Source organism: Pteronotus mesoamericanus, unplaced genomic scaffold, assembly GCF_021234165.1.
Source record: "Pteronotus mesoamericanus isolate MK-2021 breed Mesoamerican mustached bat unplaced genomic scaffold, CSHL_Meso_final contig_94, whole genome shotgun sequence".
In the NCBI taxonomy this organism is placed as follows: domain Eukaryota; kingdom Metazoa; phylum Chordata; class Mammalia; order Chiroptera; family Mormoopidae; genus Pteronotus; species Pteronotus mesoamericanus.
Window position 1 is genome coordinate 4,625,208 of NW_026555285.1, and position 144,179 is coordinate 4,769,386.

At 39.9% G+C, this 144,179-nt stretch overlaps 1 protein-coding gene across 1 annotated transcript; it reads left to right on the forward strand.

The window, feature by feature from the left end:
• Window positions 1-33,833: 33,833 nt before the first annotated feature.
• On the forward strand, window positions 33,834-115,965 carry SIAH3 (siah E3 ubiquitin protein ligase family member 3). Its single transcript, XM_054586616.1, has 2 exons — window positions 33,834-34,043; window positions 115,297-115,965. Exons 1-2 carry the CDS (start codon window positions 33,909-33,911, stop codon window positions 115,963-115,965), a joined length of 804 nt encoding a protein of 267 aa, XP_054442591.1. The 5' UTR covers window positions 33,834-33,908.
• The last annotated feature ends 28,214 nt before the right edge of the window (window positions 115,966-144,179 follow it).

Here is a 144,179-nt window from a genome sequence, read left to right on the forward strand (position 1 = left end):
TAAGTCCAGTGCAGGCCCTTTAAGAGGAGACAACTGACAATTCCACAGTTTCTTCCACTGCCCCAGGCCCCACTGGTTTTTACAACCAGAAATTATGGGGATTTATCTTCCTGGCACTGGATCCCCGAGCTTGGTAGTCTGGTGTGGGGCTAGGATCCCTTTCTCCTGAAGTACTCTTCCCAATTTTTGTCCATCACAGATGGGTGTGGGACAACCCATTCCGTGTCTCCGCATCTCTGTGCCTCCCATGCCTCTCTGCATCTCCGCCCCTCATACCCATCTGGATTAATGTGGCTTCTTTAATTCTTTGTTTTTGGACTTCCATACAGCTCAATTTTCTGTTTCTGGGTAATATTTGCTTTATAGTCTAGTTGTAATTTTTGCTGTGGTTGTGTGAGGTGGCAAGTCATATTTACCTATGCCTCCATCTTGGCCAGAAACAACAATTACATTCTTAACCTGAATTAACTCTGCAAAGAGAGAAGGTGCCATAAATTTCAAAAAAGCCAGTGAAAAAATAAGAAGTTGTTAAATCCTAAAGTTCACAAACCTCTTTTCAAATCCCTTTGATCATAGGTGCACACATACACAGCACTGGTAAATCTTCCAACTACTCTTAAAACTTTGCATTTGGGTTTTCATCTAAATGTCTCCATGTTTTACTCCTGAACATAAATTCATCTGAATGGAATTGCAAAGTCATTATGCAATTATGTCACTGATGTAGTTGGATTTTGTTGGGGCTGGAAAAACTTTGAGGACGTTTGGTTTTTCAGGCTACCCAGGCACCCATTCGAAAGAACACAGATCTCTCCCCAAAGATTTCCTCTCAACCACAGGATGGGCTCCAGTGACGTGCTAGGAGAAGTGCTGTTGTAAAGATGCCTCAACGGGTGGTTATATTAAATTACCACTTAAAATGGCAAGTGCAGTAAATTACTTAATGAATATTTCACTTCAGGGTCTGGACTTTTGTTTTCTTCAAGTGAAAAATGGGAAAAAAGAAACACAATTTGAGTGAAACTCTGCTTGAGTCTTTCAAGCCTGTTGAGTTTCATTCCCAGCTCTACCTCCAGAAAAAAAAAAAGTCAATTATAGAACAAGAAAGAAAGGAAGAAAGAAAGGAAGAAAGAAAGAAGAAATTTATGGAGAAGATCTGAGCCAAAACTTGAGGACAGGTGCTGGCAGTCACAGAGGTACTTAGGCTGTTCTGGGAATGAATAGGACCTAAAGTATGAGGCCACACTCAGAGGCAGAAAGGGACAGTAAATACTGATCCTGACAGGGGCAAGGATGAGCTTGGTACTGCCCATGGGCTCACAGACACCCTGAAAGAGGAGAGGGAAATAGTATTTCTCAAAATCCTTCTACCTGAATTTTCTAAGAGTCTGGGGCTCTGTGGCCATACACTTCCTTTACTTGCTACAGGACTCCACATTGTTTCCACGCTAGTCAGACTGTGATGAATGGCAGAGATCAGTGGAACAGATAAAGGAGGAGGCAAATGGACTCTTTGGAGTCCTCCTGGGTGGTGACAGCCAAAGAAAATAACAATGTGACTAGATTTTATAAAGAGGGTGAGCATTTTATGCACTTGATTTTTCTGAGTCCACATCAACCTCGTGCCATAAGTACAACTTTGGCCATCTCACACAAGTGGAGGATGGCTTCAAGTGAGTAAACAACTTATGGGAAGTTAACCCAGATGGTAAAATGGGAGGCCAGGAGGACTCCAGAGCCCTCCACGCTTCCATCAAACCACAAACTCCATTCAGCAACCTCAGAGAAGGGACCACAACAGTACAGGAGACAGAAGTTTTCAATTCAGGTAGAGCAAAGTGAGGCTGGAAAGCAGCAAAAAATGTAGTACTGCTAGGAAAAAAAACAGTGAGGTGAAGTCCTGGGGGCTTTGAATGCTAGGGTAAGACTTACTGTGTATACTGAATTGTTAATAGGGAGACACTGGGGATGTGTGAGGAAGGAGGTGCTGATGTCAGATCATTAGAAAGGTTCCCCTGACTATAATCTTGTGGGCAGCCTTCATGGAAGGACTTCAGGAGAGTATCAGTGGTTTGGCAGTGATGTCTTTGGACTTTCTTTGTAGTCTGAGCAGTATAATTTCTCCTTTTCTGCATACATCTCCTCATGGGAGGAGGTAGCATGCAAGCTGGTCATGAGCTTTACTAAGCGCTGTCTCTGTAGCTGTGTGATTTGGAGCGAATTACTTTCCCTCTCTAAGCTTAGTTTTGTCTTCTATAAAATGGGCATAGTAATACACACCTCAAGGGGTTATTGTGAAAGAAGTATAAGAAATGGGTTAACACTTCTATATACACATCTATAAATGATAGTCATTACTATCACTATTAGGATAATAGTGATAATATCTATTTCTTTCTTGTTTATGCTACTTATCACTAGGAGGTCATTTCTGAGTCATCTTCATATATTCTCACTGTTAGGAAGAGATAGTAGCTCTTTGCATTTTTAATACAAGCAGGTCTGAATAGAAACAAAACTATAAATTAAGTGAAATAAATCTTTGGTCACCTTCTAACTATACCCGCAATCTCCAAGCTCCAAAAACTCATTTAGTGGTGAAACCTGACTAGAAGTCAAGGGAACTTAGTGACAGACTTTATCTTAGTATGAAGACTCATACATTTTCTATGGAAGTATTCATGTGTTTAACTCTGAGGCCCTGTTGTTGGTCAAGCACTAGTCTGGAAGCTGCTGTGAAGGTATTTTGAAGGTGAAATTAACACCTGCAACCAACTGACTTGAAACAAAGGAGGTTACCCTCAACTGTGTGGGTGTGTCTCTGCATTAGTCTACTAGGGCTGCCATAACAAAATACCACAGACTGGGTGGCTTAAACAACAGAAATTTATTGTGCTTGCTCTGGAGGCTGGAAAGTTCAAGGTTATGGCACCAACAGGTTTGACTTCTTCGGAGGCTTTTCTCCTTAGCTTTCAGATAGATCTGTTCTCTCGTTGTCCTTACATGGCCTTTTCTCTGTGCACCCCTCCCTGGTGTCACTTTCTCTTCTTAGAATAACACCAATCATGTTGAATTAGGGCCCCACCTTGTGACTTCATTTAATCTTAAACATCTCCTTGGAGATCTTAACTTCGAATACAGTCACATTGGGGGATAGGACATCAACATATGCATCTGAAAGGATTCAATCCATCATAGCCTCATCCAATCTATTGAAAGCCTTAAGAGCAAACATAGGTTTCCTGGAGAAGAAGGAATTCTGACTTAAGACTGTGACAGAAATCCTGCCTGAGTTTCTAGACTTGTGTCCTACCTACCTACAGGTTTTGGACTAGTCAGTCCCCACAGTCACATAAGCCAATACCTTAAATCAAATCATTCATTTATATATATGAAATAAAAATATATAGCATCTAATGCATGATATATGATAGAATATATATATAATGTGTGATATATAATTGGGGGTAATAGCATGCACACCTGTCTTCTGGCATCTGCATCAGGGCCCTTAGAGCCATCCTGACCAGCAGCTGAAGGCCCAAGACCTAAGGACTCGGGCACACTGCTGGGAGTGGAGTGAGGTTGAAGGGAATTGTGGAGGAAAGGTTGTTTCTCCAGAGTAGCTCATTCAATATGTCTTTGTTCAGTAGGGACTGGCCTTTTGAAAGTGAACCCAGTTTTATTAAATGGAAAATGTATCATATTATTTCCCCAGATAATAAATTTTCTCAGTCTTTGGTAATTGGTCCTTTCTGCCACCTTATTTTGTCCACTGGCCTCATAAACAATCTCAATTATGACCCTGAGGTATTCATTAAGTCTGTTAAACACTGAGTTTTTTGCCTCTGGCAATGTTGTAGAAATCAAGGATTTTGCTAAGGCATAACTAACCTGTCTGAATATATTAATTATTGCTTGAACCTCTCCCCCAACCCACAATTGGCCATGCCATGGTTAGGAGAATGTCCCATAACAAAAGAAAGCCTCCATCTGTGTCAAGCACATCAAAACAAGCACTCAAAAACTGAGACAGTATGAATGTGCTTATGTATTTGTGTCTATGGGTACTGGCTAGGTTATACTGCAGTAACAAACAGCTCCCTAAATTCAGCATCTTAAAACAACACCAGTTTCTTTCTTGTTTATGCTACTTATCACTAGGAGGTCATTTCTGAGTCATCTTCATGTTGGAAGACCCAGGCTGACAAACCAGCTTCTGTCTGTGCATTTTTCATGACGGTGAAGAGGGCAAAGGACACTTGGGGTCACTCACCCAGTGATTAAATGCTCCGTGCAGCAGTGAGGTGCAGCATTCCATTTACAACTCATTGGCCAGAACAGATCATGAGGCCTTAGCCCAATCACAGGGCCCAGGAAGTAGAATCTTCACACATGCCTGGAAAGTAGAGTGCTGGATATAGTCAGCGTGCAGCATTAATAGCTACCACAATAATGTACTGTGGTTAGTAATTTTCACATCTGTCTCTCACACTAGTTTGAAAGTTCCTCAAGACAATGGGCTGTGTGTTATGCCCTTTGTAACCTCAAGGCATAGCAATCTCCCACAATTCCCGAGGTTTCCCAGTGAATATTTGATCAATGAATAAATGAATGTGCTTCCTCTCAACTCTCCTCCACGTTGGATTGTGTTTTGAATGAAGGGGAATCGTTTCTTGACTGTAAGTAACCACCTTAGATCTTGTGAGAAAAGTTTGGGAGCTATTTAAAATAGAGTCCAAAGGAATTCTTGCTGTGGTAGCCAATCAAGGCTCTGATTTTGCCATCTGACTATTCCAGCCCTGCTTCATTCTGGGCAAAGATAGGGTCAGGGTTTCTTCTTCACAAATATCTCTCTCTGATCAGCCAGATCAGTGTCTGAAATTTCACTCTTAGGGGGCAGTTATGGAGTAATAACTTTTAAAATTTACCTTCCGATGTGAGTTGATATGTGAAAATTTTCAGAGGGAAAAAGTTAATAAAATCCTCTCCAGTGACAGGGCACCCATCTAAAGAATGAGAGACTATGAGAGACATGGAGAAGTCAATGAATGGGAAGAACACCTAAGCATGGTACAGAGTTGCAAAGCATAAGAGAGGTGGCACTGTGAAGGTACAAGCATCTAGTGCCTGAGTGAGAGGTAAGGAAATGCCAAGAAAGAGGCAAAGGGCACTATCCAGAATATGTGATGGTCCTGGAATGAACCATGCCTCCCCCACAGTGATGTCAGTACATCTGGAAGCAAGGCCATGTGCCGATGAGGCAGAGAGCACAGCCTGGAGATGCAGGGGTACTAGGAAGAATACCTACAGTGGGAAAGAGTAATCATGCTTTGGAGATAGAAAAGCCTGGGTTCAAATTACAACTTCAGTATGTTCTTTGCTATATGACTCTAGATGTGTTCTTTATTTTCTCTGAACTTCAATTATTCTATCAAATGGATTTAATCACATCTCCTAAGGCTGATGTGAAGATCAGGAGACAATACGCATAAAAGAATAAAGCACTGAGCTCTGTGCATGGCAGATAACAAATGCTCAATAAATATGAGCATCCTTTTACCCTTTCTCCTGCTCCAGTTTCCATGGAGCCCACCTCATCACATACACATGGCAATGAGGAAATTCTTAGTTTTATAAAATTTCCATTCCTATCTTAGAAGTCCTCAGACTGGTGTTTTTCAACTTTTTCAGTCACAACCCGCAATCAAAAATACATTTGAACAAGATCACCTGTGGGCTGGTGGGGGAAATGGGTGCAAGCATCGAACTCCATCTCATCAGGCTGCACATGAAGGAATCTCAAACTCAACCTCCCTCTCATGTGTGTCCTGATAAACTTCACAGGCATGTGAAGGAAATGAGGGAGAAGGTTCACAGCAGCAGTGTTTGTGAACAGACAGCTGGAACCATCCCCATGGCCACCAGCCCTGGGGCAGTTCATATATTATGGTACAATCAGAGGAAGAAAGTTACACAGCAGTGAAAATGAATGAACCACAGCTGTACACAACAATGGGAATAAATCTCACAAATACAACACTGAGTTGAAGAAGCATATCCTGGAAGAACTGTTAAAGGGCTCAAAGACAGGCCAAACTAGGCTCTATCATTCCTGATATATATGTGAGTGATTAAATTACAAAGAAAGCAAGGGGATGATTATCATAGAAGTCAGGGTAGCAGTTGTCTCTGGGGAAGAGGTGCAATGAGGTAAAGTGGGTCTCATGCACAGCTTCTAAGGTACTGGCCCTGTTTTTGCCTGTGCTGGAGGGAATTCAGGTTTTGGCTTTATTAGTCCTTAAATTATATAAATTATATATATGATTCTGGGAGTTTAAATTATTTCACAATGAAAATAAAGGTTAAAGAAATAAACAGAAGTGCATTTTTTGCCCCACCCTAGGATACACATTTTATATCTATGTTTAGTATGTACACTAAAACAAATATTTTACCTTTATTACCTAAGGTGCACTTTTGTTTATTTTATTCTATTTGGTTCAATTCTAGTTTTTAATGCTAGTTGTTAACTACTGAACTGATTTCAGAACACAGTAATGGATCATGACCTATAGTTTAAGAACATTGCCTTCAATTTATATGAATATTAAGATGATATATGAATATTAATATGATAATATGCCTATTTCACCTTGCCTAGGTCAGAAAGGATATTTGAAATATTTGGTAAAGCCCAATAAGGTAGGGATAGTCCCTTGAAAAGGATTTACCACTTCTGATAAGCTATTTGCATTTCAACATCAAAGCTTTTCCTCCAGGAAGCATGACAAATATGTGATTGTGGGTTACTGTACTGCAGAACTAGACACCCAGAAAGAAGGTCTGATGCAACAGTCTGGGGGCTGTGTTTTGGGGGTGGAATAACAGTGTTTCCAAAGTGTGTCATCAATAAGGAAGCAAGAAACTATTCACAGATGTAGCAGGGAGTGAGAGTGGAAGGACAGGGGGTGCTGAGATGAAAATGGAACTGGAACAGAGCACCCCCCGGGAGAGCAAGTTGTTCCCATGTCATCCCATGATGATGAGCAAACTGTATGGAGGGAGCAGCTTGTTGCTGCCCAGATAACAGAGAGGAAGTAGAAACAATCAATAGACAACCAGTGAACACACCTTTGCTGTCTAAATTACTCAGACCAGTCCTCATCAGGGCATTGGCATTAGCACCACTTTTAAACTGAAGTGTGATGTGTGAAGAATAATGCAACTCCCACCCATATGAATCACACATTTGCACTAATGTCTCCTGCTTGGTTGGTCTCCTTGCTGCCCTCTGGTTTTCTTTTAGACACCCAAGTGCAGCAAATAGTGACTTCCAGGCAGGCCAAAGCAGGACCTTACAGGATACTGACTCTACTGACTCCAGGAACCCCAAGTTCATCTAACCAAATTCTGCATGGGTTATTTCAGATGGCCTCTCTTCTTTGGACTGGTCCAAGAGAGTGGCCAGAAGGTAGGCTCTGGCTTCTCGTAAGAAATCCATTCAATCCTTGAACAGGAAGGTAGATGGAGTATCTAGGTGTTACCACTGGAAGAGATCAGAGCTGACTGCTGCACTGATCCCACACTGAACCACAAGCAGCTCAAATAAAGCTTCTGATAAATACTTGGCTGGTGGACAGAGTCAGAACCTTTAGCATGAAGTGTCAGGAGGCTAAGAAATCATTTGGGCTCTAGACAATCTCTGCAGTGATGCTGGGACAACCGGAGTCCCACCTAATAATAGTGGTTTGATTGTTGTAGGACAAGGGCAGGAATAAGAGAAAATGAGAAAGAATACATGACAGAACTCTTTTGTTCCTCTGTTTTTAGTTTTGTTTTTGTTTTTGCTTTTTGACAATCACTGAAAATTTATAGCCAGAATAATAAAATTTAGGTTCCCAAGTCCTTTTTCATTCCAGCACTCCTCTTCAAAGGTGGGGAAGAGAGTTGTTCTGCAACATTTTGGGTACTCTGCAAACGCTTTAGCATCTTATATGCACAGGAGAAGATCATCCTCAGTTGTAGTCAGTTCATACATACTCAGGGCCTTCCTTTCCCATTAGGTATACAGCAATGCAGAAAGGAACCACCTGGCCTCTGAAAGAGTCCACAGGAAAGGATCTGCTGAAATGACATGAAACATACCTCCTTTGTTGCCAGTGAACTGCTAATGCTTCTTTATTTCACAGATAGAAGACTACAATATTGTGGCTCTGTGCATGTGTCTGTATGTATCTGCTTGTGTGCACATGTGTTTGACCACAAACTGAAGAGAGAGAACAGGCTTCTGAGAAAGATCACAAAAGAATGGAAACAAGTCTGTTAAGCAAATATTGACATAACCAGGAGCCAAGTATCACCTTGCAGAGATCAGGTTTTCCTTTATGGGGCTCTCTCTCCAAGAGCTGTGGTTCTTGGCTATTAGCCCATTCTCTTGCTACTAACCTACTTTATATAGAGGATACATATATACATTTTAAGGTAGCCCTAAAAAGAAAATCAAGGTTCGAGAAAATAAATTGCCATAAAACTTTATGAAACAAAGGCGATGTTTCACACTAAGTATGCACTTCCTGATAATAACAGAAATTAAACTACTGTAGGTTTTTTCTATCCTATTTGTAAATTTGCCCTGAGGGTAAGAAGCCATGAGCAATAACTCTAATAACTGAATAATAAATAAGCATTGATTCAGGACTCTGTGAGGGAGCAATGGCAACAGGCTGAAACAGCACCTCCCTGAGCAGGCCAAGACAGATCAAAGAGAAATTATTAGGACAACTCTCTGTAGACTTCCTGACCTTCCCCTTTGTCCGGGACACACGACCGCAAGCAAACACACTCCTAAATGCACATGTAGCACACACCACTGACATGCTTGTAGCTCTAAATGTGCCTGCTAAAAACATGATGGTTTTAGTGTGGGTTTAAGACAGCCACTGGCAGCTGCAAGGCAATTGCCTGGAGTACTTAGACTATCACAAAATTGGATGGATCCTGGCTTCAGCATCAATCAGTTTCTTTCCAAAGGGTTAAAGAAAAATATGAGTGTGGTGAGGGGCAGGGAATTAGGTTACTGAGTTGGAAGAATTAACATAATGGAAGGAAATGAGAGCTGCACAGAGTATATGAATTCATTTCCATAAATAACTCACTCCTAGAAACATTTTTTTGTTTATGACTTCTGGAAAATTTAGCCCAATGATTTGGGGCATGTATGAGGCTCCAATTAAGTCTGAAGTGAGGGAAAGTGGAGCTTCTTCAGGTAAGAAGGACCTATGGGTATGAGTAGGGAAGAAATGGCTGGTGCATGTGATGAAATGCATAGTTCACACTTTTTGCCAGAGCTCAAGGGAGGTTTGCAACCTAGTTAGAGAGGTAGCCTCCCTCTCAGGAACTTCCACCAGGGATGCTATTGCCACCTTTAATAGAAACACCCAGAGCTTGTCCTGGCCAAGCCCCTTTGGACTCTGGGAGAGGGAAAGGGGCATAGGATCAGCAAATCGTTGAACATTTTATTAATACTGTTAGCATGTCCTCCGGGGTAGAGACGAAATACTAAGATAACATTAGAAATGGAAGATATAATCTCTGTTTCAGTCCACAATGTAAAACTAAATGATGAAAAAACAATTCAATGTGTAGGCATATATTGATCTAACAGTCTTCTGTGTTCATTTTACATACTTAGCAATGTCCTGTATACAGGGTGTTTAGGAAAGGTTGTGGCTGATGATTGGAGGAGTAGGAGAAGGAGGAAGAGGAGAAGAAGAAAGAGGAGGAACAGGATGATGGTGTTGCCTTGGAATGATTAAAAGGGGTGAATTAAATGGCCTATACCATTCCTTGTAATCTATGAAAAACCACTTCACTTTCCCATTCAATACAAAAGTTCTATAAATATGAGTGTTGTATTTCTCAGTTTCGTGCACCTAATAGTTAAATAATAAATACATATGGACTGATTTTACAAATCCATTTAATAGATTGTAATTGGAAATACTAAGCCTGTTCCACCATCAGACAGCTTATTAACAGTGGAGTGCAAAGAGAAACTGACTAGGCAAAATCCCTGAGGGAGAGCAGCAACTTGAATAATGAGCCCTTTGGATTTCACAGCTTACTTTTCTGCTGGCAGAAGAAGAGTAAGAAAGTATCAAAGTGATTATGTCAGGGATATCAGAGCCAACTCCTTTCTTAAGAAGGGAAAATCACACACATCCATTGAACCATTAGGAGCTTGAAAAATTGGCTTTTGTTTCTGTTAACGAGAACTACTTGTTCTCTCTGTCAGTAAAAATGAGTAAAATTTGAGTGTTTTCTGTTCATTCATTCAATGAGTTTTTTACTGAACATCTGCTAGGTACTGTACATCATCAACATCAAGCCAGTTGAGAAACTGCCAGTACCCTCAGGGGGTTTGCAATCTAATAAGAGTCTAAGAAGTATCCATCTACTACTACCATGCAAGGCAGGATAAGGTAAATGCCCTGAGAAAGATGCAGATAAAGGCCAGCAGGTACTCAAAGGTGGCTCAGCTGTGACAAGAGAAGAGTCTACCATCTCCATTGTTGCATGAGAATGGGCAGAAAGAAAAGGCCAATCAGAATCCCGACTGCTCGACCTCCTAAAGTAGATCTGACATTGCAAATATATGGGTGGCATGGTGGCCTTCTTACCTGAAACTCCTTCCCCTGTTGTGGCTCAGTCTCCTGTGTCTTTAAGAAACAGAGTGACCTTTGGCTTTTTACTTTGTATTTTAGGATCAAGAAGTCTGAAACTACTTCATGTGGTCTTAACATCTGTGCAGCCAGGAAACTAAATCTCTGATTACGGGTCAATAGTCCAAGAGAAGACAAGAGTACAAGATTAGATGGTGACATTTCTGCAGTATCCAACCTGAAAAGTGTTGGCTATTTTCTAGGTTATCCGTACTATGAGCACTCAGGGTGAAACGTTCCGGCATTATCAAAAAATAACATCCTTTCAAGCCCTGCTATGACATTCACTAAATATAACAGATCTCATGGTCTGCCAAGAGGAAGAAAAATATCAACCCTCCTCATGGAAATACACATATATCCACAGTCAGGTTTCTCAGTGCTACCTTTGTTTATATTCCTAACTTCTGGTTTTCACCATTAACCCCAGAACCTTCTTGATGAATTTAGGTTGACAAACCTCAAAGAAATACAGTCTTTATGATAATATGGTGCCAAGGCCTTTTATGGAATTAAATGTTTGCTTTACCTTGCTCTGGTTCATGATCTTGTAGACTCTTTAGAAAGAGCTATTCACTGTTGACGTCTGCTAGGATTTTCTTTTTTACAGGAGAGAGAAAATCAATCTTAGAAGTTACCATCAACATTGATGTTAAACTACTAGTGGAGAGAGATAACACTGAGAACAGATTTTCTCCCCAGATAGCCTGACGGGCCTCAAAAATACACAGCACCCATGCTTCTAAAAAAGGTTGGGCAGATTATAAAATAGTAAATAATAACCAAAAAAGGAGTTATTTTCCTCAGTTTTTAAATTATACAGGTAATCATATGCTCAGGTAGAAAAATAGAAAATACAGATAAGAAACAAGAGATAAAACAATCAACCAAAATTCTTCTACACAGAGAAAATCACTGCAAATATTTTGGCATATATCCAATGCTATAGATTGAATATATGTGTCTTCTCAGATTCATACGTTAAAATTCTAACCTTTAATGTGATGATATTTGGAGCATGAGGTCTTTGGGATGTAACTAGGCATTGCTCTTGTGAATGGGATTAGTGCCATAAAAGGGGCTCCAGAACACAGTGAAAAGACTACCATGTGTGAATCAGGAAGTGGGTCCTCACGAGACCCCCAAATGTGCCACACCTTGATCTTGGACTTTCCAGCCTCCAGAATTATGAGAAATAAAATTTCTGTTGTTTTAAGCCATCTAATCTATAGTATCCTATTATAAAGACCAAATGGACTAAGAAAATATTTCATACATATGTATGTGTTTTTTAAGGAAATTAAAGTTATGTCACAAATATTTTTATATATTTATATACACATATATGTCATTACTTTTTAAAAAATCTTCACCAGAGGATTTTTTTTTTGATTATTTTTTAAGAGACAGAGGAAGGGGTGGAAAGGAAGAGAGAAACACTGAAATGAGAGAGAAACATCAATTGGTTGCCTGTTGCACACAACCCAACTGGGGATCAATCCCAAAACCTAGGTATGTGCCCTGACTGGGCATCAAACCTACAACTTTTGGGTGCACAGGAGGATGCTCCAACCAACTGAGCAACACAGCTAGGGCCATCATTGCTTTTTTGTTTTTAAATCCTTGCCTGAGGTCATGCGTATCTATTTTTATTTTTTTAGAGAGAGGGAAAAGGAGAGAGAAAGAAAGGGAGAGAAACATTGATGTGAGAGAGAAACATTGATTGGTTGTCTCTTGCACTCACCCCTACTGGGGATTAAACCTGCAACCTAGGCATGTGCCTTGACAGGGAACCGAACCTGGGACCTTCCAGTTTATAGGAGAATGTGCCAACCAACTGAGCCACACTAGCCAGGGACCTTACTTTTCTTTTTTTTTAACTTATTTTTTTTATTGCTCAAATACATTTGTCCTCATTTTCCCACCATCACTTTCCCCTACTCCACCCACCCCCACCGACCACCCTCAATACTTCCTCACTTCGGCTTTGTTCTTGGGTCCTTTATATATGTTTCTGACTTGACACTTCCCCTTCCTTTCCCCAATACCCACCTACCTCCTTCCCCCTTGTTACTGTAGGTTTGTATTTTCTTTCAATATTTATGCTGGCCTCATAAAAAGAGTTTGGGAGTCTTCCCTCTTCTTGGATTTTTGAACAGTCTGAGAAAGACAGGGGTTAGCTCTTCCTTAAATGTTTTGTAGAATTCTCCTGTGAAACCATCTGGTGCAGGGCTTTTGTGTGTCAGTACTTTTTTGATTACTGCTTCAGTTTCTCCAGCTGTTACTGATCTGTTCAGGCTTTCCAATTCTTCTTGATTCAGTGTTGGAAGGTTATATTTTTCCAGAAATTTGTCCATTTCATTGAGGTTTTCAAATTTCTTGGTCTATAAATGTTGATAGTAATTTCTTACAATCCTTTGTATTGCTGTGGTATCCGTTGTTATTTCTCCTCTTTCACTTCTGATATTGGGTCCCCTCCCTTTTTCTCTTGATGAGACCGCTTAAAGGCCTGTTAACTTTCTTTATCTTTTCAAAGAAACAGCTCCTGGTTTTATTGAAACTTTGAATTGTTCTTTTAGTCTCTATGTCATTCAGTTCTGCTCTGATCTTGATGATTTCCTTCCTTCTGCTTGCTCTGGCATTTTTTTATTGTCATTTCTCCACTTCTTGAAGTAGGGTTAGGTCGTTTATTTGGAATGTTTCTATCTTTTTTAGGTAGGCCTGTATTGTTATGAACTTCCCTCTCAGGACTGCCTTCATTGTGACCAGAGGTTTTGGACTATTGTGTGTTCTCTATCATTCATTTCCAGAAACTTTTTTATTTCTTCTTTGATTTTATTATTGACCCATTCATTGTTTAATACCATGTTATTCAGTTTCCATGAGTTTGAATGTTTTTGAGTTTTTTCCTTGAGGTTGATTTCTATTTTCAAGCACTAGTGGTCTGAGAAAATGCTTGTTATGATTTCAATTTTCTTGAATTTGTTGAGGTTTGTTTTGAATCCTATCATGTGGTCTATCTTTAAAAATGTTCCATGTACATTTTAAAAGAATGTGTATTTTGTTTCTTTGGGATGAAAGGTTCTATATATTTCACTTAAGTCATTTGGTCTAATAGGTTGTTTAGTTCCACAACATCGCTGTTGATATTTTCTTTGGAAGGATCTATCCATTGTTGGCAGTGGGGTGTTAAAATCCCATACTATCAGTTTGTTGCTATCTATATCTTTCTTGAAGTCCTCCAATATTTTCCTTATATATTTGGTGCTCCTGTGTTTGGTGCATATATGTTTACAATGTTTATGTTTTCTTGATGGATTCTTCCTTTGAGCACCATGAAATGTCCTTCTGTGTCTTATGGCCTTTGTTTTGAAATCTTTTTTGTCTGATATAAGTATTGCTACCCCAGCTTTTATTTCCTGTCCATTTGCTTGGAATATTTTTGTACAACCCTTTACTTTCAGTCTGTGTAGGGCCTTTATTCTGAGGTGTGTCTCTTGGAGGCAGCATATGTGTGGATCATGTTTTCTATCCATTCAGCTACGATATGTCTTTTGATTGGAGCTTTAATCCATTTGTATTTAAAGTTATTATAGATAGGTACTTATTCATTTTTTCCCTTTGTACCTGAGTTCCTCTCTTTCTCACTCTTTTTCTTCACCTTCTTACAGCAGTCCCTTTAGCATATCTTGCAGGGCTGGTTTGGTGGAGGTGTATTCTTTTAGCCTTCTCTTGTCTGAGACACTCCTTATTTTACCTTCCATTTTAATTGAGTGCCTTGCTGGGTAGAGCAGTCTTGGTTGCAGGCCTTGGCTTTTCATTACTTGGAATATTTCTTGCCATTCCCTTCTGGTTTGCAGGATTTCTGTTGAGAAGTCAGCTGCTAGCCATATAGCTCCCTTGTATGTTACTACCTCTTTCTCCCCTGCTGCCTTTAGGATTCTCTGTTTGTCTTTGATATTTGTCATTTTAATGATAATGTGTCTTGGAGTGGGCCTCACTGGGTTCCTCTTGAATTGGACCCTCAGTACTTCCTGGACTTGTGTGACGTTTTCTCTCCTCCAATTAGGGAAGTTTTCCATCATGACTTTTCCAAACAGGTTGCCTAACCCTTGCTCCTCTTCTTCTCCTTCTGGCATCTCTATTATATGGATATTATTACATTTCAGGTTGTCCTACAGTTCCCTAACACCTCTTCATTTTTTTTTTTTTTTTTTTTTTTTTTTTAGTTTTCTAGCTTTTTCTGTGAGCTTTTTTCCTACTTTGTGCTCCATTTTGCTGATTTGATCCTCTGCTTCATGTGGCCTGCTTTGGATTCCTTCTACTTTGTTCTTCAATTCAGAAATTGTATTCTTCATTTCCTGTTGTTTCTTATTGATAGTGTCTATGTCCTTTTTCATGCTGATATAATTTGAAGTAAGTTCCTTGTTCCTCATAGTTTTCCTGTAGTTTTTTGTAATTCTCTATGATCACTGATCTCATTGAGCTTCCTAATAACCACTGTTATGTACTCAGTATCTGATAGTTTACTTGCCTCTATTTCATTTAATTCTCTTTCAGAGATTCCTCTCTCTGCTTTGATTGGGGGGTGTTTCTTTGTTTTCCTATTATTTATGAGGCTCTTCTTTTTTTGCTTCTGCTTCTTCATTGATCTGGGTTGACTTCCTGACTTTGTGGTGGTTTTTTCTTCTTTTAAAGATTTTATTTATTTATTTTTAGAGAGAGGGGAAGGGAGAGAAAGAGAGGGAGAGAAACATCAATATATGGTTGCCTCTCACATGCCCCCTACTGGGGGCCTGGCCTTCAACCCAGGTATGTGCCTTGACCAGGAATTGAACTGACAACTCTTTGGTTCACAGGCTGGCACTCAACCCACTGAGCCACACCAGCCAAGTTTCAAAATTTGTTTTAAAATGCAAATATTTTTATAATCCCTGCATTATATTCCTTTGGAATAAAAACAGATAAATTGGTAAAATATGTGTATATGCACAAAGAAGCAAATTATTTTAAAACACTATTATTTTTTCACATGGTGGCCCTGTGCTTCTGTTTGTTGAGGTTCTCTTTTTTACAGTCTAATGAGATTCACCTCATTAGACTGTAATGTGTTGGTGGGTCTTGTCTCCCTAGTAGTAGGCATATATTTTACTAAGGTTTCTGTGGGAAATACCAGAATCCAATGGAGTGACCCAGCCCTTCTAACTCTGTGATGGGTAAAGAACTTCTGTTAACCTTCATGTAGCTGTTCAGGAAGGTCAGCATCTGAATTATGAAGTCTGAGTTTCATTAGATGAATGACAGGAAAAGGAATCAAATGGCCTCACCATAGCCTAGGTTGGGTACAGATGGTCCTAGAGGAACAAGTTTATTCTGTAATGTTGCCAAGGCAACAGCAGCTGCTTCTGGTGTCACAGAACATGGGGGAAAGGGAAACAGCAGAAATAAAGGGGAAGAATGATTCCATAAATATTACCTAGGAAAATAGGAAAGAATACTAAAATATCAGATATTTCCATAACGCATGAAGTGTCATCAGTGAAAGGCAAATGGTATTTTTCATATAGTCTACCTAGAATCAAATAGGAACGCAGTGCCTCTTGTCATATTGTCATTTTCCCTTCCATGGCTCCAAACAACAGTGGGTAGGGCTTTCTCACAGCTTTAATCAGTTAAGTGTCAAAACACATCGATATTTTCCTGTGACAGTTATTACAGCATCAATTTACATGGCTGGAAGATGTTATTATGTTTTTACTCCATCTGGACTTGAGAGAAAAGATGAGATGAGAGGGACAGGATTAGTCTTCCTCCTCCTCCTTTCAACCGCTTGCCTTCTGCCTGCAGAGCTTTTTATTTGCAAAGGAAGAAGATGGAGGAAGGGAGATGTGGCAGTGAAGAGGGAAAGAGAAGAGCATGCCTGGGGAGTGTGCTAGAGATATTTTCATCTAAGGGGCCGAGCAGCCAACAGACTACCTGTCCAGAAGGCAGCCCCTGTAGGACCACAGGGAGCCTGGGAAGAGCTATGTCAGGGGCTGTTTAATCAGGGCTGGAACCCAGATCTGCATGTGACAGGTCTTGGAAATGGATGGGAGCTGAAGATGAAGACAGAGACACAGAAATAATCAGTAGGAGGTTTTAAGCAACCAAATCCTTCTCAATCTGGAGAAACTGAGAGCTCTTACCCACTGGCTCAGGGAAAGACTTTCTCTCCCCTACTGAAGCTCTTCTCATGTGTTCAGAAGCTGAAATAGTCTCTTGGGTGGTTTTCATCTGCTCAGAAATAAAGAGAATGTAGAGCCCTATCTATCCTTAATTGAAACTGAATATTTTTTCAAATGCCAACCCACTTTTACAAGGCTGGGTGGCATAGTGGTCAAAGGTCTGAACTTGAGAGTCAGGCAAACCTGGATCTAAACCCCAGGCTTGCCACTTAGAACCTCTCCATTTAGAGCTTTCTCTAAGGCTAATGTAATGTTGGATTGTAAATTTGGCACAGCACCTAGAAAAATACTATTCTTCCAACATGTCTTTGAAAAGTGGCAAGGAATGGAGTACACCTGTGCTTGCTTCTGGGATTTGAAAGTGATCAGATAAAGTAGAAATGGGAAGCGGGGGGATAATGTCAGAGGGAGGGATGTTGGAGGTGGTGTGGGGTTTGTTTTAAGAAATTGCCTCAGGGGATATTAGTCCTTTTCTATTGAGGTCTGCAACTGATTGGATGTAACATTACCCATATTATGCAGGGTAACTTGCATTACTCAAAGTCTGCTAATTTAAATATTAAGCTCATCAAAAAAAATACTTTCATAAAAATATCCAGAATGGTGTTTGTCCAAATATCAAAGTACTATGGCCTAGCCAAGTTGAAAGATACAATTCATCATTACAAGGCCCTTTGGAGCACTGCTGAAACATTACTACTTCCTCACAAGCTAGTAACCATGACCCCACAGAGTCACTCACACAACAAATAGGGTTCCATTGATGCAGTTACTGGTACCGTGTCTGTGGAGTGGCTGGGACCAGATTTCAGTTTTGTTTTATTTGTGTTTCACCCTTCTTAGGAGAAAGTAAGGCAAATCACAACCTAATTTGATGCCAAAAATTATGTCAGAAAAGCATTTCTACCACAATTCCTGCAGCTAATGTCTTCATTCCAATATCTTTAATACTATGTGAAAGAAGAAAATATTTTAGGAGCATGCTAGACTGGGGACCAGAGGTTTAACATGCTACCCTGCCATTTAGGCAGTGTCCTAACTTGCAGAAAAGCAGGTAATCATACCTGTTCCAGAAAAGGGAGTGGAGAAGATGTGCCGCAATTATCTATGTGAAAGCATAGAGGTATGAATTATACTTGAATCTGGAAGAGGATTGAAAGCCAAAACCTTGTTGGGGTAAACTAAATTGTTCAGAAGAGCAATGTTGTATAAACAGAAAGTATCATTGCTTTTTAAAAAGGAAAAAAGGAATGAGAAAAACAAGCTGCCTGTCTTTGAGGCTGTTTTCTCTTTTCTTTCTGTATTTCTCTTGAGCAGTTTCACTATTTCCTAACAGCCCATCACAGTGATTTCTCCAGTTTATAGCTGCCTGTCCATCTCTCCTTGTCTGGTGCACCCACGTGGTACAGCCCTCTTTCTGTTCACTGCTGTCAGGAAGGAGTGTGTCCATGTCCTGGTTAGGAGTCCAAGGGCAAAGATGATACACGGGATGTGAAAAGGTGCCTCTCATGGGTTTCAGGGAAGAAGCTCTCTTAGACACTGTTGCTAAAACTGTAAATCAGTACAATATCCCAGAGTACAGTTTAGAAATACATAATAAATACCACAAAGATGTATATGTACCTAGCTATTCCACTATAAAAAGTTTATCCTAAGAAAGTAACAGAAAAGTATCCAAAATGTGAAATAATATTCATTAGGGTCTACTTTTAATAATGAAAAGCTACAAGCAACCTAAATGTCCTAAAGATATAAAGAATTGAATGAGTACATTGTAGCCAATTTTGATACCAGAATATTATTTAACCATTAAAAAAGTAAGGTCCTGACAGTTGGCAAGATGGTGGAGGACTGAATGTAAGTCACACTGACATCCCCTCAAGACCAATCTGGAATGACAACTAAATTGTGGAGAAATCACCCAGAACAAACAACTGAACAATAGCGAAAGAGGAGACTTATAACCTTGGATAGTCAGAAGAATCAGCTTTAGCACAACATGACTGGTAAGAAGTACAGCAAAGACTCGAGAAGGTGGGATGGGCACCCATGGGTGGCTATGCCAGAAGGATATATAAACAGCCTGTTGGATCCCCCTGAGGAGAGTGGGGTCTAAACCATAAGTGGGTATCTCCAGCCTACAGCACCAGAGCCCAAAAAGTACACAGATGAGAGCCATATGTGAAAAGCAGCAGAATTGCTCTCTGCCAGAGATGGGTGGCTAGAGATGCAAAGAGCTCTTTAAAGGGCCAATGCATAAATTTTTATTTACAGCTATTGACCCTGGTTGCTGGCAAAGGTTGGGGCAGAGTGGGATAGAGATGCCTGAGGAAAGACAGAGGAAGAAGGTTTTGGAGAGAGAACTGAAGGAATAGCTGGCAAGATCCCAGCACTGACTCATCCCCGTATGGCAGAAGCCATCTTGCTCAGGCAGAGCACTCCCCTGAGTGGCAGCATGAGAGGAAACAATAGCCCCACCCCCAGGAGGGACTGTGCCCCACCCTGTGGTGCCTAAGCCTGACTTCTGAGTGTAGCATGACTAGATTAACAACTGAAGGAGACAGCCACAGACAGTAAGTTTCTGGAAGTCTTGAACGGACTGCCTAGGGTCAGAAAGGGTCAGCATCTGAGAATCATCAGAGGCAGATCCAGTAAGAAAAAGAGTGGTAAATACTAGAGGCTACAGAGATGAAATCCACTGTGGTCTTCTCCATGATTTCTGATATTTTCTTTATTACATAGCTTTTTAATGTTTATTTTGTGTCTATCAATAATTTATTTCTCTCCTTTCTCATAATAGTCTTAATCTCTACAGCCTAATTAATACTGGTTCATTTGCTTTGATAGTGGGATTGCAGTGGGTAGTTATCTACGTGGATGTGGGTTTGTTTCCTGGGCTTTGTGTTTTTGTTCTGGCAGCACCTGCATAAAAACACACAAGACGTGGTGGGGAGAGAGGCCCTCAGTCAACCAGCTGGAGGGTAGGATCCACCAAAGAATGACCACACAACAATTAAAACCTAATTACTTTCAGAGTCAAACAAATAATGGGAAGACAAAGAAACACCCCCAATCAAGGGGAAGGAGGAATCCCCAGAATGAGAAACAAATGAAATAGAGGCAAGTAAACTATTAGATATTGAGTTCAAAACAATGGTTATAAGGAAGCTCAATGAGCTCAGAGAGAGGTACAAAAAACTGCAGGGAAACAACAAGGAACTTACTGAAAACTATATCAGCATGAAAAAGGATATAGACACTATCAATAAGAAACAACAGGAAATGAAAAATACAACTTCTGAATTGAAGAACAAAGTAGAAGGAATCAAAAGCAGGCAAGATGTAGCAGAGAATCGAATCAGCGAGCTAGAGCACAAAGTAGGAAAGCTCCCAGAAAAAGCAGGAAAATTAAAGAAGACTCAAAAAGAATGAAGAGGCATTAGGGAAATGCATGAGAACCTGAAATGTAATAATATTCATATAATAGGGATGCCAGAAGGAGAAGAGGAGGGGCAAAGAATAGAACACTTGTTTGAAAAAGTAATAATGGAAAACTTCCCTAACTGGAGGAAAGAAAAAAGTCATACAAGTCCAGGAAGCACAGAGTTGTCCCATTCAAGAGGCACCCAATGAGGCCCACTCCAAGACACATGATAATTAAAATGGCAATTATCAAAGACAAAGAGAGAATCTTAAAGGCAGCAAGGGAGAAACAGGTAGCAACATATGAGAGCGCTCTGATACAGCTAGCAGCTGACTTCTCAACAGAAACACTACAAACAAGAGAATGGTAACAAATATTCCAAGTAATGAAAAGCTAAAGTTTAAATCTTCAACAAAATATTGGCAAATGGCATCCAGCAATACATTAAATGGATCATCCACCATGATCAAGTGGGATTCATCCCAGGGATGCAGGATGGTTCAATATTTGCAAATCAATAAATGTAATACATCACATAAACAAAAGGAAAGACAGAAATCACATGATCAATAGATGTGGAAAAAACATTTGATAAGGTACAGCACCCATTTATGATAAAAACAGTCAGCAAAGTGAGAGTAAAGGGGACATACCTCAACATTATAAAGGCCTTATATGAAAAACCTGCAGCCAACATCATACTCAATGGCCAAAAACTAAATGCTTCTCCTTTATGATTGGGAAAAAAACAAGGATGTCCTCTTTCAGCACTTCTATTCAGCATAATATTGGAAGTCATAGCCACGGCGATCAGACAAGAAAAAGAAATAAAAGGCATCCAAACTGGAAAGGAGGAAGTAAAACTCTCAGTGTTTGCAGAAATGAATATGTACATAGAAAACCCCATAGATTCCACCAAAACACTACTCTACCTAAAAAGTGAATTTGGGAAAAGAGCGGGATACAAAGTCAATATTTAGACATCGAAGGCATTTTTATATACCAACAATGAACTATCAGGGAAAGAAAATCTTATTTTCTATAGCAACAAGAAAAATAACATACCTTGGAAGAAACTTAACCAAGGTGATAAGAGACTCGTACTCAGAAAACTACATAACACTGAAAAAAAAATTAAGGAAGACACAAATAAATGGAACCACATACCGTGTTCATGGATTGGAAGAATTAACATCATCAAAAAGTCCATACTACCCAAAGCAATTTGTAGATTCATCACAATCCCTATTAAAATACCAATGACATATTTCACAGATATAGAACTAACATTTCAGAAATTTATATGCAACCATAAACAACCCTGGATAGCTGCAGCTATTTTGAGAAAGAAGAACAAAGTAGGAGGAATCACAATTCCTGATATCAAACTATATTACAAGGACTCTGTAATCAAAACAATCTGGTACTGGCATAAGAACAGACACAAAGATCAATGGAACGGAATAAAGAGCCCAGAAATAAATGCATGTCTCTATAGTAAATTAATATTCAACAAAGCAGGCAGAACCTTAAAATGGAGTAAAAATAGCCTCTTCAACAAATGGTGCTAGGGGAGCTGGACAGCTACATGCAAAAAATTGAAATTCAACCACCAGCTTACACCATACCCAAAAATAAACTCAAGATGGACAAAAGACAAATATAAGTCACAATACCATAAAAGTCCTAGAGGAGAACATAAGCAGGAAACTCAGATACTCCACGCAGCAATATTTCCACTGATATGTCCCCTAGAGCAAGGGACATAAAGGAAAGAATAAACAAATGGGACCTCATCAAAATAAGAAGCTTCTGCACGGCTAAAGAGAACATCAGCAAAATGAAAAGGGAGCAAACCATATGGGAAAATATATTTGCCAATGATACCTTGGACAAGAGTTTGATCTCCAAAATACGCAAAGAACTCACCCGACTCCACTCCAGGAAGGCAAACAGTCCAATTAAAAAATGGGCAAAGGACAGAACAGACACTTCTCCAAGGAGGGCATGCACAGGGCCCAGAGACATATGAAAAGATGCTCAGCATCATTAGCCATCAGAGAAACGCAAATTGAAACTACAATGAGATCCCACTTCACATCAGTCAGAATGGCCATCATGAGCAAATCAACAAACAGCGGGTGCTGATGAGGCTGTGAAGAAAAGGGTATCCTAGTCCAAAGAACCCTAGTTCTTTGGAATTGGTGTTTTGGGATTCTTAGGGTATAGTCCCAGCAGGGGAATCACTGGATCAAAAAGCATGGAACTGCCTTTTGTTCTGGCAATTTCACTGCCATAATTGTACTGAGAATCCCGAAACACTGATTCAAAAGAACCTATGCACCCCAATGATCATAGCAGCACAATTTACAGTAGCCAAGTGCTGGAAGCAACCTAAGTGCCCATCATTAAATGAGTAGATCAAAAACTATGGTACATTTAGACAATGGAATTCTATGCAGCAGTGGGAAAGAAAGAGCTATTCCTGTTCGCAATAGCATGGATGGAACTGGAGAGCATTATGCTAAGTGAAATAAGCCAGGAGGTGAAAGACAAACACCATATGATCTCACCTGTAAGTGGAACCTAATCAGCAAAACAAACGAGCAAGCGAAATATAAGCAGCAACACTGAACGTTAATGCAAACTGACAGTAATGATAGGGGAGGTGGGAGGGGTGTAAAAGGGAACAGATACGAAGGGTCAAATCTAGGAACATGTACAAAGGACTCATGGACAAAACCAAAGTGGGGAAAGATTGAGGGTAGTCTGTGGGGGTGGGTTGGGCAGGGGACAGTGGTGGTGGGAAAATGGGGACAAATATATTTGAACAATAAAAAAAAAAAGGAAAACATGCATTCTCTTGTTTCCTTAGATTAAAAGAAACATTTTTTCCATTTTATCTCCAAATTTTTAAGTTATCTACTAAGAACTTCCCATGATTGCAAACAGGGCTTCTTTTTATGGGTAAGATTGATATCTTAGATAAAATTTGTTTTCAAATTCTATAGAGTAATAAGAAGTAAATAGTAACTGTCTCTCCACTGGTAGCAGTATTAGCAGGATTATTGGTAATTTTAAAATATCATTTTGTATTTTCCAAATCTGTTTTATTTTAAAGATTTTATTTATTTATTTTTACAGAGGAAATAGGAGGGAGAGAAAGAGGGAGTGGAACATCAATGTGTTATTGCCTCTCGTGCTCCCCGTACTGGGGACCTGGTGGTCAGCAACCCAGGCATGTGCCCTGACTGGGAATCGAACTGACAACCCTTTGGTTCGGAGGCCAGTGTTCCACCCACTAAGCCATACCAGCCAGGGCCTATTTTTTTCTTTTGTGCTGTATGTTTCTTTAAAAAAATAAGATGTGTTTATTTTATAAATAAAATTTTATATCCTGGTTTTCCTAATTTAATATACACTGGGCTTTTTTGCATGTTACAAAAATTATTTGAAATATGGTATCTCTTTCCTCTCCCCATCCCTCTCTCTCTCCCTCTTTTTCCAATGTATTTATTTGTTAAAGAACCTGGTCATCCTTTCCTGTAGAATTTCTTATAATCTGGATTTTGCAAATGGATGCCCATGTCATCATTTATCATATCCCTCTGTCTCCTACATTTCCTAAAAGTTGGTAGCTAAATCTAGAAGTTTGATCTGATTTCACATTTGTTACTTTGGCGAGAATGCTCCGTAAGTGCTGTTATAGACTTCCAAGGAGTTACAAAATACCAATTATACTGAGGTACAATTCATGAAGAAAGGCAAGATAAATGCCTGATTTATTCCCTTTATTTTCCAGTTATCAATATAATAAATTAAGTGCCAAGCATGATCCAAAGGGAACTATTTAGTTTTTCTAGTACTATTATGAATTCATAAATTTAAACATATATGATGTGTTTTAAATCTTGTAGTTGTTATCCTCAATCATGCTCCAATTGTCCTCTCTTTAGCCAGTGAAACCCTCTTCATATTGCTTTCTGAATCCTTAAGAATTTCTTTCTAGTATTTTTTTAATTGCATCCATACTTTGTGTTGTGATAAGATGTTCCAGATTCATCTTAAATGTCTTCTGCTCCAGATCCAGAACTAGCCATTTCTTCAAGAAGATCTAGTTAGTTTGTTTTTATATGGAAAAATTTATATAAAAACCACAATCTGGATTTTAAGGTACTTATTCTTCAAGGTCTTTTCTGTGACCAGAATAAGAAATTTTGCTTTTGCTCTCCTCCTTCTCCTCCTCTTCCTCCTCCTCATCTTCTTCCTCCTCTATCTGCTCCTTAACATAAAATATGCCATTGCCATTACTGCCATTTGCAGTCAAAACTACAGTATTTTCTTTAACTCATCAGTCTAACACCTGTGGATCCCTTCTCTTATGCCACTGACACCAATGTAATTACTCATTCCCTTCATCAACTAATCAAATTACCCCAAAAGTTAATGGTTCAAAGCAACAATAAACATTAATTATATCACAGTTTCTCAGGATCAGCAAATCAGAAGCAGCTTAGCTGCACAGTTCTGGGTCAGAGTCTTTCATAAGATTGCATACAGTATGTTAGCAAGGGCTGCAGTCATATGAAGGTATAGCTGGGTCTGGAGACATGCTTCCAAGGGGACATACTTAAATGGCTACCAAGCCAATGCTGGATATTGACAGAAGACTTCAGTTGCTCTTAGAGGGCTGCTAATGGGTCTTCACAGCAGCATCGTTTCTGAAATTTCCCAAAATGAGTAATTTAAGACAGCAAGGTATAAATGACAGAGTTTTTATCTAGCCTCAAAAATCACACATTGTCATGTCTATCAGATTCTGTTGTTATAAGTGATTCACACTGTCTGGCTCATATTCAAAAGGAGAATTAGCTTCCTCCCATTGAAAGAGGAATGTCAAAGAATTTGCAAACATATTTCTTTCCACTCTCTGACTGCAACTTATTTATATTGCAAATGTGAAATATACTCATCCCTTCCAAAGACTCCCTAAAAGTCTCATTCTTTTACAGCATCGGCTTGAAGTCTAGGAACTTGTTACTTACATCAGGTTCAGGGTTGGAGAAGTGTCTAGAATACAGCTCCTTGAGTACAGTTCCTTACAATCTGAACACCTATGATTTAAAGAGAAAAGTTATGTGCCACCTACACACACATACACACACACACACACGCACGCACACACTTAACATACAATCATGGGACAAGCATAGGACAACTACTATGAACCACCTACGCCCCCCGCCCCCACACACATACACATTCCCATTCAAAACAGAAGAAATAAGGAGACACTCAGGAGCCTCTGCCCCATAGCAAAATCCATCAGGGCAAAAGTTTCTTGACTAGAACACAAGGCCTGAAAATGAATCTTCATAGCTCTAGGCTTGAGCCTGTGAACTCTTGTTTCCACCCTCTACACCATTCTTTTCTTTTTTTAATGTTATGATTTTTTTTATTGTTTATTCTGTCACAGTTGTCCTAGTTTTTTTCCCATTTGCCCAACTCCACCCAGCCCACCCCCCTCTCCCATAGTTAATCCCCTTCTATTTATGTCATTCTTTTTCGTGGAAGGTAACCCTTGTTTTCTGCTGTACAGATTTCTCAGCTTGCTTCTTGCCTATAGAAGCTTCAGGATCCAAAAGCCTCCTCTTGTCATTTTATATTGATTCTTCCCCTTCCACTTCAAGCTTGCGGTATAATATTTCTGCCAACTTAATTCTTTAAAACCTTTATGGATCTTCTATGATTCGTGTTGTAGCCCACTCAGACAAAACCGAATTCACAAACTCTTTCAAAATAAGCCTTTCTTCACCTTAGGCTTCTACTAGCTGTCTTTTCAAGGCCCTTTAATCTTTCATTAATACTCTTAGCTTCCATCCACTGCCCAATTCTAAAGCCACTCCTAAATTTTAGGGTTTTATTATGGCAGCACCCTACTCCTTGTACAAGTTTTGTATTGGTTATTTTTTGCTGCATGACACATCATTCTTAAACTTAGTGGCTTAAGGCAACAGAAGCATTTATTATGTCACAGTTTCTGTAGGTTAGGAATTTGAGAGCAGCTGAGGTAAATAGTTCTGGTGAGCAGTTTCTCGTAATAAAGATACTCAGGGTGGCAATTATCTGAAGGTTTTACCAAGGCTAAAGGATCTGCTTTCAAGGTGTCTCATTAACATCGTCAGTGGCAAGGAGATTTAGTTCCTTTCCATATGGGCCTCTCCAGAAGACTAATAGAGTGTTCTCATGGCATGAAAGGTGGCCCCAGAGCAAGCAATCCAAAAGAACAAGGAGAAATGCAATTCTTCTGATGATCTAGCCTCAGAAACCATATATCATCATTTCCATACTTTTTATTAAAAGCAAATCACTTAATCTGGCTCATATTCAAGGAAGGGGCAGCAGGCCACTTCTCTAAGGTGGTGATATATTTTTAAAACACTACTACCAATAATATAACTACTAAAAGTAGTTCCTAAATTTAAAAAGTTTAAATTTTTAAACTTCTTTTTGTCTTTAGTGTATGTATATTTTACTAAGAATTTACAGTCATATTTATATATGTTTTATATATAAGAATTTAAAGACTATGTTCCAAAGTCACTTAAAATTGCCCTTTCTGTGTACATATGCCACCAACTGAAAAATGGTTAATTTGTTTTATTTTTCTTTTGATTTGGGAGGATTTCTTTTTAATGTTCATTTTATAATTTTATAAAATAGCTTCAAGTTTTCCTTTTTAAAGATTTTATTTATTTATTTTTAGAGAGAGGAGAAAGGAGGGAGAAAGAGAGGGAAAGAAACATGGATATGAGAAACATCAATCAATCAATCACCTCTTGCCTGTGTCCCAACTGGGGACTGAGCCCACAACCCAGGCATGTGCCCTGGGAATCAAACCAGCAACTTTTTGCTTTGTGAGTCAACACCCAACCAACTGAGCCACACAGGTCAGGGATAGTTTCAAGATTTAGAAGTCAGACTATAGAAGAAGATATATTCAGAGAAGTTTAGCTTCATTTCCGTCCCCTCCACCCTCTCCCTTCTCTTCCCTATGAGTAACTTTGTTTTTAGTTTTTTTATTTATTATCCTACTTTTAAAACATAAATAACAAATGAATATATGTCAGATATATACTTCCCCTTCTAAGATAAATATTTGCATGTTATGTACATGATTTGTCACATGTTTTAATTTACCAATATATCTTGAATTCATTCCATAGCAACATTAGGAAATAATTATGATTTCTTTTATGGCTAATAGTCACCATCATATGAGGTCTGTCTGGAAAAAGTCCAGCAATTGTTAATATAATGAGAACAGCTTGTGTAACATTGGTATAACTTGGCAGCCAAGCAGAGCAGACTGGAATATGCATGCGCGAAAAATGACAACTTCACTATACTGATCAGTGGGGGCAGTAGATGCAATTGAATGAGCATGTGTACTGTGCAGCTGTCCCATTCGAAATGACTGAGCCAGTAGGGCAATAAATCTGCATCAGGTTTTGCATTAAGCATAAACATTCCTCCATGGAAACTATTTGGATGATTCAGAAGGCCGCAGCTATGGGCAATTGGTGATTGGGAGCTTCATCACGACTATGCACCCACTCATGAATCACATCTCATGAAGACTGTTTTTTTTTTTTTTGCAAACCATCAAATCTCAAGTGGCTTAGCTCCCCTACAGCCAAGATTTGGTGCCCTGAGACTTCTGGCTCTTCCCAAAACTAAAATCACCTTTGAAAGAGAAGAGATTTCAGACCATCAGTGAGATTCAGGAAACAGGGCAGCTGATAGCAATTGGGAAAGTTGTGTGAGGTCCCAAGGTGCCTATTTTGAAGGGAACTAAGGTGTCATTGTCTTACATACAACATTTCTTGTATCTTGTATCTTCTTCAATAAATGCCTCTATTTTTCATATTATATGGCTGGATACCTTTTAGACAGACCTCTTATAGAAGTATATAGTTTTTTCAATTAGTCTCTCACTGGGGGATAATGTAAAGGTTTCTAGTCTTTTACTATTACAAATGATGCTACAATGAACATCTTTATGCATGTTTTTCTCATTTTTTTCCAGAAATATATTTAAAAACCATTTTTTATCCTCACCCAAGGACATTTTTCATTGATTTTTTTAGAGAGGAAAGGAGGGAGAAAGAGAGAGAAAGAAATATCGATGTAAGAGAGAAACATGGATCTGTTGCTTCCCATGCACCCCCTGGCCAATTGAACCTGCAACCTAGGTATGTGCTCTTATGGACAATCAAACCCACAACCTTTCAGTTTTTGGGACAACACTGCAACCAACTGAACCACACTGGCCAGAGCCAGAAATTTATTTTTATTTAGTTATAATTTATTCCATGTTGTAGACAGATGTACCTTAAATTATTTGTCTACTTCTATTGTGGACATGTAGGTTATTTCTATTTTTTCCCAGTAGTATAAGTGATATGGCAATGAACATCCTTGTACTCAAATCTTTGTTAACATTTCTGGATGTATCATAAGAGCAGATTCCTAGAAATTTAGTTATTAAATCAAAATTTCTTAATCTTTTTAGGCAATTGATGCATATTGTCAAATTTTCAAGAAAAAAGCACAAGTTACACTCTCAAAGGCAGTAAATTTTAGTATCTGACATGGGAAAAATCTGGGTTCAAATCCTACCTCTACCATTTACTAGTTGAGTGACCCTAGACAAGTTAATCTTCCTGAGCCACAGCCTCCTTGTCTGGAAATCAACAAAATAATACTTATGCCACAGGGTTCTTGTGAAGAGAAAAATAAGGTATTGAACCATTTGACTACAGATGTACTTGAGTACATAGATCAAGTATTTAGCATAATGCCTGATATACAATACACTAAGCATTTAAATGTTTGCTTTTATTATTCTTATCATCATCAGATGAGAATGTCAGTCTTACAGAACATTCATCAGCACTGGATATTATTGTTAAAATACAAAATACAAACTGGACAAGTAAAAGATGGTATCTATTTTTAACTTGAATTTCTTTGATTTTTTAGTTCTATTGAACATTTTTCATTTATTCATTAATCTTTCAATTTCTTCTGTATACTTTATCACTTTGTCTATTTGTTCTATATAATTTTAGTTCTTTAAAGTGCATATACAAGAGTTCTTTAATAAGAATACATACCTTTTGTTATCATAATTGCTGCAAATATATCCCCCAATATTTTGGATTTTTTCAATTTCAGTTGTTAGACATCAATAAACTCTTAAAACATTTATGAAGTACCTATTTCAAAATTCAATTGTGTGCTCATTCACATTTTTCTACCATTATTTGGTACATATATTTCGCATACAGAAAAGTATACTGATCATAAGTTCATAGCCTCAAGAATTACCACAAAATGGACATATTTATTATATTAGTTTCCTAGGACTGCCATAACAAAATGCCACAACTTTGGATGGCTGAAACAACAGATAGCTACTGTCTCTCAATTTTGAAGACTAGAAATTGGAGGTCAGTGTCAGCAAGGTTGGTTCCTTCTGGAAGCTGGGAGGGAGAATCTGATCCATGTTTTACTCCTAGCTTCTGGTGGTTTGCTGGTTATTTTTGGTGTTCCTGGCTTGTAGATACATTGCCCTCTCTATCTCTGTCTTCATGTTCAAATGGAATTTTCCCTATGTGTGTGTCTCTATATCCAAATTCCCCCCTTTTATAAAACACTAGTCATGCTGACTTAGAGCTCACACTGAGACCTCATTTTAACTTGACTACTTCTGTATTATATTTTCAAATAAGGTCATATTCTGAGGTACTGGGCATTAGGGCTTCACTATATCTGTTTTCAGGAAACAATTTAACCCATAACAGTCATGAAACTAGAGCACAGTTGTTGTTTTCTTTTAAAAAAAAACAAACAGTCTATACCTAGCTTTCTAAAATTTACCTCATGTCCCCTTCAGCCATTGCCTCTTGCCAAGGTTACCACTCTCCTGATTTCCCACACCATAAATTAACGTTCCTGTTCTAGAACTTCATATAAATGGAATCATACAATGTGTACTCTTTTCTGTGTGGCTTCTTTACCTGAAAATTATATCTGCAAGATCCATCCATGTTGTTGCATTGTTGTGTGTAAAAATAGTTCACTCTTTTCATTTTTATGTAGTATTTAACAAAAAAGAGGAAAAATTATGTAGGTTATCCATTTACTTGTTGATATTTAGGTTGTTTCCAGTTTTTTAGCAATTGTGAATATAGTTGATATGAAACTATATTAGAAATATGTTGGGATGAAAATCCTAGACAAGTCTCTTGGTGAGTACATGCTAACATCTGTGTTGGGTATATGGAGTGGAATTTCTGGCTGATAGGGTGTATGTATGTTTAGCTTTAATAGATGTACCCAAACAGTTTTCCAAAGTGGGCTGCAGCAGTGTATGAGAATTTTGGTTTTTCCATGTCTTCACCAGCAGTTTGGGTTGACTTGGACAAAATATTTTTTGATGCAAAGATGATAATAGTGATGACAATAGCTTCTCATTAAAGTTGTTCTGAAAGCCAGGCATTGGGCTGGTCATTTTACCTATATTATCTCATTTAATCTTTAAACTACTTTTCAAGGGAGTTATTTCACAAGCAACAAAACTAACCATCAGTGAAATGAAATTGCCCAAAGTAAGAGTAACAATGTAGGATTTGAATCCAAATTTGTTTGATTACCAATCCTAGAGACTTTTTAGTCCAGATAAAATGAAAACCTGCTTGTCACAGAAGCAAAGGGGGAGGCGTAAGCATCATGGTGTAGCATGAGGGTGTAGATATGGCTATTGTGGAGGGGTCCACTTAGTAGTAAGTGATAGACACAGCTCTATATCTCTACCTGAAGGCTAGTTTGTGCCACCCTATTTTGGGAACATTAAGCATGAGCATCTGTTATTACAGTTAGCTCCACACATTTTCTAATGAATGATTATTTTGAGGACTGATTCTGAGAACAGATGTATGTGCTTAGTATTTTAAAAGACAGTGATGCAAGACCAGTTTTGGAAAACATGGTTGGAGCAAGAGGTAGAGTCTGAGACCAAGGAAATGAAACCATAATAGCAGGTCTGTGGCACTGTTCTTACCACTGATGTCAATGTGTCCTCCTTCACCTTTCAGCCCTCACCCCAGGCCAGGTCTCTAAACAATATCAGGAACACTAACTCTTAAGAACATAGCAGGAGCCACATTCATTCTAATCATGCCCTCTGCTTACATGGCCCTGGAGGACAGCATGAATTTCAGTGGAAGAAAATATTTCATGGAGCAGAAGAAAAAAAACGTACTGCCAAATAATCAGTCTTCCATCAAGATGCTCATTAGACTCAAGTAATAAGAAGCTGTTTCAAATCAGGCACTGTGCTGGGTACTTCTAGATACATCATTTTAGTCTTCACAATGGCCTTGAAAGAAATACATTTCTATCATCCCTTTGTTACAGATGTGGGAATCAAACTTCAATAAGGTTAAGAAACTTGTCTGAAGTTGCACAAGGGGAGAAACAGAAATAAAGAGTTCCATTTTAACACAAGATGGAGAAAAGGGAAGTTTGGACCTTTATGAATTATGAGATATATCTTTAAAAAGCTTTTGGGATTATGATCTCACTTTTATTATTTTTTAAAGGTAGGACAAAAAAAAAGAACATCGAATGTTTTCCAGCTGAACACTAAAATGTTGATTGCCTTGGGAAATAAAAACTTTAGAGAGCAAATTCTCATATTGTGGGTCAGCAACCTTATTTACAAACCATTAATGACTGAGTGCAGGGACTCATATCCTATAAAGTATCATATTGATGAGGTCCTCATCGGTTCAGGTGTCGTCATCTTCTAAGACTGTGCCAGTGCAATTATTTTAGAAAGTAAAAAGTTTCCATTTTAATTGGTGCTTGGTTTATTTGTCTCTTAAAACATTGAAATTGGTTTAAAATTCAAATGAAAACTAACACCTGGGTTAGCCCTGGTTTCAGTAAACCTGTTCATTTTTTTTCCTATATTTTAATCTGTTGTTGATTTAATTGCCTGATTAGGTCACAGAAGCGATGTCCCAGATGTATGTACACTTTCATATATTACAACCCAAGCACTGTAGCCAGAGCAGAATGAGAACCATTTTGGAAGGGGTAATGGGCTCACAACTTTGGGTGCGATTCACCCACAAGGCCCATACTCACTCAGGCACACTGGATCTGGGTTGACTTCTCTATAGAGAAACAACCGAAGAAGAGGAGAGACACAACACACTCAACTCTCCTCCTTTAGTCACAAAGGCTGACTGTCCCCAGAATCCCTGACTCCTCATGTACTGCTCAGGAGCCTTTCTTTTAGAACCTGTGGGTGGACATAGGAAACCTCCCCCACCCCTGACCTGCCAGCCACCCCCAGCCCCATCTTCGAGAGAGAAGGAGTGCAGTCTGAGGACTGTAATGCCTCTGCCTGCTCCAGCACAGAAACGTGCTGTCGGCATTTGCAAACACAAGCAAGTGATGTGGTATATGTGCTCTTAATCTCTGTTTTAATGTATCAAACAATCTAGTGGTTAATTTGTAATTTGCTGTTCACAAATACGAAAATGAATGACAAGCAAAGACCCTCCATACTGTAATTACTTTGCCTATTTACAAGCCACTTTCCTCTCTGTGTAGGTTTTTCTGTATATGCATTCATGCATCAGGGATTTCATTATTTTTAAAAGCATATTCAGTGCATTTTTATACTTTAATATTTTCTGGCTTCAATAAATACACACACACACACACACACACACACACACACACACACACACTTGTTTGTGTTTCTTCTCCAGGATTATGTATGGAGAGAGTGGAAAGTTAAGATTTTTCAAGGGGCTGAAACCCAATTTGCAGAGAGTCAGAGTGCAAGATTAAAAGATGCACGTTTCTGCACCTGCCAAATCCTTATCTGGAATCAGAGGAGTCTTGTAATATTTGATTTTCTCCCAAGCAGCTCTGGGGAGTCGAGCCACGATCTGCGTTATCCATCTGCCTACTTTGGAACAGGCTGTTTTACTATTTGGATGTTTAAATGCTTTACATTTTTGCCAGTGCATTAAGAAAGGGTCTCATGTTAAATTAAGTCAATTAATAAATGGAGACACATTAAGCAATCAATTTTGTCAGCCTATCTCCCCTGCATTATGTATGGTTGGCTGTAATCACAAGATAAATGCAATGTGCTGATCTATGGTAATGTTCAATAATACATTCTCCGCCAGCTCAATTCATCAGGGAGTTTCAGCAGGGGAGGCATTTGTTATTGGCTGTCTCTGCACCTCAAGGATAACATTTCTGTCCTTTTGATTGGCCGCCTCACTGCTGCAAGATTCTAACCGTCTTATTTTGATGATGAATATGAAGGCACGCTAAGCCGGTCTGGAGCGGAGTGTCTCGGTGGCTGCGCTCCTTCCAGAGCCCAAGGACTTACAGCTGCCTCCGCTGCCTTCCTTTGCCAACGACCCCCCAAAAGTTGTGATGCTTTTCTTTACCCAGTGCTTCGGAGCTGTGTTAGATCTCATTCACCTCCGCTTTCAGCACTACAAGGCTAAACGGGTTTTCTCCGCTGCTGGGCAACTTGTCTGCGTGGTAAACCCCACGCACAACCTAAAGGTGAGCTGGTCGCTATGGTTTTATATACACGCGGTTCAGGTTCAAGTCCTCCCCCCCCCGCCCCCCGCGTCAGTGACCCGCCCGCGCGTGCATGGAGCTCTTGGCAAAGGCGGGTTCGCGGGATGCTAGGACAGTGTTTGGGACACAGAGAGGTTGCTTTGGCTTATTCTGGCTCTCTAGGTAGCTTGGTGCTCTCTGTGACAGTAGGTTTTTTTTCCCTGACTGGCCAGAACAGCTGGAGTGACAGTCTAGTTTCTTTCCTCCAAGCTGTCAACCCGAGTGTAGTGGAGGTCAGAAGTGGAGGTGGTGGAGGAAGTAGGAGAAGACCCTCCCAAATATTTGTGGGCAAATGTTCAGTAGACAGGATTTGAAAAGTTATGGAAATTGCTGCCTGCCCATGTGTTTGCGAAAGCAGACAAGCACATGGATTTTTGGAAGCATCCTCTGGCTACCGCTGAAGTATCGCGGGCAGGAACACCCAGACAGGGAGCTGAGAGCTGGCCAGAGGGCTTTTTCTACAAAGTATTTTTCCTTATGTTTAGACTCAGCAAGTGTGAGCATGTGTGAGTAAGAGAGAGAGATAGGGGAGGGGGGGGAGGGGGGGAGAGAGAGAATATGAATGTGTGTCAGGAGCTTGTCTTCTTTGCATCCTGCTAGCTAGGTGCCCCCCTCCACATTCCACCCCCCTGCCCCCTTTCACTGACGACTGAAGGATGCAGATTTGCTTCAATTGTGTAATAAAGAAACTGGCTCCGAGCTACGAGCTACGGTCTGAATCACCGCAGGAGGCTGCCGGTGCTGTGTTGCCTGTGGCCACCCAAATGCGTGTGGGGAGCTGCTCCCTCTGCATTTGTGCCTTCAGGTCAACGCTCTTTAAATGAAGGAAGGACCGCACCACATCCCGGCCAAGACGATGGGGAAATGAATGAAGAGCCACTAGCTAAGGGTGGTAGGGAAGACCCGGAAGGCAGTGCAGTAGTGGAGGGGCGGGGCCCAGCTGAACTCCCCAAATGTGAAACTTAGCAGTCAGGACTCTGTAGTAAAATAAACGATAGACTCATTGGGAGTTCTCCTGTCCTCACTACACCCAGAGCTCACCTATAGGGGGAAGGGCCTACCTACAGGGAGAGTGCCAGAATAACACCTCTGAGAATAAACCTGTCCTTCTGACCACTGACCTTGGGCGGGAAGAGTGCTGCTTGTTGCTTGTTACTTTATAAACTCCTATCAAGAGGTGGGCTCTTTTCAGTAGGATGGCTGCCAGTCCACTCTGACAGGTGCCTCCAACCTTCACCCTGCAATTTCTGCAAGTCCATAGGAGGGACAGTTCCCTGAGGCCCCTGGGGTCGTTGCTAACGCTCCTCCTGGTGCAGGGTTGATGGCCTGCTCTGGAAGGGCTATGACGAACTAGCTTTCCGTGGTGTCCAAGCTATGACTAACACCATCTCACGCAACCTCTCTCGCTCTCTTGTTCCTGTGCTCTCTAGATCTCTTTCCCTTCATGTTACTATTTCTTTTTTCCTTTAAAGCTTAGTTTTATAAATGAGAATTCATTACCAGTCATCCTTGGCAAAGCAAGTGTATGATGTACATATTAAAATATGATTCTGAATTTTATTTCATAGCCACTTTTGAGACCACATTCAAACTCCCATTATTTTGTCACTTTACATTAGTAAAGTTGCCTAGGGCAAGAAATTTTGTTTACTCCTGTTTTGCATTTTAATACATTTAAACATTGTTTATGATATTTAACATTTCCAAAGTTTGAATTTATATGGTTCATTGACTACAGCTGACATTGGAGGAAGAGAGGGGTGCTCAGATCTTGTGGGGTGGGATGAAATGCATTTGAGCATATTTTTTTAGTGTTATATGCCTGAATATTGACAGAGTCCTGCTGCCTGAAACCATAAGTCCGGAGTCAGGTTGGAGGTCACGGGTAAGCTCTGACCAGCTGTGTGACCTCAAAAGACAAACTCTCTGAGCCTTTTCTCACTTTCAAAATGAACATAAACATACTTATCCTGCATCTTCCACAGCTCTGTGAGGCTGAAAAGAGATACTAGAGGTGGATGTGCTTTATAACACTCTCCTCCAAAAAAAATTACATGATTGCACATAAGGTGTAGGGATTCATTAGGAACTTCAAAAATTGTCACATAAAGCCTTTAGCCAACTTAAAAACCATATAAGGAGTAACATAAAAATAGGTGACATATGCTGTGAGAGGCTATTTTCCATAGCTAACTTTTTCAAGTATATTCTCATTTGGCTTTTCACTTCCCATAAAAAAAAAAAAAGAACACTTCTGAGATTTTGCTCAGATAAGCACCACCACAGGTAAGCAAAGTAAGTTGGGTGATGCTAATGCAACCAGGGAGTGCAGCAGAACACACAAGATTCACAGAGGCTGCGCCAGGCAGAGAGACCTCTGCAGTCCAGGCTGCCTTCATGAAGGTCTCAGTAAGCACCTTGTGTGCATCCATGGTCCAGGTGGCACATCAGGTAAATTTTACCTTTTTCTCAAACCTGATGGCTAACAGTCATTGGCAGAGCAATTTTAAAGGAACAATTCCACAGGAACACTGCTGCTCCATCACTTATATTACAAAGTGCACAAAGCCTCCAAAGAAAAGTGCTCTTTCTAAGCATTAATTTCCATAGACAGACCACAGAAATATGCCTGGGATAGAGTAAACTGTGATCCACATGGGAAAAATTGTTTTAAAGAAAAAAAAACAACCCAAACTGTGGCAATGTTAACCCAGAACAGCTATTGATCTGTGGTACTTCTCCACACTTTGTGTAACAGGCTAATACATGAAATGGTGACTAAGGACAGACAGGCTGCAGCCTTGCTTTTAACTTTCTAGGTTGCATGTAGCTACATAAAAGGGCTGGGAAGCCTGTGATTTTTTTTGTTTTGTTTTGTGGAATCATTTTTGCACTTTGTCCTTTCCAGGGCTTCCTGAGAATGCTGACAGTATTTTAGGACCTCAGGCAAGTGCTGAGTTATAATCAAAATTCACTTACTGAGCAGAGAAAATTGTGTGTTTACCATGTTTGTATAGGTCACCTTCATTCTCAATCTTATTATGGTGATTACTCAGTAATCTGGGACTCCTTCAAAGCCAATGCCTTTCTTTCTAAATGGAAAGCAGAAGACTTCCCAGGAATGCAGACACCCTGGTTAAAGCCATTTATGTCCCTTAATCCCACCCTGGCCTGGCATAAAGGGGCCTCTGCTTTAAGGAAGTCCCAGGCAGGGAATGATCCATAGCAGAACCATCTCTGTGGAGTGCAAATGACTCTCTGTTTCCCTGTTTCTGTCTCTCTCTCTCTGACTGTCAGTCTCTGCCTGTAGGGAGGGCTCCTTGCACAGACGATGCCCCTCACTTCTCTTCCTTACGCCATGAAAGTGACCACCATCAAGGAGCCAGTGTTACTGCCCTCTGCTTCTTCACTCACAGATTTTAGTGAAACGCAGCTGGCAGGCCTCAGGCTGGCACCAGTGAGGGCTCCAGCTCCTGGTCTGGCTTCAGCCCCTCTTTCTCCCTCATATCTTTTGCTCGTTTCCAAACCCAGTCTTTCTCTCCTAGCTCCTCTCCACACTATGATCCACACTAACTGCTTCTACCATGCCCTCCTCTCTCCTGCCTCATGTCCAGAGGTGCCCTTTGAGGGGTAAACTGGGCAGTTCCTGCACTCAGAGACTCCAGGGCAGGGTCTGTAGTTGCAGCCAGAGCCCGCCTGGGGTCAGTCCTCGGCCCTTCTCAAGCAAACAGTAACTGAGCTGAGGCTGGCTTTGCAACTTCCTCCTCTTAACCACATCCCTTAATAAACCAACTTCTGAAAGAAGACTAGTAAGACGCTTTCTGACAAACTTACAAAAGGCCCTTGCTAGTGTCAACATCACTGTTGAGACGTGCAATGCCCTCCCCAGCATGCAGGTCTGAGGGTGTAACCTCCCCATCTCTACTGGGAGGTTATTCATGCCTCTTTCTACCCAGCCTTGTCATAGTTCTTCTCAGTTGTAGCCTGTGAACCTTGGGTTTACACACACATACACAATGGTAGAAGGTGTGTATGGGTTAATAATGGCTTTAATTTAAGTGTCTGACAGATATTAAATCTAAAAGTAGGGCATTTTAGTACCACTACTTGAAGCATCCACATGCCTTTCATTCTAAGACCAATCTGTGTGGATGAAGTGTGTTGGGTGACTCACAGTGGAATGGGTGGAGGGGTGCATGGAGGAGGAGGAGGATCATTAAAGGAGAGAACTGAGGAGAAAAGTGTGGCAAAGCCAAACATTGTCCTTACTGTTTATGGAGTATTCTATGGAAATCCCATGGGTCATGGGCTTTCACTAATTCTGCTTGACACAACACAGCAGTGAATGAGAACTAAACATCTGAGTGTTGTCTTTAGAGATTTGGAGGTAACCTTTGGAGTGTTCAGCCTAAATACCTTATTAAAGCAGTTAAAGGCTCCAACAAGATTGTTTAATTCTGTAGGTTACAAGGTTATTATTGACACAACCACCTCTGAGGGTCCCATTCCAGGTCCTCTGGAAATAATACCATTTTCCTTCTGCTGTTCAGACTTGAGCCTCTTCACAGCTCATTAGCACCTTGGAGGACAGAATGGATAAGGGAGAGGCTGGAGCCAGTGCTGCTCACTCTAGGAGCTTATTTCTAAAGGCTTTCCCCTGCAGCCTCTTCCAGCCCTTTGGTTTTTGTGAATATTGTATGATACTGTACTCTGTGGGCACAAAGCATTCACTGGGCTTTTCCGGTTAATGGTAATTGCAAATGAGACTCTGGAATCACATAACTGGATGCCCTGAGCCCCAAGCAGTCATTTGGTGAACCGCTAGTGATGGAGTTGCAGGGAAAACTGAAGCTGGCACTGAGATAAGGTGAGTCGATTAGCTCTGTACTGAATTTACCCAGCAACCCCAAAGTAAATTTATGGAACTCTTTTAACCACAGTCCCTCAAGCTGCAGAAACTCTTTGGAAGAAATTAGAAAGAAGATACTGAAAGCTTTTTTAACATGCACATAGAGGTCAAAGGTCTTTGGATGTCTTCCTCGGGGTAAGGTTGAATATTTTTCTAGCAATTAACAGTAATAAAAAATTGACTGCCTGTGATGGTATTTTACCCTTAGCAAGGTCATATTGACTGGACCAGCTCTGTTCCCCCAAGGAAAAATTTGACCTGTTTAGATATTAATGTCACATGGAATGAGTCAACTAGAGACCTGTGACTCAGGGAGTGAGAGGGGGAATGTCAAAACTGGGGGAATTAAATCCTACTTTATAGTTGAGGAAACCGAGACCAGGAAGAGGAAGTAATGTGTATTAGTTTCCTATGGCTGCTATAACAAATCACCACAAATTGAGCAGCTTAAAACCCAAAAAATGTATTCTCTCACAGTTGAGGGGGCTAGAAGTCCAAACGCAAGGTGTCAGTAGGGCCATTCTCCCTCCAAGGCCTAAGGAAGAATCTGTGTTTTGCCTCTTGCAACTCCTGTTGGCTCCATGTGTTCTTCACCTTGTGGTTACATCATGCCAGTCCCTGTCTCTGTCGTCACATTGTTTTCTTCTCTTCTCTGTGTGTCTTCTCTTCTGTGTATTCTATCTTATAAAAATGCATGAGATTGCATTTATGGCCTACCTGATAATCCAAGATAAATGTTTCCTCTCAAGAGCCTTAACATAATCACACCATTAGTCATATGAAATAATATTTGCTCATACCATGTGAAGTAATACATGTTCCAGGCATTAAGATATGATCATATGTTTTGGATGGCCACCATTCAATCTACAACAGAACTTTTGCAAAGTAGACCTATTTCTTGACAGAATTGGAACTAAACTTTAAGTCTCCTACTGACAGACCTACATTTACCACACTGCCCTGGGCTGCCCTCAAGTCAGTCCAAACTAAATGACCCTTGCATGGGTACACCGTGTAGGAGCAGACAATTGCAGGAACCCCCTTCCTAGTGTCCCATCTGTCTGCTTTAGGCCAGCAGTATAACCTCATGGGCTGTACCCCACACTCTACCATTTCCTCTTTACCAGACCTTTGATTTCTTGGTAAATTGGAGTCTCTACATTATCATCCTCCCTTATTCCTCTTCCTCCTTCATAAATCTTCCTTATTTTCATACCCTTTTAAAAATAATACAATTTACAAGGATACATGCATATCATATCTTTAAAGTCAAATGATAAGATACATAGTCAAAAGCATAGTGCTTTGTATTTTGCCCTTGATGCATATTTTATTTATTTATTTTTAAATTTTATTTTCCAATTATAGTTTACATTACTGTCTTGGTGTATATTTTATAAATCTATAAAACTTGGAGAAAAAACAATTGGTGCGGGGGGAAAACCCAGGCTCTGATAGAGACAGTCCTGAATTCAAATCCAGCTGTGCCATCTGCTGATGTGTGACTTTGAACAAATAACTTGGCCTCTCAAAGACTCCATTTCCTCATCTATAAGAAGGAGAAAATAATGTCCACGTTTTATGGTGGCTGTGAGGGTTAAACAAGCTCACAAAAGGAAACTGTCTACCACCGAGGAGAGTCAGTAAATAGCAGTTATTGTCAACAGGGCCATTACAATGAAAGCGACTCCTCAGAAGCTGGTGCCCACTCAAAATCCCACCTGCCTGTCTTTCTCTGACTTTCCTCCTCCATCTCTGCAAACCTCAGTGCTTGCTGTTCCTCTGTATGTAAATTGCCCTTGGCCTTGAAGAGAATTTTGAATAGAACAATTTCTTGCCTTAATAAAAGTCAGATTTGTCCTTAATGCTAAATTTCAAGGAAAACACTGAACCCTGCTTGGGTTCTAAGCCTAGCAGGCCAATAAGAGAAGAGCTGGGTCTCAGGAGAACAGGGTGCCCACGTTGGGATGGGGGCTGAAGAGTTGGGTCACCTGTAATTCATAGATGCAGGAGCCAGCAATGCAGATCAGTCCCCTTCCCCACCCAGCCTGAAACTTGTCCCTCATGACTTATGCATGACTTCTTTTCATTAGCAGCAGCTGAGCGAGTACACAGGTAAGTGGCTCTGTGAAAAGCATCTGATCTAGAGGGGTAGATCTGACGCCAAGTGACACCACTCAGAGATTCAGTGGGGTGAGGGGAAGTTTGTGGGCAAAAATTTACGCTCCCTTGGAGACTGGATATTTTCTCTTTGCCCTTCAGTTCATTCCACCTTGAGATGTAGCTTCTATCTGAGTGGGGTAGAGATAAGGAAGGGGGCAGATGCTCAAAGAAGGTTGCAGCCCTGGGTTCAAGAGAGAGAGGAGAGTGAGAAAGATGCTCTGATCTTTCTGAGCCAAGAATAAATTCCTAGATCCCACTCTCATCAGAGAATTTTAAAAGTAGCAGGCTAGGTCATTAACCTAAGTTCCTAGTACTCCACCTTGTGTTGTTTCTACACACACACACACACACACACACACACACACACACACACACAACTGATGGTGATTCTGAGGTGCCAACCTCCTTGTACCCTTAGTAATCTCTGAATTGAAGTGCAAAGTCATAGTATGCAAGCCCCGTGGATGGGGAAGCCTGGTCCCTAGCACTGAGGAAGAAAGACTAGAAATAAACAAGACCCTTCTCCCTGACCCAATCTGTGACTGAGTGCTCCAGTCTTAGGACAGAGGTAAGGGAGAAAGTAGGTGTAGGAAAGAAGAGTAACATTCTAGTTGAGGCTCTAGAGTATGGATATTTGAGTCAGACAGATCTGGGTTTGAATCCAATGCTGTCATGTCCCTGAGCCTGCATTTTTTCACTTGTAAAATAATTGTTGTGAAGATGAAATAATATGTGTTCATAAAGTACTTAGCATAGCACCTAGCACATAATAAATACTCCATATATGGTAACCACCATTATTATTAAATGGAATCCCTTAGAGACATTACCTGATGCTCAAGATGTGACCAAGGTTCTTTAGCTCAAGTCATACGGGAATCAAACTTTTCCTATTCTAACTAGATGTTGGAGGCAAGGGAGGGAATGGTCAGCAGTAAAAAGTCTTGTCATTGAAGTGACCATAATTTTGCAGTATAATAGGTTCAAGCAAAGATAACCAGAGTGATACTCTAGTTCTAGGTTGTATTCTAACAGCTGAGGCCCAAAAGGATGAAGTGACTTCCTCAAGGTCGCAGATGATGAGGTACAGAATCCATTGCTCTATCTTCCATTGCTCTATCTGTTACCACACTGATGGGGATGGGGCATTGGTTAAGGACACTGCCTTTATAACACAACCCATGGCAGTGCTGGATATCTTCGCAGGCAGTCCTTGTGTTCAGGAACTTTCCAGGGTATAAACCAGTGAGGCAATGGTGGACATTAAAAAGGCAAATATTCCTTGTGTTTCTAGTGCTGGCACAAATATCTAGCAAAGACAGGGATGAGGATCCAAGTGAAGTCAAAAGGCCACGAAGCCATAACTCTGGATTTTTAAATAACTAGATGGCTTAAGCTCTCCTACAAATACGACATTTCATCTTAACCATGGGCCCAAGGGTGAAAAAGCCATCAGAAAATAGATTTGAATCCAGCCTAATGTTTTTAGCCAAAGGACAGAGTCCTTGTAAGTAAGTTAGAATTGTGATCTAACTGGAAACATCAGTTGTCCTTGCAAGAAGCTGTATCTCAATCATTTCTTGGTCCTTTAATGTATTTTTAATCACAAATCCATGATTAGTAGGGAGCTGTGTGCTACGAGGCTATCTTCAGCCACAGCACCAGGAATTCCAGACACGAAAGAGTAGCTTGTGGACAGGATAGGGCCAGGCCTCACAGGACAAAACCAGACAGTGTCTTCTCTGGAAAAGAAAGGCCATTGCAGATGGTGTTTGGAGAGAGAAGGTGGGGTTATCTTGGCATTAGAGAGGTCCCACAAAGACGGAACCAAATCCAGATCAATAACAGATTTTACAAAAGGCTGGAGAGCAAGCCTAACCATCTGCCCAGCTTTGCAGCCAGACGCCATGGCCCCTCAGATCAAACTCCTACAACCTTGCCAACGATGTGCTGGGAAGTCTGTGGCAAGCAGCCATTCAGAACCTCAGGCTCCCTTTCTATAAATAGGGGTGTATTGTGACTTACACTAAGGTCAACCAACTATACATCCTGAAGCTCTCTGACAATGGTTTTCTACTGTCTCTTTTATGCACACAATATTAATAATAATGATAAGAACAACCGCAAAATTACTATTCTTTACTGAAGGCTTGCCATGCACAGAAACTGTGTTAAATACTATGCATTTGATTCCCACTAGGAAGTGGTATATTATTTTCATTCTGTATTATACAGAAAAATCAAAGCAGAAAAAGATGAAAGAATGTTCAATGTCACATAGCTCTATATGATGGAATCTTTTTAAATTAAAACTTTGTGCTTTTAAGCAGTTATTTATATGCCATCCCTTAGTGTTCTCTTTTCACAACAAAAAGTGAGCCAACTTCCTTGGCCATAAGACTAATGTTGAGTGTCTTATATTTCATTTAAAAATATTGATCTAGAATTCTGTTTTATTTACCCTTATGTGTATAAATATCAAACACGCACTAGATACTCCAGCTGCTGGCAGACGACTGCGGGAGGTATGCTCTAGGCTTCTCTAAGCTGTCTGTGAAATCAGGTTCTGTGGTCTATAGCAGTGACTTTGTTCCCTCCTCCTGCTTCCTGGAATTACCTCCCAAATAAACTCCTGCACCCAATGCCTTATCTCAGGCTCCACTTTAGGGGAACCCAAGTGGAGGCTACATATGTGTTTTTTTAATTAGCTAATGTTTATTGAGTACTTACTAAATGCCAAATACTGTGCTAAGTAAATTTACCTGAATTACCTTTTTTAAAAACCCCAAAGCGATACCATTGTTCCATCTCTGCATTATTCAGGGGGAATCTGAGGCACAGAGAGATTAAATAACTCATGCAAGGACACGTCAAATGAGTGGTGGAGTTTAGCTAGTGCTTTTAACCTCTGTGTTACACTATCTCTCCCTCTTGATCACAGGGTTGTTGTCTGGAAGCTTCTACAAAAAGCCCAACTATATTCAGGCTCAATAAAAATTATGATTTACATAAAATACTTGGGGAAAATCTTTGTAAGAACTTTACTTAAATGCCTGACTCAAAATTATCCTGCAGAAAAAGAAACTGTGCTCAATGGCTATATTTTAAAAATGGGTTACATGGTTTTACAGGTGAACAGGCCCTCTGAAACTAGCAGTGACCTCCAAATCTGGGGCAGGTGACTGACTTGCTTCTCAATGACAATGGGAGAAAATGCTCTGTAAGCACTGGGATAGCATTAAACAAGTCATTTTTTCTTTGAGAAAAGAATAAAAAAAATAAATCCTTTTATACTAAAGCAAAAATGTCCTTTAAGAGAGCTCTTAAAGGTGGCTCTTACCGTGTCACACTTGTCCTCTGAGAGATCAATAAGCCTTTGAAATTTCCTTTCTCATTAACAGCCATACTTTATTAGTAAGTTTATTTTTTTTAAAGCAAAGAGGAAAAAAATTTAATGACCATTTTCTCTTTCTAAAACTGCTGTGGGAAGAACTGAGTGAGGGAGGTGTCTAGGTGAGAGGTGAGCTTATTGGAGGAAAGTGGAATGTTTATGAAGTTTGTTTCCAGTGTTCCAGCTGGAGGGATTCGAGTCAAGGTTTATGTTGACATCAGAGAATGTCTAAACACTCAGACAGGAGCTGTGGAGGAAAGTCACCAAAGTAAAATCTGGAGTTCAGGCTCATCCAGTAGTCCTGACATCTGGAAAAAGTCACATAGAGCTGCAGAAGGCTTACAGGGGACACTGAAGTGGAAGGAGTTAAAGGAATTCTATGAAGAAAGTGTCTCACACATGAGTGATATGCCTTCACCACCATTCCCAGTCCCCCATAACACCTGTTTATCCCAATGCCCCTGGGGTTTGGCATGAAGGGCAACCAGGCAGGCGCTGGCACCATAAGTACATCTACCACACCCATGCCCTGCCAGGCATTTCCACAAGCAGGAGAGCTGATGGGCACAGTAAGAAGCTGCTTCATTGAAGCCAAAGTTATACATCTGTTTATAGTAATTAAATAAATGCCAATTGAACCCTTCAGACTGCTTACTGAAGCAAGTGCCAGATACACAAGGCTCTCTGAGAATCCAAGAGAAATTGGATGCAGAAAGGAAATCTCCCAGGTACTTACCACCTATACCTTGAAAATACTTGGCAGAGGAAGTTTCCTCAGAACTGAGTCTAAGCTTGTATCTACACTCTGGCTCAGTCCCGTGGAGTCTGGAACAGTCATTTAATCTTGGCTTCTTCATTTGTTAGGTGAGAGGGTGCCAAGGTCATACCTGACCTTGGTATGCAGCAATGGGCCTTTACCATTGGCCTTATCTACATGCTGCTCTTTTCAAATGAGTTTTGAAGCAATTTACACTTAATAATAAAGTGAAAAGATAAATAAAATGGAAATAAAATGGAGAATGCAAGCAGATTAAATGTATAAACCTAACTTATTAATCAAGGGTGAAAGAAATTTAGCAGAAAAGTAAAATTCCATGGATGTACTTTAAACACCTCTCAACATACTGGGAAGATCATGGCCTTTGGGCTCAGACATGGCTTTAAATTTAGTTCCAATATTTATAACTGTGCGATCCATGACAAGCTACTTAATAACTCTAAGCTTCACTTTCCTTGTCTATAATAAGATATACATGAAGTTAAGGCAAAGTAAATGTGACAAATATATGCAAAAGCACTGAGACACTTAGTAGGCACTTAGTAGGGTCCTCATAAACACTGAGCTTTTCTTTCTCCCTCCTTCCTTTCTTCTCTCCCTTCCTTTTTCTTTTCATATGTTTTCTACGTTAAATAAGGAAGTCTGCAGGAAACACCAATACAGTATTTGATTAGAAGGTTACAGGGGAATCTCTGGGGATGAGAAAGAGTTTGAAATTACGAAAGGAAGAGAGCCCTGTCATTCAGAGAAGGAACAAATTTTCCAGAATGGGGAATGACTCTATTAATTTATCCAAAGTCACCAGATGAGTCTTTTAAATCCTTTGTATCTTATTTTTGTTATCTGGGTGTGGAGTTATTATGATGAATTCCTTTGAATACCTCAGATCTCCCAAAGGGATCTGGGAGGAGAAAGGGAGATGCAAGAAGACAGGGCCACAGTTATGGCGGGCCAGAGTACCACACCAGACTAGGTGTGATGCTTCACAACAGCAAGATGGCTGAGCAATCCATGGGGCACTAGAAGCTGCCATTCTGGGACAGCAGATGTCTGCACATTTTACTCTAACCATTAGAAAATCAATATAACAGGGATCCAATATTGTGGCCAAGTAGGTGGAAAGTATGCCTCCTCCCTGGAATTACAATTAAAATGTAGAACAATCAACCTGAATACCCAACCAAAGACTAGCTGAACAGTAGTCTTATAACCAACAATTTACAGATGAAGCCACATGAGATTGATAGGAAGGATAGATTCACAGAAATGACTGACTCTGCTCCAATGGGCAGCAGCTGAAATCCTGAAGGGATATCTCAGCTACAAATATTCCCCCTGAATCACCACTTCAGTTCCCAGCCCAGAGCACCAGAGCCAGGAAGAGGTGCCCACATAATATCTGGCTTTGAAAATCAGCAGTGATTCTGTCCACCGAGGAGATGTGAATCTCCTAGAGACACAGGTACCCTCTTAAAGGATCAATGCACAAAATCTCATTTGCAGTCATTCATCCTGGGCTTCAGGAGGGCAGAGAGGACTAGAGGCACAAGAAGAGAGACTGGGGTTTGTGGCTCTGGGGAAAGAGCTGAAGGGACAGCCACCAGGATCTTTGTGCTGAGTGTCTCGCTCACACTGCAGATACCTTCTTTCTTGGGTGGAGCACTCCCTTCCTTAAGACATCAGCCTCAGGGAATGCAATAGCCCCAACCTTTGAACCCTTGTTGCCCTACTCTATGGAGCTCACAACCTGTTGAGGAGTCAGCTGCATGGGCAGGGATGTAGAGGTCCAGTCATACTCAGAAGAGTCAATGACTTAGTTGTGTGACTCTGAGTCAGGGGTCACTCTTCCCTTCTTTTCCCAAGCCTGACTCCTAGTGGGCCTGCCCTGCTGAACTTGGGCTCCTAGAATAATCTGAGACAGACTGAGTTGGGTGGCTCTAGGATGGACCATTTGTCCCTCACATACTCAACAGTGCAGAGCCCTTACTTCACAGAGCCAAATCTTGATCTGTTTGGGTGTGATAACTTCTGTTGGCCTAACTCAATTTCCTGAAACTCCACACCACCACAAATGTCTTTAGGCACTTGGCACTTGGTAGCTAGACTAGGTATAGAGATGAACTTTTGCTGAGTGGCCTCAAATCCAGCACTGGCACCAAGATTGAACCTGTATAAATATGATGAACACCACTCATCCCTACCTTCTAACCCACTGAGAATCCTTTCTCATGCAATTTGAGTACCACCAGAGGCTCTTTCAGTGACTGAGCTTCACAAGCATCCAGCAGATGTAGGCAGGCAGAATCAGATCATGAGGTGTCTAGGAACTTTTGCTGGCTTGCCCTTGGACTTGGTGCTACTGGAAGCCACCCTTCGTGCACAGCTTGGTCCTTTGAATGCTACACCCAGACCCAGAAGAGGCAGCCACAAACTGTGGATTGCTTTGTAGCTCCAAGCACGTTGCCCAGGGGTAGTAACAGCCAACATCTGACACTAATATGCACCAGAGTCCCTCCCAAGATGCTCCAGAATTAACACATCCAGTGGCCAGCTTTAGACAACATCACAGTAGGATCCAATTAGCCTCGCTAGAGATATACACAAAGGGAGATACCAGCTTCTGAGATAAATTCTGCTTAGTGTGGTTGGCAACTACACAGCAGCTCATACACTGTTGTTGAGGTCGATCCTTGCAGTCAGCCAGCCTGATGGTTGATCCCATGCATGAATGAGCCAATAGAAACCAAGACTTAATTCAACAGGAGGGCTAACATAATCCATACAAAAGACATTTCTGGAGCACCTAGTTCAGGTTATCAGGGAGATTGTATGACTGGACAAACAGGATACCTGCTACATAAGGCCACTTTACCAAGACTGGATAACATAACAGATCTACCTAATACATAAAAACAAGCACAAAAAGGCAGCCAAAATGGGGAGACAAAGAAACATGCCAAAATGAAAGAACAGGAGCTAAATGAAATGGAGGCAAGCAATTTACCAGATATAGAGTTTAAAAAAATGTTTATAAGAATGCTCAAGAGAACTACAAAAAACTTAGTGAGATTTCGACAACATGAAAAGGACATAAAAACCCTAAAAAGAACCAGTCAGAAATGAAGAATATAATATCTGAAGTAATGAAGAATACACTAGAAGGAATAAATAGTAGGTTGGATGAAGCAGGGAATTGAATGAGCAATTTGAAAGACAACATAGCAGAAAACACCCAATCAGAGAAACAAAAATAAAAAAGAATTTAAAAAAATGAATATAGTTTGGGACCACATGAAATGAAACAACATCCACAGCATAGGTGTACCAGAAGGAGAAGAGAGAGGGCAAGGGATTGAGAACCTATTTGAAGAAACAATGACTGAAACTTCCTGGCCTGGTGAAGAAAAAAAAATCACACAAATTCAGGAACCAGAAAGAGTCCCAAACAAGATGAACTCAAAGAAGCCCACACCAAAACATATTAAAATGGCAGAGGTTAAAGACAATGAAAGAATCTTAAAAGCAGTAAGAGAAAGACAGTTAGTTACCTACAAGGGAGCTCCCATAAGACTCTCAGGTGGTTTCTCAACAGAAATATTTCGGGCCAGAATGGATTGGCATAAATATTCAAAGTGATTGAAAGCAAGCACCTAAAACTAAGACTACATTATCCAGCAATGCTATCATTTAAAATTGAAAGAAAAATAGAAAGCTTTCAGACAAGAAGAAAGGAGGGGAAAGGAGGAGGAGGACTATAATTATAAAGTATAAAATGGCAATAAATACATACCTATCAATAATCACTTTAAATGTAAATGGTTTAAATGCTCCAATCAAACACATAGGGTAGCTGAATGGATTAAAAAAATAAGACCCATATATATGCTGTTTACAAGTGACACACCTCAGAAGAACAGACACAAACAGAGACTAAGAGTAAAACGATGGAGAAAATATTTTATGCAGATTGAAAACAAGGAAAAAATCTGAGGTAGCAATACTTATATAAGACAAAATAGGTTTTAAATGAAGGCTATAATAAGAGACAAAGAAGGACACTACATAATGATAAAGGAAACAATCCAACAAAAGGATATAACCCTTGTAAACATTGATGCACTCAACATAGGAGCACCTAAATATATACAGCAAATCTTGATGGACATACTGAGAAAGAACAGAAATACAGTTATAGTAGGGGATTTTAACACAGAATTGCCATCAATGGCTAGAGCTCCCAGACATAAAATCAACTAAGAAACAGTGGCCTTAAATAACACTCTAGACCAAATGGATTTAAATGGTATCATCAGAGCATTTCATCCCAAAGCAGCAGAAGATACATTCTTCTCAAATGCACATGGAATATTTTCTATAGGATAGGCCACATGTTAGGACATGAAACAAGTCTCAATAAATGTAAGAAGACAGAAATCATATCAAGCATGTTCTCTAACCATAATGGTATGAAAGTAGGAATCAATCACAAGAAACATGTGCATGCGCGCACATGCACACACGCACACACACACACACACAAAGACATGGAGGCTAAATAACATATTACTAAACATTAAATGGGTTAACAACAAGATCAAAGCAGAAACTAACAGGCCTTGAAACCCATGAAAATGAGAGCACAACAACCCAACAGCTATGGGACACAGCAAAAGCAGTCCTAAAAGGAAAATTGATAGCATTACAGGCTTACCTCAAGAAACAACAAAAATCCCAGATAAACAGTCTAATGTTACACTTAACAGAACTAGAAAAATAACAACAAAGACAAAAATGAGTAAAAGAAAGGAAATATTAAAGATCAGAGTAGAAATAAATGAAATAGAGTCTAAAAATCAATACATAAGATTAATGAAACAAAGAGCTGATTCTTTGAAAGGATAAACAAGATTGATAAATTTTAACCAGACTCATCAAGAAAAATCAGAAATGAAAGAGAAGTAGCAACTGACACAATAGAAATACTAAGGATTGAAAGAAAATATTACAAATAACTATATGCCAACAAGTTGGATAACCTGAGAAAAATGGATAAATTCCTAGAAACATAAGACCTTCCAAAATGAATCAGTAAGAATCAGAAAATCTAAATAGACTTATTATAACTAATGAAAATTAAGCAGTAATAAAAAAATACTCCCCCAAAAACAAAAGTCCTAGATGGGTGGCTTCGCAGGTGAGTTTTACCAAAGAAGAACTAACACCTACCCTCCTCAAACTGTTTCAAAATGTCCAGAGAACAAAGACTCCCAAGCTCATTTTATGAGATCAACATTACCCTAATTTCAAAACCAGATAAAGTCACAACAAAGCATGAAAACTATAAGCCAATATCCCTGATGAACATTGATGCTAAAATCCTCAACAAAATATTAGCAAATTGATCCAGCAATAAATTTAAAAACTTCATACACCATAATCAAGTGGGATTTATTTTGGACATGCAGCATGGTACAATGTCTGCAAGTCAATAACTGTAATACTGGTAGGGGGAAGGCAGAGACAAATGTATTTGGAAAAATAAATTAATTTTTAAAAAATCCTTAAAAAATAATAATTGTAATATACCACATAAACAAAAGGAAGGATAAAAATCACATGATCTTATCAATAGATGCAGAAAAAACATGATAAAATCTAACACCATTTATGATTTAAAAAAATTCTCAGCAAAGTGGGAATAGAAGGAATATAACTCAACAAAATGAAGGCCATATATGACAAACCCACAGCCAACATCATACTCAAAGGGCAAAACTAAAAATGTTTTAGTTAAGATCAGTAACAAGACAAGGATGTCTGCTTTTATGACTCTTATTCAACATAGTACTAAAAGTTCTAGCCACAGCAATAAAGGAGACAAGAAGATGACAAGAAGAAATAAAAGGCATCTAAATTGGAAAAGAAGACATAAAACTCTCTTGTTTGCAGATGACATGATACTGTGTATAGAGAACCCTAAAGATTTCATTAAAAAAAAAAACTACTAGAAATGATAGATGAATTCAGTAAAGTAGCAGGATACAAAATAAATATCCTGAAATTGGTTGCATTTTTTATATACCATTAATGAACTATCAGAAAGGGAAACTAATAAAACATTCCAATTTAAAATTGCATCAAAAGGAATAAAATACCTAGAAATAAATTTAACCAATGATGTAAAAAACCTGTACTCAGAAAATTATAAGAAATTGAAGACGATACAAATAAGTGAAAAGCATAGACTGTGTTCATGAGTAGGAAAAATTAATGTAATTAAAATATCCATACTACCCAAATCAATCTATAGATTCAATACAATTCCTATCAAGATATCAATGGCATATTTCACAGACCTAAGACAAATATTCCTAAAACTTATATGGAACTACAGGTCTCAAATAGCCACAGCAATCTTGAGAAAGAAGAACAAAGTTGGAGGAATCACTTGACCTGATATCTATATTATACTATAGTAAGTACTAAACTATACTTTAAGGCCATAGTAATCAAAACAGCATGGTACTAGCATAAAAAATGGCATATAGATCAATGGAACAGAATAGAGAGCTCCAAAATAAACTCACATTTTTATGGTCAATTAATATTTGACAAAGGAAGCAAGGACATACAATGGGGTAAAGATTGTTTATTCAGTAAGTGATGTTGGGAAAATTGGAAAGAAACATGCAAAAAAAATGAAACTAGACCACCTTACGCCATGCACAAGAACAAACTCAGAATGTATTAAAGACTTATGCATAAGACTTGAAACTATAAAAATCTCAGAAGAAAACATAGGCAATAAAATTTCAGACATTTCTCATAGCAATATTTTCCCTAATATATCTCAAGCAAGGGAAACAAAAGAAAAAAATAAACAAATGGGACTATGTCAAACTAAAGAGTTTTTGTACAGCAGCGGAAATGACCAACAAAATTGGAGTGGGGGGAACCACTGAATGGGAGAACATACTCATTAATACAGCTGACAAGGGGTTAATATCCAATTTTTATGAAGAACTTATAAAACTCAACACCAAAAAACAAACTAACAAAAAATTTTTTAAATGGGCAAAGATTGGAATAGACACTTCTCCAAAGAGGACATACAGATGGCCAATAGACGTTCAACATCACTAATCATCAGAGAAATGCAAATTGAAACCACAATGAAGTACCACTTCACACCTGTTAGAATGGCTCATTAGCAATAAATCAATGAACAAGTGTTGGTGAGGATGTGGAGAAAAGGGAATCCTCTTGCACTGTTGATGGAAATGCAGATTGGTGCGGCCACTGGGGAAAACAGTAGGGCATTTCCTCAAAAAATTAGAAATGGAACTGCCTTATGACCAAATGATTCCACTTCTGGGAATATATCTGAAGAAACCTGAAACACTGATTCAAAAGAATGTATGCACTCCTATGTTTATTGCAACATCGTTTATAATAGCCAAGATTTGAAAGCAACCCAAATGCCCATCAGTGGATGAGTGGATTAAAAAAGCTGTGATACATTTATACAATTCAATGCTACTCAGATGAAATCTTACCTTTTGTGAGAGCAAGGATGGACTTAGAAATATTATTCTGTGAAACAAACCAGTCAGAGAAAGACAAATACCACATGAGTTCACTTATATGTGGAATCTAATTAATAAAATAAAAATAGACTCATAGGTACAGAAAACAGACTGACAGTTTCAGAGTGGAGGGGTTTGGGGGGCTGATTGAAAAAGGTGAAGGGATTAAGAAAAAAAGACCTCATAGACACCAAAAACAGTATGGTATTTATAAGAGAGAAAGGGGTAGGGGAGGTAGGAGAAAGTAGAGGAGGATTAAATGGTGATGGAAAAAGACTTGACTTTAGATGGTGAACACAGAACACAATATACAGATGATGTATTTATTACAGAATTGTACACTTCAACCTATATAATTTTATTAACCAATGTCACTCCAATAAATTCAGTAAAAACTTTTTAAAAAGTAAATAAATATGACAAATGTGATTCCCTCTTACTGTCTGAGATCACATGGGTATGTTCAAGAATGCAGGATGTGGTATCTGCAAAGTGACAACCAGCAAGAATTCCAGACACCTGACTGGAGTAAGGAATAGGCAGCAGCAGGAAGCAGCCCATGTGGCCTACTCTGTGAAGTCTGTCTTGATAACCCCTCTCCCAGGGAGAATCAGGCCCTCCTCATTCTGCTTCATTGATCCCATTATAGGTTTCGTTACAGTCCTCAGACTTTCTCTCTATGTAGTTATTTGCACCTCTGTGTCTCTATCAGACAATGAGTCTCCCAAGAGCTCTGTGTCCCTAGACCTAGTATACATAACTGGCACATAGTAGCTGCATAGTAAACATGGGTCATAAATGGAAGGCTCAGGACCATGAGAATATGGCAAGGAAGTAGGAGAACCAAGTGGTTGTCAAAACAGAGACTCAAGAACATGAAAAGAGACAGAGCCTGTCTCCCAAAGCCTGTTCTTAGCTAAAAACTCTGTATGAGGAAAACAGGCAGGTTACAAAGCCAGAGCTAGACACGCAGTGACTTGGTCCCAAACCCCCCAAATCCCTTCTGTCTGAAGACAGTGTTGGGTTTCTGAGCCTGAACTGGGTCTGGGGCTCATCGTTGGGGTCAATAATAGAAGAAAGTTGTGATAGCAAGTGTTGGATTCGGGGGCCACTCCACCTGGGTTTAACTATTACCTCTCTCAGTCCTGTGACTTTAGACTTCCAACTTAGCTTTTTTGATGCTTCAGTTTTCCTATCTGTAAAAAGGGAGTAGTAATAGTATCCATCTCCTAGGGTTGTTACAAGGACTAACGTGCTTGGAACAGTTTTTAGCACCAAGTAAATGCTACATGGGTGATAGCTATTATTATTGCTGCTGTTGTTATTATTAGCAGATGTAAGGCACACTTAGTCCATAGGTCCTGATAGCAGCACAGTGAAAGGGGAAAGGAATCTAGTGGTCCTGGGTTTTATCTATTATATTGTAGCTGCTTTAAATTTAACTGGTTAGGAGTTACCATATGAAGATTAGTTCTCTACACGCTGTTGAGAAATGTTTTAAGTTCCACTTTTTGAGGGTCTAGGGAACAGTCATTCCCACAGTGGTGCCAAAGATTGACTTTTAAGGAAACATGGGTTTGGAATTGGCTTGCTGGTACATTCAAATGAATCAGGGCACTTTGTGGCTTAGCGGATGGGGAATCAATCTTTTTCCTTCTGTCTTTATAGCTCATTTTGTGGACGTGGACCTGAAGCAAACAAAAGAACACTTAAAAGCCCCTTTGGGTGTTAAAGGGAAGTTACTGCTTATTTTTTATAGTCATTCAGATTTTTTATAAAAATGCACACACAACAAAGATTGTTGTGAATAATTTCTTGGCTCTACTTGCATTCAGTCTTGCTGTTGAGCAGCTTTCTTTGCTTTTACCATCTTGAAAAATTCCTTATATCATTTCATGCTGTCCTTCTTTGTCCAGCCAGGCACTGCTTCTGCTATTTTCCCCCATCTTTCAGGTGAATTTACTGGGTACATTTTTAAAGCTCTTTTCAAGAGCTTCTGTTCTTCTGTTGTCCAAGGAGTAACATCTTTGCATGGGCCTTCAAATTGTTCTGAAGGTGTTGCCTTGTCTGCTTGAGACGCCACTCTATATTCTTTTATAAATTTATCAAAGCACTTACTATGTGCCAGGTATGCTGTTTTAGTTACAAATATTAATTCACTTTGCCATCAAAATAACCCCTGTGAAATAGAGCAATTATTACCACTACTTTACAGATGAGGAATGAGGCACAGAGACATAAACAATGTGCTCACAGCCACACAGCAGTGAGTGATGGAGCCAGGATCATAAGAGAATTGAGGAACCTGGCCAGAGCTCCACCTGTGTCTTCTTTTATGCAACCTGCACCAGAGTCCTAAATTTGGGTAAATGCACAAGAAGGTAAGCAGGCATCTCCAGCCCAGGGTAGGTTGAGCTACCTACCTGTTCAGGAGTCTCCCACCCAGAGCAGCCTTGCCTTCCCTGCCAAAAGGAAAGGGGAATCCCACAGACCCCACCAGATTCCTTGGGCTGACTCCAGGAAGCCCAGCTTTGGAAGGAAGGTTTCTTTCCACAGACACTTACCTGAGAAGCCTAGGAGACAGCCCCCATGAGGCTGAGGAGAGAGACACTCTCAGCGATGGACCCTGAGATCCCAGAGATCCTTGTAGTTTGAAAGCCCTCTACCTCCACTTCCCCTTGTTTTCCATTACTCTCTGGATAATCCCCCTTCTCAGAACACAGAGGGCTTGGGACCTGTGGGTTTTCTTCCTTTTCTCCAAGCAAAAGGAAGAAGCCGTAGGGAGCCTGTTGATGCCAGTAAGCAGTTCTGTGTGATTGGGAGCCTTCACTATTGGACTGCTTATTCTTTTCCCTGATAGAGATAAATGTTGATAACTCAATGATAATGAAAACATTGTAAAGTGCCAAGCACAGTATGTTTAGTTACAAATGCCAGGAATAATTGCTTCAGTCTTGCTACTAAGAAAACCAGTTGAGTCCAGGGTAATTCTAGGAAGAAATTGGCATTTGGGGATTAATTGTTCAGAATACAATGACTGCTACAACCCAACCTAATGAGAACAGAAAGCAGTTTCCAATTTGAATTTTGGGAATGAAATAGGCTTTACCAGGCTGGCTGGTACAGAAAAAAAGATAATAGAAGGGGCTTTATTTATTTATTTTTTTAACCTTAGTACTGATTGGGCAACATTTAAGAATGCATTCTGCAAGAACAGATTTGAGAAGACTAGCCAAAAGCCTGTGCAGACACCTAAAAATAAAAACCTTTTGATTGATTATTAAAAGCCTGGCTGAGCTCTTCCCGGAGGCCCAAAGCATGTTTGGGGGCAGCAAGGCAGGGTAAGTCATCACACACGGGGAATAGGGAGCTGCCTCCCTGACATTTTAGCTTTGACCTTCAGCAGGTCATCTTTCCTTTCTGAACCTGTCCCTTCCTGCAAAACCTTGGATGGAGTGTAGTACTTACCCTGCCGACCTTAATGGCTTATCATAAGGATAAAACGAGAAAATATCTGGCAAAGTATTCTGTGATCTTTAAATCACAATGTGGGTAGAGAGTATTATTTGGATAAGTTACCCCCTTTCTCATCCTTTTATTTGTTTTCTTGGCCCTGCCTTGTTCTAAAAAGGACTTGAGCCAACATGTCTATTTTTTCTAATTTCTTGCAGAGCTATGAATAACCTTTAGAATAACTCATGAAAGCCAGTGGTTCAGCACCAAAAGAGACCCAGGATGGTTTGCTGGGTCCACTAGACAGGAGCCTGTGGGCTCCAGAAGGAGTAGAGACCTTGCCAGGTCTTCAAGTGCTGAACTGCTATGGATTTTGGGCAAGGAGGAAAAGAAGGTGGCTTAACCCATTCATTCATGTATCTATTTATCAAGCTTCTGCTATGTGTGTATGTTTATTTACCAAGGGTCTGCTATGGAGAGTGGCATTATTATGTAGAGATTTTAAAAACCCTCAAAAGACACCTGCTTAATTAGTACCTCATGGGAGAGGTCTCAAATTGTTCACAAGTTTCCCAGTTTTTATCCAGTTTCCTCTCACTTCCACCGCTACTTTCTAGCTGACATTGGTGGTATAGATGCTGATCAGGATTCCCCTGAATTCTTTCAATTAATTGGAACACATTCTCCTCAAAGTACCCTCACAAATGAGGACTCCCCAGATTGTCAGCCAGACTTGAATCATTGGAGTAGATTCTGAGAATGGATTTAGACCTAATGCCCTTAGGATAAAGGCAAAGTCAATGGAAAATCACAAGTATTGGCCAAGAATGTGGAGAGATTGGAAAACTTGTGCACTATTCATAATACGAAATGGCATAACTACTGTAAAAAACAGTATGGAGGTTCCTCAAAAAATTTAACATAGAATTGCCATATGATTCAGTAATTCCACTTCTCAGTATGTACAGTGGAAAATGGGATCAAACAGGTATATGTATACCAATGTTTGTTGCAGCATAATTTATAATGGTCAAAAGGTGGAAACAACCCAAATGTCAATCAATAGATGACTGGATAAGCAAAATGTGGTCTGTATACACAAAGGAATATTATTCAGCCATAAAAAAGAATGAAAATCTGATACATGCTACAACATGGATGAACCTTGAAAATATGATGCTAAGTAAAATAAGCCAGACACAAAAGGACAAACATTGCACAAGTCCACTTACATGAAATATCTCAAATAGGCAAGTTTATAGAGATTAAAATTAGATTAGAGGTTACCAAGGGCTAAGGGGAAGGAAAAATGTGGAGTTATTACTTAATGGCAGTTTCTATTTGGGGTGATAAAAACAGTTTTGAAAATAGTGGTGGTGGTTGCACAACATCGTTAGTGTAATGAATGCCACTGAATTGTACACATAAAAATACTGAATATAGCAATTTTTTGCATGCTCTCTCTCTCTCTAAAAGCATATATTTCTTTAAAAAAAAACCTTTACTTAAAAAAGGTAAACTCTCTGAACAAAGCTGGGCCTAGCAGAACATTGCCCAGGTGGTTTCACTCCACATCTCTCTCTCTCACTCTCAACCACCTGAGAATGGTTCAGCCTTACTGTTCACCTTGTTCCCTACCACCACTGAGCCTTGGAAATGCTCCTCCACCTATGCAAAGTAAGCCTTTCACACCACCCAGGCTAGGTCTGGTGCCTTGGTTATATGCTCTCAAAAACCCATGCTGCTTCTCTTCAGAGGGCAATCTTGGTGGTGAAATATTTGAATAATGCCTGACTCCCCCAGGAGACATAACTATGGTAAAAATAAGAGCAGAATCTGTTTAATTTCTCCATTTTCATACCAGTGCCCATAATAGGCCTTCAGTAAATAAATATATGCTGGATGAAGTGGATTTGAGAATGAAAAGTATTACTTCTTGATTGAGATAGATGATCTCAATTCTGTGGAACCACCTGTAGACCAGACAAAAGGGCAAACTAAGCCTCAAGCTTTGCAGGTCTCACCTGGTCTTCCTCAGGATGTGCCCCACTCCATGGGGTGAAGAATCTGCTGCCCCAAGTAAACGACCTTACCCTGAGCTCTCACTTCCCTCTCCATGCCTTTCTCTGGGTATGCAGAATTTGTCTTCTGCAGATCTGTCCTCCCAAGGGTTCACTATGCCACCAACATGCATGCCCATAGGCCTCACAGGTAGTCAAGGATCCATTTTTGTGGAGACTGTGAATACAACTTAGATGTACAGGCTGGGGTGGCCACATGCATGTATCAGGTATAAAATGGAGCCAGAGCTGGGAAGAAAAGGGGGATGGGCTGCTCAGACTAGAGCCATGGCTGACTATCTCCATTACCATGTTCCAGAACTCTGAGGACTCTAAATTCAAGATTGGCCTTCTAATATGTTATGAAGATGTTTATTTATCAAGATATGAATAAAATATGTATTTTATTTAACATCTGTTGGCTTAGTTTGTAACTGAAACAACTAGCTAAATGGTCTACAGGCCTCTATTTGGCCTTTGCCTTGGGTCTCCCTACTGTTCGGGAGTGGCTTGCACCTCAGTCAGACAGGAAAGAAGTACTCCCCAAGAGGGAGAAAATGGTTCTTGTGCTTTGAAAGTTCTAAAGATACAAGGAAATTGCTACATTAAATTGGGAACTGCTATTTAAAATAATGATTTAGTAGCAGACCTGAGAGAAAGAAACACCCTTTGGTCTTTATGCATTTGGTCAGTGCACTTTATACACAAACAGTTTTGGAGTCAGCTTGGGCTTGCCATCTCTATGTTTTTGAGCAAGTTGCTTATGCTCTTAAACCTCCTTTTACTCAATGCATAGTGGGTGAGACCAACACTTCTACCTCACAGGGCTGTGGGAAATGTGAAAGAAGTTAGTGCTCAGTCAGTGGTGGGTCTTTATCATATTAGCTACATTAAATACTAATAAATTAGCTATGTAAGCTGTTGTTTATTACAATGCTTGAAACTACTAAATTAAAAATAAAGAGGCCTCTCAAAGTAAAAGGCAAATAAGCATTTATTTGAGATCAGTAAGTATAGCTATTCAGGAATTGTTAAACTAGGCAGAAGCCTAAACAATGCTCTAGTTAGGAGACAATGGCAAAGGGCATTTATGAGAAAGGGAAAGGGAACAATTACATCAATAGAAAGAAGGCATTTCTATTGGTACAGATAACATAATATAGTGACATTAATTCTAAACAACGTTTTCATTTTCAGCCCAGTAGTCACCAGTAACAAGAAACTAGTAATCATATCTGTTTTCTTGTTATCTTTGTGAACAGTTCTTTGGGAAACAAGGTTGCTTAGGCCCAGTCAAAAAGTTATTTTATCCTACTTTAACATCCCAAAGATTTGAGGCATAACACATGCAAAGCAGTTCCTTTGTTTGGCTGGCAGTTCCTGTTCCATTTTAAAGTGTCTCCATTTACATTATTGTTTACAAAATTTTGAAATGTATGACTTTTTTCAAGGTACTGTTTTTCTATATGCGACAAAATAAGTTAGCCATGCCTAAAACTCTCCTCCTTACTAACTGTTTTGTCAATATCACTTATATTCAGTAACTGATTTCTTTTAAACCACAATTGGTCCAGGTGTCGAGTTTTCTCCTTTGATATGTAGGTTTGCCCTTCACCATCAGGCATTACAATGCGACTCAGTTCAGTCTTCAGGAAACTGGTGCACACTGTTGAAATTGGCTTATTGAAAAAGACCATTTTTGCTCTCACAGTGGACTTCACCTCAGCCCCCAAAATAGGCCTGGGCCTGGATGCATTTGATTCCTTATGGTAATGGCCTGGCTCTAATCTCATTCCACATGGAAACTCAGAAGGGGAGGAAAAGAGATTTTGACTGTTCTTATATTAGGTAAGTTGGGATAATAGCAGTTTTTGAGTCTCAAAAAAAAATTGACTATGCCTTCCTTATTATATTGGACTTCTGTTAAATTACACAGTTCTCTTAGTTCAGCTTCAAAAGAAGTGGGCTTTGACACTGATTCCTAGAAGTTTAAGGGGAATATTTGTACCTTCAAACCTTTACCTAGCGCCTGCCAAGAACAAGTCACCTCCCACATGCTGTGAGAAAAAATAAACAATATCTCAGCTCTCAAGGATATTAACTTTCAGACAAGGCTATTCATCTATCCACCCAAATATTTACTTAGCACCTGCTATATGCCAAGCACTCTCCTAGGCTCTGGGGATATATTAGAGAATAAGATAAACCAGTCCCTGGTCCCATGGGGCTTACAATCTAGTCTAGGGAGGAAAAAAATATAATATATAAATATATTAGGTAACAGTAAGTGTTTTACAGATAATTAAAACAAGCTTGTGTGGACTGGGTCATTCAGAAAAACCTCTAATAAGTGGCACATGAGCTCAAATCTGAATGAAGATAATGGTTCTGAAGCCAGCCCTGAAAGGCTCAGGGATAAACACCTTCCAGGCAGAGGCTAAGGAGAAATTAGGAATCAAAGACACAGGTCTATGGTGTTAAGGGCCAGAAGGAGGAAGTCAGGGACCTTGGAGTGCTGAGGGTTTTGAGCTTTGCCTACATGTGTGGGAGCCTCTGGAGGAAATCTGGGTCTTAGAGGATGAGTCTAGGTAGCAAGGAGGGAGCAGAAAGAAGGGTCCTGCTATAGACAAGCAGGATAATGACAAAGGCCCCAGGGCTTGAGTATGTGACTGGAGCAGGTATGACATGGGGAAAGGGGAGGGTCTGTGCAGATACGCAGGGTCTTTGAAAAGGGTCCCTTTGAAAAGGAACCCTTGGGAACTCCTTGGTGGAGCAGAGAATGGGAAGAGGCGTTAGCAGTGAGGACCACTGGGTGGGGGGACTTCAGATGGACAGAAGACCCATTAGAGGCACTGAGATATACAGAAAAGAAATGACAAGGACCCATGGAGGGGGCTGGGTGGTAGAAAAGAGAGTTAATCCAGGAGATAAGTAGGAAGTAGAAGCATGACTGGGCTTTCATCTTTGTATGCTCTGCAGGGTCTACCTGGTGGCTTACCTATGACAGGTGTGCACTAATTGTTTGTGAAATGAATGAACACGTGATGAGTAAGCTCAGAAGCTCAGGAAAGCCGCAAGAAGGAAAATAGTTCAGCAACACAAAGTTCTGCCTTCGAAGTCACTTCTTGCTCACCAAGCTGTTTCAGAAAGACACTGACTTTTTAATTTTCCTTTACCTTTACCTTTGGCAGGAAGGTGAGCTTGGAGAAGTGGGTAATCTGGAGCACTAATTTGCAAAGGTGAAAGGGTCATTTGAGATATAACACCCTCTACCCTGAGGTGATGCTAACTAAGCACATATGCCTACTTAGTTGGGAGCTGGACTCCTGGATTCGGTGAAATCCATTTCCGTTCTGGTTTGTTATGGTGAGGAGTGTGGTCGGTAGCTCTGGCAGAGATGCCACACTTCCTTCCCTGCTTTTTACTTCTCTTCTTTATTTCCATTTATTAATGCAATGTTCCCAGAGTCAAGATAATGATTTAAAAGCTCCAATTTTGTTACATTCTAAAGCCTGTCTGCCATCCAGCTGATTGTAATGAGATTTGTGAAGTGCTTGGGCTCTTAGATGGGGTCAGTTCATCTCTGGGAGAGAGTGCTACCATCAAAATGCTCAGGAATTATTTGCACTTAGAGGACAGCTGAAGAGACCTATTAATGTGAACTGCCTTGAGAGTCCTGAAATGTGAGGTACAATTATTTTTCTTATTTATTTCCCCAGCTTTATATTTAAGGTTGAAGAAAAGATGGGTTGATGAGATCTCATGAAAATCAATACATATTTATTAAGCACCACTAAAACTGTGATACCACATTACCCTTGCGTAACATTTGGCACTCATTAATGTGAACACATTAGAGCACATTAGGTCTCTCATTTGCTTCTCAACCCAGCTATAGAGGCAGTAGAAAATGGCCTGTTGTTCTGATTTTGTTTTTTTAATAATTGAGGAAGGTAAAGCACAGAGAGAATAAGCCCCTTTCTCTAATAAGTGGTAGAGCTGGATTTAAAGCAGGACTTTCCAATTCCATTGCACTTTTACAAGTCAGCACATCACATCACTTTCTTTCTGTGCTAGTTCTATGTGATATAGTTTGTTGATTTGGTTCAGAGAAATTTAGCACATGGTATGTTTTCTACCAATGCTTCTCAAGTCTGCATGCTAGACTCATCTAGGAAGCTGAAAAAAATTTTAAAATGCCGAATCCTGGGATCTGTTGGTGGTGGCAAAAATAGCACCAGAATGTTACCAGCAATTGGATCTCAGTTCAGCAACTTCAGTACTCGAGTTCTGGCTAAGAAAGAATTCAGAGTCAAGACTCAAATACAAGCAACAGTTTATTTAGAAAGTCACAGAGGTAGAATAAGTGACTTCAGGAAACAAGTTACAAGGCAAAAGAAAGGCCCTTGGAGCTTAGGATAAAGAGAGAGGTAAGGAAAACTAGTCTGGGAAATGGGAGTGGGGAAAGGCATGGGTGTGCTCCATAAAGAGCACCGGATCTTTGTCCTGAGGGCATTTTTCTGGTGTTCTCAGGGGAGGATTCCAATAGAATATTCATCAGCTTTCCAGGTGTGTCCAATTAGGGTCATGGTCCCCACTGACTGGTTGGCTCCAGAGCAGAGGGTCATTAGTTACTACAGCTGGCCCTGATGTAAGTCTGTCTGGTTTTGCTGCTTTTCTGGGCCTGGAGCTAACATAACTAAGACCTAGATGTTATCCCTTGGGGCTAATGCTTAAGGGAGTGGTTGTGCAAGGGCCCCCATATGGGAATCCCATGAGGACAATCTTAGCCCTCCTCCAAAGGCATCTACCACATGACTAGCAATATGCCAGGGGAGGAAAGGTCAGGAGAGGGTCTGAACCACATGACCAGCAATATGAAAAAGATCAGGGCATCTAAACCATGTGACCAGCAATATGCCAGGGGAGGAGTCACCCTGGGAGCAAGGTACTTGTTTTCCCAGTTTTGCCCAGCTAGGTACCCAGTACTTTCTGCTCCAGCGATCTTCTTTACCAGGTCCATCATCCTTGCTCTGTTCATGTTTGTCTAACTGCCTAAAGCTCCAAAGATTATGCTTTAATTAATTCAGGTCAGGCCCAAACCCTTCAGCTTAGAGAGATGGGAGAGAGAAGGGAGAAAATGGTCATGATATCATGATTATGTTACCAAAGAGAAGTGGGCTTCTACTGCTCACTGCCCATAGGCAAACTACAGAGGCAGAAGTTTGGTAAAAAGGAAAGAGATCATTTATGTAAAAGCTACATAATTTTGAAGAATGCCAGGCTTCTGCCTCAGAGCCCCTCTCCTCCAGAACACCCAGAAAAAAACCCCACTGCCCTTTGCCAGAAGTTTGGTAAAAAGGAAAGAGATCATTTATGCAAAAGCTACATAATTTTGGAAGAATGCCAGGCTTCTGCCTCAGAACCCCTCTCCTCCAGAACCCCCAGAAAAAAAACCAACCGCTCTTTGCCAGATTAGTTTGAGGCTGCACATAGAGATTCTTCTCCTATTTAAAATACTGTCCCTTCAAAATGCAGGGGGCAGCAACATGACCATCCAAGGCAGCTTAGCTTGTTGTGGTTGCAGTCCAGCTTCAGACAGATCTCAGATTCTGCGTGTGTGTGGCCTAGAGACACTTGAGGAGAGAATGGCGACAGAGGCTTTGGAGAGAGAACTGAGAAAGTAGCTGGTGGGATGCTGGTGGGATCCCGGTGGGATCCCCCATATGGCAGCAGCCATCTGGCTCAATCAGACCATTCCCATGAGCGCCAACAGTGTGAGAGGACCCAATAACCCTGCCCCCAGGAGGGACTCTGCCCTATCCTGTGGTGTCTAATCCTGAATGCTGAGTGCAAAGTGACTATATTAAAAACTGAAGGAGATAGCCACAGATAGTAGATTCCTGGAAGTCTCAAACAAACTGCCTAAGGTCAGATGGGGACAACATCTGACAACATCAGAGGTGGATCCAGAAAGAAAAATCAGTGGTTTTCTACAATAGAAGTTCACACCACAAAGTCAGGAAATCAAGACAGATCAATTTAAGAAGCAGAAGCAAAAAAGAAGAGCCTCACAAATAATGGGAAGACAAAGAAACAGCCCATAGTCAAAGGGAAAGGAGGAATCCCAAGAAAGAGAACTAAATGAAATAGAGGCAAGTAAATTATCAGATGTTGAGTTCAAAACAATGGTTCTAAGGAAGCTCAATGAGCTCAGTGAGCTCAGGGAGAATTACAAAAAACTATAGGAAAACTACAGGGAACTTACTGCAAACTGTATCAGCATGAAAAAGGAAATAGAAACTATCAATAAGAGGGAAAGAGAAATAAAGAATACAATTTCTGAATTAAAGAACACAGTAGAAGGAATCAAAAGCAGGCTAGATGAAGCCCACGATAAAATCAGTGAGCTGGAGGACATGGTAGATAAAAGTTCCCAGAGAGAGCAAGGAAATGAAAAAAGGCTCAAAAAGAATGAAGAGGCATTTAGGGAAATGCAAGACAACCTGAAACGTAATAATATCCATATAATAAGGATACCAGAAAAAGAAGAAGAGGAGCAAGGGATAGAAACCTGTTTGAAAAAATAATGGTGGAAAACTTCCCTAATTGGAGGAGAGAAAAAAAAGTCACACAAGTCCAGGAAGCACAGAGGGTCCCATTCAAGAGGAACCCAATGAGGCCCACTCCAAGACACATCATCATTAAAATGCCAAATATCAAAGACAAAGGGAAAATCCTAAAGGCAGCAAGGGAAAAAGAGGTAATAACATACAAGGGAGCCCCAGTACAGCTAGCATCTGACTTCTCAACAGAAACACTGCAAGCCAGAAGGCAATGGCAAGAAATATTCCAAGTCATGAAAAGCAAAGGCCTGCAACCAAGACTGCTGCACTCAGCAAGGCTCTCAATTAAAATGGAAGGTGAAATGAGTTTCCCAGACAAAAGAAGGCTAAAAGGATACATCTCCACCAAACTAGCATTGCAAAATATGCTAAAGAGACTGCTTTAAGAAGATGAAGAATATGAGTCTATGAATACCTAGTTCCCTTTATAGTGACCAATATTTGATATTACCAGTATTTTCAATAGTTATTAATCTGATTGTGACAATGATGTGTTATATTAATTGTTCCTTTATTACTTGTTGAAACTAAACCTGTTTTAGTGTATTTCTTGCCTATTTCTATTATTTTTAAAAAGCTTTAAATGACTTTTTGGCATTCTTTATTCATTTTTTGATTAAATGTTTGTAGAATTTTTTCCCTAAAAAAAAAAAAACAAAACTATTAACCCTTTCTTAGATGTGTTGCATATACTTTCCTATTCTATTACTTGTCCTTTAACGTTTTTTATATGTATATTACTGTATGGTCTCAAATGTTTAATATAGTCATATTGTCAATATTTTACTTTCTAGCTTCTAGGTTTGAATATTTTACTTCAGGGTAAGAAAAATATTATTTTGAATTTTCCCTGAAAACTCCTTAGATTTTACATATTGATTTTTAACTCACCTGAATATTTTTTGCATAATGTGTGAATTAGGGCACTATATTTGTTGTGTTTCAAGTAAAAGCAGTCCATGCACTTTATTTGTTGAATAAGCCTTATTTTTCCCATTGATTTGAAATATCAACTTATTTTTTTTTAATTAATTTATTTACTTTTTAAATACATTTGTCTCTGCCTTCCCCCCACCTCTTTCCCTTGCCCCTTCCCACCTTCCCTCCCTCAGCTCTTAATCATGTATTACATTGTTAGACAGATATATACATTTGTTTCTAGAATGCTCATTATATTTCAGTGATACTTATTTCTGTGCTGGTGTCATATTTTTTAATTGCTGAGACTTTATAATGGATTTAAATTTATTAATATTTTATAATGGATTTTGACATCAAAAAAATAAGTAAATAAAATCAATCTTCATTTTAAAAAATAAATAAAACAAGTTATAACAAAGTAACTGATACAAGAAGACTGATTAAACCCCGGGGCAGAGGAGGGACTAAGTGAGGAAGGGGTTGCAGTAAACACTGGAGGTGGTAGGACTGAAGCACCATGCTGCTAGCATGGCATGTGACAGGTTTCCCTCCCACTGGGCTGAGTCAGCAGGAGAGGCTGTGTCCCTGGGTAAACAACCAGTGCAGCAGTGTCATGTTGCCCTGGCAACTGAGCTAGTGCGGCAAATGATGACAGATTCCCCTCTCCAGGCAGAGATGCCACAGGAGGAAGCCTTGCATGGAATTTGTGCAGGCTGGTGTGGTGATTAATGGAGGAAAAAAACCCTCCTACTCCCTTCTGGAACATGGCAGCAGGGGGAGATGCAGACTTGCCAGTCTAGCCTGACAAAAGGACAGATGAGTTGGGAAGATGGACGCTTTTGGACCACATGGAATTTTGGGCCCAGAGATTTAAAACAGAGGGAAGATCAGACACTTGGCCCTTCTCCTTCCCCTCACTCACCCTGTTGGGTGGCTAGAGAATTTGTGGACTGGTGGGCCCTGTGAACTGTGTGGTCTAGCAGCAACCCTAGCCCTTGGGTGTAGGAAGCATTGGTGGATCACCCTTTAACCAGGGATCTACTATCTGTGGCTTCCACTATGTACTCTGCAGGGTGGAGGCCCTCCTCCTGTTGGGGCTATTGAGTCCTCTCACACTGCTGCTGCTCAGGGGAGTGGTCTGCCTGAGCAAGATGGCTGTTGTGGCATGGGGAATGAGCCAGCACTGGGATCCCACCAGCTACTCTCTCAGTTTTCTCCCCAATGCCTCCTTCCCCAGTCTCTCCTCAGACATCTCCAGCCCACTTTGCCCCAACCTGTGCTGGAAACTGGGGTAAGTGGCTGCAAGTTAAAATATATTTGTTGGCCTGTTGAACGGCTCTTAGTACCTCCAACCACCTGACTCTGGCAGAGAGCAACCCTGCCACTTTTCATAGCTGGTTGTTATCTGTGTACCTTTTGGGCTCTGGTGCTGTAGGCTGGAGATCCTCACTATGGTTTCCAACTGGCCCTTTCAATATCCTCTTGGTACTGACACCCATGGGCACTCTGCCCACCTTCTCAAGTCTGTACCATACTCCTTACCAGTCATGTTGTGCTAAAGCTGATTCTTCTGTCTGACTAAGGTTATAAGGCTCCTCTCCTGCTATTGTTCAGTTGTTTGTTCCAGGTGATTTCTCCACAATTTAATTGTAATTCCAGATTGGTCCTGGAACGAGGTCAGTGTGGCTTCCATTCACTTTTCTACCATCTTGATTTGTCCTGTTATTACTTGTTTTAATAGCAACACTTCATTGACAGGTACCCAGCCTGCTGCTGAGTTTATCACATTGAATGCCATTAACAACCCTTGAAGGCAATGAACATTACTGACACTTTTAGAGAATTTAGTATGGAATAGTGAAACAAATAAAGGGTTGGGAACTAAGAAGTTGACTTTAAAACCAAGTTCTACTTGTTTTTATTTGTGTAATTTTGAACAAGTCTCTAAAGTTCTTTCAGTCAAATTTGCCTAGTTTGTAAAGTGGGATGTAAAAATTTGCCCTAAGTTAGTGTGAAGATGACATGAAATAAAGTGTATCTTTGAACTATGTAGGGTTTACTATGTAAGCCATAAAAACATCATCTCAGTGATACTACAGAGAAGAAAACTGAAGCTCAGATCTGGTAAACAATTTGCCCAGGGCTTCGTGAAACAGATACCCTTCTTTTGATACAAATAAGCACCAGCTCCTATACTTGTGGTATTTTTATGACTAACCCATGAAAACTTTACAGTACCTGCTTGCCCTATGGGAATGTGTGGTTTTGGTCTCTGCTTTATTTTTTCTATCGTTGTTCAGGTATAGTTGTCTCCATTTCCCCCCGCCACCACTCTCTCCTACCCCATCCCCCCTCACCTCCTACCCACAATCCTACCCCACTTTGGCTTTGTCCATTGGTCATTTATGCATGTTCCTTGATGACCCTTCCCATTCTTTCCCCTGTTATCCTCCTCCCCTCCCCTCTGGTCACTGTCAGTTTGTTATTTATTTCAATGTTGCTGGTTATATTTTCCTTGCTTGTTCATTTTATTGAGTAGGTTCCACTTATAGGTGAGATCATATGGTATTTGTCTTTCACCCCCTGGCTTATTACACTTAGCATAATGCTCTCCAGTTCCATCCATGCTGTCATGAATGGTAGGAACTCCTCCCTTCCTTCTGCTGCCTTAAAAGGAGGGTTGGATAGTGGTGGCAGGAAAGAAGGTGGAGAGATTTCTTAGTGTCTTTAGATGGCAAAATTTGACACCAAAATATTTCCAGTGCTTAGGAAATTATGGAATACACCAAGCTCTCTACGGCCTAGAGTATACATTCAGATAATTGGAGAATTTTAGAGCTGAAAGTCTTATCAATTGCAAATTTCATAAAATAAGAGGAAATTGGAAAAACTCCAGGGACAGAATGAGACTTAAAGTTTCTAAAGTAGTGGCTATAAAAGGTTTGCATGGGAAACTAGGGCAAACTCACCTTGCCTATAGTTGTTCTGAGGATCAGCAGAAATAGTTGGGAAGTAGAGGTTCTCAGCATTGACTGTGTATTAGAACCAGCTGGGGGAGGTTTCACAAGACTCCAGAGTAGGGAGCATCACATACAGATTAAGCCTGCATTTTGGGGATAAGGCCAAGAAGTAAAAGCTCCCCAGACAATTTCAATTTTACAATTAAAGCTGAGAAACCAGCATTCTTAAGCATCATGCAAATATGAGTTGTAATTATGTGACTATGAAAGTAAACCCAGGGTTATGATGGAACAGGGTGCCCATCTTCTACTAAGATTCAAATAACACCTAACAGCTTTAATACATAGCAGAAGGGACCAATTAAACCTAAGGAGGATCTATCTGTCCAGAGGGGCATTAAAAGAGGCCCTAGTGTTTGCTTCCCTCTAGGATGACCCAAACATAGACTTCCATGGAAGATCATGTGACCACTGTTCTTTTTTTTGCTCTTTAATAAAGGATATAAATAGAACTACCCATAGGTAATATTTAAGGCTGGTGCTGGGTGCCATGGGGCACCTTTAAAACCAGTTATTCCTGGCCCCATCTGGGTGACTCAGTTGGTTGGAGCATCATCCCATACACCAAAAGTTTGAGGATCAATTCCCAGTCAGGGCAAGCGCCTAGATTTTGGGTTCGATCCCCGGTCGGAACATGCATGGGAAGCATCCAGTCAATGTTTCTCTCTCACAATGATCTCTCTCTCTTCCTTCCTCTCTCTCTAAAATCAATAAACATATCCTCAGGTGAAGCTAAAAAAACAGTTCTTCCTGTTTCAGAAAAATGATGAGTTTTTATCTCTCAGACTTGCTGCACACCCGGCTTCTGCACTGAGTCTTGAAAAAGTAATATTTTCCCGATTCTATAAAAAAGTACATGTTTTCAAAATTTAGAAATCAAAAATATAAAAAAATTAAATCACCCATAATCTCATGGCCCAGAGGCAATTATTATTATTAATATTATTTTTGCCTTTCTTCCTAGTCTTCATATATATATGTTAATACAAACTTTAGCTCATTTTTATGATGTTGATCATGCACATAATAATTCAGAGTTAAAATTTAGATGAGAAAAGATTCAAATTCAAATGCAGTTTTTTACTTATAAGAGAAGTCCTTTTGCTCACTGTGTTTTCTCATGAACTAATATGCTGCCACTCTATGGGAAAAAATAAGGAATGCTTACTAGGGACATAAGAAATCTATGTTGGAGTTGAAGAACAAGTCTGCAAGTCACATTTCAGAAAGACTGTGAATTTTCTGCTCATTGTTCCCAAATTATTGATATAAGAACAGAATGTTGTACAGGTATGAGCTGAGACTCCAATGTCACAGCAGCTGGGCAGGTCTCAGGACTAATGCTGGGGAGGTTGGACCCATAGCTCCAGGAGCCAGACTTTTCCTCTGAGGTGCCCTGAGTAACTTGCAGTGGGAAACATGTGCTCCAAGAGCAGAGTCATATAGTCCAGGCTAGGAACACACAGATATGATGCATTCCCTATAGCATAGTGGCTGTTGATGGCCCCCATAAATCACTACCAGCTCTTCCCCAGGCCTTCAGCCCTGCTTCAGGAAGGGTGGTTTTGAAAAATAAGAGCCAGGAATATATGGCTGGACAAAAAGAACCTCCAGGTATTTCACAGTGAACATTTCTTCTTATTCTCTCTCCCTACCCAGTTTGCTGAGCAACAAATTCCCCCTTCACTGCCTTACTGCCCCACTTCACTGATTGACAACCCAGTTAATGAACAGGTATTTCCTGGGGACACAGCTAGGTGATGATATAATTAAGTCATCTGCAAAGCCATTGAAAAAACACTTGCTCATAATTTGGATCTTTGTTACAGTTAATTAAAATAACAGTTAAAATTCAATTCAGTAATTTTACACTTTAAAGTCTACTCTAATGGAATCAACATATTTTTTGACTGCCTACTATGGGTCAGGCATTGTACTCCTGGGCAATATGGTCCAAGGAGCCAATGGTTTATTTAGGGAGATAAGAAACCAGGTACATCTAATAAATTGTGTTGGGCTACTAGTACCTATATTTATTTTCTAGGACCACAGTAACAAAGTACCACAAACTAGGGGGCTTAACAACATAAATTATTATCTCACTGTTCTGGAGGCAAGAAATCCCAAATCAAGGAGCAGGCAGGGCTGGTTCCTTCAGTAATCTGTGAAGGAGAATCTCTGTCCTCTCTTCTAGCTTCTGGTGACCTCAGGAGTTCCTTGGCTGGTCGATGGCAATCTTCCTGTGTCTTCTTCACATCTTCTTTCCTTTATTTAAGTTTGTTTCTGCATTAAAATTTCCCCTTTTGATAAGAACACTGGTGATTTTGGATTATGGCCCACCCTAATGATCTCATCTTAACTTGATAATTTGCCAAGACCCTATTTCAGAATTAGGTCATATTCCCAGGGACTGAGGGTTAGGACTTCAACATCTTTTTCAGGAACATAATTTAAGCCATATGGTACCCATGTATACACACAAAGCATAGGGTAAGGAACAGCAGGTCCTGGTAGGAGAATCTGGGTTAGCCAAGGGAAGAGGAAGAGGGAAAATCATGTGCAAAAGCTCATCAGGCCAGGATCAGCCTCCTTGAAAACCGAGCCAGCAGTAACATGACAGAAACAAGCCCCACAGCTGAACTGTTCCCTGGTGAGGTCACTTCAAAGGTCCCAGAATCTGGGGTGGCAGGAGAGAAACCTCAGGGAATCAGAGACATGGGAAGAAGCAGCCCAGGCAGAGTTCTATGCAGGAGGGTATTTAGGATGTTGGCAGAGAAAGTGAGGGAGGTGGGAGGAGCAGGGTAATGCTGCTGCTCAGGTGGACTCTGCAACTGCCAACTCCTCAAGAAGACAGCCATACAAGGTACATGCATGAGCAAGTCACTACTGTGGGCAACTGGGGCACAGTCACTTTAGGGACTCATCAGAGATAATGTGGAACACACCCGAGAGTTGTACCCTCAACAATGAAGAATCTGGGTAGTCTTCCCCCAATTTCTTCTCATCCTATGTCAAAGCTATGTTGGAACAGAGTCGCAAGCACTTGCAGTCAGAAGGCATCAGTATATCTGGGAAGGGTAAGTTCCAGGGACATGCGGCACCTATAGAATCTGCTGCAGTGTTTATAACAAGCACACAGTCTTCCACACGCAGGAGATGTCATCAGGTGCACAGAGGCTGCAAGTGTGGGCTCTCGGCTCCGACAGACCTCAAGATTACATTCTTACCTCTAAAGTGGAACTAGCAAGGCTGCCTGACTCATGGGATAGTTGAAAGGAGGAAATATATGTATAAATATAGAGTGATGTATATAGTAAATATTAATAGTTATTATACATATTAAAGTTCTTACAACAATCAAGACATTATTTGAAGTGCATTATGTAAATAACTCATTTAATCCTCAGTAATAGTAAAAGGTCATTGGTATTATTATTATGTCAGGAAATTAAGGCACTATCTAGTAAGTAGCTCAGATGCAATTTGGTTGCCTAGTTCTGTCTGTTAGCAATGAAATAATATTACCTGATTCAATGAAATAATCACCCAGTTGGTAATAAGTGCTCAATATATTATTGTTCATTGCTGCTACCTTTGGATATGTGAAGTACACAGCAAACACTCCTTCTCCATGGTTCTTGTCCCCTGCTCTATCTTGTCTGACCGCACTGGGATTGGCTATCCCAAATAGGATGAAAAGCAGTTAAATACCACACAAAGTGAAGGGAGCCCCTTGCTGAATGCCTGTGGTATCAGAGAGCAGCCCCATGAGCCTTCACCATACTTAGAGGCAAAGTTGAGCAGTGTGGAGAGAGCATAACTAAAAGTAAGGCAGAAAGTGCTTCTGTCGTGGGGCAGTGTTGACATTCACATTTGGATGAATGCCATTCCTCAGGTTTTATAACTCAACTTTTCTAGTTTATAACAAGACTTTTAAAAATTATGTATGCACATAATTTTCTAGTCCATGTTAGTAGAAATAAGTGGCTATAAACATCTCTCTTTTTTTGCTGGGATATTAACAAGTTTCACTGGATAAACCTCACTTCACTGTTTCCAGTCCAGTCTAGTGAAGAGCCTGTAGAATCAAGGCCACCAGGTTGTCTGACTCCAGGGCGCCATCCCTTGTAGCCTTTATGAAAGAAGAGGGTCCCTGGACGTGTGCAATGTGGTGGCACAGAACAGAAACAGAAATTAAAAGCACCTTCACCTTTAGCTCCTTCTGGCCTCAGCCCAAGTCCAGTAGAGTGGTAATGCAGAAGGGCTCAGCCTGGCTGCCTAGCCCTGAGTTCTGCCTCCAACTACCTGTGTGAGTCTGGGAAATGCAGCTGTGTCTCTGTGCTTCAGTTTCCTCATCTCTAGAACAGAATTGATGATGATTCCTAACGCATGGCTTTCATGTGAGCATTGAATGAGATGATGCATGTAATGTGCCTAATTGGGGGGCCTGGGTCCTAGAAAATATTACATAAAGAGTATCCATTGCCATTTCTATTATAAGGATCCCCCATACTCCCATGTCACCATAATGGCCTCTGCCACTTGTGTGATGGATGAAGAAACTAGCTCCCAGAAAGTTAATTGACTTATCTAGACCCCAGAGTCTCATTCCAGGCTGAGGCAAGAACAGAATTCAGGATTTTTTTTTTCTACCGAAGCCTTTGATATCTTAGTGTAAGCACCTGTAATCACCATAAAAAGCCAAAAAGCCTGGCTTTTCTTGGCAGATAAGATGTAATGCTTTCAAATGAATCCAGCAATTATCCCAGTCATGATTCTTTGGAGAACAGACTCCCTATCTATAGAAAAGGGAGATAACTCTATTTGTTTATAGAAAGAAAAGATTTATTTTAAGGACTTGGCTTATGTGATTATGGGATCTGGCAAGTACAAAATCTGCAGGGTAGGCCAGCAGGCTGGGAAAAAGATATTGTAGCTTGAGTCTGAAGGCAATCTGCAGGCAAAATTCCCTCTTCCTCAGGGAGTCAGACTGTTTTCTTGTAAGGCCTTCAACTGATCGTATGAGGCCCACCTGCATTATGGAGAGCAATCTGCTCTACTCAAAGTCTACTGATTTAAATGTTAATCTCATCCAAAAATACCTCACAGAAACAGCTGGACTGGTGTTTGACCAAATATCTGACTACTTTGGCCTAACCAAGTTCACCAATAAAATTAATCATCACATTCAGGAAGATAAAATGCATCAATCAGTACAGCCCTTCTCCAGCAAGAACCCACATTGATGGCTCTTTATGTGCAAATAAACTTGTGACTTTCCCCAGCAGCCTAGAAATATATGTGTGGCATGGGGTTTGGGGGATGAGCTGAGATCTGCATTGGTAAGAGAGAACGAAACTTGCAGATTGTGATACGTCAGCAAGCCTGCAGTCCTGTTTCTCTTTGCTTGTCCAGTTCATGCTCATTCCCTGAGAGGTCACTTCTGAGATACCTTCCCCAATATCCCAAGATGGCGTTGTTTTTCTGTTAAATATCCTCTGGCACACAATGTCATCACACTTCTCATGTGTAATGTCATTGTTTAATAACTTTTCAATTCCTCCCACTGAACTCTCAGCATCTTGGGGACTATGCTTCAAAAATACTTCTTAAAAGGGTTGATGAATGTTATGGACTGCATGTTCATGTCCACCCCACATTTATATATTGAAACCCTAACCTCCAATGGGGTGTTATTAGGAGGTGAAGCCTTTGGGAGGTCATTATGTTTAGGTGAGATTATGAGAATAGAGCCTTCATGATGGGATCGGTGCCTGTATATGAAGAGAAAGAGACTGGAGTTTGCACTGCTATGTGAGGACACAACAAGAAGGTGGCCGCCTGCAAACCAGGAAGAAGGCTTTCACTATATCAGATCTGCTAGCACCTTGATCTTGGACTTCTCATCCTCCAGAACTCTGAAAAATAAATGGTTGTTAAGCACTCTATGGTATTCTATTATAGCAGCTTGAAATGACTAAGAGAGATGAGCAAATGAAAAAATGAATGACTCTGTAAGCCTAGGAAGAGGCTTGTTGTCACAAAGCTGGGCAAAGAGGCCTCACATGCAGGAACGATGTCTTGTCTTGTGGCTGCTAATATAAACTACCACAAACTGATCATTTTATAAAGAGTAGTTTATTGCTCAGTTCTGAGGTCTGGAAGCCCAGAATCAGGGTGCCAACATGATCAGGCCAAGGTCCTTTGCTGGGTCATACAACTTCATTTGGCAGAAGGAGCAAGGGAGCTCTCTGGAGCTTCCTTTATAAGGTACTAATTCCATACATGACAGTTCCAGCCTAATGATTTAAACATTCCCCAAAGGTCTCCCATACTAATACCATCACATTTGGCATTAAGATTTTAACATATGAATTTGGAGGGGACACAAAAGTTCATACCATGACATCAAGCTCCCCAACACCAAGTCCAGGGTTCTTCCTCTCACTCCCTATGCTGTTGAAGCCAAAAAGTCTTTTTCTCACTCTTGCCGTCTCCCCTTCCCATCTGCATGAGATCATCACAGAGTAAAGAGCTGAGGCCAGCCATGTGCCAAGACCCAGCTGGTCCTAGGCAGGCTCACCACACTCCCACTGGATCTGGCCAACTTGCCTCTTGAGTGTGGACAGTGCCGATAGCCAGAGCACCTTCCAGTGTCCCCCACGGGAGCCCAGAAGGCCAGGTTGGGCCTAGCTCACTGGCTTCCTTCCACTCCTTAGGACTGACTGTGGCCTCACATCTCCAGCCTTGTAGTTGCTCAGCACCTTTACTTGCTGCCTGCACCTGAGCCTGTGAAGACACCTAAAACCTTTTCTAATTGTGTTAACTCCCTGTGCATGTCATCTGCAAAAGCTTTTGTGCTGCTAGAGCATCAGAAAATCCCAGAGAAGCCTTGATTGCTAGTGCTGGGACCTCAGGCCTTGTTCTTAGCACTCAGCGAAAGCTGCCTCACCTGGTTGCTCTTTAGTGTGTGTATGCATATGTGTGTGTGTGTGTATACACATATATATATAATATACAGGGTCCGGAACAAATAACACCCCTTTTTATTACAAAATCATAACCATATAATTCTGTAACATAACAATATCACACTCAAGCACACCATATGCCATTTTAGGTGAAATGTTCAAATTAACACTATAAATTATTACATCCATATTATTGCCCTACCAACCACATTCAAGTAAGCCTTACTTCTGCTGTACCCTATAAATATCCACGTGTCACAAAAAAGTATGGCACCAAGGAAGCTGTACCCCAAGCTTCCCGTAATTCTATGTCATGATAATGATCAGTATAACCATCAGCCACCCACTGCTCCAGAATGACTGTGAGGATTAATGGAATGCTGGTAACAAAGTGCCATGAGTCCTCTGGGAAGCTCTTCAGGAGGCAGTCTTCACCCTCTTTTAGGTGGAAAAATAAATTAAAAAAAGCATAAACTAGGAATGGAACCACATCCTAGCCACCACCCTGCCATGCCTTAGCTATGAGGTCTTAGGCCAGTCATTTAACATCTCAGACTATTTTCTTACCTATAAAATGGGCACACAGGGCTTACCTGTCCTTTCTTGGGGAAGTTTGTTGTTTCACATCTCCAAGTTGCTTGTAATATAATTGGTAGTGACAATGCACAGCTTATGAGTAGAATTTGCTCAAAGTAATCATTCTTGTAGAGTTGAAAATCATTTCTAGACTCCCATCAGTCACCTGAGTATAGCAACATATTATTTCTCTAAGAGTTTGCCCCTGACTTCAAGCCTAGAAGAAGAGAAATCAATGAACCCCAGGAAAATGCTGGGCTAAAATTTCAGTGGTACATTGGTTCCTGTCACAGCATTTTTATTTATTTCTTTTTTCTAATTATTTTTTAATTTTTGTATTGTTCAAGTACATTTGTCTCCATTTTCCCTCCACTACTTTTCCCTGACCCACCCACCCCCACTTCCCACCCTTAATCCTTTCCCACTTTGGCTTTGTCCATGGGTCCTTTATACATGTTCCTTATTCCATGACCCTTCTCCTCCTTTTCCCAGTTACCCGCCTTCCACCTCCCCTCTGGTTACTATTGCTTTGTTTTTTCTTTCAATGTTGCTGGTTATATTTTTCTTGCTTGTTTGTTTTGTTATTAGGTTCCACTTATAGGTGAGATCACATGGTATTTCCTCTGATTCCAGGACCCATCAATACCCCATGTCTAAGCCACAAAACATCAACTGCTTGTAGCAGGGTTTGAAAAATGCCTCCTGAATTTTAAATAAACAGAATGGTTTGCAGCAGTACCACATCAGCTAGACAACATATACCAGACTCAAGATATATATGAGCTCCTGGTGCAAACAATTCCTCACCTGGACACTGTATGAAAGCTGACTCCCATGAGAAGCAGAAGTTCATCCATCCATTCTAGCCATTTTGGAGCATCTTGATGCATGTGGGATTGGGCTTGGTCTGCTTGTCTTACTTCCACGGAAGATGGAGGAAGGGTTCAGCAACCAGAGGAACCTGGTGTCTCTTGGGGGAGGACACAGACATTAGTGTTCTGGGAGGGCTCAAAACATTGGCTATGAGCCATTGTGATCTACGGTGAAGCCTTCTCAGCTGTCCTTGCTGAATTGTCAACAATGTGTTGTCCTAGGACTCTGAATTAGTTTAAGAGGTTTGGATGCTGTGGGTTAGAACTAGCACAAAAAGTGAGCCCATGGCTGAGTAACAGCCCTGAGCTTGGCTTCTGATAAGAAAATTCTAAATGGAGGTGGTTTTTTTTTGTTTTGTTTTGTTTTTGCTTTGTGCTCACTCTCTCTCTTTGTCTCCCCTCCCCCTGCTACACACACACACAGACATTATTTTAAAAACAGTGTTTAACTTCCAGTCAAGATGGAGGTATAAGTAGATACACTTTGCCTCCTCACACAACCAAAAAAAGAATAACAACCAATTAAAAAACAAAAAACAACCAGAACTGCCAGAAAATTGAACTGTATGGAAGTCTGACAACCAAGGAGTTAAAAAAAAGAAATATTCACCCAGACTGGTAAGAGGGACAGAGACAGGCAGCTGGGTCAGAGAGGACACACAGCAAGGCAGCATCTGGTAGACCAGGAGGTCCCACATTCATGTGCAGATAAAAACCAGGAGGAACAACTGGGGAGTGAGCAATCTCAGCCCAGGACAGACCGTGCAACCCAGGATTCCAGCACTAGGAAATAAAATCTCATAACCTCTGGCTGTAAAAACCTGTGGGTTTGCAGTGGCAGAATAAACTGCCAGTCTCTCAGGAGAGTCCGTTTGAGGGGCCCATGATATCCTAGAATGTATACAAGCCCCCTCCCACTCAGGAATCAGCACCAGGACAGCAACTGGAAGGACACCAGTCACTTGTGGGAAGTGGGAGAGGTGACTGAGAGTGGGGTGAGAACCAAAGAAGCAGCATTGTTCCCTCTTTAACCCCTCCTCCACATACAGTGCACAATGCAGGTGAAATGGTTTGTCCCCTACACTGCAAATACCTAAAACTTGGCCCCTTACAACATAACAGGTGCCCCAAGACAAAGAAATATGGCCTAAATGAAAGAACAGATAAAAACTCCAGAAAAAGAACTAATTGATGATGAGATAAGCAACCTATCAGATGCAGAGTTCAAAACACTGGTAATCAGAATGCTCACAAAAATGACTGAGTATGGCTGCAAAATAAAGGAAGAAGTGAAAGTTACACAAAGTGAAATAAAGAAAAGTATACAGGGAACCAACAGTGAAAGGAAGGGAACCAACAGTGAAAGGAAGGGAACCAACAGTGAAAAGAAGGAAACTGAGGCTCAAATCAATGATTTGGAACAAAAGGAAGAAATAAATATTCAACTGGAACAGAATGAAGAAACAAGAATTCAAAAAAAATAAAATAAAAGAGAGCTTTAGGAACTTCTGGGACAACTTTAAACATACCAGCATCTGAATTATAGGGGTGCCAACAGGAAAAGAGGAGGAGCAAGAAATTGAAACCTTATTTGAAAAAATAATGAAAGAAAACTTCCCCAATCTGATGAAGGAAATAGACATATAAGTCCAGGAAGCTCAGAGAGTCCCAAAGAAGTTGGACCCAAAGAGGGCCACACCAAGACACAGCATAATTAAAATGCCAAAAGTTAAAGATAAAGATAAAATCTTAAAAGCAGCAAGAGAAAAGAAAAAAGTTACCTACAAAGGAGTTCCCACAAGACTATCAGTTGATTTCTCAGAAGAAAATTGGCAGTCGAGAAGGGGCTGGCAAGAATTATTCAAAGTAATGTAAAGCAAGGACCTGTATCCAAGATTACTCTACCCAGCAAGGCTATCTTTTAGAATGGAAGGGCAGATAAAGTGCTTCCCAGACAAGCTAAAGTTAAAGGAGTTCATCATTACCAAGCCCTTATTATATGAAATGTTAAATGGCCTTATCTAAGAAAATGAAGATCAAAACTATGAATAGTAAAATGACAACAAACTCACTAGTATCAACAACTGAACCTAAAAAAAAACAAAAACAAAAACAAACTAAGCAAACAAGTAGAACAGGAATAGAATCATAGAAGTGGAGATCACGTGAAGGGTTATCAGCTAGATGTAGGAAGGGGGAGAATGAGGGGAAAAGGTACAGGGAATAAGAAGCATAATTGGTAGGTACAAAATGGACACGGGGAAGTTAAGAATAATATAGGAAATGTAGAAGCCAAAGAACTTATATGTATGACCCATGGTCATGAACTAAGCGGGGTGATTGCTAGAGGGAATGGGGATATCGTGCAGAGGGGGACAAAGGGGAGAAAAAATGAGACGGTTGTAATAACATAATCAATAAAATATACTTTTTTAAAAAACAGCATTTTTAAAATTATAAACCAGTATGTGCTCTATAAGGATGCTTGTAAAATACAGAAAATCATTAAGTAAACATTGCCTCTAATCCCACTCAAAGATACAGACAATTAATATTCAGGTGTTTGTGCGTCCAGCAAATTTTTAATGCAGTATGTTTGACTGTATTTTTATAAGAATAGCATTAAATAGCATTATGTATATATGATCTTACCTTGCTCTTTTTTTTAAATTACTATATTGAAGACATTTTACTAGATCACTAGAAAGATAGAACCTGCTTAGGTAAATACTTTGGGCACTTTTTATTTTTAGCCCAGTATTCCCTGACTTGAACTTCGGCCAGGCTAGAGGAAAATGGTTCCAATTACTGATACTCTTGACTGAAACTTTCATGCAATCATGAAGCAGCTGATTCTGCCCATGTGCAGAAGTCATGCCTAGTAATTTTCCCATGAGGCACAGCTCACAATCTTCAGTGGACATATACAATTTATCTGGGGCATTTGTTATAATGTCCAGAGATTCTCATTCTGCAGATATGCAGGAACCAAAAAAAAAAAAAAAAAAAAAAAAAGGGGGGGGGTCTAGTACTTACAATGATTTTCAGACCAGTCTATAAATTTCCAGCATAGGCTTAAGTGTGGAATGGAAATTATGGAGTCCACTTAAAAGTCTCAGTTCTGTGGAGCCTCCAACATGCACATTTGCCTCACCCTAAATCCCAGAAGCTCAGCCAATTGCCTTAAGGCAACAGCCACTGCAAGGTCAGAGGTTATGCAGGACAGGCTCTGGGTTTATGTTCACTTCAAGAATTATAATCCTCATCTACTTCTTTTATGAGTCAGGACCAGGAAGGGACCATCAGTATTTTTATAACAGGGTTGGAAGCCCACTCATTTACCATGTAAGACATGCCAGTGAAAGCATAAACAGGTATTCTAAATTCAGAGGCTTCCTGCTCAACTAAGCTTTTTCAGATGGGTATGGGTACAAATATTAAACACATTCACAATTTGAGTTGTGTAATAAATGTGACATTCTTTTCTCCATAACTGAGTTAATGTATACTTAGGATTTCCATTCATTCAAGAGTGGAAACGTAATCTTAGCCAAGTTGAAGGTTTCCCAGTTTTGCCCAGAGTTGTGTCCATGTTTTGAGGGGCCTATGAAGATCCTGGTATATGTTTAACAACCAGCTTTCTGGGGAAAAAAGTATGTACATACATATATACATAAGTTTATTATAAATTTTACTAATGTAAAGGATGTGTGACACAATTTTCAAAGAATAATAAAATGTAATATTCTTTCATTTTAAATCCCTATAGCTACACAGAATGCCTAATTGGTTTTTTTGTACCCATAGACAGCCTATGGTTACAATTCAGCCATCATTTGATAAAATCAGATTACAATGAGATGTCACTACCTCATTGATTAATGTGTGTCATTTCCATATGAATGTTGATTGTTATTTTCTTTTATGTTAACAAGATAAAAGTGAAACAGTAGAGGTAAATATCAGAATATCATCAATGACAAGAATGACTTCTTGGATGAAGCAGGTAATTTTAGAATATTAAAATAATATTTTTCTTAATTTTTAGTGCTATTTAACACAAAGTAACAGCTACATACATGATACACTATTAAGTTTAGTTTGCCTTTTTAGCATTTCTCCATCACTTTCTTCAATCTACTCTAGACAATTAAAAATTTTTTTAAAAATTAAAAAATAGGAAATCTAGCCCTGATTTTCACCATTTGCTAATTTCCATGGTGTAAATACCTCCACCATGGCTAATTTTAAGCCACCAATGTGACATTGTACATGAAGTTGGGAAAGAGATACTTACTGTTATTTAATATTTCTGCCATACATAAAAATACAAACAGATTTATAGATATGTAAATAACCTCAAGAACACATATAAAAGTAAAATAGGAAGTGATGAGTTTACCTTTGTCTTTAATATAATTTACCTAATTGTCAGTTTACATGATTTATTTTAATACTGGCTATGTTTAACAGTCAACTCAACTCACAAAATTCCCAAAATGTTAACAAGTAGCTCTTATGAGCTGATACCCACTAAGCTTATGTGCTTTCAGTGCTTGGATTTGGTGGGCATTCTTTCTAGCTATTGTCACTGATCCATACTAATACCCACTAAAGAGTTTTTGCCACCATCTGGTCTCTGGTCATTAGTCCAAGCAGGTGACTGGTGTGTCTGACTTCTCTACACAACACTGTCTTTTTTCTCCCAAAAGCTCTCTTTCAACTTCTATGCCTCTCTGAGTGAATGGGGATGCAGGTTTTAAAGCTTATTAGGAGAGCTGGGAGATTCTTATCTCTAATGATATGCAATGCTTACTTTCTGCTCTACTAAACTTGTTAAATAGACCCATAAACTATATTTGGACTCTTGCTCTATTGATCTGCCTGTTTTTTCTTACATCAGAATCACACTTTTAAATACTGTAACTTCATTCTGTGTTTTACATGTCAACTAGTCTTTTTCACTACTATTCATTTTTCAGTAAAATTCTAAATATACTTATATTTTTATTTTTTATAGAAATGTTTTAAATCAACTTGCTTAATTGTATTTTTTAACCTATTGGTATTTTTTTATGATCCTGTTGAATTTATGGAATATCAACACATTCATAATATTGAACCATCCTATTCATGAATAGATTATACATTTTATTTATTCAATTCTTTGTGTTCTTCAAAAGCATTTTATACTTTTTTCTTTTAGCTTGTGAGTGTTTCTTATAAAATTTATTCCTAGGTATAATTTGTGGGTGAATATATACAAATTATTTATATATATATATGAAATTTGTGCTTTATTGAGTTCTTTAATTTTTATAATTATTTCCCAGTTGATCCTTCCCTTTCCAAATTTTATACCTGTATTTCTTTTTCCTATCAAATTCAATTGTCTACTTTCTGCAAAATATTAAATAATAATAGTACAGTGAATATTCTTAACTTGTTCCAGACATTAGTTGTCCATTATAAATGATGCCAGCCTACTTATTAAGATTCTATCTAGTCCTATCTTTTTATGACAGTCTATTGAGATATAATTCACACACCTTTTAAAGTATATAATTCAGTTGGTCTCCATTTCTTCACAGAGTTATGAAACCATCACCACTGTCTCATTTTAGATCATCTTCATCATCCCCCAAAAGAACCTCATATCCAGTACCAAGCACTTCTATCATCTTCTTCCCCAGCCCCTGGCAACCATAGAGTTATTTTTTGTTCCTATGGATTTGCCAATTCCAGTCATTTCATATAAGTGGAATTACGTAATTTATGTCTTTTGTACCTAAATTCTTTCACTTAGCACATTGCTTTCAAATTTTATCAGTGTTGTAATATGTGTTAATACTTCATTCCTTCTTGTTGCCAAACAATATTCCATTGAATGGATATACTACATTTTGTTTATACATTTATCATTTCAAAGACATTTGTTTTTTCCTTTGACTATTATAAAGAATACTGTTATGAACATAACACTACAAGTTTTTGTGAGAACATAAGGTTTCATTTCTCTTGGGTATGTACCTAGGGGTGGGTCATGCAATAATTCTATGTTTAATCTTCTGAAAAACTGCATAATGTTTTCTGAAGCAGCTGCACCATTTTACTTTTCCACTAACAGTGAGTGAAAATTCCAATTTCTCCCTATCCTCACCAATACATATCTATCTTTTTTATTTTAACCATATTAGTGGGTGTGAAGTGGTATATCATTGTAGTTTTGAATTGCATTTGCCTAAGAGCAATAACATTGAGCATATTTTCATGTGCCTATTGGCCATTTACATATATTCTTTTTTTAATTTAAATTTTCAGTTACATTTGACATACAATATTATATTAGTTTCAGTATATAACATAGTGATTAACGTTTATATAACTTACAAAGTGATCACCCTGATAAATCTAGTATCCATCTAACACCATACATAGTTACTACAATATCATTGACTATATTCCCTATGCTATGTTTTACATCCCTGTGACTGTTCTTATTTTTTCCTTTTTTTAAACTGTTTTTCAGTTACAATCATCCAGGCTTTTTCCCCATTGTTTGTGCCTACCCTGTCTCCCCAACTCACTCAATCTCCCCACCATTGTCGACACCCATGAGTTCTCCATTTATGTTCCTTCCATGCCCCTTCCCCTTCTTTCCTCCATTACCCCCTTCCCCCTCCCCTCTAGTTATGGTCAGTTTGTTCTTTATTTCCAAGTCTCTGGTTTGGTTTTGCTTATTTGTTTGTTTTCCAATTAGGTTCCACTTATAGGTGAGGTCATATGGTATTTGTCTTTCACCAACTGGCTTTTTTCACTTAGCATAATGCTTTCCAGTTCCATCCATACTGTCGTAAATGGTAGGAGTTCCTTCTTTCTTTCTGCTGCGTAGTATTCCATTGTGTAAATGTACCATAGTTTTACTGATGGCAGTTGCTAAAATTGGATATTTGTACGTCTTAATCCCTTTCTCTTTTATACTCACCCCTCCAATTTCCTACTTTCTGGCAAACATCAAAATGTTCTGTGTATCTATGAGGGTTTTTTTGTTTGTTTGTTTATTTTGTTCTTTAAATTCTACATGTAGAAAGAAACAAGATGGTGGCAGAGTGAGTGGAAGTCACACTGACCTCTTCCCAGAACCAATCTGGAATTACAACTAAGTTGTGGAGAAATCACCCAGAACAAACAACTGAACAATAGCAACAGGGGAGCCTTATAACCCCATACAGACAGAAGAATCAGTTTTAGCACAATCTAACTGGTAAGAAGTGTGGCAGAGACTCAAGAAGGCAGGTAGGGCGCTAACTGGTGGCAGCACCGGAAGGATATTGAAAGGGCCAGTTGCATCCCCCTAAGAGTGGGGTCTGAACAACAAGCAGAGATCTCCAGCCTACAGCAATGTAGCCAAAAATTTCACAGAAAACAGCCAGCTGCAAAAAGCGGCAGGGTTGCTCTCTGCCAGAGACAAGCAGCTGGAGATGCAAAGAGCCATTTAAAGGGCCAATGCATACATTTTTATTTGCAGCCATTTACCTTGGTCTCTGAAAAAGGCGGGGGCAGAGTGGGCTAGAGACACCTGAGGAGAGACTGGGGAAGGAAGCTTTGGGGAGGGAACTGAGAGAGTAGTTGGTGGGATCCTGGTGCTGATTCATCCCCCATGTGGCAGCAGCCATCTTGCTTAGGCAGAGACCACTCCACTGAGTGCCAGCAGTGTCAGAGGACCCAATAGCCCTGTCCCCTGGAGGGATTCCACTCCACCCTGTGCTGTCTAAGCCACCTACTGAGTGCAGAGTAGCAGCCAAGATAATAGATCCCTGGCTAAAGGGGCCTCAGGGTGGTATGGAGACACTTGAGGAGAGACTGGGGACGGAGGCTTTGGGGAGAAAACAGAGATAGTAGCTAGCAGGATCCCAGTGCTGACTCCTGCTCCATACAGCGGCAGCAACCTTGCTTAGACAGTGACCACTACCCTGAGCAGCAGCAGCATGAAAGAACCCTGCCTGCAGGAGGACTCTGCCCCTCCCTGAGCTGTCAAAGCAGGCCTGCTAATTGCATAGCGACTAGGTTAACAGCTGAAGGAGACAGCCACAAACAATAGATTACTGGAAGTCTCAGACTGCCTAAGGTCAGACAGAGAGAACATCTGACATCATCAGAGGCAGATCCAGAAAGAAAAAACAGTGGTCTCCTACCACAGAAGTTCACACCACAAAGTGAGGAAATCAAGACAGGTCAATTTAAGAAACAGAAGTAAAAAAGAAGAGTTTCATATATAATGAGAGGACAAAGAAACAACCCCCAGTAGAAGAGAAAGGAAGAATCCTCACAAAGAGAACTAAATGAAATAGAGGCAAGTAAATTCTCAGATATTGAATTCAAAACAACAGTTTAAGGAAGCTTAATGAGCTCAGTGAGCTCAGAGAGAATTACAAAAAAACTAGAGAAACTATAAGGAACTTACTGCAAACTATATCAGCATGAAAAAGGACATAGAAACTATCAATAAGAGACAAGAGGAAATAAGGAATACAATTTCTGAATTGAAGAACACAGTAGAAGGAATCAAAAGCAGGCTAGATGAAGCCGACGATAAAATCAGTGAGCTGGAGGACAAGGTAGATAAAAGCTCCCAGAGAGATCAAGAAAATTAAAAAAGACTAAAAAAGAATGAAGAGGCATTTAGAGTAATGTAAGACAACCTGAAACGTAATCATATCTGTATAATAGGGATACCAGAAGGAGAAGAAGAGGAGGAAGGGATAGAGAACCTGTTTGAAAAATTAATGATGGAAAACTTCCCTAATGGAAGAGAGAAAAAGTCACACAATTCCAGGAAGCACAGTGGGTCCCATTCAAGAGGCCCACTCGAAGACACATCACCATTAAAATGGGAAATATCAAAGACAAACACAGAATCCTAAAGCAAACAAGGGAGAAACAGGTAATAACATATAAGGGAGCTCCGGTATGGCTAGCAGCTGACTTCTCAATGGAAACACTGCAGGCTAGAAGGGAATGGCAAGAAATATTCCAAGTCATGAAAAGCAAAGGCCTGCAACCAAGACTGCTCTATTCAGCAAGGCTCTCAATTAAAATGGAAAGCAAAATAAGGAGTTTCCCAGACAAAAGATGGCTAAAAGAATGCACCTTCACCAAACCAGCACTGCAAAATATGCTAAAGGGACTGCTTTAAGAAGAAAAAGAGTCTATGAATACCCAGTTCCTTTCACAGTTGTTACCCGTATTTTTAATGTGTATTAATCAGATTGTGACTATGATGTGTTATTTTAATTGTTCCTTTATTATTTGTTGAAACTAAACCTGTTTTTGTATATTTCTTGCCCATTTCAATTTTTTTTAAAAAAAGCTTTAAATGACTTTTTGATATTATTTATCCATTTATCAATTAAAGGTTTGCAGAATTTCCCCCCAAAAAACACCCCAACTATTAATCCTTTTTTAGATATGTGGCAAATACTTTCTCATTCTATTACTTGTCTTTTAACTTGTTTTATATGTATATTACTATATAGTCTTAAATGTTTAATGTAGTCATACTGTCAATAATTTACTGTATAGCTTCTGAGTTTGAATATTTTACTTCACAGTAAGAAAAATATTAGTTTGTATTTTCTCCTAAAACTCTTTAGATTCTACATATTGATTTTTAACTCACCTGAATGTTTCTTGTATAATGTGTGAAACAAGGCTCTCTATTTGTTTTATTTCAAGTAATAATGGTCCATGCACCTTATTTGTTGAATAAGCCTTATTTTACCCATTGATTTGAAATATCAATTTAATCATATATTCCATTGTTAGATAGATATATATATTTGTTTCTAGAATGCTCATTATATTTCACTTATCTACTTGATTATATCCGTGCTGGTGTCATATTGTTTTAATTGCTGAGACTTTATAATGGTTTTAAATTTTTTAATATGTTATAATTGACTTTGACATTTAAAAAAATAAATAAAATCTATCTGCATGAAAGAAAGAAAGAAAGAAAGAAAGAAAGAAAGAAAGAAAGAAAGAAAGAAAGAAAGAAAGAAAGAAAGAAAGAAAGAAAAAGAAAGATGGAACTACTTCCTTTTGTGAAAACATGGATGGAAATGGAGAATATCATGCTAAGAGAAATAAGCCAGTTGGTGAAAGACAAATACCATATGATCCCACATATAAGTGGAATATATTCAACAAAATAAACTAACTAACAAAATAAACCACAGGCATGGAAACATGGAGCAGATTGAAAGTGACTAGAGGGGATGGGGAAAGAGGACAATGGTGGAAAGAAGGGGAAGGGACTAGACAAAGAACATGTATGAATGACCCATGGACATGGACAACAGAGTGGGAATTGACTCTGGGAGTGGGGGGGTGGGGGTGGGATGAGTGGAGGGGCAGAGGGGGGAAAATTGAGACAACTGTAATAGAATAAACATGATTTAAAAGTTTTAGAAAATAAAAATAAAATATAAATAGGAATAAATAAATTCGACATGTAAGTGAAATAATATAGTATTTGTCTTTCTCTCTCTGACTTATTTCACGTAACTAAGATGCTTTAACTCCATCCATGTTTTCGCAAATGAAAGTTTTCATTCTTCTTAATGGCTGAGTAATATTTCATTGTATATATGTACCATATCTTCTTTATCCACTCAACTATCAATAGATGGTTAGGTTGCTTTCATATCTTGGCTATTTAAAATAAAGCTGCAATGAATATTGTGGTGCCTATGTCTGTTAGAATTAGTGTTTGGGGTTTCTTCAGATAAATACCCAGAAGTTGAATTGTTGGGTCATATGGTAGTTCTAGTTTTCATTTTTTGAGAAACTTCCATTCTGTTTCCACAGTAGCTGCATGAATTTATAATTCCACTAACAGTGCACAAATATTCTCTCTTTTTTCCACATCCTCACCAGCACTTATTTGTTAATTTGTTGATAATAGTAATTTTGATAGGCATGAGATGATATCTCATTGTAGTTTCTATTTACACTTTTCTGATGATTAGTGATGTTGAGAATCTCTTCATATGTTTGTTGGCCATCTGAAAATCCTCTTTGGAGAAATTTCTATGCAGGTGCTTTGCCTATTTTTCAATCAGATTGTGTGTGTGTGTGTGAGTGTGTGTGTGTTTTGGTGTTAGGTTGCATGAGTTCCTTATATATTTTATATATTAACTACTTATCTGATGTAGCATTGGCAAATATCTTCTCCCACTTGGTAGGTTATCTTTCCATTTTGTTGATTGTTACCTTCACTGTGCAAAAACTCTTTTGTTTGATGTGGTCCAATTTGTTTATTTTTTCTCTTATTTCTCTTGCTAGAGGAGATTTCCAAAAACATTATTAAGAGCAAGGTCAGAGAATTTACTGCCTATGTTTTCTTCTAGGAGATTTTGTTTTTTGGCATTTAAATCTTTAATCCATTTTGAGTTTACTCTTGTAAATGATGTGAGAAAGTGATCTAGTTTCATTCTTTTTCAAGTGTCTGTCCATTTTTCCCAGAACCATTCATTGAAGAGGCTGTCTTTACCCGCATTGTATATTCTTGCTTCCTTTATCATAAATTAATTGACCATATAGATTAAGATTTATTTCTGGGTTCTCTATTCTGTTCCATTAATCTGTGTTTTTGTTTTTATGCCAGTACCATATTGTTTTGATTACCAGAGCCTTTTAATATAGCTTAATATCAGGTGTTGTGATCCCTCCTACTTGGTTCTTCTTACTCAAGATGGTTGTAGATATTCAGGGTCTTTTGTGGTTTTTATATGAATTTCAGGATTATTTGTTCTATTTATGTGGAAAAAATCCCATTGGTATTTTGATATGGATCACACTGAGCTGGTAGATTGCTTTGGGTAATATGGATATTTTAATGATGTTAATTCTTCCTGTCCATGAGCATAGTATATCCTTCCATAATTTGTATCTTCTTCAGTTTCTTTCTTTAATGTCTTATAGTTTTACCAGTATAGGCCTTTTATTTTCTTGGTTAAATTTATTTCTAGGTTTTTTAATGCAATTGTAATGAAATTGTTTTCTTAATTTCTCTTTCTCATGTTTCATTATTAATGTGTAAAATGCAACCTATTTTTGAATAGTAATTTTTAAATTCTGTCACTTTACTGGATTAATTTATCAGTTCTAATAGATTTTTGGATAGAGCCTTTATATATGTACAGTATCAGGTCACCTGCAAATAGTGACAGTTTTACTTCTTTTCTAATTTGGATGCCTTTTATTTCTTTTTCTTGTCTGACTGCTGTGGCTAAGACTTCTAATACTATGTTGAATAAAAGTGAAAAATGGACATCTTTGTCTTGTTTCTGATCTTAAGAAAAATTTTCTTAGCTTTCCCCCATTGAGTATGATATTAACTATGGGTTGGCCATATATGGCCTTTATTATACTAAGAAGTGTTTGAAATACTTTCACATAATCCTTTGTATTTCTATGGTATCAGTTGTCACTTCTCTTTCATTTCTGATTTTATTTATTTGGCTCCTTTATCCTTTCAAAGTACCAGTTCTTAGTTTCATTGATCTTTTGTATTTTTTAAACTATTTCATTTATTTACACTTTGATCTTTAATTCCTTCCATCTACTCTCTTTGGGCTTTTTTTGTTTTTCTTTTTAAAGTTCCTTTAGGTATAAGGATAGATTATTTATCTGAGATTTTTCTTGTTTCCTGAGGCAGTCCTGAATTGCTATGAATTTCCTTCTTACAACTGTTTTGACTGTGTCCCATAGATTTTTGGATCTTTGTGTTTTTATTTTCATTTGTCTCAAGATATCTTTTGATATTTTCCATGATCTTGTTGTTAACCTATTCATTGTTTGGTAGGTAGCATATCTTGGTGTTTATTTCAGTTTTCTTTTTGTAGTAGATTTCTAGTTTCTTACCATTGTGATCAGAGAAGATTCTTGATAAGGTTTTAATCTTCTTAAGTTTCTTGAGACGTGTTTGTTGCCTAACATGTGATCTATCCTGGAAAAGGTTCTATGTACACTTGAAAAGAATGTATATTCTGCTGCTTTGGGCTAAAATTTTATAAAGATATCAATTAAATCCATCTGAACTAATGTGTCACTTAAGGCCACTGTTTTCTTGTTGATTTTCTGTCTCAATGATCTATCCATTGATGTTAATGGGGTGTTAAAGTTTCCTAGTATGACTGTATTATTGGTGCTCTAATTTATTTATTTTGGTGCTCTAATTCGGGGTCCATATATCCTCTTGTTGAATTGATCCTTTTATAATTATGAAATGTCTTTTTCTGTGTTTTATTATAGCCATTGTTTTAAAGTTCATTTTGTCTGATATGTATTGTTACTCCAGTTTTTTCACTCCACTTGCCAAGTTCGTTTTGTCTGATATGTATTGTTACTCCAGTTTTTTCACTCCACTTCACTCCACTTGAAATATATTTTCCATTCCTTTAATTTCAGTCTGTGTGTGTCTTTCAATTTCCAGTGGGTCTCTTGTAGACAGCATATATATAGGTCTTGTTTTCTTATCCACTGAGTCAACCAATCTCTTTTGATTCAAGCATTTAATCTATTTATTTTAAAATACTATTAATAAGTATATAGTTATTACAAGTTTATTATTTATATTTTTATTTTTTTATGCTTCTTAAAGAAGTCTCTTTAACATTTCTTATAATACTGGTTTGGTTGTAATAAACTCCTTTAGTTCTTTCTTGTCTGGAAAGCTCTGTATATCTCCTTTGATTCTAAATGACATCCTTAATGGATAGAGTAGTTTGGGTTGTAAGACTTCACTTTTTATCACTTTGAATATTTTGTGCCAATCCCTCTGGCCTAAAAAGTTTCTGTTGAGGAATCAGCTGATAGTATTATGTACCTTTTGTGCATTAATAACTGCTTTTCTCTTGATGCTCTTAAGATTCCCTTTGTCTTTAACCTTTGCCATTTTAATTATGATGTGTCTTGGTGTGGGCCACTTTGGGTTCATCTTGTTTGTGACTCTCTGCACTTCCTGGACTTGTATTTCTATTTTCTTTGCCAGATTAGAGAATTTTTATGTAATTATTTATTCAAATAAGTTTTCAATCCCTGCTCTCTTTTTCTTCTGGTTACCCTATGATGTGAATGTTTGTCCACTTTATGTTGTCCCAGAAGTCCCTTAAACTTCACTCATTTTTTAAAATACTTTTCTTTTTTTTTTTTTTTGCTATTCTGATTAGGTGTTTTCCACCACATTGTCTTTCAAATCATTGATTTTATCCTCTGCTTCATCTAATCTACTGTTGACTCCCTTTAATGTATTTTTTATTTCATTTATTATATTTCTCACTTCTGACTGGTTCATTTTTATGTTTTCTATCTTCATATTTATGTTTCCTATCTTCTTGTTAAAGTTTTTACTGAGTTCATCTATTCTTCCACTAAGTTCATTAAGCATCATTGTAACCAGTAGATTTGTTTCCATTTTGTTTAGTTATTTTTCTGAAGTTTTGTTCTTTTTTTTTGGTGTTTTTTTTTTCATTTGGACATATTTCTTTGTCTCCTTCTCTTTGGCTGACTCTCTGTGTTTGTTTCTATATATTAGGTAGAACTGCTACATCTCTTGGTCTTGGCAGAGTCACGTTATGTAGTAAGTGTCCTGTGGGGCCCAGTGACACAATCTCCTTGGTCCTCTGATCTGGGTGTTTTAAGCATGTCCCTTGTGTGGATTTTGTATGATCTATTGTAGTTGAGCCTTGATTTCTGTTGTGATATCAGGAGGTATTTACCCTCAGGATGACTGTCTATAAGGAACAATCATGACTGCAGTGGATGAACTATTTTTCAGGGGCTGACACCAAGGATTGGCATTCATTTTAGCAGGCTCTAGTGCCTGCCAAGTCTGCTTTTTGTGTATGTCATTTGTGGAGGTGTTTGTGTGATGCTCTGGTGTGGTCTCAAACTGGCTACTGGGTGTGTTGGTTCTGAGGCCTCTTAGGAGAGTCGTGGTGCAGTTCAAGGTCAACTGCTGCCCATGCTCAGCCTCCACCCAGCTGGTAGGAACTACAAGTGCAGATCACTGCCACCTGTGCTGAATTTAGAGGTGCCTGGGAGAGGCTAAGCTATGAATTGAGGCTATCTGCCGCCAGGGCTGGGCTTGGGGCTGCTTAACAAAAGATACAGAGCCTGCTGTGGCCAGACACTGCTTGTTGGGGTTTGTGAACCTTTCAGAGATTTTAAGCAAGTCTCTAGCACACAGGCTGTCTGTGTGGAAAAGCCACTGGAAGTAGCTTGTGCTGGCCTACAAGTTTGGTGGGTGGAAGTCTCAGGGAATCAGCAGGGCTGGGTAAATATGTTAGCCAGGTTGATGTAAACTCAGACTTGGCCCCAGCCTGAGCCTGTGATCCAGGTGGGGGAAGGACTCAACAAAAGAACAATGGTGTCTGTCAGCACTTCTGTCCATAAACAGCTGTCTCACTCAGCTACAATCACTCATGGTTCTCACAGATAGAAGTTATGGGGACTTCTCTTCCCAGCACTAAAGCTCTGAGCTGGGGAGCTTGGTATGGGGCCAGGACCTCTTGCCCCTCAAGGAGACCTCTGCAGCCAAGACATCTCTCCCATTTACTAACTGCCACACAGTAGGTATGGGGCCCGCACACTCCACATCTCCACTCCTCCTACCACTCTCGACATGGTTTCTTCTTTATATCCTTAGTATAGGACTCCTGCTCAGTTGGTCTTCAGTCTGTTCTCAACGATGATCGTTCTGTAATTTATTTGTAATTTTGATGCCATAAAAAGAGGCAAGAACATCATTTACCTATTCCCCATTTATGTATATTCTTTTGAGAAATGCCTATTCAAATATTTTACCATTTTTTAAATGGGTCACTTGTCTTTTTGTTGTTGAGTTGTAAGGTTTCTATATATATTCTGAATATATATTGCTTATTGGCTATACAATTGGCACATATTTTCTTTCATTTTTCACTTTATCAAATGTCTTCAACATCAAGGAAAATATGTATTTTTTATGTATTTATATGGTGAATCATATTAATAGCTTTCTAAATATTAAATAATCCTTACATTTCTGATATAATCACTTCCTAGTAAAAGGATATCATTATTTTAGCATGCTGCTGCTGTATTTTATTTGCTAGTATTTTATTTAGAATATCACATTGATATATTCATAAGTGAGGTTAGTCTATAGTTTTCTTTTTGTGTTATCTTTATTAAATTTTATTATTAATATTATAATAGTTTTCTAAAAATAAGCCTTCCTTTTGATCTGCTTAATGGTGTAAGTAGGAGCCCTGACCAGCATCGCTTAGACCAGCATCGCTCAGTTGGTTGTGTTGCCCCACAAAGCTAAAGGTCGCCAGTTTGATTCCCAGTCAGGGAACATGGCTGTGTTGTGGGCCAGGTCCCCAGCAGGGGCACGCGTGAGAGGCAGCTGATTGAAGTTTTTCTCAGACATCGATGTTTCTCTCTCTCTCTTTCTTCCTCCTTTCCCCTCTCTCTAAAATTAAATAAAATCTTTATACACACACACACAATTTAAATGGGATATGGATCATCTCTTTGGTAAAGAATCATGGTAAAGAATTTCTCTGTGAAACCATGTGAGCCTGGGGTTGCATCTTGGGAAGGCTGTGAGAGAGGAACAACAATTTTGCCTATTAGTTCCTAGCAAATGATATGTTTTAACTTTCTCTCTCTTCTAAGATTACTCTTGTTTATTCATGTCTCCTAGAGAAGGTAGATATATGTTTGCATAAGCTGAAGCAAAATAGTGCTTTATGATTTCTACAAATTTCCTCTGAGCTGATTCTCATTTCATATTTTTACATTGTCCTTTAATAACTATTCAAGTTGTTCTTTCAGGGAAAGGATACCTCTTTGCATGTCCCACTTTGGCACATTAGCCTCTGTGGAACAATTTAAATGTGAAACAAGAAGTTAGATCCTGCACACTAAACCCAGATTCCCCATGCAGGGCACTTGGTGCTGGTTCCACCTAATCACTCACCATGCCTTGTCATGTTCCCTTAGGGTGATTTCTTGGACAAATATGGGTATATAGCTTAATGTTATATCTAAATAAGGTCTGCAGTTAGTTAAGAGTATTGCACCAATTTTATTTTCTTGATTTTGATAGTTGTATGATGGTTTACAAGATGTTAGCAGTAGATGAAGTTTATTAATAGCATATGGGAAATCTATTGCTTTTGCAACTTTTCTCTAAGTCTAAAATGAGTTTAAAATAAAAATATAATATAAAAAATACCTAATATATTACACAAACTTGAATGTACAAGTTTACAGGTTTCAATACAATATTTGCAATGTAAAAGGAGTCTTTGCTTTTTAAAAATAATTTTAATTAATATGTATTTGTAGCAATGTTAATATGTTAATAGTAATAATGAACTCACCTAAATAGACTACAAAGTGATTCTATTTTTTAAACATAATATATAAACGATTCTATTTGTAAAAGTTCCAAACTTAATTTACTTGTTACTGTTCAATTTGTTTTCAATATGCAACTATATGTATCTCTACAAAGGCCTTGTATGTGATTGAACTTAAACATGCATTTTATAACTTCTACTTATCATATATCCCTCTTAACATGCCACCCCATCTACCTGGCAATTTTTTGGTAAGAAATTTGTTTATGTCAACAACTTCCCTGTCCCTCCTAAAAATTGTTAATGGCTCGCCAAAGCCTTGATGAAAAGACCCAAATTTCTTTGCAGGACATAATAGTTGAGTGGCCTCTTCTGTGTCATTTTTCATCATTCTCACTTTGACCTCCTTGATCTCCCAGGATTGCTAAATTATTTGTAGCCTGCAACTCTGCTGCAGAGGTTCTTGCTTTTAGTCCACCTAAAATCCTTTTCCTCTCTCCACAACCTACTCTTTGCTTTGACAAGATAATCCCCATTTGCCTCTAAAGGCTTAGCTCACCTATCACTTTCTCCATGAGACTTTCCCCCGCCAGATTTCTCTCCTCATGTCTCCTCTGCTCCCACATCACCCTGAACTTATTTTTGCCATAATACTGACCACATATATATCATAGTTCTCTGTTTTCCAGCCTATCCTTCTGTCAGACTGTGTTCTCTTTAGGGGAAGACACTAGGTCTTACCTATTATTTTACATCAACATCTATCACAGTTCCTGGCACATGGAAGATGGTTAGGTTTGATGAATGAATGAAAGAATAAAACTAAATCCTTACACTCCAGCTTTAGGCATATGAACAGACACTATCTGATCACCTGCTGCATACCCACTAGTAACCTGAATAACACAGAGTTGTATAAAGGGCAGCCCTCATTTTCAAACTACTTAGAGGATTAAATCACTCCCACCCACAGCCTACTGAGCAGGCTTCATGGTCCACAGTTGCTTCAATCCAGAACTCTTATTCCATCTTCTTAGCTTGTCTAATGCCTATGAATTTGGCATGGCAGCGTACTGAATGCAGAACTGGAGCTAGCTGGGCTCATCAAGGCCTCATGTTTTAAAATATTGCATTATCCCAGAGCATTTTCATTGTCTGTCACACAACACGAACTGTGGCGCCTGGTGACAGCAAATGTGTCTCCCCATCTAGTGTTTGATACTTTTGCTAAGAACTAACTTAATAATTCAGAAGCTTTTTCCGCTGTCTTTTCTGCCCCAGGACCACACTCCAAGATCCAAAATAAGCATTTACTCAGTAGTTCCTTCCCTGTTTCACGCCACCTCGCTCTGTAACCTCACCACCCCATCATCTGGTCAGGGCTCAGCACCTGAAAAAAAACGGACTCCTGTTACCCTGCCATCTTATTGAATTTTCTTACTCTTTGTACTACTTTTCTAGTTGATTCTCTTAGGTAATATCTCAGTCTTTTCGAAAAGCATTTTCCCCTCCTGCTACCTGCATTACCCAGAGTCAGCATGGACAGGCAGGATCTCCATCAAAACTCAGCCTTGTTGCCCCTTGAGTGTCTTCCTTTGTTAGCCTACACCAATGCCTGGAATATGGGAAATATGAGCCAGCAAATGTTATCACCTGGGTGACAAATGTATTTGACCTTACCTACATTCAAAATTACATGGACACTAGGTATGAAAAACACTTTTTAAAAAGCTAGTAGTGGTTCAGTGTAATAGTTCTTGGCTGAAGAGGTAGCATAAGAATGAATAAAATAATGTGTTAAATATCTTTTGAGTCCCTGTGTGAAAGGCTCTGTACACATATATTTCCCTTGTAATTTTTAGTCACTCATATTAGAAGGCATATCATATTCAATAATGCCTATGTGTCATTGGATACCAAACCAACCAAAAGTGTTATGAAATCTCTTCCCCCTCCTCCCTACCTCCTCTCTCTTGCTTAATCTGGTTACACTATTTCTACCCAGCCTTATTTCTCATTATTCTGCTGAGGCCTCACCAGTCCATGATAAGACAAGTCCCTTGCCATGCTCAAGCTGTTCCCCATCCCCCAGTAGTGCTCTCCTCTCATCCCTCCACTACCCAGCTCTCATCTATTGTTTCTGGCTGCACAAAGATTTTTCCTACAACTCAAGCTATTAGATATTTAAAGGAAGGCAGCCTGCTTCATTCCATGCACTCTTATATCTCAGAAACATACGGCTTCACCTATGGCAGGTGCCAGTGAGATTGCTGGTGGACAAAATTGCAATGTCAATGGCCATGTCCATCTCAGTAGGTCTCAGTGTCCAGCATATTCTAGCTGCCCTACAGGCATAGGCTGATTGATAAAGATCCTTGGAGGAAATGGCCCTTAGCCTACAATCAAAAGTGAACACAGACATAATCTGCCCTTCTTATGAGATAGTTATAGAAGTAAAGTCCCATCCCCCTCCCTGCCATGGACATGGCACCAGGAGAGGTCACCCACAAAGACGATGGCCTATCTCATTACCAATTCAGTCCCCATGGAAACCCTTGCTAGGGCCCTTAACTTCTTGTGTTAAAACAACAAATGAGGTGACCCCAGCACAATCTCTAATAGGTAGCATGGGTCAACAATTATTCATTTGTGCTAGTGCTTTTTGCATGACAGCCTGAGATGAAAATTTGTCCTCTTCCTGGCAAGAGCTATAAATTAGTTTTATGCTACTGTTAAACCCAGAGGCAAACAGAGGGGGAAGGGATTAGAAGTGGGGGAAGGTCAGCGAATAAGGCCTGACTGCTTCTGCTTCTAGGGACAAAGCCACTTCGTCGTGGACCACATGCACAGGGAGGAGGCAACAGAGGACAATGAGACTGGGCCACAAAAGAAATTGTTGCAGAGACTCTGAGATAAGGCAGCAAGCTCTTTGAGGATCTGAACTGAATCTTATTTTTCTTTTTATCCCTGCTATCTGGCAGACTTACTGAGTAATTTACTAATAACTGATTGATACGTACAGCAATTGTGTCTCTCAGCCAGATCTGAATGAAACCAATTATGCCATATCCATATAAATTCTCTCTGAGTTCTCTAAGGCCAAAGGAGCCAGTAAAAACATTAACATTAACGTACACTTTTTTCACATGTATTGTTCCATAAGCTATTAAGTGGGAAAAACAACTTGTAACACTATACATTAATACTTAGGTATTTATATTCAAAAGGTACTGAGAAAAGTACACACCAAATGTTAATAGTGGTACTATCAGAACAGTGGCATTTTGAGTTTTCTATTCTCCACTTTATACAATGCAGAATTTTCTCAACATTTTGTGATGAGAATACATTTCTATCTAATCAGAAAAAAGTATTTTTGAAAAAATTTACATCATCATCTTATGTATCTGCATTAGCAAAAGAGAACCGTGGTGTGGATCATCTAGAAGATGGGAAAAATCACCCATACTTGACTTTCAAATAGGCTACATACATTTTTTCCCTAGAAGATTTATCTTCCTAATTATGTTTTGCTCTATACTTAATATTAGGATTAGTTCTAAGTCCCTGAGCTCCCTTGCCAGCTAATGAGAGGAACTGGATGGCAGGAAAAAGTCAACTTGGAATGAAATGAAATATGAGCTTCAGATAATCCACAGGCAGATCATTGAGCTCTGGCTGCACACACAGAGAGGAGGCAGGAAGCTCTGGAGGGCTCAGATCCTGTGCTCTTAAGCCAGACTCCTAAGGATCAAAACATAGCTCCACTACTGCTAACGCTGAGGTCGTGGAAAAGATTCTCATCCTTTCTGCACCCTGGTTTCCCTGTGTGCAAACTGCTAGTGATAATAGTATCCACCTCCTGGAGCCAGGAGGATTAAATTAGATGATGCATGTAATGTGTTTAGCACAGGCCCTCAGCAGATGTCAGTCAGGACAATTATGTTTTGGGCATGCCCTTCCATGGTTTGTGTTCATATAATACTTTCTTCCAAAAATTTAAAACACATTTTAACCTCTCCCTCATATCTTGCAGGAGTGGAGCAGGCACTGTCATTCTCATTTTATAGTCATTAAAACTAAGGCCTGGAAAAGTAAATAGAGTTGCTCTTGGATTTGTAAGACATGGAAAAACTGTAACTGCATCTCAGTTCTTCAGGAGCCTTCATTGCCATGTGCCTGCCCCCACCCCATCTCATAAGGTTGAGTTTGACTATCTATGCCTCAGTAACCAGGTAGTGAGTGTTAAGTGCTTGACCAAGATCAAATGCAATAGAAATTCCAAGTCCTGGTCATGGAGAGAAATTAAAGAGACTCACATTCATTTGAGTCCTTGTTATGAGGCTGGTACATTAACAGGGCTGGAATTGAGGACTTGTCATTTTATGGAGGAAGGCTTCCTTCCAAAATATTCTCTGGTATTAGATTCATGGAAGAATTTTTGGCAGGTGTAGAATGGGGGAAGGTATAAGAAGGAGGATAGAGTACTTCCAAACTCCCTTTCCTTTACAGATAATTTATACAAAAATCAGACCCTTAAAATGGGTTCTAGTTCTTTCCTAACTTCCCATCCAAGGCATCTTTCTTCTCCTCCCTCCCCTCCTCTTGGGTTTGACATTAACAGAAGTAAAAAAGAAAGTAGAGGGCTGTTTGTACTCAGTCCTCTCCAAAACATTGGACAGGATACCACTCATCATTCTCCTACAAATCCCTTCCTGACTTCTGAAAGCATTTTCTCATCCTACTAGAAAAGTCAGGTTTATAATGATAAGGACCACATTTGCTTTCTTCAGCATTTAATCCCCAGCACCTCACATGGTAACTGCTCAATATATATATGTTGAATGAATAAGTGAGTGAATGAGTGAACAAACTCACTACATAACAGCAGAATGGTATGGAATTCAATGGATACTACTGAAGAGGGTGATGTTTGTTTGTATATGTATATGTATATGTATATGTAGGTAGCTACTTCTAAATTTGGAACATGAAAATCCAATTAAACTAAATCATAAGAGATTACAGATGACCATTAAAATGGAAAATTTATTAATTAAAGCAAAGCTCTCTCCTAAAAATGAATTTAAGTATTGTAAAAAAAGAAAAAAAAGGAGATAAACCAACTTCCTATTCTGTACTTAAAAATTCCCTCAGAACTGTGCTTCCCCCTGCCCCTCCTGTGAGACTGGTCTGTGTTCAAAGCTCTGTCTGGGCAGAAGGACTCCATACTACTGACAAGTCAGGTTGATAACTTGCAGAATGAGGCAGCCCTTTGTTATGAAAGTACTTTGAATAGTACTTAGGATAGGAAGTTGAAAGTACTTAGGATAGGAAGTTGTAACAGAATCAGAGAGGTAAGAGGAATGTCTGAGGTCATTAAGAATCCTGTATCTGATTCCAAAAGGGATATCTACAGGATGTAAGTGGGCAGGGAAGATCTGTTCGAACCCTTCAGTGCTCACAATGTAGTCTGTGACCCAGCAGCTTGGGCATCTGGAAACCCAGACCTGTTGAATCAGAATGCCTTTTCACAAGATATCCAGGGAAGTCCTGTGCACACTGCCATGTCTGAGGCTCATAGGCCCAGCCCTCTACAGAGAAGTGAAAAAGAGTTTTGCTGCTTGTGAAATTCCAGGGCCCACAATGGGAAATTTACACAAGTGCAGGGCATAAAATATGGTACATTAGATCAGTTAGTTGAAGCTTTGCACATGCCTTCTCTTCTACAATACCCTCTAGAGCATGGGAAACAGCAGAGAGAGGATGCAAGGCCAGCCCCTGGTGTGATCCCCAAAGTGACCCAAACTGTAGGCATTGTGTGTGCTGCAACCATCTTGGCCTGCAGATGACTGAGCCTGGGAAGTTAGTCTCCTTCCCCTTGGACCAGTTTGAGATGTTTGTAGAAAGTAAGCATGCTCCAACTGGGGACATGTGAACAAAACAAGACCAATGTTAAAATGTAACCATGGTGATTTCTGGAAAGAAGTTCCCTTACTGACACAATTTCAATTTCCTTGAAGTACATTGGGCAATTATCTTAGCAGACACTAATAAACAAGTTCCTTAGAGACACACAGTGACTGTAATAACTTAAAGATGAATACTGGATGAATGAGTTATTAGGGACTGGCCAGACTGCTAACCTCCCAAGCCCAAGGGGTAGCAATTCTCCTTCTGCCTTCCCATAGCTTCCCCCAAGCCTAAAATTTTTATTAAATATGTACCCAGTGACTAGGAAAGCTTTAGCATCAATAAAACACCTGCCCCCACCTCACTTACATGGATTTACTCAGACCTGTCCATAGCTTTTCATGGCTATACTGTCGACATTCACCAAAGTCAGGGGTTAGCCTCCTTTAACTGCTTGGCATGCTGTGATACTAGTGTCAGTTCTTAGCCCCTAATCTAGTCTCAGAGATGAGCCTTCTGCCCCTAGAACCAAAGGACTAACCCTACACCATTCCAGGCAAAGCTTTGAATAACTACACTGTCTTTCATCTGATTTTCAGACCCTGCATCTCCCTGGGACCGTCAGCCATGACTCCCTTCAAAGCCTATGTGACTCTTGCTCTCCCTGGATACCCTGATCCTGTCCCTGTTGTGACTCTCATTCCCATCCTTCAGTCCCCCTAGTTATTATCATCACTGGCAACCAGGTCAATAGATGGTCAAATGAGCACATGCAAAAATGAAAGAAAAGGCTTGCTAGGGTTCTTCCTTAAGTTTCATACAACATGCCCATTTAACATTGATCTGGAGACAATAGTCTTTCTTTCTTTTATCTTTCTTTTTCTTTCTTTCTTTTTTCTTTCTTTCTTTTTTCTTTCTTTCTTTCTTCCTTTCTTTCTTTCTTTCTTTCTTTCTTTCTTTCTTTCTGGCATGCAGTAAAGGGCACAAATCTTCAGCGTATTGTTGTTCCATGGATATACATATATATGTATATGGATATTCATATCTGTATCTACATATGTAGGTATATCCATATAACCACCACCTAGATCAAGAGTTAAAATATTTCTGTCCCCCCAGAGGCTCCCTCTTGTTTCTTCTCAATGTGCCCCCACAAAAAATAACCACTGTGTGAACTTCTGTCACAATTGCATGTTTTTGAACTTCATACAAATAGAATGATAAAGTATGTACTCTTCTGTGTCTAGCTTTTCTTTATTCAGCATGTTTTCAAAATGTACCCGTGTTGCTGTACATAGCAGTAGTTCATTCTCTTGTTATAGCTGTGTGGCATTTCACTGTGTGACTATTCCACAAAGAATCCATCTAAGGAACATTTAGGTGGTTTTTAAATTTTTTAATTAATTAATTATGAGTTAAACCTTCTATAAATATTCATGTATATATATTTTTTCTATTTCATAACATCCATTCTGTCAGGTGTTAAATGTAACTATAAAGAGTCTGAGATTTTACTCTATTTGCAGGCTTCCCCCAGTTTCATGGATGTTAGTAGGAGACATGAGACTTGAGCCAGAGATGAAGGGCAGTTTGTTACCCACAGCAATAGCAGAAGCCAGAGCATTGGTATTTTTGCACTTGTTGAGACCCACTTCCTACAGGATAATACATATAAGGCTAGATGATGCCTGCAAACATAGTAGCTTGCGTTACAAAAGTTTAGGGAATCTAAATCTTTTATAATGGGCTGTAAGCATATCTGCCCTTAGCTCTAGAGGGAGAGAAGATTTCTGTGTCCCAAGACTGTAAGAAAATCTGCCATTTGCTCCACAGTGAGACATTATGTTTGTATTTTAAGGCTCTTCTCTATACAGACATCCTTAAAAATATAGTCTGGAACAAAAGACATTCACCAAAGTCAGGGGTTAGCCTCCTGCTAACCTTGCTTGCAAGATGGACAGAAATGCAAGAGCCCAAGGGAGACTTGTTTCCAGCCAGTATATGACCAGGAGTGGAATTGCTGAGCCAAAGGAGATGGCTTATATTTAGTTTTAGTATATACTGCCAGAAAAATTTCACAAAGTGATTGTACCAATTTATATTCCTATTAGCAATATATGAGATTTCAATTGCACCATGTCCTTGCCAATACTTGATACTGTTGATCTGTTTCACTTTGCCATTCTGGTACGCCCATGCCTTTGTTTTTTCAGGAACTCTGCCACATACAGAACTGCTTAGATGTTATTTATAATGATGGTTCAGATCAACATGAATATTATTACTATTACCAAATTTTAATTTGTCAACTATATATTAATAGCCATATTCCAAGTAAGCAATGAACAGTTTAAGTGTGAGGCTCTGGGGAAGCAGAAAGACACATGGCAAAACTTCTCTCCGGAAACACATTTGAAGGATATAGAAAGTATGAGGTAGTTCCTAAACTAGGAAAGTTTGTCTTAAGAGAAGATGCTACCTGTGCAATGCCATTCAAGCCTGGCCACCAGAGATGAGAGGTCTGAGGGACAGATGTTTATTGGAGGAGAAAGGAGTGCATTGGAGAGAAAGCTCGGAATGCCAATTCCCCAACCTGCTCACAGGATTGCCTAAACTTTCTAACAGTACTGCACTGGCAAAAATGCTAGTAAATGATAATCGCAATGAAGATAACAATAACAGTGTAGCAATTATTTCTTGAGTACCTCTTCTGTTCCAGGCACTAAACTAGGCTCTTTACATGTATTAAATTAATGCTGTAAATTTCTATCGGTATCTATTAGCCAGTAATGACATGGAAATATTCAGTAAAAGGCTTTTTGCTAGTGAAAACATTGGCCCTGGGTGAAAGTTATCAGGGAGTTTTAAGGGAGACCCGATGGCTTTGGTGTTTCTATGATTTCATCCAATTCAGATATGAGCCTAGAAATTATGTAGGGTGAATTTCCTTAGCTGACACCTCAATCAACTAGTTATTAAATAACAAAAATAATATAATAGTGATGATGACGATGATGATAATGATACCTGATTCTGGGCTAGGTACTATACAATGTACTTTGTATCTCATTCAATCCTAAATTAAACCCTATGAGACATTATAATTCCAATTTTATAAATGAAGAAACTGAAGCATAGAGAGGTTAATAGTCCACAGTCGCACAGCTTTTAGTAGTAAAACCAGGATTCATGTCTAAGTTTGTCAGACTTCAAGTGTATTTTCTCCCTACTTTGCATCACTGTCTTTCCATCTCCTCTTGGCCAAATGGCACATTTCTTATTTTAAGGACAGGCTTATAGGAAGGTCTAATTTGCTAATGAAGATTATTGGAAATTAAGCCTGTTGTTGGAACATGGTCTTTTATGTGAAATGATCTGGTCCTCTGCTCTTGGTTTCTGCATCTCTGGTATGATCACATGGGTGTGAGTGGATAATCATCCTCAGAAGGACTGTAGGGCATAGCCATGCCCCTGTGTAAACAGTGTTTCCTGACAGTGAGATCATTCCCAGTCATCTAGATCAGAGACAAATCTTCAGGTAGGAAACCAGACACACATGGGATCAAGGACATGTATGAATAAATACCACTCTCCACTGACCACCTCGTTCCCTACTGGCACCAGCAGTCCCATGGTATCAGCAATCAGATATTGTGAGAAATCTACCAGGTCAGAGTTGCCCAAAACTCTTATGGGGAGAAGTGAGGGAGGAGGAATGGAAATAGTCACATCAGCTTTTTAGCAGTAGATATGCTTTACTGAGGTCTCTAAGATGGAAAAGTTTAAGACCCAGAAGAATTTATCCATTCATTCCATGTAAAAAGTGTATTGAAATTTTTAAGGTACCAGATAATGTTCTAGAGACAAAGCAGTGAATATAACCAAGTTCTTACATTGCATTAAGGAAGGTAGTACACAGATAAATGGATGGCCCACATTATATATACATTATAATTATGTTCAGTAGTGCCCCCTTATCCACAGTTTCACTATCTGCAGTTTCAGTTACCTACAGTCAACCATGGTCTGAAAATATTAAGTGGAAAATTCCAGATATTTTGAGAGATGTTTTATTATAATATATCATTATAATTGTTCTATTCTATTATTAATGTTGTTGTTAAACTCTTACTATGCCTAGTTTTTTAATTAAACTTTATCATAGGTATGAATGTATAATAAAAACATAGTATATATAGGGTTCAGTACTATCTGCAATTTTAGGCATCCAATGGAACATATCCCTGGCAGATAAAGGGAGACTACTTAATACTGATAGAGGCTATGAAGTAAAATAAAGCAAGATAAGGGGGTTGAGAGGCTTTGTTTTTTAATAGATAAGTGAAGGAAAGCCTCAGAGTGACGGTAATTATGGAACAGAGATGTGAACAAAGTGTGAGTTAGACATATGGGTTCCTGGTAGTGTTCTAAGCAGAGGAATTAGTGTAAAAACCCTATGGTAGGTGTAGACAGCATGTTCAAAGAATAGCAAGTGGTCAATGTGCTTAGAGCAGAGTGAGCAAGGTGGGGGTGGGGGGCGTGCAGAAGATGAGGCCAGAGATTTAGCCAGGGTGCAGGGTATATTGGTTCTTGATGGTGATGATAGGGCATTTGGTTGGGTTTCATTCCAAATGTGGTGGAAAACCATTAAAATATTTAGTGAAAAAGGGCAAGAATGGATGCAAGAAGACTCATCATCATCATGTATTAGTTTCTTAAGGCTGCCATACAAATTACTATAAACTCAGTGCCTCAAAATAACAGAAATTTATTCTCACACAGTTCTAGAGGTGTTAGCATGTGCATATCCAAAATTCCAAAATCAAGGTGTCGGCATGCTCATGTTTCCTCTGAAGTCTCTAGAGGAAGATTCTTCCTTGCTTCTTGTTTTGGTGGCTCCTGGCATTTCTTGGCTTGTGGTCACAGAACTCCAATCTCTTCCACTGTCTTCACATGACCTTTTCCTCTGTGTATGTGTCTTCTCCTCTTCAGCCTCTTTTAGAACACTTGTCATTGGGTTTAGAGCCTATCTGGATAATATGGAGACTATTGTAGTAGTCAAGAAAGGTGATGAGAATGACTTGCCCTCCATGGTGGCAGTCAGATGATGAGAAGTGATTAGCTTGTGTATGATGACAAGACTATAGAAAAGGGTAATTTATTCAGCCTGTCCACAATATTTCTTGGGTACCTACTGTGCTCCAAGCACTGTTGACACTGGGGCGACAGAGGGGAGAAACAGACATAATACTCACCCATCTGGAGTTCACATCGTGGTCCAAGAAGAAAATTGGACATTGAATAAGTTTGTTGCATATTATAAAGGAAACATGGAACATACATACCTGACCTAGTCAGAGTGAAAAACTCCCTAGGAGAAATACAACTTATCCAGGCCAAAGGGTATGCTGTGGGTAGGGGATAGGAAGGGTAGAGAGTTCTGACAGAGAGAGCAAAATGAGTTCCTAGTCATGATGTTCTTAAAGAACAAGACCAAAAAAAGATGTCATGTGGCCTTGGCAAGCCTGGCCTTCAGAATGTCTCAGCCCATCCAGGACACACCTCTGCCAACACTTATGTCAACACATCCCCTAACAGATCTGCTTTTGAAGTTTGCATTTGCATATGTGAACATTTTTAACAAATCATCACCTCTCTAAGGTTGCAGCACTAATTTCTACTGTGGTGACCCTTGTTACTTGACCAATGCTGTTGCCCACAACTTGAGGTTGTCCGGACTGGCTGAGGTTGTGCTGCCAGCATGCTAGCACACCTCCCTTGAGTCACCCCTGCAGACCTGAAGTTGTCCTGTGGAGATGATCATAGTTAATGGTCTTCAATTCATTACATTCTAACCTCCAAACTGCTCGCACAGTCACTGGGTTTCGCTTGCCAATTATATAGATATAAATTTGACTACACAAAAAGCTGTTTTTAAGAAAAAAATCTTTCATCTATAAGATTTGTAAAACTCATTAGCATTCTCAAAATCTCGCAGATGAAAGGCGCGCTAAAGAGTAAATGAAGATGGTGCAGCATTCCTCTTTCTTTGTGGTTTGATTGCACTCCTGACTTTAATATTTGCAGGGCTTGATGCAAAAGTGCAAATGGAGGTCCACATACTGTATGTCTAAATGCTTACAAGTAAAAATCAAGGTGAGAGACTCTTAAAACATGTTCTACCCTCCTATCTTAGTATTTTATAATTATAAATAATGAAGGTATCAATAATACCTTCATAATGATCTGGATGATCACAGCCTCCAGCCAGTGATATATTTCACTTTCTTCCAAATGAGGCATAATGCTACACTGTGATGAACCTCATGCAAAGGCAAATGGACACTGCAGGCCACACATCCAAGCTCTGCTCATAGACCCTAAAAATAGTCATCCATTGGCCTCACCTTCTGGATATCGGACCCCAGGAATAGCACAGGCTACAGGAAATTGACTCAGAGCCATTGTGTAGGAAATTCTAAAATCCTGGGTATCTGGACTATGGTCTAGAAGGGCCAATTCAAGGTCTCTGGGTGGGTACAACCCATTAGCACCTCATCTAATAGGGATGGGTATAGCTTCAGAAGGACCAATGATCTTTGCTTGAAGTTACTTCCTTGTAATTGTAAACAGAAAATGAATAAGAAAGTATGGTGCATCCAGCCTCTTGCTGGGTCAGTGATCCTGCCACATGGAGAAAGGGAAAGAGGGTCTAGATCAGTCTAGGAGGTAGGCCGGTTTTCTGGTTTATCCAATAGACTAAGCTTCCCAATTTCTGAGAGACAATCTGCTATTGATAAAGGGAATACCTGAGGCTTAGAGTAATCTCCATAACAAGTAAAAGCAAAGAAAGTACTTCTTGGCCATGAAAAGTTTCTTCTTCAAAGCTTTTATTTGACTTCTTACGATGGCAACTGAGCATGCATCTCCTCCTTGTAAAAAAGCCTTATGCATATTCTATGTCTATCACTGTTGGGTTCTGGGTGAGGAGCTGCCAGGAAACCTTCCTGATGAGTCGACAGCTGTGGACAGACATGGACACACATTTCTATAGCAGCCAAGGAAAGAGCCTCCAACTAAAGATAGCCATTCCATGGATATGGTCCAGAACATGGTCCCATCTATAAATCACTCATTCCTTCAGGCAACAAATATTTACTGAAAGTCTACTAGACCCCAGACAAAGTGCTGAATTTGCCCAATCACTGGAATAGCACTGGGCAAACTAAACACAACCCCTGCCCTCCATGACTTCCATCCTATTTGAAAAGAAAAAGTCAAGAGCTACTGGTTTTCAATATAAGTTGAAATAAGTAGTGAATTGTACGGACAGATCTTTACTGTTGCTTGACTCACAGAGAGGGGAGGGAAACAAGCAGCTTGCCTGTCTTATAGGGGCTCATGGTCTCAGACAGAGAACACCAGTTGGAACTGTGGCTAACACACTTGAATCAAATTAGCATTATACCCATATATGAAGCTGTCACTAATGCATCAATGAGTGGTACAAATGTGTCACACACCGATTGTGTGTTGAGCACTGTGCTAGCAGTGAGGACATGTGAACAATGTGAACCATACTGAAAGTGCTCAACAGGCCAGAAACTACTCATGTGTAAGTCAACCAGGGCTGAGCAGCCAAGGGCCAGGATCTAGGAACTAAAGAAGGGCCCTGGGAGCTCACAGATCATAGTTTTTGTTTTCATGATGCCACCTACATATTCCTTCCCAGCCCCTCACATAGCTAGATACTATACATGTAAGATGACCAGCTTGATCATGAGGCTTTTGAGGCCATCAGATCAGTTTGTGTATAAACATCTGTATGGACTCCTTTTTACAGGTTTTTACCCACAGCCTTATTTTTAAAAAGTTTTGTCCACCAAGATTTTTATACTTCAGTTTTATCAGTAATACTCATTTCCCTCTTTTCTAATTAGTTAATGAACATATGGTCCAAGACTTAAGGCTTCTGTGTGTTTCCTAAGCAATGTCTCCATGCTCAATTCACATAATTTTAATCACCAGTAAAGAAACTGTGTATACAGTGATATATCAGGGACAAGATTTTGATACCCTTAGAAATGGCATCAGACCACCATAAATTCTTGACTTAGTGGCTGGATACAGGAATACTTAGGGAGTAAGATTCTGGATCCATCCCTAAATTAAAGTATCTCTCTGAAATATTTTAACCAACCTTTATAGCTTGAAAACTAAAAATTTCATCAAAGAGAAATTTCTAGCACCTATTTTGCTGATGAACTACTAATTTCACCAAGGAAAACCTCTGCAGAAATCTTAATTAGCAGCATTTTGTGTGTATCAAAAATACAGATGCTAATTGAGGCAACTGTCATTATCTCTGCAGTGTGGCCTTTCCAATAAAATGTTAGGTGATCACCTCAAAAACAGAATTCCTGATTAGGGAATTAACAGTCCCTAGAGTGTATGTTAAAAATGTAAGCACTACATCACATATCTCTACTAAAGTAGTTTAAAGAAAATTTTAGACATTATCATGGTATCTTCATGAAGACCTCACCCTTCTATGAACCAAGTATAAATAGGTTTAGGGGAAAAGGAGTGTAAGATATACTTTCTAATGAGGTGTTCTATCCCAGGTGATAAAACTGCATTGTTTTCTTCTATTTCAGCATTTCAGAGCCTCCTGGATTTTGTGGGTACATATACAGGCATGCTAGGTTTTGAGAAACAGATGTGGAGAGACAGGGTACCCCAGAAAAATGAAGTGGGCAACACTCAGACATCAGCCTTAACTGTCCTTCACAGAAACATTGATAATTTTTCTAACACTGCGGGGTGGCACCTGGAGGCAGTTACAATTATTCTCTCTTCTTAACCAACCTGATCCCCAACTTGGTTCAGGCCTTGATTTTATCCCACTACTATGATCTGAAATTTACCCCATACACCCGGTGTTCCTCTCTATATGCAAAATGCATCCATACCATCCCTCCTCACCCAGCACTGAAAATTCACAAATAAAAGCCTGAGCAATCTCAGAGCAAATGCTTTTCATTTGAAATTGGGTACATAATCCTCCTTCAGCTGAAATGCTTTAAAATGCCATGTTCCTGAAAACAAGTGGAAGGGCAAAGCTTTCCTCTAAGTATAGGGAGCAGACTCTGGAGAAAAGTGTCACATGATTTTCCAAGGGTAGGTTTTGCATTGAACACCAGGATTTGGAAGGATAGCCATTACCAACCATGGAAGTGTCCCTGATCAATTTAAAGAATTGTTTTTAAATTCAATTACACCCTCAGTGGAAATGGTCTCACTAATGCAAGGGGAAAGAATTATATGCAGTCCATAAAGCCTAACATTTTTAAACCCAATTTTGTGCAATATTCTAAAGGTTAATTCAAGATCTTTTTTCCAAATGGGAAGTTAAATACAGCCAGTGGAAGGAAGGCATCTGTGGACTGACTGGGGGTTTATCTGTCTGTAAGAGTTCATTAGTTTTAATTAGCATAATCACTAATGGTGCACTAACACTTTAGTGGAGGAAAGTAATTACTCACACACCCACAGTATTAGATGGAAAGATTAGAATTCATTTTCCAAAAATGATTAGCATTTTACCAATTAAAAGAATTCCTTCTCCCTGCCAGCAGCCCTGAGACCTCACTCACTGAACGATCATTTAAATGAAACATATTTTCATCAGAAGATGGGGGAGGAAGAAGTGAAGAGTAAGGCTGTCTTTATTCTTAGCACCTTCTCGGGGCACAGCAAGTGCATGGTTCCCCATGAGTTTATAATGTCTCACTCTATTTGCATAGTCATTCACTTCTGTCACTTTAGATTACACCCCCAGATTCTTTGTTACCCTGCAGGAATTAAAAAATGAAAAGGTTAGTAGAAGATGAGGCCAAAAGGAAGCAATGGAAGAGTCTAAGGGCAATAAAGACCATTTCTAGGATCCAATAGTTGGACTAGTGTGGGGACTTGGTGGCTGGCTCTATCCTGAGCACCAGCTTAGAACAGACTCTGCTGGTGCTGCCCACAGCTGCTCCCTAAAGCATGGAGTTCTATCTCTTGGGCCCCCCTACCAACTTCCACTGAGGACTGGGTGCCATCTTGGTGCCTCAGCTCAGCTTACAAGTCTTGGGCACTAAATATGACTGCTCTCCGGCACCACAGCCCACCATCTCTCCATCTCCACCAAGCTATCCATCTACCAGCCACTTGGAACTTGTCATTTCTTAACTATCCCATGTTCTTTTATACCTGGCTCCTTCTAACCTGCTATTTGGCTTGCCGGTAAGTCTTTTGCCTATTCTGTTAGAGCATTCACCAGTCATGCTCTGCCCAGTGTAAATGTCACTTTGCAGTGACTAGAATAGCTACCTCCCCCATTTGTACTGTCAGATCCCCCAATGTATCCTGAATTTTTGGACTCTATTATATCATACATAACTGTAGTGAGCTACTGAGTCAGGAAAAAGGCTCTTACTCTGCTCAGCATTCTCAGCCTCTTGCACATGGTAGGTGGTATACACATGTTTTTCAAATGGCTTAATGAATTGTAGGCATAGATCTACCCTTCCCACCCCCTCCATCAGCCTTATCAACTCTCAGCCTAACAGGAAAAGCATGGTCAGATCAGCAAACATCACAGAGGAAGGAATAGAGACATTTGTGTACAGGTGGGCATTCCCTCTTCACCTGTGCGCCTCACCTAGTACCACGTCCAAAGGGAGCTGACCCTTGCTGAGTCAATCTCTGGGCTCTGGTTGGGTTCAGCTAATGGGAGACCCTAGCAAGAGTTTGGAGGCAGGGAAGAAAGGGAGATGAAGGCATTTCTTTCAGAGTCTCCCCGTGCTTCAATTTCACATCTCTGATGTTAGCTACACAGGACAAGGTGGAGAAGATGAAAAAACTATGTGGAGAAGGGCATGTTGAAAATAACTTGCCCGAGATTGCTTCTGAGATGGGAATTTCAGAATGTTTGTCATCATGTGTCAGCTTTGTGACAGGAGGCCCCAAGTCAAGTGCAATGTTAAGGTCTCCAGACCCTCACAGTGGCCTGTGTTCAGCCCAGAGTACTGCCCAGGTGCAAAGGTCAACTGACCAGGATAGACACAAGTAGGCATTGACTGGGGCAGAAGGCTGCCAGGTCTTTAGCCAAAAGCACATCTAAATAGAAATGCCACCTCGATGTCATACTTGATGTGTTTTTAAAGCTTTTTGTCAGGCATTGTTTCGTTTTATTCCCTAATAACACTTTGAATTAAATATTTTGCTGATGGGGAAACTGACTTAATCATGCTGCTGGACAAGTAAACTGTGAAACAAACCAGAGCCTGCTGACATCCAGGCTATGATCTTTCCAGTCTATGATATTTGTCATCTTTACTGGGCTCTGGGCTCCATTCCCAGATGCACTCTTATAAGCTGCGTGACCTTAGTCAAGTGACTCAACTTCTCTGTGTATCAGTTTCTTCATCAATAAGACAAACACAGTATGTTTCTCTTGTGATTGTTGTAAAGACTAAGAAAGAGAGAGGGGCTTCTCAGAGACTGGAAGAAGGGACAACGTTTTGAGCTTTCCATGAGAAGCCAAGACCAGGTCCTCCTGAACTTGGCAGAAGAGGCTGACCTTCTGCAGAACCTGAAACTGGTGAAAGCACCTGGAAAACAGGCCCTCACACCTGGCTGATGAGGTGTGTAAACACTGGGCTGGTACAACCCCAATGACTAGGAGGAACCCCCGCCCAACTATTGTCCACTGCCTAAATGATACAGGTTACCAGCAGGCAGGTGGGGACTAAGACAGGTTTTCATTTATTCTTATTATTTTTCTATTACAGTTTGCATTCAACACTATTTTGAATTAGTTTCAGGTGTACAACACATCAGATTGACATTCATATAGGTCAGCGATTTTCAACTGGTGTGCTGCAGAATTTTTAAAACACATAATACCTGACTATTCCGTCAGGGGCCCTGACTTCTTTCCCTTTAGCTTGCTAAATAAAAAAAAAAAAAAAAAAAAAAAAAAAAGACAAAAGCCAACGCAACAGTAGCATCTGGTGTGAATGAATCAAATTATACCTATTTTTGTCAGATTGGCAAAAAATACATTTTGGGTGTGTTATGGAATTATAGTAATTCAAGTGCTCACCTGGCTCCATAGTTATTATGATATTAAGTATATTCCCTATGCTTTATCTTACATCCCCATGACTATTTTGTAACAATTTAGAAGTACCATTTAGTACTTCTTAATCCCATCACCTTATTTTACCCTGCCCCTCAACATCCCTCCCCTCTGGCACCCATCAGTTCGTTCTCTGTATCAGTAAGTATGTTTCAATTTTGTTTGTTTATTTTGTTTTTCAGGTTCCATATAAGTGATATCATATGGTATTTGTCTTTCTTTGTCTGGCAGAACTAAGCTAGATTTAATTTTATTTCTTCTTAAAAAGGAAATTGATCCTTGCTGTGAAAAATTAAATGAAATAATTATGCAGAAAATACCTACTTTCCACAGTGCCTAACATTTAGTAGATGCTGCATACTAGTTCCCTTCCCTGTATTTAACACTAATGGGTAAGTGTTAGCAGGATTCTGGGGCACAGCCTGTTCCTTCATGGGCTAGTGGGTGTGCAGTTTGGGTGACAACAAATTGCCCAGCAGCTGCCATCCAGAGAGCAGAGATAGCCTGGCTCTCACTTGCCTGCAAGTCACCTCCACCACCGGAGTGACCATCCCAGCACACTGTGTGTGTGTGTGTGTGTGTGTGTGTGTGTGTGTGTCTGCTTCATGCACTAATGAAAGGGAAGCTAGCCAGGCCTCAGCTGTTAGACACATTCTGAGTCCTGGGAGATAGAAACTCCGGCAGCAGTCAGGGTGAGTGTGAAAGAAAGACCCATGCCCTGGCCCTCTATACACCAGAGCCAGGTCAGGAGGCAAGTGCACAAAGGTACCTGTAGTCTAGAAAGGGCTTGGAGAGCTAGGGAAGAAGGGACACTCTGTACTGAGGGCAGCCCAGAGAAAGGCTGCCATGTGACAACCTCTTGCTTGTGGCACCCACAGAGCTGCCACCTCCACTGAACAGCCTAGATACTGCAGGCTAATTAAAGGGAAAAAAAAGAACTCAAGGAATGGAGGAGGGAGCTGAAAGAGAGGATAACAGGGATGGGGTGGGCTGCTGCTGTGCTCAGAGTTAGGAGACGTGAAAATGAATCCCAGTCTTTCAATTACCAGCTTTGTAACCTCAGGCACATTACTACAGGAAGCCTGCTTCTTCACCTGAAAGATGTGAATCGCAGTCCTCGTATCACAGGGAGGACCTTTGTAAAAACACACAATTAATTTTATACACACTAATGTCTGTACTACTCACACCAAGCAATGTGATATTTATTTTGTTCATGGCTGTACTCCTAGCCACCTGCAGGGCCTGGCCATAGCAGGTGCTCAACAAATGTTTACTGATGCTTGATCGGAAGGTGCCGTTGCAGCTCCTGGTGTTTTTGAGGGTATTTGTGAGACACTTCTATGAGGAACAAAAGGACAGCAGAGTCTCAGGGTGGGGGGCTGCCTGGTGGTGAGACCCTGGGAAGCTGCTACAGAGCAGTGAACCTGGAGCAGAGAAGAAGTATGCCTGGTGGGCAAAATCCCAGGAGTCCCAGGTGAGGCTTCCTTTCTGGGAACCTTGGCCCAATTGCATTTAAACAGCTCTGCAACACAGCAGTTGCCTTGGAATCCACAAGAAGGGCACCCAAAACAGCACAATACCTGGCAGCACTGGAAGAACAAATGGGCACTTACTTAAATTTTGTTTTAAAAGTAACAGCAATGATAAAATAGGGGGGAATAATCCATTGACCTTCAGTGCCTGCACATAAATATCAACAGTATTAAAAAAAAAAAAAAATTTAGTTCCTTACAATTAATGGCCATCATACTACATGTTCAGGGGGAAATTGTTCATTTGCTTGAATATCCTATTAAAGAATCAGAAAGGAATAAATATTGCATTTCCTTGGACGGAGTTTTCAGAACCTCAACCACCCAAAGCATTCATTATGTCCCTCAATTTAGACTTTCTTTTTAGACTTCTAAAAAATGTTCCATTATATTTGGAAAATATCTTCTTATAAGCAGAATTATTTGTAAGAGCTTCTCTTTTTAATTGGGTAAATTTAGATTCTGTACCAAAATGAAATAGACTTACATAGAAATAGAAAGGACTTACAATTTTTGGCATCTATATTTGGCAAAATATTCAAAACAATTTTGTTTTAAATATATTTGTCAAAACAGATAATAGCAAATGTTGACAAGGACGTGCAGAAATTGGAACCCTCTTACATGGCTATTGGGAGTGGAAAATGGTGCTGCCACTTTGGAAAAGAGTCCAGCAGTTCTCATTTTTTTAAGAAATAAAGTTTTCTCTACCTGCCCTGGAGAGTCTGCTCTTAACACTTTGAAAACCACGGGGCCCTCAGCCAGGTTGAGAGACTGACCTCACTCCCACTAACATTCTTCCCTTTGTCCTACAGTATGTGTCCAGCTGTCACGCGGTCACTCAGAGTGCACCAGAGCAAGGCGGCTACCCCCATCACCACCTCAGCCGCCACCACCGCCACCACTGCTCCCACCACCACCTCCTCCACCATGTCCACCCTCGCCACCTCCGCCATGAGGAGTCAGAGCTACATGCTGCCCAGATGACCCCCTGCATGTGCCCCTTGTTCTCCTGCCAGTGGGAAGGCCACCTAGAGGTGGTGGTGCCCCACCTGCGGCAGACGCACAGGGTTGATATCCTTCACGGAGCTGAGATAGTTTTCCTGGCGATGGACATGCATCTCCCTGCTCCAGCTGACTGGACCATCATGCACTCTTGCCTCGGCCACCACTTTCTGCTGGTGGTTAGGAAACAGGAGAGGCATGAAGGGCACCCCCAGTTCTTTGCCACCATGATGCTGATTGGGACCCCCACCCAGGCCAACTGTTTCACCTACCGCCTGGAGCTCAACAGAAACCATCGGCGTCTCAAATGGGAGGCCACGCCACGATCAGTCCTTGATTGTGTGGACTCAGTGATCACTGACGGGGACTGCCTCGTCCTCAACACCTCACTGGCCCAGCTTTTTTCTGACAATGGCAGACTTGCCATTGGAATCATGATCACTACGACAGAGGTCTGCTCCTCAGAAGCTAAGATGTGAAGCAAGAGGACACCAGAGGCTCACCCACAGCTACCACTCCTCCAAGAAACTCTGCCTGTGTCCCTCAGATCTCCAAATTCCAGGACTCCAGACTCCTTTTTATTCTTCTCCTTCCTCCCCTCCCTTCTTCCCTTTCTTTTTTTTTCTTTTTCTTTTTTTTGTCTCAGATACTTAGTGATATATAGTATTTGTCTGCATTGAGCATCATACTACGTAAACATCCTGTAATTCAAGATCTTAATGTAATGTTTGTCCTGATTAGTTTCTGTAGAAATGGTTTTATAGATCATTTTTGTCACATTCCATCAGAATGGTTATTCCCACCATCCCCAATTCCCTTCTCCATGGCTTCCAAAATGAGCCAAAGCCACTGAGACCACGAAGCAGACTGTTGAGGTTGAAAAGAGGCTTGGAATCTAAATCATTTCTTCCTTCTCTTTCTGGTCCATTTCAAGTCAAACTAACTCTACAGTGGGTGAGAACAGACAGGTTGGAAAGGGGACACCACTGTGACACCATCGCAGGAATCTCAGGCTCAGAGTTCTGCTGCTAGGTGTGGGGGAATGGTGTCTCCTTGGAAGACCAGGACACCAGGCTGGAGGCACCATCACACCGAGTCCTCTGGGTCAATCCCAGGGTTCACAGGAGTGGGCAGATGTTGAGCCCTCTATTGGCAGGCTGCCAGGGACTTGCTTTTGGCCTGTGCAATCTTTTCCTGCTCTGGAATCCAAGTCTTCACATTTTTGGTGCTTTCTTGAAAACCTCTCTGCCCTCCTTTGTGCAAGTAGTAAAAAATTATGGGCAAGATGTGGGGAAAGAGAAGCAGCTAAAAAAATGAAGGATAAAAATCCATCTCCTGCCTCTGGAAAGGTGTTCTGTCCTCAGTTTTATTATCAAGTTATAAATCCATCAGACCTTTCACTAATGTGGAACATTTTTGTATCATGCAAAGAATCCACTGTCTCTTGGTACCTTGTAAACCAGAATCACGACTCACCATCAAACACAAGGAACTTGGAGTCTGTGTCCAGGCCCTCTGACCTGGTGGGCTGGCCAGTTTCTCACATACCCGGGAGGGTCCTCTTTCTTTTCCCTCCTTTCTAAAGTGCTCTGCAGGCCCATTCAGCACACAAATGTTATCACTAGTCAAGTATGTATTTGGCACCTGTTGCGGTGTGAATGAAAATTCGTATTGCCTCTACATAGATGGCTTTCTCTTATTTGGTTGTCAGAAGAATTTGTCAACTTCTTATAGAAATCTCTCATATTTGAAGAAAATAGCATGTTTAGTCAACTTTGTATCTTCTGTTTAAGGCTGAATACCTGTAAGCCTTCCCAGTAGGCCCTCTTCTCCCTCCTTTTTGTCATTTTTGTTCTTCCCTTGGCTACTCTCCAGTTGCTGCAGAAGCATGGCACCCAAACCCCACATAAGGCTTATTAGAACTGAGCAGGCTTTTTGCTAGCCAAATGCAGCTGCCTGCTGCATTTCCTCACCTCAGTCACTTTGGCTGGATCCTTGCCAGCCTCCAAGTGAGTACTTAGAGTACTTAGTTTCAGGCAACTTGCCCTGGCTAGCCATCAGCAACACTTTCCCAACCAAAAATAATCCTGAAACACAACATCCTTCCCTTAATGACCTCTAACCACCTGTGCCACCATCCCACACCCCAAGCGCCTTAGGGTGGTGCCAGTTAATAGAAAATTTAATAACAAAGCCCCGTCTAGTCACACAATTATTGCTGGGATTCTAGAGCTGAGGTTTCTTTCTCTTAGAGCCCTAAGGAGGGCAGTAACTATTGTGTCACTTACTGAGGCAAACGTCAGGTTGCAACTTCCTTTCTCCTAGCACGGTCAAGATGTCAGACCAGGGAACCAGCTGTCCTTGTCAAACCACACTGATAGGCAGGATCAAGAGGGGGCCAGTTGGTCAGCACTAAGAGAGACTGGCTCCTTTCTTTATCCCCAGGCCCTTACCTGGAACCTAAGACCTCCTTGACTCCAAGTCTGTTTCTTCTGGAAGCCACAGTTCTCCCCCCGGTTTCTGGTACTCAACCGCTTTAGCATTTGTGTAGCGTCTCAGGTGCCCAGATAATAAACAAACAAAACCTCAATAAGAATATAGTGTTCACAGAGCCTTGGAGCTCCTGCAAACATCACCTCTGCCTTTTTGTTGTGCCAAGTTACCTGAGCCAAACTGGGGATAACTTTCACATTATTGTTACTGCTCACAAGTCTCTATTATGAAAAAGTGATCCTAGATAGGAACTGATATTTTTGGTCCTTAGAAACCTTTAGAATAAAGGGTAGAAGTGTATTATTTTTGTCCATCTATGGTGCTGACAAGAAGCTCTTTCTCTCCATATTCACATGAGAAGAATGGAAGAAAAATGAGCCAACTGAAAACAATGAATAGGGACTGAGATTGGTACCAACAAAACATTTTGAGTTGAGCTTTATCATCATAAAAAACTCCTTTATTTGACTCTGAGGTTAATCCTCATCAGCATCCTCAATATACTTTAAAAAATTAAGGTTCAGAGACACAAAATGATTTTCCCAAAGTCATGCATAAAATGGTTGGGACCACAACTAGAACCCAGTAAATTAACTGCAAACTTGGTTTTCTTGCAATAGGAAGACTGACTCAAAATATTCCTCAATGTTCCTACCTCATCAGTGGACTGTGGACCTGAGGGTCAACTGCATCTTGGTCCTGGGATATTTACAGGAACAGGGAGAGAGACTTGCTTTAGAGGCACCTCATCTTGAAGAGCTGGTCAATCTGGAAGTGGGGAGTAGGTAGGGGAACAGCTTGTGGGAACCAGCATGTGGAGTCTTCAGTGCCCTCAGACCCCTTTCTGTGTCCCATCACCAACTCCAGGTTTCTCATTCTTAGATTCCCTGGAGTCTGCCCTGTGCAGAGCCCTGGGAACTGGCCACCCTCTAAGGAGGATTTGCATTTTCAAAGTAGGCTTATGGAGGCAGCAGCACTTAACAGTAAGAAACAAGTTAGCAGTATTTGAACTTTAGGTATCTGTGAGGACAATTTTTTTTCAGGAGATGTAGACCTATGCATTTCTGCCTATGTAGCTGACCCTATATAAATGGTTGTTGCAGAAATAATGGTCAAGCCACACAAAAGATTGTCGTCAACAATCAGTCTCTGCATGATCTTGCATCTGAGATGGATCTCATCACTATCTGCGGCTACCGTGGACATTTTAGAAATACTAGTACTCATAGCTACTATTTATTGAGGGTTTTCTAAGTGACCTAGTGGGCCAACTACTTAAACTATATTATTATCTCATTCAATTCCCATAACAATCTTATGAAGCAAGTACATTATTTTACCCTTGAAAAACTTAAGCTAAGAGAGGTTAGACACTTTTTTAAGGTCACACAGCAAGCAAATGATAGAGATGGGCCTGAAATCCAGCATGTCTAGCTCCAACATCCAGGCTCTTGACCAATGTCAACTATGTCATTTCAATGAATTCATGGACCCAAGGCTCAGAAGGATCAGTCATGAAATCTGAATGGCATAGAGATATTTTAGTACTTTAGTTCTAAATGTGCCCTTTTGTTTCTCCTTTGTTTCCTTCTTTTCCCAGCCAAAGACAGAGCAGTATGCTAGAGGTTAATAAATCTTTAGAGGAATTTGCAAACCAAATGTTAGGCACAGCCATTATTAAAAATTAAATTGTATAAATTTACAATTAAGTAAGTTATAAAACAAAGATAATACTAAAAACTCATCACTTTCTAACTATTTCACTGCTTTTTTTTTCTGTGCTCTAGAGGTTATTTCCATCTATCACATCTGTATGGTGAACCTACTTTATTATGATGTCCTACAGCATCACTCCCAACTCCACGTTTAGTGACATAGCTTGAAATTGACCACGATGATAGTATTTACACTATGGAAATTGGCAAGTACTATAAACTAGCCTTTTTCTCCTCAGAGAGATAGTTGTTAGCCCAAAGCCAGCACAATCCTGCCTAGGTATCTCTAATACACACATTAGGATAGGGACTTTATATGAAGAAGCAAGATTCTGGTGGCCACACTGACAGGGGCACAGTTGACAGCCAAGCCAATGAAACAGCTAATTATTGGGAAAATGCAAACTGTTCTGGAGAAGATATTCTGAGACTTCTAAGCTACTTCTAGAGCATTCCTTGACCTACTCCAACCCTTTCTCTCTTGCTGTTAATGTGGTAAATTTTAGCTGATGACTTTCACAGAAAAATCATGGCTCCACAAACCGCCTATTGGCCATCCCAATCCAAAAAGTAAAAGCAAGACTAAACTGATATCACCTATTACTTGTTATTACAGGTCATCTTTCTTACCTCCACATGTATCCCAAAACCCAATCAAAAGAAATATTTTACTTTCAAGTTAGAAATGGGAAACATCCAACATCTGAGAAGGGCACAGTGAGCAGTGGTTTCAAACATCACATAAAGTGTGTGACCACAAAAGTAGGAACCTCACATAGCACAAAGCTGAGGGACAGAAAAGGGAATGAGCCAAGAGATGAGTTACATGAAGAACAGAATCCAGCACTTTACCTTTCTACTCTGGCTATTTCACTTTATTGCAACCCAGCAAGGACTCTGTTCACAGTCGACAGCCTGCACAGAGCAATACTCTTTCTAAATTAAGGGCATATTCCCGCTAAGATAAAAGTCACAGGAAACTGCAGGCTGAGTGCCTCGAAGCAGGCAGAGTCCCCAAATCCAATAGTGAATCAGTTACTCTGAACCCAGTGGTTTCAATGTAAAGGATGGAAGAGGTAAGACTTGTTGAAGCTTCCACTTGAATCCAAGTTCTAGTGGAAGGGGAAGGGACTGTGGACTGTATAGCAAAGAATTATGCTCTGATTAAAGTTCAGCTACAAATAGAATCATGAGTAAGAGCAGAGTCTCTCAGAAGATTGTTAAACCTTCAGCATATTTGTTTGAAAAATTTCCTTGAAGAATTGGTGAGTTTTCCATGCATTAACCTTGAAAATGGCCAGTCAGGAAAAAACATTGAAAAGAGGCCCAAGAGATCTTTTGTAGGTAAGCATTGATTTTTCTCCCCCCAAATCAGGTTATCACATGGGTTACCTACAAGAATTAGAGTTTGTCTTTTCCAATATTGTATGAAAATATTTTACCTTGAGTTAGCTATACTATAAATACTCCCCTCCCTTTTTAAATCTTTTTTAAGGTATTAAGATAAGAAAGAGAAAGGTCATCAAGAATCATTTTACTTAACTTAAATTGCTGTATACACAATTTTCTAGGCTTTCTTACAATTTTAAAGATAAGAAAAAGCAAACTGAGAATATTACTTTATCTCTACGCTGTCTCCTATGAAAAACACCATTAAATTGCATTTGATATTGTTTCCTTGAACCCTTCAGAGTTGTTCTATGTTATTGTTGGGGTTTTTCTCCTCACAGGCTATTATGTAAAATGAGTGAATAGAAATGAAATGCTACAAGGGAAAGTACAATATCAAAAATTTGCCAGCTGCCACATTTGACTTATGTTTCATTATCTCCCTCTCCTTTTCATTTTTGCCTCTATTTCAAAGTTATAATTAGATGTAAGGAAGAAAGTGCTACAGAAGGTGAATAAAAGCCCTAGCAACTAATTTTGTCCCAATGTTATTTTAGTATATGGTGCTTCCCTAAGAAGAACCAAGCCTTTCTCACAGGACTGCAAGAAAGAAACAGGCCATCATTCCCCAGCCCCCCTTCCTCCTAGTGCCTCTTATCTCAGCTGCCCCCTGCCTCTGCCTGATGACAGTGTCCCTGAAATTTACCTCTGGGTCTATCAGATCAGTTGTCAAGGGAGCCTTCATAGTTTAATTCTTTTATTTCAGGCTACTGTTACTTACTTGCAAGATCAGGATTGAGCAAGAGTTTTAATCCTATTGCCTGTCAATTCATTTTAACCTCTATCTTCTTTCCTACCTTCTTATTCTCAGAACCTGTTTCCTGCTCTCACAAAGACTTACAGAAAATGTCTTGAATTGATTTGAGTGATAAAAACTGACAGAATTGCCATCATGAATATTCATGAGCCAGGTTAGTTTTCAGGCCATGTCCTCTTTTAGGACAATTCTGCACCCCACAGTGTCCCAGATATTTGCCCTTCCTTTTAAAATACCCTCAAAGATGTGTATAAGATTGCCAGTGCTAGAGAGACACTCCACTCAAAGAAAGAAGAAACTGATCACTTGAAATTTAGCAGGAGAAGGAGGCCCAGTCCAGGCTCCACTTTGAAATCTAGAGTTTTAGCTCCCAAACTCTAGTGTATTTAAGAATTATCCGGAAAACTTGATTTCTGGGGCCCAGAAGCAGGGATTCTGATTCAAGAGGTCCACCGTGGAATCAGGATTCTGATTTTTAACACCCTCCCCCAGGATTCTTCTGTGGGTGTTTGACCATTAGATTCTCAAATCCAGGGATGAGCATGCTAATGAGAGAAGGGGACACAGAAAACAAAGGGGCAAATAAAGTCACGAGAAGAAGAGAGCTGGTCCTTCTGCAAGAAGAAAGGAGGCAGGAAAGGAGGCAAAGGAAGTGGCCACCATTAGATTCTGATTGAGAAGCAGAAAACAGTCCAAAAAGGATAGCAGAAGGGAGTTTAGCTGGGGTTCCCTGCAACCATGCAGTAGAAAGAACTCACTTCTTTTGTCTTTTGGGGATGGAGGTGGAGGACAGTGGAGGCTGAGGAGCCAGAGAAATGGCCAAACAGGCAGAACTCCAGACCTCATCAGCCATGACCCATGAACAGGACTGGCTGGTGGAGGCCAGTGTGGAACGGTCTCCAGTGCTGAGAAGTGACAATCTCCGCAGCCTGCTGCTGCTGAAGAGACTGCGTAAATCTTCCCTGTGAGTGCAGAAGTGGTTGATCCTGCAAATCCCTGCCAGGATGGGATGATAATTCATATTTAAATCTCTGTCTCTGGCCCTGACAGGGAATTACCAACTGAATCCCCTGGAAGGTATTTATTTCTCCTGCAAATCTCCCTGGAATGTCTGAGCAAGAGTCATGTTTCAGGGCCCTCCATGGAGACTGAATTATCAGGCTGCTTCCCCAGCAGCTCAGAGCTAAGCCCCATGTAAGCCTTGCTTATGGGGTGAGAGAAGGAAATTGCTAAACTAGTTTCTTATCAGCCTAGAAGTAGACAAGATATACTCTGCACATCCTCTGCAAGGGGGCCGGTGGAAAAAGCATCTGTTAAGAATCAAAGCTGGGGCATAGATTACCACCCAGTTAGGATATAATTGAATTTTCTATTCTCTTTGCCTCTTCCTGGGTTACAGTTCAACTTTTATTAATACACAGGATATAGATATTTCTTGATTTTTAGATCTAATATGACAGACAATTCTGGGAATTACAGATTTGAAAATAAAACACATTTCAATAGGACATTAAGCACCCTAATACATCAAAATGCTTCCAGATCATTCAAAAGATAAGCTCACCACCTTGCTCATGGTCCTACTTCTTGCAAACAATGACAGAAGGTCTAGGCCAGTCAGCAAAAGTCAAGGAAGTTGTGAAAATTTGCGTCCATGTCCTAGATACCGAGTTCTGCACTGACCAATCCAGGAAAGATGCTCTGTAGAAAACAAGAATCAGAAAAACCATTATTGCTAGGGCTGGTTTAGAGAAGAAGCCATACCCTCCAAGTGAGGCTCAATTGAGGAATGGGTGCTGGAGGAGAGAAGGCGCAGACAAGGTCTGCTTGATACACTATAATGCACCCATTTCAATTTGAGTTTCAGATAAACAATAGCAACAAAAAATTTAGTATATCCTGTGAAAAATTTGGCACATGGTTCACAATTACACTAAAAATATATTTTTAAATTATTATTTTATTTATAAATCATGTTTATTCTATTACACTTGTCTCAATTTTCCCCCCTTTACTCCATTCCAACCATCCCACCCCCACCCTCCTCCTCCCACAGTCAGTTCCCACTCTGTTTCCCATGTCCACGGGTCATCCATACATGTTCTTTGTCTAGTCCCTTCCCCTTCTTTCCACCATTGTCCTTTTTCCCCATCCCCTTTGGTCACTCTCAGTTTGCTCCAAGTTTCCATGCCTGTGGTTTATTTTGTTCATTAGTTTATTTTCTTGAATAGAGTCCACTTATAGGTGAGATCATATGGTATTTATCTTTCATCAACTGGGTTATGTCACTTAGCTTATTTTGTCCAGTTTCATCCATGTTGTCATAAAAGGTAGGAGTTCCATCTCTTTCTTTTTCTTTCTTTCCTAAATATAGATTGATTTTATTTATTTTTTAAATGTCAAAGTTAATTATAAAATATTTTTAAAAATTTAAAACCATTATAAAGTCTCAGCAATTAAACCAACATGACACCAGCACAGATATAATCAAGTAGATCACTGAAATAAAATGAGCATTCTAGAAACAAATGTATATATCTGATTAATATATGTACAATTAAGTTTATATTTGAAATCAATGGGTAAAAATAGGCTTATTCAACAAATAAGGTGCATGGACCACTTTTACTTGAAATAAAACAAGTATCAAGCCCCATTTCACACATTATACAAAAATATTCAGGTAAGTTAAAGCAAATATATAAAATCTAAGGAGTTTTAGGAGAAAATACAAAATAATACTTTTCTTACCCTGAAGTCACATATTCAAACCCAGAAGCGATAAAGTAAGATATTGACAATATGACCATATTAAACATTTAAGACTATATAGTAATATACATATAAAAAAAGTTAAAGGACAATGAATAGAATAGGAAAGTATTTGCAACACATCTAAAAAAGGGTTAATAGTTTTGGGGGGGTTTTTTTAGGGAAAAAATTCTACAAACTTTTAATCACGAAATGGATAAAGAATGCCAAAAAGTCATTTGAAGCTTTTTAAAAATAATAGAAATAGGCAAGAAATATACATAAACAGGTTTAGTTTAAACAAATAATAAAGGAACAAATAAAATAACACATCATTGTCACAATCAGACTGAAATGTATTAAAAATATTGGTAATATCAAGTATTGGTGATTGTGAAAGGAACTGAGTGTTCATAGACTCTTTATCTTCTTCAAGCAGTCCCTTTAGCATATCTTGCAATGCTGGTTTGGTGGAGGTGTATTCTTTTAGCCTTCTTTTGTCTGGGACACTCCTTATTTCGCCTTCCATTTTAATTGAGAGCCTTGCTGGGGAGAGCAGTCTTGGTTGCAGGCCTTTGCTTTTCATGACTTGGAATATTTCTTGCCATTGCCTTCTGGCTTGCAGTGTTTCCATTGAGAAGTCAGATGCTAGCCGTATCGGGGCTCCCTTGTATATTACTACCTCTTTCTCCCTTGCTTGCTTTAGGATTCTGTGTTTGTCTTTGACACTTGCCATTTTAATGATGATGCGTCTTGGAGTGGGCCTCATTGGGTTCCTCTTGAAGGGGGACTCTCTGTGCCTCCTGGACTTGTGTGACTTTTTCTCTCCTCCAATGAGGGAAGTTTTCCATCATTACTTTTTCAAACAGGTTCTCTATCCCTTCCTCATCCTCTTCTCCTTCTGGTATCCCTATTATACGGATATGATTACATTTCAGGTTGTCCTGCATTTCTCTAAATGCCTCTTCATTCTTTTGAGTCTTTTTTCATTTTCTTGCTCTTTCCTGGGAGCTTTTTTCTACCTTGTCCTCCAGCTCGCTGATTCAATCCTCAGCCTCATCGAGCCTGCTTTTGATTCCTTCTACTGTGTTCTTCAATTCAGAAATTGTATTCTTCATTTCCTCTTGTCTCTTATTGATAGTTTCTATGTCCTTTTTCATGCTGATATAGTTTGCAGTAAGTTCCTCGTAGATTCCCTGTAGTTGTTTGTAATTCTCTCTGAGCTCACTGAGCTCACTGAGCTTCTTTAGAACTGTTGTTTGTAACTCAATATCTGATAGTTTACTTGCCTCTATTTCATTTTGTTCTCTGTGTGGGGATTCCTCCTTTCTGTTCGACTGGGGGGTGTTTCTTTGTCTTCCCATTATTTGCAGGACTCTTCTCTTTTGCTTCTGCTTCTTAAGTTGATCTCTCTTGATTTCCTCACTTTGTGGTGTGTACTTCAATGGCTGGAGACCACTGTTTTTACTTTCTGGGTCTGCCTCTGATGATGTCAGATACTGTCCCTGTCTGACCTTAGGCAGTCTGTTCCAGACTTCCAGTAGTCTACTGTTTGTGGCTGTCTCCTTCAGCTGTTAATCTAGGTACTCTGTGTTCAGTAGACAGGCTTACAGACACCACAAGGTGGAGGCACCGAGATCCCACCGGCTACTCTCTCAGTTCTCTCCTCAAAGCCTCCTTCCCCAGTCTCTCCTCAGGTGTCTCTAGCCCTCTCTGCCCCCGCCTTTGCCAGAGATCAGGGTAAGTGGCTGCAAATAAAAATTTAATGTTGACCCTTTAAACAGTTCTTTGCATCTCCAGCTGCCTGTCTCTGGCAGAAAGCAACCCTGCCAATTTTCGAAGTGGTTGTTTTCTGTGTACTTTTTTGGCTCTGGTGCTGTGGGCTAGAGATCCCCTCTTTTGGTTTAGACCCCACTCTTCTCAGGGGGATACAACTGGCCATTTCAATATCCTTCCGGTGCTGCCCCCCAGGGGGTGCTCCGCCCACCTTCTCATGTCTGTAACACACTCCTTACCAGTTAGACTGCACTAAATTTGATTCTTCTGTCTCCAAGGTTACTAGGCTTCTCTCTCACTATTGTTCAGTTGCTTGTTCCTGGTGATTTCTCTACAGTTTAGTTGTAATTCCAGATTGGTCCTGGGAGTAGGTCAGTGTGACTTCCACTCACTCCTCCCCATCTTGATTCTCCCTAAAAAAGTATTTCTGAAAGACTCAAGATGGTGGAGGAGTGAGTGGAAGTCACTCTGACTTCCTCCCAGGAACAACCTGGAATTACAAGTAAATTGGGGAGAAGTCACCTAGAACAAACAACTGAACAATAATGAGAGAGGAGCCTTATAACCTCAGACAGACAGAACAATTAGCTTTAGTACAACCTAACGGGTAAGGAGTCAGTAGAGTCTTGAGAAGGTGGGATGGGCGCCCATAGGCAGCAGCACCAGAAGGATGCTGAAATGGCCATTTGGATCCCCCTGAGAAGAGCGGGGTCTAAACCATAAGCCGGGATCTCCAGCCTACAGCACCAGAGCCAAAAAGTACACAGATAGATAACCAGCTGCAAAAAGCAGCAGGCTTGCTCTCTGCCAGACAGGAGGCTGAAGATGCAAAGAGCTGTTTAAAGAGCCAATGCATAAATTTTTATTTGCAGCCTCTTACCCTGGGCTTTGGCAAAGGCAGGGGCAGAGTGGGATGGAGATGCCGGAGGAGAATCTCTGGAAGGGCTTTTGGGGAGAGAACCAAGAGAGTAGCCAGCGGGATTCTGGTGCCGACTCCTCCCCCATGCAGCAGCAACCATCTTGCGCAGGCAGTCCACTCCCCTGAGTGGTAGCTACCTGAGAGGACCCAATAGCCCTGCCCCTGGAGGAACTAGGCTCTGCTGAGTACAGAGTGGCAGCCACAGATAGGAGATCCCTGACTAAAAGGGGTACAGAGTGGTCTAGAGACTCTTGAAGGAAGACTGAAGATGAAGGCTATGGGGAGAGAATGGAGAGAGTAGCTGGCAGGATCCTGGTGCTGACTCCTCCCCAATACTGCAGCAGCCATCTGGCTCAGGCAGACCACTCTCCTGAATGTCAGCAGTGTGAGAGAACCCAATAACCCCGCCCCTAGGAGGGACTCTACTCCACCTTGTGGTGTCTGTAAGCCTGTCTACTGAACACAGAGTACCTAGATTAACAGCTGAAGGAGACAGCCACAAACAGTAGACTACTGGAAGTCTGGAACAGACTGCCTAAGGTCAGACAGGGACAGTATCTGACATCATCAGAGGCAGACCCAGAAAGTAAAAACAGTGGTCTCCAGCCATTGAAGTACACACCACAAAGTGAGGAAATCAAGAGAGATCAACTTAAGAAGCAGAAGCAAAAGAGAAGAGTCCTGCAAATAATGGGAAGACAAAGAAACACCCCCCAGTCGAACAGAAAGGAGGAATCCCCACACAGAGAACAAAATGAAATAGAGGCAAGTAAACTATCAGATATTGAGTTACAAACAACAGTTCTAAAGAAGCTCAGTGAGCTCAGTGAGCTCAGAGAGAATTACAAACAACTACAGGGAATCTACGAGGAACTTACTGCAAACTATATCAGCATGAAAAAGGACATAGAAACTATCAATAAGAGACAAGAGGAAATGAAGAATACAATTTCTGAATTGAAGAACACAGTAGAAGGAATCAAAAGCAGGCTCGATGAGGCTGAGGATTGAATCAGCGAGCTGGAGGACAAGGTAGAAAAAAGCTCCCAGGAAAGAGCAAGAAAATGAAAAAAGACTCAAAAGAATGAAGAGGCATTTAGAGAAATGCAGGACAACCTGAAATGTAATCATATCCGTATAATAGGGATACCAGAAGGAGAAGAGGATGAGGAAGGGATAGAGAACCTGTTTGAAAAAGTAATGATGGAAAACTTCCCTCATTGGAGGAGAGAAAAAGTCACACAAGTCCAGGAGGCACAGAGAGTCCCCCTTCAAGAGGAACCCAATGAGGCCCACTCCAAGACGCATCATCATTAAAATGGCAAGTGTCAAAGACAAACACAGAATCCTAAAGCAAGCAAGGGAGAAAGAGGTAGTAATATACAAGGGAGCCCCGATACGGCTAGCATCTGACTTCTCAATGGAAACACTGCAAGCCAGAAGGCAATGGCAAGAAATATTCCAAGTCATGAAAAGCAAAGGCCTGCAACCAAGACTGCTCTCCCCAGCAAGGCTCTCAATTAAAATGGAAGGCGAAATAAGGAGTGTCCCAGACAAAAGAAGGCTAAAAGAATACACCTCCACCAAACCAGCATTGCAAGATATGCTAAAGGGACTGCTTGAAGAAGATAAAGAGTCTATGAACACTCAGTTCCTTTCACAATCACCAATACTTGATATTACCAATATTTTTAATACATTTCAGTCTGATTGTGACAATGATGTGTTATTTTATTTGTTCCTTTATTATTTGTTTAAACTAAACCTGTTTATGTATATTTCTTGCCTATTTCTATTATTTTTAAAAAGCTTCAAATGACTTTTTGGCATTCTTTATCCATTTCGTGATTAAAAGTTTGTAGAATTTTTTCCCTAAAAAAACCCCCCAAAACTATTAACCCTTTTTTAGATGTGTTGCAAATACTTTCCTATTCTATTCATTGTCCTTTAACTTTTTTTATATGTATATTACTATATAGTCTTAAATGTTTAATATGGTCATATTGTCAATATCTTACTTTATCGCTTCTGGGTTTGAATATGTGACTTCAGGGTAAGAAAAGTATTATTTTGTATTTTCTCCTAAAACTCCTTAGATTTTATATATTTGCTTTAACTTACCTGAATATTTTTGTATAATGTGTGAAATGGGGCTTGATACTTGTTTTATTTCAAGTAAAAGTGGTCCATGCACCTTATTTGTTGAATAAGCCTATTTTTACCCATTGATTTCAAATATAAACTTAATTGTACATATATTAATCAGATATATACATTTGTTTCTAGAATGCTCATTTTATTTCAGTGATCTACTTGATTATATCTGTGCTGGTGTCATGTTGGTTTAATTGCTGAGACTTTATAATGGAATTACATTTTTTAATATTTTATAATGGATATTGAGATTTAAAAAATAAATAAAATTAATCTGCATTTATGAAAAAGAGAGAAAAAGGAAGAAGGAGAAAGAAAGAGAGAAAGAAATAAGAAAGAAAGAAAGAAAGAAAGAAAGAAAGAAAGAAAGAAAGAAAGAAAGAAAGAAAGAAAGAAAGAAAGACCTACCTTTCTGTCAACATGGATGGAACTGGAGAATATTGTGCTAAGTGAAATAAACCAGTCAGTAAAAGACTAATACCATATGATCTCACCTATAAGTGGAATCTATTCAACAAAATAAACTAACAAACAAAATAAACCACAGGCAAGGAAACATGGAGTGGGCTGAAAGTGACCAGAGGGGATGGGGAAGGAGGACAATGATTGAAAGAAGAAGGTTCTAAACAAAGAACCTGCATGAATGACCCATGGACATGGACAACAGAGTGGGAAGAGGGGTGCAGGGTGGGATGGGTGGGAAGAGCATAGGAGGGAAAATTGAGACAACTGGAACAGAATAAACATGATTTAAAAATTTAAAAAAATCTATTTATGGTTTATCTGAAATTCAAATTGAACTTGGTGTGTTATGTATTTATTTGCTAAATATGGCAAATCTGGCTAATCTGAGAGGAAAGGGTCCATAATGTCCACCCATTTTTATTGTGGATGCAAGTTGTTACCCCCAGCAATCAGTCAAGAGAGAAGGTTCCCCTTTGCTAACTCTGCCCCCAATCTGGGGAACCAAAAGCATATTTAATGCCCTCTGGCCACAGGGCTAGTGAGGCCATTTTCCTTTAACCCTGCAGCCGCATCCATGCTGGGCCGGTTTTCTGGGTGGACATTGGTGGGCTGGAACCTGCCTCTGCTTTAAAACAAGACCAGAATGACCTTAGGCCATAGAGTCTTGGGGGCACTTGGGCAGAAGAAGTGGTGGCGGTTTAGAAATAGTCCCAAGTCTTTATGAGCCACTAAGAATAATGCTTCACAAAAGAATGTTTGGGTGCCTTTATCTTGAGTAACAAAATATTGTTGAATGCGTAATATATGTTGGTGCTGCTGAAGAATAGAAAGGGGAGAGGAGATCTGATCCCTTCCCCTTCTCCTAAGGAACTTCTCAGTGCAGTCAAGGAGACAAAACAAATGTACTTATACATACACTAAGCAACTGTCTAGCACCCAGCAGTTCCTAAGCAGCAGCCCAGTAGCTGAGGTTGGACTTAGCCAATAAGGAGACAATGCGCCCAAATGTTCTTAGCTTGTTATTTACAGCAGTAAGAACATTTTGGTGCAGATTCCCTGAGCTCCAATTCCAATAGGATGATGTAGTGAAGGCCAGGCATTGCTTAAGCACAGAGTGGGAGTTGCATTGCAGAAGAGGAACCCTGGCATTAGGAAATTCTGATCTTATATGACATTCCCAGCAAAACTGCTTGTCCTCCCCTTTAGGGAAAGAATTTTTTTTTTTTTACCCTAGGTTGTAAGCGAATCTTTTCTGAGAAGGGAATACCTCTAACTTACTATCTAGGAATGTAAATAATTTGCTCTAAAAAGAGTCACTGTCTCCATGCTTATATTAACATTCCTGAAAAGATAGTTCTAAAACAAATTGGGTTGCTCCTGATTATATGTATAGAAACATGAGAGATTCATGAAAAATTATCTACCAACAGCAATACTGGTGTCCATGACATCAGGATTATGACTTATATAATACATAGTTAAAGAAATGATTAACTGACATGGTTTGACGAGGAGCTTGATGGCAGCTGATATAGTTAAAGAATGCTTCATTGAAGAACTTGAGATTGTCCCTGAAGAATTTGTAAATAATATTCAAGACTACCAGCTCATTTTATCTTCTAGAATATGAGTTGCCAAACTCTTTCTATAAATAAATATTAATAAATAAACAATACTATTTTAGGTTTTGAAGACCATATGCCTTCTATTGCAACTATTCAGTTCTGCCATGTAGTGTGAAAACAGCCATATACAATATCTAAATGAATGTGACTGTTTCAATAAAACTTTATTTACAAAACAGGCAGTAGACAGGATTTGTCCCACAGACTACAGTTTGTCAGCTCATGCACTAGAACACACAACAATTAACATCCATGTAAGTGCAATGGAATGATCAAATGTTGGAAATGGTAGAAAGGATTCATTCAAGGGGAAAAGAGTTGGAAGGAGAAGCAGAAAATAACATAAAGAGTAAAAATAATATCGAACCTACATAATTCCTAGGGTTTGTAATCAGCAAAATTCCATAATTGTTTAGGAGCATAGTAGAGTAACAATAAAACATACCGGTATTTTGAGCTTTTCCCAAGTATAAGAATGAAGTTAGAGTCCTGTTAGAATCTTAATCTACATACCATATTTTGCCGTGTATAACAAGCCCCGGTGTATAAAGTGCACCCACATTTTTGTGCCCATTACACACAGGTATGTAATCATTATACCCATGTATAATGTGCATCTTTATTTTCTCAGAAATTTGGACAAAACAAATGCACATTATACAGAGCAAAATACAGTATTCACCTCCAAGATTCTAGAACAGCAAGAGATCCTAGAAGGCTGCAGAGATCTTTACTGGTAATAGTTCTTGTGTTCTCTAAACTAAATGACAACAGGGACTTTGGGTTTGAGAGGCAGTGATTGGTCCAAAACATCAGGATTAAGGCTTCAGTATGACAATCAGGAGGAGTGCATTGACAGGGAATTCTGTAAGTTACTCCCCTGAAGCAGAAGACAATCAAGATACAAGGGTTCTGTCTTAGGAAGTCCAGTTCATCATAAGAGAAAAAGACTTTGGAATATGATACTATGTGGTGCTGTTCAAATATCTGCTTTCACAGTGTCTTAAGATGTATCCAGAATTTTATTTAAACAGATGTGGTAAGAAGAGACACAAAGACAACTGCTTTTGAAGAAAAAGGGGAGGGAAAGTAAGCCATGCCACAGGGTCACACAGGATGCAGGGTAAAATAGGAGGCAGGAGGAGTAAGGGAAAGCATCAAGGGCAAAAGATTTTATTGTGGTTTTTTCATGGGAAAGAATGGGTGAGGCTGAGTAAGCAGCTGAACAGGTTTAATATTTATTAGAATCATTTCAGTGGACTCTAGGCCACAAGGATGGTCCCTAATTTGCCCCATACTTGGCCCTGAGGTAATTTAGGGTAGAGAATGGTGTCCTAGACTTCAGGACACTGAAAAAGGGATGAGGATTGGGGTGTGAATTCAGGATTTATTGGTTTGCATATCAAAGGCATGCTTACAGCAAGTTCACTGTCTCCAGGTATTAATTAGCTGCTTTGTAAGGGGCAGCCCCTTCTCAGTTCCCAAGGACCCCAAGATGTCAAAACATCATAAAATATAGAAAATAGTACACATGATTAAAACACCTAACCCCTAGAAATTTTTTTCTAAGTGTCTAGACAGAAGAAAATACAGCCTAAAATTATCTCTTGGAGAAAGAGATAATTTTAATCTCTTGGAGAAAGTCATATGGGCTGAAAGAATCATAATCTATGTGGAAAATTGTCTCTTCATACTTGGGTGGCTACTGCATAAGCTATGGAGTGAGGCTTAGACTAAGGCAATGAAAACAGCAGAGCTTCAGGACAGAAAGTTGCCTCTCAAGAGGACAGCAATTCATGAAGAGAAATTGTTCAACCTGTGTGGATGGTGCCCTCTGAAGTTGCGTGGATCACAGTCTGCACAGCTGTCCACAGCAGCCCTGAGTGTGAACTGCCCAAGACACACAGGAAGAGGAGAATATAGTCAAGACTTCTAGTTGTGGATAATAAAATCTACTTGTTAGATAAACAGAAAATAAATTAGGAAGTTCATGGGAGAGCCAGAGAGTCACAACCACAGACAGAACAGCCAGAGAGAACACCCAGCTACAACACAGAACTCTTCTAGCAGAAATAGCACGGCTGTTGCCTTCTGCTGCTCAATACCTCAACACTAGGGTCAGAAACTCCGCCCCAGCTGCCTGAGAAGAAAGAAGGGTTGGAGGGCATGCCACCCCAAAATATGTCACATTGGTATACTGATTGTGTTGAGCTCTAGGCACCTAAAAATCAACAAATGCAGGGAGAGGCTTTCTCCGAACTCCCCTTATCTACCTAAAGACAGGTCCTCCAAAAGGAACTCAACTGTTATAGATTCCCCTCCCTGGCAATTTCATCAACCAAGGAAAATTGACTTGTCATGGGAGAGGAAACAAGTCAATGCCACACTCAGACAAACTTTGTCACACACTATCTTATCTCTCATCTAGTCTTCTAAGGACTCATCAGTTTTTCCTTGAAATCATTTACTCTCCTCTAAGAGGCCTATATCCCCTGTCCTCTTTTATTTAACCCTAAATTCTAAGCCAACTTGGAGAGTTACTCATTTTTCCTAAACATCTCCCATGTATGCATAAGGTGTACATGTTAATAAGCTTCTGTTTTTTTCTCTTATTAATGTATCTCTTATTACAAGGGTTTTAGCTAAGAACTCAGAAGGGTAGTAGGAACAATGTTTTTCCTCCATTCTCTGTGCTTACGAGAAGATCAAATCCCTTAATCATATGAGGAGTCCTTAACATCAGGGAAAATGGAAATATAGATTAGCTTTCAGGCTCTTTGCTCAGGAAAGCAAACTGAAAGGAGGTCAGAGTCAGAGCTAAACAAGTCAAGTTATGCTGTTGTCCCAGTAAAGAATAAGAGGTCTAGAGTTCCAGGAACAAAAATGGGAATTAGAAGCAGGCACCACGGTGGTTGTAATCTGAGTTCTGGATTGTACCCATGATAGTGTGTGCTGGGGAACAAGAGGTGAATATCCTGAAGAAGCACCAACACCATTTAAGTAGACTGCGTTTTGCCCATAGACCCATTCCTGAAAAACTGAACTAAATCACATGCTAAATGCCACTTACTACTTTAATAATCCTTTTGTAAAGTGAATAATTAGTTGTTCTTCTATATTTCCTTCACATGAAGCTGGATTTAATAGATTGAGCTTTCTTTCTTTCTTTCTTTCTTTTTAATTCCAGGCATACCATCCCCTTGGAGCCTTTAAAAGAACAGAATGTCACAAATCTCATGAAAAGAGGGCATAAAAAGTCACAGTTTTGACATACAGTCATGACATAACTGCAAATGGAAACTGGCAACTGTCAGTGTCATTGTTAAGGTCTCTGCCTTCCAAATTAAGAGCTGGAATTTATCAGCTTGGACATAGAGGGAAAGATAGGCGTGATCCTAAGACTGGGATGTGTCCTTTTATTAGCTAAAATCCTCAGAGTATAAACTCAAATGTAAATCATGGGCCCCACATCCATATGTGTGCTATAAATACTCACCAAGGTGCTGGATGGCAGACATAGGTACCTAATGCTCTCATAAAAATCAGCAAGCAGATGGCAATTAATGCATTGCACTATCCCCAAGGTACAAAGCAGACTTGCTATGGTGGCAGCAACACTGATTTCTCATTTCTTTAAAAAGATTTTTTCCTGAGAGTTGGAAGCCAAAAACTTCACATTATGAAAGATTTCTCTGCCAATTCACTCAAATCTCAGCTTATAATGGAGATTGTTTCTCATTAATAGATTCATGCACTCCTTCCCCAGTTCCTTGTCAAATAATAGCACAGTCAAAGCAATAAGAAAGGGGTCCACTCACAAGTCCAACTGTAGGGAGGGGGCTTGTTTATTATCCTGTCTAGAGCGGAATCCAATTATTTATGGACCATTTAGATGCAAATGATCATTCATTTAGCATACATGCTGCATATGCAGACAATTTAGGCAAACAATGGATCTATAAGGACATCCCGACTAATCTTCAAATATCAACTGTGCCTTTTCAAAGGGGATTTGGATTTACTCTGAACTGATCAATCTTGACAAGTAATTTCTACCTAATGTTCAGGCTCGCTTCTTCTCTCTTCACCATCTGTGGGTGAGAAATCCTATTTTCTGCTAGTAATTAGCTAATGCAAAAGATTAGAGACACAGGTTAAGGAAGAGTAGGAGGTTGTGTGCCCAAGACGGGGCACCACAAAAAAGAAAACCATTCTGAAAGATCTATTTTGCTTGGATGCTTTGAAATTACAAAACATTTTCATTCAACACATGTCCCATCCCTCAACCCATTTATGCTTCCTGAGTTATTGCAGGAGAGGAAGCTGTGAAGAATCTAAGCCACCTCTGCATAAAGAGAACTTTCTCAGTCCCTGTCTGGGAATTGTAAAAGAGCCTCTGCTGTTTCAACAACTCTAGGAATCAATGAAAACCAAATTAGGGAAAAAGATACCAAATTTGAAAACCCACCCCATCCTGGAGTTTATTATCAAAATGTTATCTTGCTTCAGTTGTACTAAACAACTGGGTGAATGGGAGAAAATCAATGTAATAAGCCCAGCATGTCAGAGATGTAAAATAGAATTAGACAATTTTTTCTACAGCAGGCTCAGAAGGAGGGGTTCACAGTCTGTGGTGCTTTGAGTGAGCTCTGAAGATCAACCTCTAAGTATTTTAATCTCATGACACAACCCTACATGGGTTTCTGTCCTGGTGCCATGCAGATGGTCTTTTTAAAAAAATCACATTTTTCTTTGTCCATGTCTAAATAAAGGGATGATATCTGTAATCAGTCTACTGCCTCCTCAATGAGGCTTAGCCCAACAGAAGCCTCTTCTGACTCAGATCCTTTGGCCTCATCATTGGAAAACAATAATTAAATTTCCAGCACATCTTTTAACTAGGTTATCTTTGCTGTACTGGAAGGCTAAGCAATGCCTAGATTCAACTGATTATGATAAAGTGGCAAATATGTATACACAGTACACTGGGCTAGATGCCCTTTAAATTCCTCAAGGAGAAAAAATCTTAATGTTTTTATTCAAAAAAAATTTTATAATGTGTTGGTTAGGTATAATTATCTAAGTTCTAAAATAGAACTCATACCAAGTAAATTGTAATTCACTATCCTTGCCTCTGTTTCCCCATCTACCTCTACACACACACACACACACACACACACACACACACCTCTTCTGGATCCCCACTCATTTCCCACTCCTTGCAAAAACTCAGCTGCTTAAAACATGCTGCTTCCACATCAATAACTTTTAATATCTTCCTATTCTGTGTTCTACTTCATCCCCCACAACTCTACCACCTCAACCCTCTCAAGTCACTTATTGCCAAATTCAATGAATGGCCTCTTCTCATTCTTTGTTTTACTCAAACTCTCTGCTACATTTGATGCTGTGTATGGTCATGAAATTCCAGGAAATTCCTGAACACTATATGGAGAGGTCCACTAGGCCCCTCAAACTCAGTTTACCCTAAATCAATATTGAACCACATCCTCTACCTGCCTGGGGTTATCTCCACCAAACTTCTATTCTCCTCAAATTCCCTGCTTTTGGTGAGGCAGCACTCTCCTCTCAGTCACTTGGACTAGAAATTCCAGAGGCATCTTAAGCCCTTCCTTTTTCCTCACTAGCTTTTCCAGTTAACTTTTGTATCCTCTATTCTTACCCTATATCACTTGTTCTCCAAGCCTTGCCCAGACTTCAGAAAATCACATCACAACTGGCAGGATCACTCAAGGTATTCAAATTGCCACATAAAATTCTCCCCACTATATAATGTTGAATATGCAGTTGTCATCCTTCACAACCATCTTAGTACAGGTAAAAATAGTTTTACTGTCCCCCTTCCAAGTCTTCAATCACTCCCCACTGTCTTAAGAGGCAATTCTAACTCTTGCGTGTGACATGTAAAGCCATCACAATGAGGTCCCTCCTACTCCCTTTCAAATGTGTCCTCCATGTATTTCAGCACACACTTGATGCTGTAGTAACTAGGGTGTGATTATTCCTGTATACCTTTGCTTATGCTGTTCCCTCCTCTTGAATTCCCTCTCCCTTCTATCAGGCCTCCAAGCTTCAATACATGGGCCACCCTTCAACAAAGCCTTTCTTTTCCCCAGGTCCCCCTCTTTTCTAAAGCTCCATTAGGGCAGTCAGTTCACCCCTCCTTATATCATCACTTAGTTGTTTACATACCTCTTCCCTAATGCGTGTGTCCCCTGAGCCGAGGCTTCCTCCATTGGTCTTTGTAGTCCCCTCATTACCTAGCACTATGACATAGTGTGTGTTCAAGAAATGATTATTGACGGTGTCAGATGAGTTCTGGAATTACTGGGGTGATCATGTTGTAATTATATAAATGTATAATCACTATGTTGTACACCTGAAACTAATATAATATTGTGTGTCAGTTGTAATTTTAAAAATGTTGATGAGCCATGATCAGTGTGGCTCAGTTTGTTGGAGCATCATCCTGTAAACTGAAAGGTCATAGATTCGATTCCTGGTCAGGGTACATACTCAGGTTGTGGGTTCTATCCCCAGTTGGAGTATGTACAAGAAGGCAGCCAATCGATGTTTCTCTCTTACTCTCTCTCTCTCCCTCCCTCTCTCTCTAAAAAAGCAATGGGAAAAAATGTTCTTAGGTGAGGATTTCAAAAATAATAACAAGAAAAATGCTATTGAGTTAAGTTGAAAAAGCAAGTCCTGTTAGAACTTAAAATAGGTTCTGGAGTAAGGTCAGTTGGGTGATACTGAGGGAAATTCTTGATAGCCATATTAACAGAACTAAATTAAGGGCTTAGAGTTCCCCCACATTTTTCTTCTGCTATTTTAATTGAGATTAAAAGCATACATCAGAAGGAGAATCAAGATGGCGGAGGAGTGAGTAGAAGTCACACTGACCTCCTCCTGGGACTAACCTGGAATTACAACTAAATTGTGGAGCAATCACCTGCAAAGAACAACTGAACAATAATGAGAGAGGAGCCTTTTAACCTCGGACAAACAGAAGAATCAGCTTTAGCACAACCTAACTGGAAAGGAGTGTAGTAGAGACTCAAGAAGGCGGGTGGGGCACCCGTGGGAGGCAGCACCAGGAGGATATTAAAACAGCCAGTTGAATCCACCTGAGAAGAGCAGGGTCTAAACCATAAGCAGGGATCGCCAGCCTACAGCACCAGAGCCCAAAAGGTACACATATAACAGCCAGCTGTGAAAAGCAGCAGGGTTGCTCTCTGCCAGATACAGGCAGCTGGAGGTGCAAAGAGCTGTTTAAAGGGCCAACACATACATTTTTGTTAGCAGCCCCTTACCCTGGGCTTCTGCAAACACAGGGACAGAGTGGGCTGCAGACGCCCGAGGAGATATTGGGGAAGGAGGCTTTGGAGAGAGAACTGAGAAAGTAGCCAGCGGGATCCTGGTGCTGACCCCTTCCCACATGGCAACAACAATCTGGCTCAGGCCGACCACTCTCCTGAGTGGCAACAGCATGAGACGGCCCAATAACTCCACCCCAGTAGGGACTCTGCCCCTCCCTGTGGTGTCTCTAAGCCAGCCTGCTGAGTGCAGAGTGACTTGATTAACAGCTGAAGGAGATGGCCACAGACAATAGATCCCTGAAAGTTGCAAACAGACTGCCTGAGGTCAGACAGGGACAGTATCTGACATCATCAGAGGCAGACCCAGAAAGTAAAAACAGCGGTCTCCAGCCATTGAAGTTCACATCACAAAGTGAGGAAATCAAGAGAGATCAACTTAAGAAGCAGAAGCACAAAAGAAGAGTCCTGCAAATAATGGGAAGACAAAGAAACACCCCCCAGTCGAACAGAAAGGAGGAATCCCCACACAGAGAACAAAATGAAATAGAGGCAAGTAAACTATCAGATATTGAGTTACAAACAACAGTTCTAAAGAAGCTCAGTGAGCTCAGTGAGCTCAGAGAGAATTACAAACAACTACAGGGAATCTACGAGGAACTTACTGCAAACTATATCAGCATGAAAAAGGACATAGAAACTATCAATAAGAGACAAGAGGAAATGAAGAATACAATTTCTGAATTGAAGAACACAGTAGAAGGAATCAAAAGCAGGCTCGATGAGGCTGAGGATTGAATCAGCGAGCTGGAGGACAAGGTAGAAAAAAGCTCCCAGGAAAGAGCAAGAAAATGAAAAAAGACTCAAAAGAATGAAGAGGCATTTAGAGAAATGCAGGACAACCTGAAATGTAATCATATCCGTATAATAGGGATACCAGAAGGAGAAGAGGATGAGGAAGGGATAGAGAACCTGTTTGAAAAAGTAATGATGGAAAACTTCCCTCATTGGAGGAGAGAAAAAGTCACACAAGTCCAGGAGGCACAGAGAGTCCCCTTCAAGAGGAACCCAATGAGGCCCACTCCAAGACGCATCATCATTAAAATGGCAAGTGTCAAAGACAAACACAGAATCCTAAAGCAAGCAAGGGAGAAAGAGGTAGTAATATACAAGGGAGCCCCGATACGGCTAGCATCTGACTTCTCAATGGAAACACTGCAAGCCAGAAGGCAATGGCAAGAAATATTCCAAGTCATGAAAAGCAAAGGCCTGCAACCAAGACTGCTCTCCCCAGCAAGGCTCTCAATTAAAATGGAAGGCGAAATAAGGAGTGTCCCAGACAAAAGAAGGCTAAAAGAATACACCTCCACCAAACCAGCATTGCAAGATATGCTAAAGGGACTGCTTGAAGAAGATAAAGAGTCTATGAACACTCAGTTCCTTTCACAATCACCAATACTTGATATTACCAATATTTTTAATACGTTTCAATCTGATTGTGACAATGATGTGTTATTTTATTTGTTCCTTTATTATTTGTTTAAACTAAACCTGTTTATGTATATTTCTTGCCTATTTCTATTATTTTTTTAAAAAGCTTTAAATGACTTTTTGATATTCTTTACCCATTTTTTGATTAAATGTTTGTAGAATTTTTTTCCCTAAAAAAACTATTAACCCTTTTTTAGATATGTTGCAAATACTTTCCTATTTTATTACTTGTCCATTGACTTTTTTTACATGGACATTACTGTATAGTCTTAAATGTTTAATATGGTCATATTGTCAATATCTTACTTTATGGCTTCTGGGTTTGAATATGTGACTTCAGGGTAAGAAAAATATTATTTTGTATTTTCTCCTAAAACTCCTTAGATTTTATATATTTGTTTTAACTTACCTGAATATCTGTTGTAAAATGTGTGAAATAGGACTCTATATGTTTTATTTCAAATAATAGTGATGAATGCACCTTATATGTTAAATAAGCATTATTTTCCCCATTGATCTGAAATATTAATTTAATCATATATTACATTGTTAGAAAGATACATATGTTTGTTTCTAGAATGCTCATTTTATTTCAGTGATCTATGTGATTATATGTGTGCAGGTGTCATGATTGCTGAGACTTTATAATGGATTTAAATTTTTTAATACTTTATAATGGATCTTGACATTTAAAAAATAAATAAATAAAGTCAACCTGCATTTAAAAAAAGAAATAATGAATGAAAGAACTCCTACCTTTTGTGACAACATGGATGGAACTGTAGTATATTATGTTAAGTGAAAAAAGCCAGTCAGTGAAAAACAAGTACCATATGATCTCACGTATAAGTGGAATCTATTCTACAAAATAAACTAATGAACAAAATAAACCACAGGCAAGGAAAAATGGAGCAGACTGAAAGTGATCAGAGGGCATGGGGAAAGAGAACAATGGTGGAAAGAAGGGGAAGGGATTAAACAAAGAACATGCATGAACAACCCACGGACATGGACAACAGAGTGGGAATTGACTGTGGGTGGGGGATGGGATCAGTGAAGGGGGGAAAGGGGGAAAAACTGAGACTACTGTGATACAGGAAACATGATTTTAAAATAAAATTAATTTTTTAAACAAAGCATACATCAAACCTCCAGTCAAGATGGTGGCATAAATAAATGTGACTCACCTCCTTGCATAACTGCATCAAAATTACAACAAAAATATAGAACAACCATCACTCAGAAATATCAGAAATAGAGTTGCATGGAAGTCTGACGACTATGAATTAAAGAAACCACATCTATCCAGACTGGTAGGCGGGGTGGAGATGAGGAATGGACTGGTCCCACATACCTGTGTGCTAGATAAAAATTTGGGAATGACCACACAGCAATATTTTCACCAATGTATCTCCTAGAGCAAGGGACATAAAGGAAAGAATAAACAAATGGGATTTCATCAAAATAAGAAGCGTCTGCACAGCTAAAGAAGACATCAGCAAAATCAAAGGGGAACCAACAGTATGGGAAAATATATTTGATAACGATATCTCAGATAAGGGTTTGATCTCCAAAATATAGAAAGAACTCACATGACTCCATGCCAGAAAGACAAACAACCCAATTAAAAAGTGGGAAAAGGACCTGAACAGACACTTCTCCAACGAGGACATACACAGGGCCCAGAGATATATGAAAGGATGTTCAGCATCACTAGCCATCTCGTGATGCAAATTAAAACCACAATGAGATACCACCGCACATCTGTCAGAATGGCCATCATAAACAAATCAACAAAGAAGTGCTGACAAGGTTGTGGAGGAAAGGAAACCTTAGTGTACTATTGGTGGGAATGCAGACTGGTGCAGCCACTGTGGGAAACAGTTTGGAATTTCCTTAAAAAACTAAAAATGGAACTGCCTTTTGACCCAGCAATTCCACTGCTGGGATTATACCTTAAGAATCCTAAAACACCAGTTCAAAAGAACCTATGCACCCCAATGTTCATAGCAGCACAATTTACAATAACCAAGTTTTGGAAGCAACCTAAGTGCCCATGAGTAAATGAGTGGATCACAAAACTGTGGTACGTTTGTACAATAGAATACTACACAGCACAAAGAAAGAAGACAGCATGGATGGAACTGGAAAGTATTATGCTAAGTGAAATAAGCCAGATAGTGAATGACGAGTACCATATGATCTCACCTATAAGTGGAACACAATCAACAAAATAAACAAGCAAGCAAAATATAATCAGAGACATTAAAATAAAAAACAAATTGACAGTAACCAGAGGAGGGGTGAGAACGACAATTGGGGAAAATAGGGGAAGGGTCGTCAAAGGACATGTATAAAAGACACATGGACAAAGCCAAAGAGGGTAAATTTGAGGGTGCGAAGCAGGGGAGTGGTTGGAAGAAAATGGAGACAACTGTATTTGAACAATAGAAATATATTGGGAATGATATTAGAAGACTGAGGAGTCCCAGCCCCACACCAGGCCCCCAGCCCAGGGTTCCAATGTCAGGAAGATAAGTCTCCATAACTTCTAGCTGCAAAAACCAGTGGGGATTGAGTAGGTGGAAGAAACTATTGGAGTTTCAGGCAGTTCCTCTGAAAAAACCCATACATGAACTTATTCAGACTCACTCCCTCTGAGCTCTATCACTGGGGTAGCAACTTGAAAGGCACCAGTGGCATACAGGGAGGAACTGAAGTGTCTGGCATCAAGGCAGGACCTGGGGGACAGCCTCTCCCACACAGTAAAGTGGCCCAAACCATTACCCCTTTTCTAAACCTTCCCCCCACAGAGCCACAGAATTGGCAGGTAGGTGCCATATCCGGGGCTCTATCATCTTGGCTAACACTGTTTTCCCTGTCCTGGAGATACCGTGAGACTCCATCCCACTCAACTTATGGGCCCAAAAAAGATATGACTGGTCGGTCTTGACTCATGCTTCACAATCCTATCTTATCCTAAATCCTATCAAAGAAACAGTGAGGCTCAGTAAGCCCCTACCTCCTATACATCTTGCTAAGTAGCCTCAGGCACGGCACTAGCAGCAGCCAGCCTAGATTTACAGCTTGGCTTTGCTTGGGAATCTCCAAGCTCAGCACAAGTAGCATCCATCTCATATTGCTTTATAGCTCATGCAGAGTGGCCCCAGGCAGAACACAGATAGGGGCTGACCTTACCCTGCACCTCCTGGGAAACCCTAGAGCCTGTGCACCCAGTGGACAGCTTCAGACCACATTGGAGGACCACCACCCTGCCCCTGCACAACTGATCCCCCACAGAGAGTGGCAGTTGGTGGCCAGTGATTGCAGCCAGTCCTTAAAGCTGCCTGCCTGGGTAAATCTCTCTCATTGACTTGCCAGCAACAATCAAGGCTCAACTATAAGAGGAAGGTGTACAGAGCCCACACAAAGGGTGTTCCTCAAGTACCCAGTTTAGATGACAGTGGAGGCTGTGCCACTAGACCCTACAGGACACCTAATGTGTTAGGACACACTGTCAAGATAGGGAGTCATAGCTGCTCTACCTAATACATAGAAAGAAACACAGGGAGGTTGTCAAAGTGAGGAGGCAAAGAAACATGGCCCAAATGTAAAACAGAAACATACTCCAGAAAAAGAACTAAACAAAATGGAGATAAGCAATCTATCAGATGCAGAGCTAAAAACACTGGTTAGAAGGATATTCAAGGAATTTAGTGAGGACCTCAACAGCATAAAAAAGATCCAGTCAGAAATGAAGGATA

Coding starts and splice junctions, on each gene's coding strand:
- SIAH3 (XM_054586616.1), top strand. CDS start 33,909: ATGCTTTTCTTTACCCAGTGCTTCGGAGCTGTGTTAGATCTCATTCAC. Junction 34,044..115,296: donor ACCCCACGCACAACCTAAAG/GTGAGCTGGTCG, acceptor TTTGTCCTACAG/TATGTGTCCAGCTGTCACGC.